The 144,179-nt window shown below is 42.7% G+C and overlaps 2 protein-coding genes across 2 annotated transcripts; one reads left to right on the top strand and one right to left on the bottom strand.

Moving 5' to 3' along the window:
• Positions 1 to 26,732: 26,732 nt before the first annotated feature.
• On the top strand, positions 26,733 to 44,677 carry APLN (apelin). Its single transcript, XM_074200627.1, has 3 exons — positions 26,733 to 26,803; positions 40,548 to 40,716; positions 42,054 to 44,677. The coding sequence occupies exons 1-2, from the start codon at positions 26,737 to 26,739 to the stop codon at positions 40,709 to 40,711; spliced, it is 231 nt and encodes a 76-aa protein (XP_074056728.1). The 5' UTR covers positions 26,733 to 26,736; the 3' UTR covers positions 40,712 to 40,716; positions 42,054 to 44,677.
• Positions 44,678 to 81,654: 36,977 nt separating this feature from the next.
• Positions 81,655 to 135,626, bottom strand: OCRL (OCRL inositol polyphosphate-5-phosphatase). Its single transcript, XM_074208296.1, has 24 exons — positions 135,368 to 135,626; positions 135,141 to 135,220; positions 128,279 to 128,358; positions 124,349 to 124,387; positions 120,585 to 120,695; positions 120,111 to 120,209; positions 119,583 to 119,703; positions 119,331 to 119,492; positions 116,685 to 116,786; positions 115,632 to 115,746; positions 112,773 to 112,889; positions 112,479 to 112,660; positions 111,045 to 111,156; positions 106,919 to 107,028; positions 104,355 to 104,490; positions 98,373 to 98,483; positions 97,670 to 97,835; positions 95,451 to 95,686; positions 88,584 to 88,607; positions 86,732 to 86,854; positions 85,991 to 86,075; positions 85,118 to 85,245; positions 84,236 to 84,347; positions 81,655 to 84,056 (listed from the first exon to the last, which is right to left on the bottom strand). Exons 1-24 carry the CDS (start codon positions 135,401 to 135,403, stop codon positions 83,932 to 83,934), a joined length of 2,712 nt encoding a protein of 903 aa, XP_074064397.1. The 5' UTR covers positions 135,404 to 135,626; the 3' UTR covers positions 81,655 to 83,931.
• Positions 135,627 to 144,179: the final 8,553 nt, after the last annotated feature.

Below are 144,179 nucleotides of genomic sequence, written 5' to 3'. Positions count from 1 at the left end.
TGGGCCTCAGTTTCTTCCATTGTAAAATGAGGGATTGGATCTGATGGCCTTTGAGGTTCCTTCCAGCTTTAGAGCTAGGATACCTAGGATTCCAAGGCATGTTCCTACTCTGGGCCTCAGTTTCCACATCTGTAAAATGAGGAGACTGACTGGGTCTCTGAAGATCCTTACAGTTCTAGATCTAGCATCTTGTAGAATCACAGAATCTCACGGATGGAAGGGGCCCCACAGATTATGAAGTCCATCTGGTACCTTATCAGAGATCTCCTCTACAATTATCCCTTGTAAGTCATCATCCAGGGCCCACTGGATGACTTCAGGTTAGCAGAACACATGCTCTCTGAGGCCACTCATTCCATTTCTGGCTGGCTTTCCCGCTGATCAACTTGTTACTTCCTGGAACCAAACTCTGCCTCCATGACACTCTCTTCTTCTGCTCCAAATCATTCAACCCTCACCCTTCCCTGGCCCCCAGTCCAGTGGAACAAGTCTAGTCCCTGCTGTTATGTCCCCTCCAAGGCTTCTCCAGGCTCCACGTCCCCAGTTCCTTGAAGTGATCCTCAGCCAATATGATCTTAAGGCCCTTCACCATCTTGGCTACCCTTCTGTGGGCATCTTCCAGCTAACCAAAGTTCTCCCTAAAATGCAGTATCCAAATCTGAACACATTCCTTTAGATGAGGCCTGAGTAAGGCAGAGGACGGGGTGCTATCTCCCACCTTCCCTAGTTCTGTACAAGATGAATCTCTTAATGAAGCCTAAGATTTTATCAGCTTTTCTTTTTACTTACTTGTCATACCTATCATGCTGAAAATCCTTTTCAGGCAAACTGCTTTGTGAGTCTGGGGCTCCTTTGGGCCCTTGTTGAAAGGATTTGGTCCTTAATATGATTTGATATGCTCTGAGGGGCCCTTCAGTCATTCCCCCTGTCCTGTGACAATCCCAGAGGGCAAGGTATTGCCTATGTGAAAAGGCTATATTCTACCTAGTTTTCTCTAGGTTGTGGCTCTCCAGGTGGCAGGATAGCATGGTCAGGGAAGGAACGGTCAGGGTAGGTTCCTTCTCCATCTCACTGTTATGGTGACTCTGCCCACATGGCAGTAGGTGCTGAAGTCTGAGGTCCCTGATCACCTCCACTACCTCTTCCTTTATTGTTATTTGATCTTAGGGGAGTAGGCATCTCAAGGTGGACATGTCCCTGCCTGGCTACAACCATGTGAATTCTGAAGCTTCTGGGAGGCCTGCAAATGCCAGCTGTGGTATTCCTGGAGAGGCAGTGGTTGATCACAAGGGAGATATTTTTGCCAGCAGAAAGAGGATTGACTCAACTGGACTGGACCCACAGGGGTAGAAATTCTAACCCACTCCTTGTTCTAAACTCGGTCATTGCTGTTTGCACTGGTTTGTGGACTGGGTCCTGGGGAAGCCTGACCTCTAATTAGCAGAATTAGACTATTCACACATTCATTGGTTTGCTAATAAAGTCCCAGCCCAGAGTTCCAGGAATGAAACTATTAATAGTAAGAGTTATGGCTCAAAAGTCTAAAGTTTCCCTAAAATGGGAAAGGTAAAAGAGGTACTCAATTCACAATGTAAATCAGGTATGGTATGGGTATTTTTTTTCCTATACGGAAAGAAATGCTAAGTGCATGCCGAAACACAGTGCATTAAGAGAATGATTTAAATTTGTCCTCAATATAAAACCCAAATGGATTTGTAACTTCATCCATTTGGAAGTTGAATGATGTAGATTGAAAGCCATCTACCCTTCCCATCCAGTGTAATTCTCATCTGTATCCTGCCAAAAGTTCATCACAATGATTAATATGGAAATATGTTTAGCAGTTATACATGTGTAACCTATGTTAGATTACTGTCAAGGGGAGGGGGGGCAGGAGAAAAACATGGAACCCAAAACTCTCTTTATGTAGTTGGAAAAATAGATAAATGAATTTAAAAACAAAACCAGAAACGGAATAGTTACTAGAAAACAAAAGTCCATCACAGTTACAATCTGCTGGGAGACTAGTAGTTAAATTTTCCTCAGGATATAAATCAGACTGAAAGGCTTCTAATTAACCATTTTATACCTCACCTTGGATTGCCACTGTCTAACTCCGGGTAAAACTCTGCCCTTAGAACAACTAAACTAGAATAATGAAGAATTGGTCAGCAAGAGGCCAATCCTTAAGAGCATGCTTGTCATACTTTGTCTAATTCAATTACTTATGTGGATTCTGGAGCCAGCACAGGTAAGCTATGAATGTTGCCTGCTCTCTTACTGTGTGGAAAAGAGCAACTGGGTATTGAGACAAGAGCTCTCAGATGAGAAGCAGTGCTGGGCCTATATCCTCTTCCCTCTTCCCCAGACCCACAAGAAAATACATGGTACCTCTATTGCCTTGGAGTTTGGTTTTTTTTCCTATTGTTGAGTGAAGAAGTTTTAGAGATAGCTTGAGCTTGGAAAGGTCAGGAAAGTGAGTCACTAGAGGCTTGGGAATTGGAATCCATGGTAGAGTTGTGCCTGCAGACAGGTCGGGTACAGGAGCCAGCCTGGTAGTAGATTGGTGCCCACATGCAGGCTTCTGCAGTAGGCAAGGCCATGAAAGGAGTAACTCATTTAGAGGCCATGCTGCATGTGGAATTGAATTTGAATGAGGGAGTACTTTGGAGCAGCTGATTTAAGTTTGAGTCCACTCTCCCCAGGGACTGAGGAAGAATGTGTCTCTGTTCCAGAGGAATGTGTTTGTTAATTGCTAGTCTTGCTGTTTTCCCAGTGTGTCTCCCTTGGTAAAAGCCAATTGATGCTGACTAGTTAAATTGATGGTAGAGCACTAATCACTGGGTTAGTCAAATGCTATAAGGGAGATAGTAACTCTAGTTAGTGGTTGGTGGATAAAACACATCAGACTAGGGGCTTGTGCTGAGAGCATTAAAGGACTAACCTAGGACCCTGGGGGGGGGCAGGGAGAGGAAGAGAGATCCGGCTAGCCTTTCTCTCAGCCTTCGCTCTCTTCTGGGGCCTGGGTCTGTGTCACCCCTTTCTCTAGATTTTCCTGGTTTCCTTCTCATCTTCTACAGGAGATCTTTCCCAGTCCTCCCAGATGCTAGGACCTCCCCTCTCAGGTTACCTCTTAGGGATATGTATGTATGTGTGTAAATATGGATGGATCTATCTACATATATATGTATATATATGTCTAGGTATGTAGGCATACATGTATGCACACATATAGCTAGATCTCCCCTAAAAGGGGCAGTTTAGTGATGCAGTGGGTAGAGTTTTGGACCTATAGCCAGGAAGATCTGAGTTCAGATCTGGTCTCAGACACTTACTAGCTGTATGACCCTGGGTGAGTCACTTCACCCTGTCTGCCTCAGTATCCCTGTCTGTAAAATGAACTGGAGAAGGAAATGCAAACCACTCTAGTTATCTCTGTCAAGAAAACCCTAAAGGGGGTCATGAAGAGTTGCACATGATTCGAGAACACATCTCCCCTATAAGAATGTAAGCTCCTTCTTTGAGGACAGGGACCTCTTTTGCCTTTTTTTGTACCCCCAGAACCTAGCCAGTCATTGGCACATAATAAGGGCTGGATACATGTAAGTTGCCTGTCTTCCTAGCCTAGCCCCAGGGCTGCCTGGTCTGGTCCATGGGGGGGGCAGCATGGAAGGAGTCAGCACCTTCACTTACCCCAGCCCTGGCCACCTCCCCTCTAGGCAATGCCTGCCCGGGACACACACCTGCTTGTTCAGCGTCCTTGAGGGGAAAGTAGGTCATGGCTCCCTATGGCAGCAACCTTGCTGGAGGAGCCACAGAACCCACCCTAGACCCAAACTACAAACAAGGGACTCCATTCACAGGCCGTCCCAACCAAGTGAATCTGTTTGCAATGGGCCTGCTCTGAGGGAGGCTGAGAACAATGGAGTAAAGAACTCACCCCATAGCCTCATCCCCTGTCTCGGGCACCAGCCAAACCACCAGCCAGAGGCAAAGGTACATTTTTACTAGTTAAATGACACCCACGGGTTCCTGTGGATCCCCAGGGCCCCTCTTTCTCCCCATCCCCCAAACATTAGATCAAATTTCTTTTCCTTTTGCTTTTGCTTTGTCTTAAGATTTGGATCTTTAATGATCAGATGGTCTGAATTTGGACTCAGGCTGCTCCAACAGCATGGGGGTGGAAGTTGGGGGGGCAGGGAGGATAGTGGAAAGAGCCCCTCTCTAGGCTAGGAACCATAGATGGGGATGAAAATTTGCCCCCTACTACCTGCGTGACCTTGGACAAATCATTAGCCCTCTCTGAACCCCACTCTTCTCTTCTGTAAAATGGGGACAATCCTTTTGCATGACCTGCCTCATAGTATCACAGAATTTTGGAGGTGGCAGTGGCCTTTGAAGTTATCTATTCTAAGCCTCGCACTTTCTAGATGGAAAACTGAGGCCCAGAGAGAAGTGACTGGAAGGGACCTGAGAGGTCCTTTCAGAGATGGGGAAACTGAGACTGCAAGAGGAGCCCAACTTGCTCAGGGATGCAGGTGGGGATGCGAACTTAGGAGGGAAGATGCAGGCGGGGCCGCAGGAGCCTAGCTGAGCTTGGGGGCCCGTCCCTGGCTCGGCTCCAGCGGGGGCCGATGCTCGGAGGACGCTCCCTTGTTCCCATCCCCGAAAGCTGCTGCCGGGGAGCCGGCCATCCCGCGCTGCGCGAGGCCGGCGCTGCGCGAGGGCAGCACAGCCTTCCCCAAGCCCGCCCGCACTGCCCCCTGCTGGATCCCTGAGGAAGTGCTGCGGGAAAGGGCCGTCCCTGTCTACGCACCCTCAGAGCAGGTTCTAGAAAATCAACTGCCACACAGAAACCCAGACAAGAGATGGAAGGGTCCCCAGAAGGACATCCTCTTTAAAGGGAGGAGAAGAGACTCGTCCAAAGTCACACCTAGGATCCCAAATCTGAGCTGCAAAGGACCTCAGAAACCATCCAGTCCAATCCCTTCATTTTACAGAGGGGAAATGACTTGTCCAAGGTCACACCTAGGATCATCAATCCAGAGCTGGACGGGTCCCTAAGGGATAAGGACTCTGGAAGCCAGAGTCAGTCTAGTGTTGTTTATCTCAGTGGACCAGTTGAACTTGCTGCCAGGTTCCTCTGCTAGAATATCCACAGTGGACATGGGAGCGGCCCATAAACAAATTTCACCCTTGCTTTGACTCCACGGATTCACCACAGCCCTTTGGAAGACTTTGCCTTTTCAGCTTCAACCTCTTATCGCCTCTGGATGATTCTAAGCTCCGTTCATTTAGTTTATATTTGCAGCCTGGCAAATAGTACAACCTAAGCAAACAGGTTCAATGACATTATTTCCTGATTGCCTCTTGCTCCTTCTCTAGTTGCTTTTCTTGGTTATCATCTGTATCCTGCCTCCTAACTATGAGGCTCTGCCCTGATTTCCTCTTCAACTCTTTCTCCCCTTTCTCTCTTGGTGATCTCTCTAGGTCTCAGGGGCTTAATGACGGATTTCCAAATGCATATATCCAGCCCTAGTCTCTCTCTTTAAATTCCAGTCTCCCATCTCCAGCTGCCCATTGTTCATTTTGAACTGGTCATCCTGTAGGCATCTCCAAGTCAACATAGTTAAGCCAGAGCTCATTATCTTTTCCTTCAAACCCCTTGGTAGTTGCCCAACTTCCCTATTTCTGTTGAGAGCATCACTATCTTCCAGTGACCTAGCTTTGTCTCTGGATCTCTAATCTCATCACCTTTCTGATTCTAAGGGCATAGAGAAAGCCTGAGTCCTGGGGTCAAAAATGAACATCTACAAATCAGATTTAGGGGCCAGGCCTAAATTTAGATCCAGGAAGGATTTCTCTGATCTGTCCTTCATAAAGCTGGCAGCTTTATGGAGGACAGATCAGAGAAGTCTAGAGCCCTGCTCTAGAAGTTAGAATACCTTCTGTTGCTCTGAGAACAAAACGTAAATTCCTGATGAAGGTAGCCTCTTTACTCTCTGGCTCTCCCTAAGCCCTACCCCTCCAGGATGGTTGCAAATCATTTTTCTTTATGTTCAAGCTGACATGCAATTCCTAGAAATATCATCTCCACTTTTCCTGCATTTTCACTGCCTCTCACCCATTGTGTTGGGATCTACCACATTTTAATAAGCTGGGGGAGGGTATATAGAAGTGGAAGCCTCTAGTTGGGGAGCCATGACTTGTACACATGTAACAATGAGCGACATAATGACAGGTCCCATTATTCTAGATTTTCAAGGCCTACAAAGCACTTTCCTCACCATAAGCCTAGGTAGGAAAGGATGTGGATAGTACAGAATCACAGAATTTGAGTTGGAAGGGACTCAGGAGGCCACTGTGTCCAAATTCAAGCCTGAAAGGACTCCCCACTGAAACACCTTGGATAATTCAGCTTCTCCTAGAAGGCCTTTGAGGAGGGGGGGGGGGATGTTCACCACTTCCTACTTTGGGACAACTCAACTGCAATGAAGTTTCTCCTGAAAATCTAATCTAAAGTTACTCCTTTCTCATTTCTACTCATTGCTTCCACTTCTGCTCTCTGGGGTCAAGAGACCAAGCAGAATTGCCTTTCACATGATAGCCCTTCAAGACAGCTACCAAGTCCTCGCAGTCTTCTCTTCCCAGTTCCTATGATATGAACTCTGGGTCCATCATCATCCTCGCTGTCCTCATCCAAACACTCTCCAATTAATTAATTAATCAATCAATCAATTAATTTATTTATTTATTCGGATTTGAACCCAGGTACTCCTGACTCCAGGGCCGGTGCTTTATCCACTGCGCCACCTAGCCGCCCCTACTCTCCAATTTATTAATGTCCTTCTTAAGTCATGATGTCCAGAACTGAACATCATATTCCCCACTAGGTTTGAGAAGGGCAGAAAACAGTGGATTGTCACGTCACCATGCCTGGAAGCCCTGACCAAGATTGCATTAGTTTGTTGGCCATCATATCCCATTGCTGACTCATCCTGAACTCATAGTCCACTAAACCACTGAAATCATTTTCAGACAAGCTGCCGACTGACCAGGCCTCCCCTACTTTGCATTCGTGGAGTTGAATTTTTGTATCCTAGCATCAGACTTTACATTTAATCCAACTGAATTTCACCTGAATAGATTCAGTCTGATGTTCTTGCCTGCTGAGATCTTTTGGGATCCTGATGTTGTCATCCAGGGTGCTAGCTCTCTCCTTTGGCTGTGTGACCGCTACCAATTTGATGGGCATGTCGTCTGTGTCTATTCAAATCTTTGATAAAAATGTGTTGCTAGAACAAACCCAGGGACCTGAAGCACTCGCCTGGCCGTCACGGCCCCATGGATTTGAAACCAGTCTTTGAGGTTGGCCAGCCACTCAATTCTGAATTCATATAGTTTTATCAAGTCCCTACTTCTCCATGTTCTCCACAAAAATGACCTGAGAGATTTTATCAAAAGCATTGATAAAATCCAGGCAAGTTCTGTCTACAGTATTGCCCTACCCTGCTGGTTTAGAAACCACCACAAGGGAGAAAATCTTGTCTGACGTAACCTATTCCTTGCTGTCAGTCAGCAAGTCAATGGACATCTATTAAGCACCAATGATATATCAGACACTGTGCTAAGACATCAAGTAAGCACCAATGATATATCAGACACTGTGCTAAGACATCAAGTAAGCACCAATGATATATCAGACACTGTGCTAAGTACTGGGGTTACAAAGAAATGCAAAAAAACAGTCCCTGCTCTTAAGAAGTTCACAGTCTAAGGGAGAAGACAGTAAACAGACAAGGTTGTAAGCAAACTATAGCCAGGAGAAATTGGAGATGATTAGTAGAGGGAAGGCACTAGAATTAAGGATGCTTAGGAAAGACTTTCTGTAGAAGATGAGATTTTAGGTGGCATTTGAAGAAATTCTGGAAAGTAGAAAGTGGAAATGAAGACAGAGAGAATACCAGACATGAGAATGGACAGATATATGGAGCTGAGAGATGAACTATCTTTTTTGAGGAATAAAAAGATCATTGTCATTGTATCATAGACTATATGGGGAGGAGTGAGACTATGGTGTGAGACTGGAAAGACAGGACAAAGTGAGGCAGTTTCTGAAGGGCTTTGAATACCAAACAGAGGATTTGATATCTGATTCTGGAGGTGATAAGAAGCCACTGGAGTCTGTTGAATTGAGAGCAGGGTCACAGGGTCAGATCTGTGTTTTAGGAGGATCAATTTGACAGCTGAGTGGAGAATGGACTAGAGTGGTGGGGGGAGACTGGAGGTAGAGAGACCAACCAGTAGGTTATTTATTAAAAAGTAATTTAAAAATTTTTTAATTAATCTATTTGATTTGATTTTTTATTAAATTAAATTCAAATTACATCTATTAATTGATTAATTTAATTTATTAAAAAGTAAAAAAGTAAAAGACCAAGGGTAGGGTGATGCCACACCACAATGGTGGCAGTAGTGTCAGAACAGAGAAAGGGGTGTATTTGAGAGAAGTTAGAAAGGTAAAATCCATAGAATTTAGCAATAGATTGGATAAGACAGAGCAAGGAATTAAGGATGACATTTAGGCTGAAAGGCTAGGTGATAGAGGGAATGGTGGAGCCCTTGACAGGGAGAAGGTAGAAGAGGGGAGGGCTTGGGAGGAAAGATAATGAATTCAATTCTGGAAATGTTCAATTTAAAATGCCTCCGATAGTTTGAGATATGCAATAGGCAGTTGGAGATGTGAGACTAGAGGTCAGGAGAAAGATTAGGGCTGTAGAAATAGATCTGGGAATTATCTGCAAAGAGATGATAATTGAATCCATGGAAGGTGAAGAGATCACTAAGTGAAATCATTTAGAGGAAGAAGAAAAGAGAGCCCAGAGCAAAGCCCTGTGTAACACCCACGGATGTGACCTAAAGATACAAACAAAAGAAACAAAGAAGAAGCAAGAAGGTAGAAAGGAGGAAAACCAGGATAGAGCAATGTTATAGACACCTACAAAAGACAATAGGAGAAAGGGATGACTGTGGAGAAGACTGCAAAGATGTTAGGAAGGAGAAGGTCATAGAAAAGGCCATTTGATTAAGCAATTAAGGAGATCACTGGTAACTGAAGACAGTGGTTTCAGTTGAATGATGAAAGAAGAGAGACTACTGAGAATTAAGAGAGTGAGAAGAAAGAAAGTAGAAGCATTGATTGGAAAAAGTCTTCTCAATGAATATAGTTACAAAAAGGAGAAGTGATATGGGAAGATAGCTAGTGGGAATGGAGTAATCAGGTGAGAGCTTTTTAATTTATTTTCATTTTTTTTAGTTTTAGCTTTTTAGTTTTTGCAAGGCAATGGAGTTAAGTGACTTGCCAAGGTCACACAGGTAGGTAATTATTAAGTGTCTGAGTTCAGACTTGAACTCAGGTTTGCCTGACTCCAAGGGTGATGCTCTATCCACTGCACCCCCATTTTTTATTTTTTAACATTAATTTTTAATTAATTCTTCCTCCATCCTGTCCCTTTCCCATCCATTGAAAAGGCAAACAATATGATACTAATTATGCATGTGAAGTCATGCAAAACATATTTCCCTAATAGCTTTGATGCAAAAAAAAAGCAGGAAAAAAGAAAGTGAAAAAAATGTGCTTCTAGCTACACATAGAAGCCATCAGCTCTCCATGTGATGGTGGACAATATGTTTCATCATGACTTCTATGGAATTGTCTTGGATTGTTTTGTTCAAAGTAGCTAAGTCTCTCACAAACGATGTTACAATATTATGGTTACTGTATACAAAGTAGTCCTGGTTGTGAAGTGAAGGGTTTTGCAGGCAGAAAAGCAATCAGTTGTTATTGCTGATTGTCCATTTTCCAAGAGAACCAATGATATTACGGGGTGATGTCTTGTCTTATTCGTGAATTGAATTGAAGTGAGGCAGAGTTGCCCAAAGTGGCAAAGCCATCAGCCTCACTCTCTCTTTTGGAGTCATTGCAGTCCGGTGGCAAGACAAAAGTCAAAGCAGTAGACAAGGAGAAATTGAAGATAAATAATTGAGTGACAGAGGGGACAATCTACTGGAGAAGGCAATGTGGAATGGGATATTTTACTATGTAGAAGACATAGGGAGGAGGGCCGCTTCTTCATGTGGATGGATGAAAGAGGAACTAGTGGCAGAAAGTCACTGTGTGAGATAATGAAGAGAAGAAACCCCCTGAGAATGATCTCTTTTTGTCAGTGAAATATGAAGTGAGGTTCTTAGATGAGATGGCAAGGGGAGAGGGAGCTGGGAGAAGTTGGAAGAGGAATGAAAAAGTTTGGAAAAGCTACTGTGGAGAATGGAATACTGAGTCAGCTATGGATTAAAGGATTGCCTAGATGCAGTGAAGACCCAGTTGAGATTGTGTAACATAAACTGAAGTGGGCCAGTCATAGTTTCATGAAATTCTCCAGTTTCATTCAGTAGTACATGTCAGCACATAGAGGGAATATGCCAGGACTAAGTCTTGACTGTTTAAGGTCTTTTGCTATGATAAGGGAATGAAGGATTCAAGAGAAGGGGAAAGGTATAGAGTTGAATTAGTTCATCAAAGGGTAAAGACAGGAATGGGGGGAGAGTCTAGCCATTGCCTGGGAAAGAACTGAGGGATCAAGGAATTGGAGGTCACATTGAGAAGGAAGAACAGACTAAGAGGCTGTGAGGCAGGAGGGATGCAATAGAAGAGATATTGATCATGTTTGGGAATTTCAGATTCATGTACATGAAAGTGGAGTGTTTGTGAGTGATGTCACGTTTAAGGGTTCATGGGAAATGAGTAAATTGAGAGACTGGGAGATTAGGGCATTTGAGGTGTATACATAATGTATATTGAAGTCCGCTAGTATGAAGGCAGAAGTTGGGAAGGAGAGAAAGACTGTGAATCAAGTATGGAACTCATTGAGAAACAAAGGGGAATATCCTGAGGGTTGGCAGACAACAGCTACCTGAATTTTGATTGGGTGGTAGTTATGGACTGGGTGACTCTCAAAGGAACAGAGGTTACTGAGTGATGGTAGTAGAGGATGAGTTGGGATATGGCCATTGGCTACAAGGAGCATTCCTATACTCTCCCTCCCCACGTGAGTTGGAGGGAACTAGTGAAAGAGCAACCTTTTGCACAGAGTACCCAGAGAGGTCATCCCAACAATGGGGAACTAGATTTCTGTGAGAATCAGAAGATGGAAGGAATGGAGAAGGAAAAGATTTTAGATGAAAGCCAGTTTGGTTACATTCCAGAGAGCACTGTGGAAGGGATAGGTAGCTTTAGAGTAGGACTTGTTGTTTGTTCTCCATTTTCCAGTGGTGTCTTGACTTGACTTGATAACAAGGGGATTGAATTAAGAGCAAAGGAAATAAGGGAACAGGCAGTTGAGCCTGGAGAATAGGGTTTGAGTCACTAGAATGAGAGGAGTTTGTTAATCACTGAGCAATATATTCGGGTAGGTTGTCAACATCCTTAAGGGTTTAGCTCAGGGTGGAGTTCTCTCAGGGTTATAGGCAGTTCAGGCTAGGGACCCAGTAGAGTGGGGCCCATAGAATGGCATTTCTCTCCCTTCTTTTCAGGCAGATCAATCTGAGACATCATTGAGAGAGGACAATGGGAGGCCATTGGGAGCATGAGAAGTGATATGCTCAACCTTGGGCCCTAGAAGGATTATTCTGGTTGCTTGGGTGGAGGATGGTTTGAAGATAGACCGAAAGAAGGAAACCGATGAGGACATTCTGGCAATAATCTGGGTATAAGCAGATGGGAATTTGACCTAGATCAGACACCAGAGATAGAGAAGTGAATTGGCAAGGCTTAAAAACTGATTAGATTTGGAGGGTGAGAGAGAAGGAAGAGTACTTTTCCCTCTCTGAGTTTCACTTTTATCCTTTGCAAAGTGAAGGTGTTTTGCAGGAACAGGAGACTACACTAAAATAAAGAAAAAACAGTACTGCAAGATATCTATTACTAATCCTTCAGTATCAAAGAAAACCACACCAACCAAGCGATGATTGGAGGTGTGCATTGCACAATTATGTTTATCAGAGTGAAGGATACGCTGTGCAAGACACCCTTCTCACTTGCCTTTACCAGAATCGTTCCACCTCATGGCTGGATTGATGGGAAACAACTGGAGACGGTCGACTGCTGTAGGGAGTCTCTTGACCTTGAACTGGTTTCACTCCTTTCTGTATCAGCAAGGCATCTAGGAGCTTCATCAATGTTGGGCAAACACCAGTATATGATATCTATCGACAGAAAAGACATCAGAACTCTGATCAATCATGACTTTGAACGATCTTTAGTGAAGCACATTTCTTTCCTCTTGGCAGAAGGACAATGAAGATGGAATGGGGCCTCCGGTGTCATATGTGGTCCATGTACTGGTTTGGTTTGCTTGTTACAAGACAGGGGGTCTATTAATGGGAATGAGCAGGGATATGGTTGAGAAAAGACAGTGATCTTAGAAAGAAAAGGAAGAAGACATAATAAAGTATCTGAGGGTTTAGAATTATCTTCTATCACTGTTACTCTATAAAACTCTCCCTTTGAACTTGTTTCCTTATCTGAAAATGAGGATAATAGGGTTGACACTTCCTCCAACAGAGGGCAGGTATAAGAAAAATATTTTGTAAACTCTGAAAGTGCTATACCCATTTGAATTTTCATTATTAGTAGTAGTTGTAATAGTAGCACATCCATGGAATAAAATGGAGCAATGAGCCAGAAATATCCTCCAACAACACTGCTTGACCAGAACATTTAGGGAAACTGAGAGCTTGACTTGAATTATCCAGAGGACTACATTATCGACTTCCCCTGTAGTACGTGTATGTATATGTGTGTGCATGTGTGTGTGTGTGTGTGTGTGTGTGTGTGCACACGTGCACAGGAATGTGGGCACTCGTAAACATGGTCTGAAGTCTACATAGGATTGAGTAGGGAAGGAGTCCAAAAAGGCTGCTATCAGAGAGCTCTCCAGGTGAGGGGAAGGAAGCAGCTAATGAGTTCTCTTTCTAATTTCTACAAATCTGTGACTCAGGGGACTGGCATGCCTTTGGACATTCCAAGCAGATGAGATATCCTGGACTTGGAATGCACAGACATACCAGAGGGAGAGAAAACAATGGGAGACAAGATGGAAATGAGCAATGGATTTTTTCAGTCTCTTGACCCAACTTTGAGGGGCCCAGAGAATAGGGAGGAAGAGGAGGAAGTATCCTTGCCGGAAAGGAGATTATGCTTCAGCCTGCATCAGGGAAGCAACTTGTAAGATTCTGAAGACCTGGAATGTCAAGGCTCAAGGGAGGTGGTTGGGGTGGAAGCACCAGAGGGAAGAGAGAGAGAGAGAGAGAGAGGAAAGAGGCCATCTATCGGATGGCTGGTGAAAGCCCAGATGGAAAAGAAAGAGAGTCAAAAGACAAAATAACCACTCCCCAAAGCCATCTGTCAGTCAGTGCTAAAGCTGAAGGAGCAGCAGAGGCAATCAAGGATTCATTATCCTCTACCTCACCTTCCCTTCCTTGTTTCTGAGGATCCCATTATCCTTCCAGTCACCCACATTCCCAAACTGGGAGTCATCCTCAACTCCTCATCCTCCTTCAACTCTCAACTTCCACATTCAATCAATTAGCTAAGTCTTCTTGGCCCTACCTCCAACAGACATATCTTACAACCTTCCCCTTCTCCCCACTCATTTAACCCTTGAGGGAGAGATCACTTTAGGGGAAGGTGTGTGTGTGTGTGAAGTGTTGGTAGTCAGGGAGGCCTCCAGAGAAGGTGGCATCTGAGCTGAGCTTTGCAGGAAGGGACAGACTTCAGCAGACAAGGACAAGGTTCCAAGTCCCTATTTCAAGCATAGAGAAAGTTATGAATCAAAGCATGGACCTAGAAGAGGCAAGACTAGAGCTGAGAAGTAGTTGGAGATTTTAGAATGGGAAGAAACTAAAATAAATAGCCCAATCCCAGGTCATAGGACCTAGAGTTGGAAATGAACTTGGAGGTCATTTGTTTCCATCCCCTTGCTTTGTGGAGGGGGAAACTGAGGTTCAGGGAGTAGATGTAACTCGCCCAAGGCCACATACGTGGGTTCATAGCTTTTTCCAGCTCAGTATGATTAGTTTGAATGATGAGCCCTGTGAAGTGGTCACATGTATTCAAGTTACTATTAGAAGTTATCATTATATGTGAAATATGGTAATTGGTTTCAGTCCAATGGAAGTATGCAATTTGAATTTGAATGATTTGACCACTTCACAGGATTTATTATTCCAACTAATGGGAATCTAACTGTACTTTAAATGGGTGCCAATGGGTACAGCTGAAAGGAGGACTAGAGCCCATGGTTAAGCAAAGTAGGAAATGGATCTAGAAAGATGAAATGAATCCCAAAAGAGATGTTCCATTTGATTCAACAGACATGATCATAAAAGTGCATTAAAAACACGAAGTGGGCAGTTAGAAAGCTTGGAATAGGTATCAGGAAGAAGGGGGAAATGACTAGAAGCAAGGGAGAACAATTAGGAAGTTATTACACTGAGATTAGCCTCTCTGGGCCTCAATTTCCTTTTTTGTAAAATGAGGAGTTAGTCCAATTGACCTCTTAGGGTCCCTTGTAACCCTAGAACTCCTATTTTAATTAAAAGAGACAAGGGACTGAAATGGGGTGGATGCTGGAGTAGAGAGGGGCCACCAGCCAGGAAAGGCTGAGACTTGGCAATGGATTAGCTGGAGGGGACAAAGGAGAGGGAAGAGGTAAAGCTGGTTCCCCACATTAAGCATTCCCCCAATCACACCACCTACCTCAGTTTGGAGAGACACTTCTTCCTCAGGTTGGACCAGATGCAGCTGAGCTTTCCAGCTCTTAGATTCTGTGGTTCTTTGAAATTGAGGCCCAGCCAAACAAGGTTCAAAGACTCGCCGTAGGCTGTTGAGGCAGGAAATTAGCAGAGATGGGATTTGAGCCCAGGCCCACTGACCAAATCCAGGGCTCTCCCAAAACATCAATGAGAAATGTGGAGCAGTCCTGCAAGGTCATTGGAGAAAATGAATCTCTGTATCTCTTTCGCCTGTGAGGATGCTACCTTGGGAAAGACCTGACTCAATCTTTGTGTACTCAGGGAAAGGGCAAATATGAAAGATAATGAAGTAGGAACTCAGAAAGATCTCAATTCCCTGAATGTGGAGAGGAGATCTAATAAAACAGTCACAGGGTAGAAATGTTCTGTCCGGCAGGTGGTACAGACTGCTCAAGACCTGGAGTCCGAGGGTGAAGGATCCACTGGTTACTGCATTAGGCTACTCCGGACAAGGGCCACACCTTGCTCTCCCCAACTAAGGAGAGGTTTGCTGAGGTGTTTTTTCCCTCCAGTGTGGGGACAGTCTGTTTATACCCTCTCACCTCTTTCTGCTGGTGTGCCAGACTGAAAGTAAGGCTCAGTCTGGCACCATGATTGGGGCCCCAATATGGAATCAGAACTTCATCTATAATTAGGTTAGGGTTTGGTCCTGCCCAGGTTGGGATTAGAGGTACCATCTGGGAGAGGATGAAACAATCCATGACCCTGACCCCTACGTCATCAACCAAACCAAACACTGGCAATGGATGGGGACGGAGGAAGGAGAAGAGGTAAAGTTGTTTCCCTGTCCCTGTATCTTAACCTTACAAGATGTCACCCGTTTCTGATAACATCAGCCATTGACACAGAAAATGGGAAAGGTCCTATGGGCTGCCTACTGAAGTCTGAGGATGCAGTTCTCATACACTGACCCTTTGGGGAGTGACTCCCAAAACACAGTAGCCAGGCCTCCTGAGGAAGGAATTCATGAATGGTAGGGTGGAGATATTGAACTTCAAAAGGACTCAATTTGGAGAAAGAAAGGGTTTGAATAGGGAGGTTGCCTCTTGGGTACAAGACTATTTTTGGGTGAGAGAGCAGAGGAAGGATGAAGACCCCTGAGGGACACCATAAAGGATGTGAGGAGGAAATGGAATCTGCTTGGAAAGACAAGGAGGACCAGTATGGCTATGGGTGGAGTCAGAGGATCAGAAGAAATCAGGAAGGATACAGAAGAAAGGGGCCAAAGGGACAGGTTTGACCTTATGGGGTGGAGATTGAAATAGTAAGGCCAGAAGGGGCTGGGAAAAGAGGGATATTTTCCCATTCGGGTGGTTCCCATGTCTAGCAAATCTGACACAAGTATTTAGAGCCATAAGGGATTTTAGAGAACATCACTGTCCAGCTCCCTCATTTTAAAGATGGGAAAAATGAGGTCCAGGAAGGATAGGACCCTCAATCAGCTCAAAGGTCACCTTTCCTGCCAGCCTCCCCCATCCCCCAATGACTAGTGCCTTCTCCATGGATACCTTATGGCTGCTTTATATGTATCTTGTGTATACTTCTGTGGGTATTTGTCATACCAGTTAGAGTGTAAGCTCCCTGGGGACAGGGATTGTCTCTTGTTTGACTTTGTATCCCCAGCATCTATTGCCTGGCACATGCAAAAGGGATCAGGGACAGGATGTGGGATTCCGTTGTAACTTTCAGATGAAAAAACTCCCTCTGCCAATGCAGACTGGCATGTCTTCTGCACCTTATAGCCCTAGAGAGCTGCTTATAGTACTGAGGTTAAGTGACTTTTCCAGGGTCATGCAGCCAGTATGTAGAGATGGGATGTGAACTCAGTTTTTTTGGGCTGCAAAGCCAGATCACTACTCACTGTCTGGCATCCGACTGCCTGTTGATTGAGGGATTGTTCAAAGGTCACACAGCTAGTAAACAGGGAAGTCTAGACTTAAACTAGGGTCCTCAGGATGCAGATTCTATATTCTTTCCATAAACACCACCAGCTTCCTACAGTTAGGCAAAAGCTAAATGAGGGGACCAATTCCTTACGTGTCAAAGACTGCTTCCTTTGGAGAATGGAATTTCAAATGGTATTTCACTTAGAAAAATTTCTTTTCTTAGATCAATTTGTGGTTGTTGAGTCATTTTTCAGTTGTGTCCAACTTTCTGTGACTCCATTTGGGGGTGGTTTGCCATTTCCTTCCCTAGCTTATTTTACAGAAGAGGAAACTGAGGTAGACAGGTTTAAGTAACTTGCCAATGCTACATAGCTAGTAAGTATCTGAGACAATATTTGAACTCTGGAAGATGAGTCTTCCTGATCCCAAGCCTGTTGCTCTTTCCATGATAGCGTCACCTAGCAACTCCTCCTGGATCAATACTATATTGCCTAAAAGGAGATATCAGGGAACATCTGAAATTTCACAGGCTCATTCTTGAGAAAAGCTTGGACACCAAAACAATAGGGGGTAGAGGGAAGCAGACAATTACTTTACAGAATGCATTTCATGTTGAGAAGGCAAAATACTGAACTTGGAGTCCAAGGATCTGGGTTAACATTCCCTATTCGGTTCCTTCCTAGCCCATGTGATCTTGGCTATCTGGGCCTAAGTTGCCTCTTCTGGAAAATGAAGAAGCTAGTCCTTGAAGGTCCCTTCCAGTTAGTGATATGTGGATCAATGTTTAGCATCTAGTTTCTTTGTGTGGTGGCAAAGAATTGGAAAATGAGGGGATGTCCATCAATTGGGGAATGGCTGCAGAATATGATGGAATACTATGTTCTGTAAGAAATGATGGGGGTGGCTAGGTGGAACAGTGGATAGAGCAACCGCCCTGGAGTCAGGAGTACCTGAGTTCAAATCCTGCCTCAGACACTTCATAATTACCTACCTAGCTGTGTGGCCTTGGGCAAGCCACTTAACCCCATTGCCTTGAAAAAAAAATAAAAAAAGAAATAAATTATATAAAAAAGGAAATGATGAGTAGGCGGATTTCAGAAAAAACCTGGAAAGACTCACATGAACTGATGCTGAGTGAAATGAGCAGAACCAGGAGAACATTATACCCATCAACAGTAGCATTGCGTGATGATCAACTATGATAGACAGCTTTTCTCAGCAATACAGTGCTCCAAGACATGTCCAAAAGACTCATGATGGAAAATACCATCTACATTCAGAGAAAGAACTATGGAGTCTGAATGCAGATCAAATCATACTATTTCCACTTTTTTTTAAAAAAGATTTTATTTATTTTGAGTTTTACACTTTTCCCCCTATTCTTGCTTCCCTCCCCCCACCCCCCACAGAAGGCATTCTGTTAGTCTTTACATTGTTTCCATGTTATTGATCTAAGTTGAATGTGAAGAGAGAGAGAAATCATATCCTTAAGGAAGAAAAATAAAGTATGAGATAGTAAAATTACATAATAATATAATGTGTTTTTTTTCCTAATTTGACAGTAATAGTCTTTGGTATTAATTCAAAGTCCATAATTCTTTCTCTGGATACAGATGGGATTCTCCATTGCAGACAGCCCCAAATTGTCCCTGGTTGTTGCACTGAAGGGATGAGCGAGTCCATCAGGGTTGATCATCACCCCCGTGTTGCTCTATTTCCACTTTTTAAAAATTGTTTTGTTTATTCTTTCTCCTGCTTTTTTTCTTTTTGTCCTGATTCTTCTTTCACAAGATAGCTAATTAGAGATATATTTAACATACATGTATTACCTATATCAGATCTCTTGCTGTCTTGGGGAGAGGGGAGGGAAGGAGGGAGGGAGGGAGAAAAATGGGGAACTCAAAATCTTACAAAAATGATGTTGAAATGTTGAAAACAATATATAATTGGAAATAATAAAATATGATCATTTAAAAAACCAAGCAGCTTAGGGTGGGGTGGGAAATGTATGCTGGAGACACTTTGAAGTTTAATTTACATCGTCACATTTCCTCTATCACTTTCTGAAGTCTAGACAATCAACAAAACAATCAAGCTCTGATTGGGAGCATTTTCTGATTTCTGGGGTTTGAATGCTGGCTCCAGCACACCCCCTGATGCTGCTTTAGTTCTGTGATCCCACGACCTGAGGCCAACTCTTCAACTAAGTAAATCATTCAGAGTAAGAAAATTCTAGGTGCAGGGACAAGAAACATTGAAAGAAGACAGGTAGACATTAACCAGTGGGATGCCACCCACTGAGCCAAGCAAAGAATTTAAGTAACTAATCAGGAAATCCAAGAATCCTCCTCTTAAACTGTTTTAGGCCTTAATGATCTAGCTGTAATCATCATCATCATCATCATCCTTTTCATAAATCTTATTTTTATAACTCTTGTTTTTATGTTGCCGTATTTCTGAATATATCACTCTTCCCTCCCCATACTCAACGAGCAATCCCTTGTAACAAAGATTAGAAAAAGAGAAGAAGCTGTTTATCAAAATCAACCAATAGGGGCAGCTAGGTGGTGCAGTGGATAGAGCACTGGCCCTGGAGTCAGGAGTACCTGGGTTCAAATTCGACCTTAGACACTTAATAATTACCTAGCTGTGTGGCCTTGGACAAGCCACTTAACCCCACTGCCTTGAAAAAAACCTAAAAAAATCAACCAATGCATCCATAGCATCCATACCCATAGCCCCCCACTCTACAAAGAAGGGAGGGAATAGTTCTCATCAGTGTAGCACTTTCTTCATAACAATTCTGTGAGGTAGGGGATGCAAGCATTATTATCTCTATTTAACATATTAGGAACTTGGGGTTCAGGTGGGGAAAATGACCCATGACTCACAGTTACTAAGTGGACAGTGGGCACTCAGATCTGACCTTTTGATGATTGTTCTCTATTTTCCTCCCTACCTCTCCTCCTCCTCCTCCTCCTCCTCCTCTCTCTCTCTCTCTCTCTCTCTCTCTCTCTCTCTCTCTCTCTGGCAGTAAGTAGGTGGTGCAGTGGATAGAGCACTGGCCTTGGAGTCAGGAGGATGGAAGTTCAAATCTAGTCTCAGACACTTGATACTTACTAGTTGTGTGACCTTGGGCAAGTCACTTCACCCTGATTGCCTCACATCCAGGGCCATCTCCAGTCATTCTAATTCATATCTGACCACTGGACCCAGATAGCTATGGAGAATAAAGTGAAGCTGGTGAGCCCTTCATTCAAATCCAAATTCATGTACGTGTCATTCTATCATGGTATTCTTCAAGAATGAAGGACAAACATCATCATCATCATCACCTCTGTCTCTCTCTTTCTCTCGGCAATTAGACCCAAGGTCACACAGGTAATAAGTATCATGTGTCTGAGGCTAGATGTGAACTCAGGTCCTCCTGACTCTGGTGCTCCATCCACTGGCTGGTCCTGTTCTCTTTCCACTATATACCTGTATGCCTGCATTGAACAGGTGTGTGGACCTTCAGTTCACAATCTGGATTGCAAGTGGTTTGTGTATCCTGGACTCTGATTAAAATTCTTGAAGCCAAAAATGAGCCATGAGGATTAAGCATCCCTTCCTAAGCAGAGAGCAACATCTCTCATTTAGTCTCTTCCAGAGTTGCCTGAGGTTCAAAGGGATTAAGGGATTTGCCCAGGCTGACCCAGTATGCTTCCCTCTAGGTCTGCTAGCTTCCTGCCTTTCCTACTAAAGGATGTCGAATTTGAAGAGCTCCAGTTTGAGCATCCTTTTAAAAATGGCCTGGAAGACCCATCTGCAAAGGCAGCTGGTAGCAACTGGAGAAGTTTAGCCTGAAGAGAAGAACATTCAGGGGGAGTCAAGATAACTCGCAGAGTCTTTGAAGGGCTGTTGTGGAAGAAGAGGGATCAGGATTGTTCAGCTTGGCTCCCAAGGATAGAACGAGGAGCAAAGTAGAGGGGAAATTGCAGACAGATTTAGGTCTGCTGAAAGAAATAGATTCCTGAGTGAAATAATTTGCTAAGCTCTCAGTCTTGGAAGAGAGCTGATGTTAACTCTGTAACTGGAATTTATAGACCTGGCTTTATAGTTGTCAAGGTAATTTCCATATTTAACAAGCCTAGATTTCTAAATCTAGAGCTGAAAGAGACCCCAGAAGTCCCCAACGCCTTAACTTCACAGGGGAGGAAACTGAGGCTAGCAGAGAAGTGACTGATCCACGATCGCATATAGGATCCTCGACCTAGAGCAGAAAGGTCAATAAAGTATCTACTATGTCACAGGAACTGCGCCAATTATGGGAGATACAAGGAAAGGTGAAACCTTATCCAGTAAAATGGGAGAAAGAGGTTAAGTCAATAAATCACTCCGCAAAAAACCCAACCAAACATATATATATATATATATATATATATATATATATATATATATATATATACATGTGTATATATAATATATATATATATATATATATATATATATATATATATATACATGAAGTGGTGCAGCTAGGCAGCCCAATGGATAGAACAGCGGCCCTGGAGTCAGGAGGACCTGAGTTCAAATTCGGCCTCAGTCACCTAATAATTACCTAGCTGTGTGACCTTGGGCAAGTCATTTAACCCCATTGTCTTGAATAAAAAAAGAAAAAGAAAAGAAAGGACAAACAATAACATCATAACATATGATTATATAAGCAACAATTCATATTATTAATATAATCTGTAACTATAACCAATGGTTCATATTATAACTCATATTATAATACTCATATGCTGATAAATATCTTCACATATATCTTTGTCCAAAGACTGAGCCTCAACTCTTACTCCATAGTGTACTTTAACACTAACTATTAGGCTATAACTAAGATGTTGAATCAGGGTGCTGAAATTTAAAGGACAACCACAGTACGGATGATTCACTACTGAGTGGTTGGGTTCTGCCCAGGTGGTAGGTAACCTTGTGACGTTGTCTGTGGGGAATCAGTGTATCAATTTTCTGTTTCCTCCTAGCTTGGAGATATCTTCCTGAAACCTTCCTTTCCTCAACTTTTGTTTGTCCCCAAAAAGTTCATTGCAAGACCCCTTTTGTGTTGTTGGCCCCCGGGGCCCTGGAATGGCTTGTCCCAGTTCTACTGGGGCGAACCCTACCTTCTCTTGGCAAATGTTCCTTGTTTACAACCAACCTGGGAAGAGACTGGGGGGTGGGGTCTGGATGGCACCATGAAACCTATCCCCCCTGCTGGGGGGACCCTGCTGATAAATGTACTGATGTGGCTGATTGTAATTCAGTAGCATTGTTATTGCCTTTACCAAGTTGATGTTCTAATTAAGGACATAAGTCCTCAACAAGTGACAGGTTGTACTGATCCTGGAAGGAAGCCCAAGGATTTTTATCCACATTTTACAGTTAAGGAAACTGGTGATTGTAGAATTTCAGTGAGTTGTACAAAGTCAAATACACACACACATATATGCATATATGTATATATTTTATATTTACCTAAAGATTGTCTCTCTGACCCCTTCATAAAAATATAAACTCTTTGAGGGCAGGGAGTGCCTGTTTTTGTTCAGTCATTTTAGTCTTGTCTAACTCTTTGTGATTTGGCAGAACTCTTTTCTTGGCAAAGCTGCTGCAGTGGTTTGCCATTTCTCCAGCTCATTTTACAGATATGGAAATGGAGGCAAAAAGATGAAGTGACTTGCCCAGGATCACACAACTGGTAAGTGTCCAGAGGCTGGACTTGAACTCAGATCTTCCTGATTTCAGGCCTAGTGATCTAGCCACTACAGTACCACCTAGCTGCCTTAGGGAGTGTTTAGCTTTTCTCTTTGTTGGCCTTTGGTGGTACAATGAATAGACCTTGGAGTCAGGAGGAGGGGAGTTTGAATCCAGTCTCAGGCTCTTGGACACTAACTCACTTGGGCAAGTCACTTAACCCTGAGTGCCTGAGTGCCTCACATCCAGAGCAGTCTCCAGTTATCCTGATTCCTATCTGGCCACTGGACCCAGCTGGCTCTGGAAGAGAGAGAGGCTGGTGACTTAGCACAGCACTTCCTCACTGGAATCCAATTCATCTTGCTTGTCATGGCATCACCTCCCTGATGCTGTGGCCTTCTCAGAAAATGAAGGACAAACATTGTTGGTCTTTAACAAATTGTTGATTCATTCATGCAGCGGGTAAGCAGTAAGATTGGGACCTGAAGTCATCTTCCATCTCCAAGGGCAGCACTATTTCTACTCTATAACACTTTATATTATACGCTTCCCCCAGGTATTAAAAAAAAGTCTTATAAGAATGGGCTTTTCTTATCTTTTGTTAACTTTCGGAGTTTTCTTGGCAAAGATTCTGGAGTGGTTTGCCATTTCTTTCTTTAGTTCATTTTCCATTTGAGGAAACTAAGTAAACAGTGTGAAGTGATTTACCCAGGATCACCCAATGAATATGTGTCTAAGGCCAGATTTGAACTGTCTTCTGGTTCTAAGCCTGGCACTGTATTGGATGCAGTTGCCCACCTAGTTGCCCACAAGAATGGAGATGAGGGGTCAAATGTGGGTTGGACACACCCGCATGCAGAAAGGGTATGTAGATGTAAAAATAACTTAAACTCAACTGAGCAAAACAGTAGGACCTAGAGAGAAGAGAAGGGAACTGAAGACAGTGAGATGGTGGTCAGGGAAGGCTTAGCCACGAATGAAACCAACTCTTTTAAATGGTAGTCAGAATTCAAACAAGCCCCTTTGACTCCCAATCGAGTGGACTTCCCATGGCTCCATGCCACAACAGGTCTATGACACAGTTGTTTTTCTGTCAATTTTACAGGTGAGGAAATAGAATTGGAGAAAGGGAAAGAAGCATTAGGGTTTGGGGATGAAGAACGCTGCATTTGAGCTCAGAAGACCTGGTTCTAGGGCCAGTTGTGATAGCAACTGTGTGACTGTGGATAAATCATTTTCCCAATCCTGACTTCAGTTTTCCCCATTTGTTAAACAAGGGCAGTTGACTAAAAGGCCTCTTGGGCTTCTTCTAAGCAGTCTGTGAGCTTCAAGCAATCAGGTTTCTTTCCAGTTCCAACTCTCTGGATTCTGTGACTGTGCACAGCATGAGCCCATAACCTACTCACAGATTGAATTGTGACCTTTGTCATCCTTGTCAGTCGTATATATCATTTCCCCCCTGCTGATCAGAGTCTGTTTCTGGGCCCAGGCTCTAAGCCTTTCCAGTTTGGTAGCATCTGTCAGATCTTGATCTCCGTTGGCAGTGCCTTCTGGGTCCCATGACCATGTACACATCATGATGGGGAATAGGCCTATGCAATCAAAGAATCTCATACTTGGAAGGGATTGTGGAGATATTCCAGTCCAACTCATGAATAAGAATCCCCAGCATGCACTCCTCTAGTCTCTCCTTGAAGAGCTCTGACCCCTAGAGGGATGAAGAAAGCACAGCCTCCAGACACAACCAGTTCCCCTGTGGGGCAGCTGTTGGCCAGGAAGGTCTTCATTCTCCCCAGCCTAAATGTGCCTCTTCCCAACTCCCAGCCATGGCTTTCAATACTGATCTCCTGGAGCCAAACAGAGCTTCTTCCTCACGGTGGCCCTCCATGTGATTGAAGACTGTGGCGATGACACTGGATCACGGATTTGGAGCTAAGAAGGACCTGAGCATTCACTGAAACTTGGGAGCCCAGAATGCTCATGCTGGGAGGTGTGATAAATATCTTAGAGCTGAAAGGAACTTTAGGGTCATCTAACTAACCCAGCCTCTTCATTTTACAGAGGAGAAAACTGAGGCATCTGTGGTTAACTGACTTTCCAAGGTCTCACACAGAGTGAGCAGGAGAAGGAAGATCTGAATTCATGGCCTCTGAGTCGGAATCCAGTACTCCTTTGTCTAGTGCAAGCCCCTCACTTTCCAGAGTAGAAAAAGGAGGTTATGATTTCCTGAAGGTCAGTCACACACTAACTGGCAGGCCTGGGATTCTGCTTCTCAGATGCCTAAATCCCCATGTACTTTCCACTGTCCTGAAGATCTCTTACCCGCCCCATCAGGATATTTCTCCTCTAAGTCTTATCCTTGCTCAACCTCCCCAGTTCCTTCAATGGATTGTCATATGTAGTGTGATCTTGGGGCTGAGTAATCATCCTGAACTCCCTCTTTTGGAGGTGTCAAGTTTGGGGCCAAGTCTTCCTTAAAGTGGGGCAGCCAGGACTAAGTTTACTCCTCCAGTAGACGTTTTTGCAAGTTCAAAGACAAACAGCCTGCCAGTTTTTAGAGTTTTAGCTATACTGTAGGAATTCCCTATTTTTAAACCTATTGCTCAGTCTCCAGTGAGTCTTCTGTGCATAGTGAGTCCTTCCTCTATGGAGTTTGCTTAAAGCAGTGAGAAGGAAGGTTGATTTTCAATATGCTATGACTGCCACCTATGTGCTGAGTCTTATAGTGGGTGCTATGCCAAGGTCCGGAAAAGAAAGAAGTCAGATTTCTTCCAGGGCAATTCTCAATTGGGTAGAAATGACATAGTTCTTGTCTCCAAGCAGCTCCCAGGCTGGGCGGGAAACCCAGAACCCTCCTTTTGTCTGTCCTTTTCATGGAGCTACCTCGTTAGATGGGAGAGATTTGGTAGTCAGCCTGGGGTGGTTCGGTGGATCCGAGGATCTGCTCTATCACCTACGACCTGTGTTCAAATCCCAGCTCTGTGTGACCTTGGATCTTAGCTGGAAGGGACCAAGTAGCTGGACTCTTAAGTTTCTTCTTGTTCCAGATTTATGAGGTGACGTAGGAACAACTGCAGAATCTCATTACAGTGCTCTGCTCCAAATGGTGGCAACAAATTCAAGACAAATTGAAAACATGAATAGGTAGCCTGAGCATGGGATGATGGGAAAAGTCAAGGGATCCGTGGGAGCAGCTGAACGTGTGAGGGAAGCACAGGATTTCAGGGTTAGGTGGAACGTTCTAGCACAGATCCTCTTACCCGCATATGAGCGGCAAGAGGCATGGGGTTCTTATTTGGGGAAAGCGGCCAGGATGTGGGACCTCAGAGCTTTGGGACAGGGGAAGGGGGAGGGCTAGGGTACCGTCTCCGAAGGAGCTTTGCTCAGGGTGGTTGCCTTCTCGGTGAGAGATCCTGAGAGCCCGGAGGGACTTCGGAGTCCCTTCTGATGCAACCCTGTCATTTTGCAGAGGGGGAAACTGAGGCCCTGGCTCAACGTCACACAGGTGCTAAAGATGCGCGTTTGCAAGGTGAACTCCGAGTCTGGGCGATGGAATTGCAGAAGGCTGTCCGCAGGGGTGATGGGGGGGAAGGGAGGCCCCTTGCAGTCGCGTCGCCCCAAACTCAGGTCCAGAAGGCGTGGGCAGCGTGGGGATTGGCGTCTTCCCCAGCTTTCCTGACAGCTGCTGAGGAAACGAGGTGAGAAAGGGTTAAGACTCCCCGCCCCCCCCCTCCGCCCGGCTTCCTGCGTTTGAAATCCTGCAGGTCTCTGGAAACCCACCAGCCTTGGCCCAGCGCCAGGCGGGCATTGTCCTGCGGGAGCGGGCCGGGGGCGGGGCTGGGGCTGCCTTTGTTGTGGGTCGCCCCCTTCCCGTGCCCGGCCGGGGGGGGCGGGGCGGGCGGGAGGCCCGCTCCCCCCTTCGCTCCAGCCCCCGCCGCTGACCACATGACCGGGCGGGCTCGCTGCCAAGGCAGCCCCGGGCTCGGCTACAAAATGCGGCCCGGGGCGTGAGCGGGCCAGCACTGTGGCTCGGCTGCCGCGCGGGCCCCCCCCAGGCAGCGCCAGCTCCCAGCCTCCCGGCGCAGGCCGCAGCGGCGCCCGGCGCAGGCCACGGGGGCCCGGCTCGGCCCGGCTCCGCCGGGGCTCCGCGAGCGCGGCACGCGCGGCCGGCCGCAGGGACGCAGGCGCCGCCGCCGCGCCGGCTCGGCTGCCGGGGCCGGCGCTCCCCCGCCTCGGCCGCAGCATGAATTGGCGGCGGTGCGTGCAGGCGCTCCTGCTTCTCTGGCTCTCCTGGACCTCGGTTTGCGGAGGTGAGTGCGGGGCGCGCCCGGGGGCTCCCGCCCACAGGCTGCGCCGGCCGCCACGCGCCGGCCGTGAGTGACAGGACGGCAGCAGGCGGGGGCCGGAGATGCCAGGGCTCGGCCCCCCAGCCCGGCCACTTGTTGCATAGGCCTTGGCCGCAGGGCCGGGCCCCAGCCGGTGCTCGGTTGACCCCCGGGGAGAGAGCTCCCCCCCCCCCCCCCCAGCTCCTACCGCTCGGACCCGGGCCAGAGCTCTCCGACCAGGCCTGGGGATTCGGGGGCTTTCCGGCCCTCCCTTCATCCCTGGCACGCGCTGCCCGAGGCGGAGGTCCCCAAGGCCCCGAGCCAGCGGGCAGCCTCGGGGGGGGGGGGTCCCGGGCCGGCTCCCCGCTGCCCGACCTTGAGCGCGGCGCGCTCCTCCGACTTGGCCTTCCTCCTCTAGAAACTGAGAGGGTCGGACTGGGTCATGCAGCAGCCCTTAGGCCCATTCTTTCTCCTCTCTCCATCTGGGCTCCAGCTTCACACAGGAGGAAACTGAGGCTCAGGGAGCTCAAGTGAGTTTCCATGGCAGTCAGGTGGCAGACTGGTGCCTTGAACCAGGTCTCCCGAGGTCTGGCTCTGCCACTTGCCACCTAGGTGGGCTCCAGCCTGGGCCTCAGTTTCCTCATCTGTAAAACAAGTGGGTTGAATTCCACGCCTCAAGTCCCTTCGCACGGATCCTATCACTTGATCCCGGCCTCCAGTCTAATGCTCTCCCCATTCCGTCACTGCCCCCCTTCCTCCCACTTTGCCCTTGTCCACATGCATCTTCTAGCGCCCAACTAGCAACGATGACATCCTGAAACTTTTTTCCCAGGGCAAGGGTAGTAGGTATGTGGAGAGGAAGTTACACTGCCCTGAGTGGGCCCAGTTCTTGCCCAACTACGGCACCAACAAAAAAAAAACCCCTTTGTCCTGCTTCACGGTACCCCAGGCTCTGGCACTGGGCAGTGCCCACTCAGCCGCCCACCCACCAGCACCACCAAGGCTAGTTGTCCTCTGTCTGTTGACGACTTTGCCCTGCCTTTGCCAGCTCCCATCTCCAACTGACCTGATTGCTGAGATCCATCTGGCTCCCTGCTGATGGGCATATCTGCCAGGCATTCCCCCTCCTACCCCAAGGGGAAGGAAATGAAGTCTTAGTGGGCTTTGGTGCCTAGGAAGTCAAGGTACAGGATCAGAGGCCTCAGGATGATCGCCATACTAACCAGGGAGGAAAGACGAACACCTTTCTGCCAATAGAAAAAGTACTGAATTTGGAATCAGGGAAAAGACCCTAGTCTGCCTCTGCCCTACCTCAGTGACCTTGGTCAAGTCACTTCTCTCTAAACCTCAGTCGCCCCCTCTGTCCAATGGTGGTTCAATACTACAAAAAGCACCTCAGTTTCTCCCTCTTCTCCAACTCCTAGTCTCTCCCATTCTTTTGCTTTTTGAAAAAGTAGAATCTCCATTGTCCCCCTCCCTGGTTTGCAAAGAGAAGTCAAGGAGTTTCCCCTTCAGCCTCAGCCTCAAGGGAGCTGTCCAGTCTACACTCCTCCTGGAGCACGGCAACAAGGTCAGTCTGCGGCCAGATACAGGAAGGAGGCCCCTTGTCCAACCCAGGAAGGAGGCCTCTTGTCCAACCGTGATCCGTCAGGGCCAGCCCTTCTGCCCTCTTACCGTTTTCATCAGACACCTACTATGTGTCAGCACTCTCTGTGTGTAGATGGTGATAAAGTTTGGATGTAAGGGACAGGAAAGTGAGGCCTTCAAACACCTTACTGTGTCCCTGGGAGATAGGAGATGAAGGACTTCAGATTGCAAGATCAGACAAAGAGCAAGAAAAACTGAAGCTGGCATTGACAGAATGCTGCCTGAGCAGGACCGTGAGCCAGTCTCTCGCCTTTTCCTCCACTGTGAAGTGACTACCTTCTGATATTCCTATGATCCTGCTTTACGAAGCTTTTTACTAAATCAGCTTATTCCATCTTTACATCAAAGCTGGTATTGTTATCCCATTGAATGGATGAGGAAACTGAGGTGGTTTCAACTCCCATTTTTCTAGTGCTCTGACATTTGGTGTTTTCCTTGTAACCGCATGGAAGTACAATTATTAATCTCCAGAAACCAAGACTCAAAAAGGTGATTTCCACCCCCACCCCCCACCCAGATCACAAAGCTGGGAACTAGAGTGAGGCTTCCTGACATCTAAGATGAGAACACTTCTTACTACTTGGCAGCCTCAAGCAGGGTACCCATCTGTCTCTGGTCATAGATGCCAAATAGAGCCAATGATTACTTCAGGTCTTCCATAACCCTTACCCCCTGGCCCCCACTCCAACCCTTGTGAGCCCTCCTGATCTGTCTCTGTAGCTTCCCTACTCCACCTGCTTACGGTCAAAAGAGCTCCATTACAATTCAGGCCCCTATGTGACCTTGGGGGTCAGTCCCTTCCCCTTCTCTGGACCATCTATAAAGTGTTTTGCTTGGGTCCTGAGCCGCCCAGCTAACCTTAAATCACGAAGCCCCTGTAGCCAGGAAGGGCTAGTATTTTTGAAGCTAGTCAACAGGCCTTCCCCATCTCTTTCTTTTCTCTCTCCCCTTTTAAGGACCAACCCCCAGGGTTGTATCCCAGGGGCTCCCGGGATCACCTCTTGCCTTTAATCTCTCCTGCCCATCCAGAGCTCTCCATGCTACCCAGAGGCTGAAACTCCACACGCCTTTCTCCACACTGTGTTCTGACTTGGAATGTGTCTCCCCTCACTTCTGTCCTGGTTTACCCTTTGCTATTCTGGGGCTGAGACCCTGGGGACAGGCCCTCTGTCCTTGTCTAGACTACCTCTCTTGATGGCTAGCTTGAACCTTTTGGCCACCTAGATGGCAGAGGTTATCGGAACAGGGTCCTGTCTGCCCAGGGTGTAGGGGCAGCAGAGACAGGCCCACTCTATCCCTAAACCCTTCCCACCCATGTGGTCAGTAACCTGAGCAAGGGCCTTTCGAGGCAAAGGACAGATCATAGAGAGGGTGTCCCTGAGCCAGGAAAGGCTGCCCCAGAGTGAGGGCAGGGCCACTGGCCCTGGAAATAGCTCCAATAAGTTTTCCTCCCTCCTGCTGCTTTCGAGCTCTAGGGCAGGAGGGGGTGGGGACAGGGCAAGCCAGGACTGGACAGGGGAGGCAGACAAGAAGGCTGGATTATAGCAAGAATCAGAATTAGGAATTAGAGCTGGTAGGAGACCTTGGGGATCATGGAGTAGTGACTTGGAGAAAGGAAACTCTAGGCTGGAATCCCACCTCTGACGTTAGCCCTGTGACATCAGAGAAGTCATCTGGCCTCTCTGACCTTTGATTTCTTCATTCTTAGAGTGGAAATAATAGCAGCGCCTATGTCATGGATTGTTGTGACCAACCAAAGGTTGGAGAGGAACAACTGCTCATCCAAAGTCACACAGACAGGAGCCTCAATCCAGAATGATAAAGACCTTCAGAGGCCATCTAGTCAGACCTCCTCATTTTACAGAGGAGGAAACTGAGGCCTGAGGAGGAAAAGGGACTCAGCCAGCCACATAGGCAGTATGTCTTCAAAGGTGGGATTTGAATGAATACAGGTCTTCTTATTCTTTCCAGGGTTGCAGGCAGTTGAGATGAGATGGGGAAATCAAATGAAAAACTATATATAAAATGTCTTATGAATTCTAGATTTAGCTAATATCAATCAATATAATTTAATACAGTAATATCATTCTCTAGCACTTTAAGGTTTATTAGACAGTCTCTCTTTCGTTTCTCACCAAAACCAGGGTGATAAGTAATATTATCCCCATTTTACAGATGGAGAAACTGAGACTCAGAGAGGTTAATGGACTTTTCCCATGGTCCCACAGCTAGAAAGTATGAAAGATAGGATTTGCCCTCAAGCCCAGCACTCTCTCCAGAAGTAATGGCAGCCTTTGAGTTCTCATTTTGGTAAGATCTGGGTTTTCAGATGTCATTTTGTCTGAAAGTGAGCAAGAGTCTATGAGGTAAGAGTCTAGATGTTAGGAAGCTGGGGGTAGAGGGGGGTTGGAGCCACAGACTTGGAGGACCTGGCAGGCTTCTTGGGATCTCGGAGGGGAAGGGGGCAGTCCTCTATTTAGAAAGCCTGGGCAAAGTGATAGAGCCTTTTGGTCTTGGCCTCTGGACTTGGCTGTGAATCCCAGCTCTTTTCTTTCAGTAGCTTTGTGACCCTGGGTAAGTTACTACCCCTCTCTGAATGTGAGCTCATAAATGGCGGTGAAATCCCTTTCAGCTTTTCTTCTTAGGAAAACAGTGGCTCCTAATTTGATAACCACAGTGAGTGAGCTAGGTCCCTAACTGTGGCCATGGAAGGTCAACTGGAAATCTGAGATAGCAGGGTGGGAAGTGAGTTAGGGGGCAGAGCAGTCCCCCTCCCTCTCTCCTCTCCTTGTACATTGGCCTCTCCCCTTGCCCAAAGGCCTAACTCTTGGAGACACCAGTGCTTTTCAGGGGAGCTTTTGGGAAAGGTCTGCCTGCATTCTAGCCAGGTCCTCCTAGGGACCTCCCTTAACCTTCTCCCTTCTTTGACCTCTGCTCTTAGCTCTCTAGTTAGGGCTCTCTCTCACACCCTTCCATGACAGAAGCCTTGCCCCTGGGAGTTTCCAGGGTCTTAACTTCAAGTTGCTCTCAGTTATTCATTAGCAATGGGCCCTCCCAGATCTGTGGGGTGCCCTGGAGGCCAGAGGTGTGGGTGAAGGAAGGAGGCTGGGAACTGAAGGATTTAGAATAGGAAAAAAAGATCACAGAAGATTTCTTTAAAGCCCAAATGGTAGTGCTAGGAGGTTAGAGGCCAAAGCCTAGAACAGAGGCTGCAGAGGAGGAAACTGAGGACCATAGAGGGTGGGACTTTCTCACAGTCACATGGCTAAGTGGCAGAAGTCTGAATCCAGATCTTGACTCTAAATGCAGAGCTCTCTACACTGTCAAGCTCTCTCTCTGCCAGGGTTGGAAAGGCCCTTAGGGCCTAAAGCTGGAAGAAATCTTAGAGATTATCTGATTTAACCTCCTTATTTTATTGATGAAGAAACAATGAGAGAGAGAGGGAGTTTCTTAGCCAAGGTCATATGGAGGCAGAACCCCGAGAAGGTTCAAATGAGCAGGGGAACAAGTGAACAAGGACCCTGCCAGATTAGTCACACCAGGATAAATATGAAGTATCACCCCTCACTTGTTGGCAGGAATCTGATAATGCTCCCATTTTCTCTACACCCTTCTCCAACAGGACTTCAGCCAGTGGAGACAAAAGGTTTGTCCATGTCCATAGCTGAACATTAGGGCAGCTAGGTGGCGCTGCAGGGGATAGAGTGCTGGGCCTGAAGTCAGGAAGACTCCTCCTGAGTTCAAATCTGACCTCAGACACTTACTTATGCGGCCCTGTTCAAGTTACTTAATCTTGTTGGCCTCAGTTTCCTCATCTGGACAATGAGCTGGAGAAGGAAATGGCAAAACACTCCAGTATCTTTGCCAAGAAAACCCCCAATGGGGTCATGAAGAATCAGGCACAACCAAGAACAACTGAACCAGACATTATCCTGTACAAACCCCTAGATTTGGAGAGCATTGACAGGCAGGCCCAGGCAGGAATCTGGAACACCTTGATGATCATTTGGAGAGGGCAGCATTAAGTAGTGGCTTGGAGTCCGGAAGACTGGGTCCCTCTTAGACTCCCTTCCTAGCCCATGGATGGAGAAAGGATCTAGAATCTGCTGCCCCCATTCCTAGCCCTACCCTTTACTGTAGAATTCATATATCCTCTTCAGCTCCACCACCAACTCTTTGAGTGGCAGCCTCCCTCCCCGCAAGAGGTAGAAAGGGTGTTGGGCTAAGAGAAGAATCCTTTAGAGACTACGCCCTCTTCAGCTACCAATTAGCTCCATGACCTCTGGAAGGTAAGAACTATAAGAGACCTTAGAGGTTACACTCTTGTCATTTTACTGGAGTGAGAACTGAGGTCCGTAGTGAGACCTGATCCAGGGTCATGAAATCAGAAGGAGAAAAGATCATGGAATATTTAGAGTAAGTAGGAACTGTAGAGGCTGCCTAATTATGGGATTTAGAGCTAGGAGGGACCTTAGGAAATCATCAGAAGCTTCAAGATCTAAAACTAGAAAGGACCTCAAAGGTCACCTAACCCAAACCTCTCATTTTGCAGAGAAGGAAACTGAGATCCCCACCTGATGGAAAGAGACTTGCTCAAGGTCTCATGGGTTGTAGCTGACAAGGCCTCTGATGGGTTTCCCACACTGAAACCTTGAACCAAATTGTTTCTCTTCGTGGACCATGGGATACTAATCCCTGTCTCACCTTCTTCAAAGGCCCACCTGAAGAGAAATACATGGTCAATCCTACAATGCTAGAGAAAGTGGGGCCTGTTACTGTGTTATTATCTTTGATTGTTTTTATCACGGGGAGTTCTGATAGATCAAACCACAAGCATTGGTGGAGCTCCTTCTCTGGGCCTAGTGGCCAGGCTGTGCTAGATGCTGGGGATACAGTGGCAAAAGCAAACCAGTTCCTGCCCTCAAGGGGCTTACCTGCACAATTCTACTTTTAGGTTTAGTTTGGCGCATGTTGTCTGCCTCGGTGGAATGTACGTTCTCTGAGGTCAAAGACCCTGTTTTTGCCTTTCCTTGGACCCCATAGTCGATCATAGTCGATCAACCTTTTCTCCTTGCTACTCCCTTCTCTTGAGGTCTCCTGGACACTGCTCTCACATGGTTTTCCTTCTTTGCTGGATCTTTGCCCACTAACCATGAGTGTCTTCCAAGACTCTGTTCTTAGCCTGAACTGCAGTAGGTATGTAATAGATTCTTGTTGACCCAGGTTTTGAACCCCTTGAGACAGCAGGGAGAATGAGCTGAGGACCAGAACAGCCATCAGGATTGGAATAGGGAGATCAATTTGAATGATTGAATTTCAGGGGAGAAGAGGTTGCTGTTTTGGAGGCTGCTTTGTGGTTCACCAGGAAGAGTTTGGGTTAAGAGCCTTATTGATTCTAGAAGCACTAGGGGAGAAGCGGGGGACACCAAGTCTCCTTTTTCCCCAGTCCCGACCCCCTTCCATGGTGGCACCTAATGCTCAGGGCTGCCTGCCTTGGCAGGGGGTGGGGAGGTGTCCTTGTTCCAGGCTGGTTGTCAGCCTCCACTCCCTCTGACTCCGCTTCATGGAGGGGTGACCCATGGCCGGCTCCCTCTCCAGGGCTCCCCCCCCCCCACTTGCTCTAATGAGTTGGTTTTTGTGCAGAGGGCCTGAGAGAAGCAGCCCTACTTTGGATTCTCAGGACGGGGAAGGCAGGAGTGGGAGGAACACTTCCTTATGAATTATCTTCCAGACAGCTGGACAAATGAGGAGCTCAACCCAGATTCCTAATGATGGCTTCCCTCAGGTCTCTGCAGAGTCCACATCTCAGGGAACTTTTGGCTTGAACATTTAGGGAACAGAAAGTAATTTGATAGGGAGAGCACAGTCCAGAAGGGCCCATAAGTCCTCATATTTGTATGCTTTGGGCCCCACTCCATCCTGTGAAGTAGGCAAACTAGGGGTTATCAGCCCCATTTTAGAGGAAATTGGCTCCTGGGACAAGGGGTGGGAGGTGACTTAAGAATTGCAGAATCTGAGAGTCCAAAGGAACCTTAGGTGCTCACTTACTTCCCCATCCTGGAAATCCAAAGTAGAACTGACTTCTCCTTCCCTTTTCATAAAAGAAACCTGACATATTATCACCAAGGAGGCACCCTTGGACAGGGATCATAGGGACCATCTAGACCAACTCTTACCTGAACTGGAATCCCCTGAACCTCTGTTTGCCTCTGTCAGGTATTCACCCCCTCCCTCTCCTTTCTCTTCTTCTTCCTCCTCCACAGACAGTCTCTTCCATCGTGAGATCCTTCTGATTCTTAAGAAATTCTTCCTTACATTGCATGGCAATCTCCCTCTGCCCCTTACAACCCCTTGGTTTGGCTCTGTCCCCTGGACCAAGCAGAGCAGGTCTGATCCCTCCTCCTTGGAACAAGCTTTCAAATGCTTGGAGATAGCTCTCATTATCAACTCATAGTCGATCAACCTTTTCTCCTTGCTACTCTCTTCTCTTGAGGTCTCCTGGACACTGCTCTCACATGGTTTTCCTTCTTTGCTGGATCTTTGCCCACTAACCATGAGCGTCTTCCAAGACTCTGTTCTGCACCCTCTCTCACTCGGGAGTCTCATCAACTCTCTTGGGTTCAATTGTCATTTCTCTGCAGATCATTCTCCTGTTTAGTTGTTCAGCCCTAACCTCTTTGCTGACCTATATTTTCACATCTCCAACTGCCCTTTGAATATCTCAAACTGTTTGTGTCGCTTAAACATCTTAACCTCAATATTTCCAAAACTGAAAGTCATTATCCCTTATCCTAACTTTTTCTCCTCTGACCTTGCTACCAACCTAGCCCAGGTCATTATCTCACCCCACATCTAGACTATTGAAATAGCTTTTTCATTGGAGTCTCCCTATCTCAGTTCTCTCTTCATTCCAGTCTCTCCTTCACTCAGCTATCAAATTAATCTTCCTAATGTTCAGGCCTGACTATGTTAGTCCCACCTTCCAGTAAATTCCACTGGCTCCCTATTACCTCTAGGGTCAAATATAAAATTATCAAACCTTTCCCCTTCTTACCTTTCCAGTCTTTATTTATTTTCTTCCCTGTACCCTACCATCCAACTACACTGACCTCCATTCTATACTTCACCCATATGGCAGTCCATTTCCCCCTCTGGGCATTTTCAGTGACTGTCCCTGAGGCCTGGAATTCTCTCTTTCCTGGTTTCCTTGGTTTCCTTAAAATCCTACCTGTTATTAGAAGTCTCTTTTGTACCTCCTTAATGCTTCCCTTTATGGATTATCTCTAATTTATTCTGTATATGGCAGGTGGTACAGTGGAGTCAGGAAGACCTGAGTTCAAATCTAGCCTCAGACACTTGCCATCTATGTGACCTTGTACAAGTCACTTCATCCTGTTTGCCTCATTTCCTCATCTATAAAATGATCTGGAGAGCGAAATGGCAAACCACTCCAGTACCTCAGTCAAGACAACCTCACATGGGGTCCTAGAGAATCAGACATAAGTAAAAAATGACTGAACAATGACAAGTGTGATGCTAAGCATCTATGGAACCTCACTGAGACTCTCTTTCCTCACTTCTATTCAACATAGTTGTTTGTGTGCTGTTTTTCCCTTTAGTCAGAGCTCCTTGAGCTTCTAGGTGTGTGACCTTAGCCCTTTCACCTTATAGGGCTGTCATTTTGTTTTGTTGTTGTATTGTTGCCTTTCTTTGTTTTTGTGCTTAGCGCTGTGCCTGGACATAGCATGCACTTAATAAATCCTGTTCCTGGTTACCCTTCTCTGGATGCCATTCAACTTAATGTTTTTTTTTTCTGAAATTTAGTTTCTAGAACTCAACACAATATACTAGATGGAGTCTGTCCATCTTCCTAGGGCCAGATGTCATGCCTCTTTTGATGCTGCATAAATAGCATTACTTGGTTGGACCACCATGTCATCATCTTGACTTGGATTTACCTTGCAGTCTACCAATCCCCCAGATCATAGAGTTGTGGGTTGATTTTTTGAACCCAAGCGCAGAACTTTACATTCATCCTCACTAATTTCCTCCTTATCAGATTTGATCCACTGTTCTAGACTGTACAGCTGGTTCTTGTCTCTTGTACCCTTGTTACACTATGTGCATTAGTTCTCCCTCCCATCTTTAAACCTTCAGATTTGATAGTCCTGCCATCTCTGTCTTCATCCATGCCATTGATAAAAATGTCAACCAGCACAGAGTTGGGATTCAGCAAAAAGCTTTGGAAGCTGGTTTGGGGAGAGGATGTAGAAGGGCCTATCTTCCCCTGGGTCATGGCCAGCTATGACTGATGCTGATAAACACATGGAAACTGTGTGTAAGGAGAGGGTGAGGTATGATCAAGATGGAGCCAAAGAAGGGGGGGGGTGTCGGGGGTGGGTGGGCAGGAGGGGAGAGGCAACCCTTGGAAGAGAAGAGATATGATTGGAAAGCTGGGGAGGGGTAGTGGTGGGAGGCTATGTGAAAATAGTGAGCTAATTGAGAAGAATTCTGGGAAGGATGGGGAAATGGAGCACCAGAGAGAGGACAGTAGCTATGGGGTAAAAAGGACCCATGGCCCTGTATAACAATAAAATGATTTCTCTAGCGCCTCCCTAACATTAGCTCATTCAGTCCTCATGACGACCCTATAAGGTGACTTGGCTAAGGTCACATGTCTAGGAAGGTTAATGCTGGAACTTAAGTTGGAGGCTCTTGACTCTAGTATTCTTTGCACTCCTAAGTGCTGAGAAGTGTGGTTTGGAGCGCTAGGTTTGAGTCCAGAGGCTACCTGTGTAGTATCATCATTCCCCCATTCTGACTTTCAGTTTTCTCATTTGTCAAAAATGAAGAGATCTGGACCAGTTCGCCTTCCAAGTTACCTAGTTGTCAATTTAGAGCCAATACTTTCCCAATCCTCTTCTCCCCTTGTTTATTTACATTTTCCCACCTTGCTCAGTCTCCTCGATCCCACAAAGGTACCAAGAGCTCCACCTGCACCTGATCCTCTTTGTAAACCTGGGTGCCAGGATCTGGGCACCAATGGCTGTTGACCTACCTGTGGCCCAGGGTGCTCTCAACAAATATTTAATGGTGGACTGATTGGAAGCTTATTCTGGAGAACAGAAATGGACAGATATAAGACAGTACAAAAAGAATTCTAGGGGCGGCTAGGTGTGCAGTGGATAGAACACCAGTCCTGGAGTCAGGAGGACCTGAGTTCAAATCCAGCCTCAGACACTTAATAGTTACCTAGCTGTGTGGCCTTGGGCAAGCCACTTACCATCATAGCCTTGCAAAAACAAAACAAAGCAAAACAAAAAAAAGAATTCTGGCTCAGAAGTTAGAAGGCCTGGGTTCAAATCCTTCCTCTTGTGACCTTGGGCAAAGCATTTCCTCTTCCCTGGACCTCAGTTACCTCTTCTGTAACATGAAGTGGTTGGGCAAGATGACCTCTGTGGTTCCTTCTAGCTTCATCTCTAGAATCCTATGACCCATGATCAACAGAAGAGGGTCTATATTAACTGGTATGGGAGGGGGCTGGCATTGTCAGGAAGTGGACTGCTGGGCATGGCTCTTGACTGTAGGGCAGAGACTTTTCTAAACCCTATTGATAACCATTCACGGTTACTTCCTCCTGGGTTGTCTCTTGAGTAGCTGGGGGGGGGGAGTGAAACTATTTGAGTTAGAGGGTATCATGTGATGAGATCATTTAGTACCAAACCCTCCCCATTCTACCCCCCCCCCCACGAAAGAGAAACCTGAGGTTCAGAGGGGCAGAGGGATTTCTCTGTTTTGTAAAGAAACAGGAAAGTCAAGGATGAGGGTCACAGGGAAGGGGGTGCTTTTCTGGACAACAACCACGTTGTGATATAATGTGGCCTAATGGAAGATGCTAGACTACCAGTTCTTGTTTCTGATCTTACTACGTACTTCGTAATATTAACATCAATTTGAATTTCCCCAGGATTTGCCAAGTAGCTTCCTTATAATAGAACATTTTATTCAAGAGGCAACTGAGGCCAGAGAAGCTGAGTGACATTCCCATAGTTCCACCCCTAGGAAACACCAGAACTGGGGTTCGAAGCCAGCCTAATTCCAATCCCAGGACCTCTGCTAGTATAATCTCCTTGCCCAGTAAAATACTACTTTTTGTATATATAAAGGTGATATCTTTGGGTGCCTCAGTTTCCCCATTAGGACTTCTATGGGGGGGGGAGGAACTAAATTGCCAAAAGATACTACCTTAACAAGGAAGAGTGGGATTTGGAGTTAGAGGTTCTGGGTCTCAGTCCCAACTCTGCCACTCACTACATTAGGGACTTTGATTTCCTCATTTTGTAAAGTGAGGTTTTGTGAGGGCCCCCTTCCACCCCAAGGTTCCCTTCCATGATCCTGTGAATCAAGCCAAGTCTGGGGGGTGGAGATAATGGCCTCAGCCCCCAGGGCCTAGCACAGGGACCTCCCTTTGGATTCAGTTGGAGTGATCTCATCTCCTTTTGGCTGCAGTTTAAATAGGGCAGAGGATGGGGAGAAGGGAGGGAGGGAGGGAAAGAAACTCTCCTGGGACCTACTTGGGGGGTCAAGAGGGAAGAGAGGAGATTGCAGTCACAGTCTCTCTTATTCTCAGGATCTGGATTTTCGAATCCTGGATTTCCAGATAGAAGGGACCTTTCAGTGGCCTCATTCAAGCCCTTAGTCTTATTGATGACTTGCCCAAGGTCACACACTTAGGATTTGAATCCAGGCCCCTTGGCTTCATCGTTTCTGTTCTCTTCCTGAGTGCTTGGGAGGAGTGAGTGGGGGGTCCTGGGCCTGGTGCAGGGCAGGGCTGTCTCAAGAGGAAGTGGCATTGAATTGTGAGGATCAGAGGGGACTGAAGGAGGTTGGGGTCCCTCCGGCATTTCCTTTCGTGCTCCTTCCCCCTGAGAGTTGACCTCAGAAGGAAGGAAGAAGAGTGAGGTAAGTCCGGGGGTGAGGGGCAGCCCCCAGCCCATCAATGGGATCTCTTAGGGGGCCCAACCCTTCCTCCCTAGAGAGGAAGTTCTGTTTCTGATGGCTGACTGGGAGTAATGGGGGTCAAGCGGGAAGGCGGGAGGCAGAGAGGATGACAGGGAGAGGAGGGAAGCTAGCAGAAAACCAAGCAGTAGAGTGGTTGAGGCCCCTTTGTCATGCTTAAGAGTAAAGACGGTGCTCCTGGGTTTCAGGCCTAGGCCGGCAATGGTACCCTAGCTGCCTCGGCAGGGGGTGCAGCTAGGAGGTGCTTCGGGTAGGAGAGAAGTGATGGAGGACCAACATTCCAGGAGCCACACTGACCTTAGCCTTGACCTCCATCTTAGCCCTCGTTTCATTTCCAGTCTCGAAGCATTTATGAAGCTCCCGTGACATAGCAGGCACTGTGTGAGACTTAGCGGGGTGTAGAATAAAACTGAAGACTCTTCCTATCCTGGAGAGCTTACTAGAGGCCAGGAGAAAATGAACAGAGAAGGACATGAGAACTTGGGCTCAAAGGAAATACAAAGAAATTGGGAATGGTGGGGAGGAGAGGTCATCTTGTCAGAGGAGGGCCCTAGGGGTCTAGGTAAGCAAAGAGAATGATGGGAAGTCAGCCTGGAAAGATGCGCTGGGGCCACTTTGTAAAGGATTTTAAAGTGAACCAGAAGAGTTTGAATTTTATCTCTTAAGCAATGGGGAGTAGCCTTCTGAACAGCGGGAATGACACACCCCTCTCTGGCACACATTCTGTGGAAGGCAGTGTGCTACGGTGGGAAAGAGAACTGGCCCTGGGCCTGGATTCAAATACTGCCTCTGATGCTTGTTGGACTTGAGTATTGATTTCTTGGATTTGAACCCCTCTCTGGGACTCAGGTTTTTCCTCTGCAAAATAAAGGCATTGGACTAAGTGGACTTTGAGGTCCCTGCCACCTTCAAATAACCAGGGTAACCTTGGGGAAATCAAGTCACCTCTCTGGGTCTCACTTTGTCCATCTGTAAAAATGAATGGAATTGACAAGATGGCCTCTAAAAGCCTTTGCCAGCTTTCAGCTCTGCAATTTAATAACCTTCTTCTTCCTTCCCACAGGGCCCTTGGTGGAGGCGTTAGACAGGAAGGAGCTGGAGGAAGGGAACATTCGGACCCTGGTGCAGCCCAAAGTGGCAAGAAACGGGGGCCCCTGGCAGGGTGGAAGGAGGAAGTTTCGAAGGCAGCGGCCCCGCCTCTCCCACAAAGGTCCCATGCCTTTCTGAAGCAGGTAACTAACTGGGCCGACTACTCCCTTCGAACAGAGTCTGGGGTGAAGGCTGGGGTTAGGAGGAGACCATGATCTAGCATAGATCAAGTCACCCCTCTGGACCTCAGTTTCTCCATCTGAAAAATGAATGGATTTGGGCAGCTAGGTGGCACAGTGGATAGAGCATGGGCCCTGGAGTCAGGAGGACCTGAGTTCAAATCTGACCTCAGTCACTTAATAATTACCTATCTGTGTGGCCTTGGGCAAGTCACTTAACCCCATTGCCTTGCAAAAACCTAAAAAAAAAAAAGGAATGGATTTGACATGAAGGTCTTTCAGGATATATCCGTCATTCCTTCACCCATACCTCCTCTCTGTCATGGGACCGCCCAAACCGTCATCCCTTCCCAAGGGAGTCACCAATCTCTGTTGAGAAATTGAGCTAAATGAGATGAAGACAGATACAAGGACCACGCCCTGGGGATCAATTTTCTATAAAATGAAGAGAATGAACTCCTCCAATAGTCTCTGTTCTAAGCTCCCACCCAACCTTGCTCTTCTCTGTTCCAAGACCCCTCTGAGCTTTGACTGTGATATGAGTCAATGGAGCCAGGAGAGCAGAGTCCTAGGCAGTGACATACAATATTCTCCACATCTCTAACACTTTTAAGCTGACCAACCATGAGAGGAAGGCAGCGCAAGTCTTATTACCCGTTTTACAGATGAAGAAACCAATACTCAGAAAGAAAAGTGACTTATCCAGAGTCACTCAAGAACCAGGTCTTCTGGAAAGAATTTGAAGAGAATGAAGAGAACACACACACACACACACACACACACACACACACACACACACACACACACACACACACACAGAGTTACATTTACAGCTACTAGGTTCTCCCAGAAAGGACTTGTTCCCAAACTGATCTTTCCATGCCCCAGTATAGAAGGCTGGGAAATAGAAATGATGGGCCACAAAGGTGGTCAGTCATTGAGTCCTAAAGCATAGACTGTGAAAGTTAGAAACGTCCTAATCATTCTGACCCCTTCCTGTTAGAGATGAGGGAATTAAGAATCAAAGAGAAAGGGACTGGCCCAAGGTCATACATAAGGACTTACTTTGGGTTTCTGGTCTCTCATCCTGTGATTTTCTTTATTCCTTCATGTTTGTCCCCAAACTACCTGGGATGCAACTCTGTTTAGGATTTGTTCTTTTTCCCCTATGATGCTTTAGGTTTGGTTTGGAGTAGAGCAACCATACAAGAGAGAAAAGTGTGGGGGTGGGGGGTGCCCACCCTAGGGATCTTGAGCCGGAGCCATTTCATGACTTTTCTCTGATTTCTGTTTGTCCTCAGGGTTCTTAAGGCCTCGGAGGGTCCACCTCTTCACTCCCTGTGTTGTTCCCCACAGATGGACGGCTTTTCCTACCTGCACATGGGCCAGGCCCCTCCCACACAACAGCTTCCCCACGCTACTGCCTCTATGGAATTGTCCTGGACCCCTTTATTTCTCCTGGACGCACTTAATCTACTTCCTTCCCTCCTCCCTGCCCCAAGCCTTTATTACATCTGGGACCCCAACACTGGAAAGAATGGGGAAGGGTTTTCTGCCCCTTCTCTGCCTCCTCCCAGGTCCATCTTCCAGATGCTACTTTGGCCCCTCTTGACCCAATGATCCATGGGAATTCAGATGTTTAAGATGAGGCTTTCCCCCTTCCCCCTGGGGTACCATGATGCCAGTCACTTTTTCTTCAATGATTCTACACTCAAGGATGCCCAAATGGGGAAATGTAAGGGTGAAGAGGAGCCAAGCAGAGTCTTCTGTGTGGGGCATTTGGGAGGGAGATAGACATCAAGAGAAACTGGGGGACCCTGGGGATGATCTGATGGAAGGTGAGGTCACTGATATCGTGCCTTGGAATTGGGGGGGCTGGGTTTCTAGTGAAGCCAAGTGGATCCTTTGTTGCGGGGGAAGACAGCTGGTGTGTCTTTCCCACTTTCCAGTGCTTGGGACAGTTTATATTGTCACATCCCCCCAAGGGAGAAGGGGTCCTTTGTAGCACTTTCTTAGATGTGGAAGGAGGGGAGCCCCCTCTAAAGTCTTAAGATGCCTCCATTTCCCTGTGGTGTGTTCCTTCCTTCTATTTTTTAGAAATTTAAGAAGATATAAAAATATATATATATATATATATCTATTAAAAAGTCCACACGTACACACACATATGCAAGCAAAAAAGAGCTGTTTTTGTGAAACAGTGACTTATGGTGAAAGGAAGGATTCTATTTATTCTTAATTAAACATCTAAAAGTAAAGGGAGAGGGATCTGATTTATTCCACTTGGCCCCAGAGGGGTGAAGGTTACATTGAGGTAGATTTGGGTTCCATGCAAGGAAAAATTTGGCCTAAAGTGGAATGGACTACCTTGAAAGATAGTGAGTTCCCTGTCACTACAAGTATTCCAGCAGAGATTGACCAAATGCTTGCTGGGTATGTTGTAGAGGTAATTCCTGTTGGTTTGGTTCTAGCTCTTTGATTTTGTGACGATAGCAGTCTTTCTGGGGAGTGGGGATGCAGTGCCCTTGTTCAAGGATACTGTCCCTGACTGGAGTGCTCTGCTTCTCCCAGGATGCTTTCAGCACCCTTCCTGTTAAACAAAAGGGACTGCTCCTCAAGCAGTCCTCCATTTCCTGACTTCCATTTTCAAATGAAATTCTGCGCTCTCCTCTTTTTTGTTTGTTTGGGGTTTTTTTGGTATGGCAGTGGGGTTAAGTGACTTGCCCAGGGTCACACAGCTAAGTCAGTGTCAAATGTCTGAGGTTGGATTTGAATTCAGGTCCTCCTGACTCCATGACCTGTACTCTATCACTGCACCACCTTAGCTGCCCCTCAAATGAAATTCTGGCTGCTGATTCCCTCCCACCCTCCCTCCCAACCTCAGACTGGCAGAGCCCAGAAAATGGAAGGTCCAGTGAGGAGACAGGTACCTTTCTCCTACCATGATGGAAAGAATCTTAGAATCTTAGAGTTAGAGAGTTGCTTAGAGATCTCTACACCCCCTGCCTTTTCGTACATGGGGAAACCGAAGCCAAGATGGGGGGGGAGCTAGATCTGGGGTGAAGAAAAGGGAGGACTAGCTATGAACTGCCCACGTTCTGGAAGGGAGCTATGCCACTCCCCTATTTCCCCCTAGCCCCCCCCCCCAGTGCTGCCCAGTGGTTCCTCACAAATGTCCCTTTGCTGTGGGTGACTTGGATTCATCTGGGCTAGTTTCCTTTCCCTGCATCAGCTAACGGCAGGCAGGGCTCGGAAGAGCTAGGCACCGTTCGCACCCATGGCCTATCCTAAGGTCAAGATCGTGGACGGACCTGGAGGACTCATCTAGTCTGGGGGGAGGGAGGCAAGGGCCAATAGAGATGAAATGACTCACCCAAGGTCACACAGGTAACAAGTGACAGAGCTGGGATTTGAACCCAGGTCTACAAGTGACGACCAGTGCAGCACTTTTCCACTGTACTCCAGCTCTTTCCACAGCGTACTTTTGTGACCAGGTCTGAGAACCTGACTTGGACCCTCCCTTTCTTCCATGGCCTTGCCATCCGAGCCCCCTGCAGGTGCCCTGCAGCTTCCTGCCTTATTAGCAGAAACCCTGTGTTCACCTGAGGTCAAACTAGGTTTGCCCACACTCCCGGGGTGGCCCGGGGCCAGATCTGTGAGGGGAGCGGGAGGGGGAGAAGGGCCCGAGGCAGCTGGAGGAGAAAGAGGAAGAGGAGAAGAAGGGGGCCGGCTGGGCCCTAGCTAATCCCATTTCACAGGTAGCACTTCAGTCGGTGGTTGACTTAATTTACACCAAAACGGAAAACCTTTTACCTTGAGGGGCTGTTCCCTCCTGGTAATGGTCACGCCAATTCCTGTCTGCAACATTGTCCTGTGTACATATGTCTTTATAATAAAGAGTTTGAAAAGGGCAACAAACCCTTGTTTGGGGAGTTTGAGTGATGGCGTGTTCCCTTCTCCTTTGGGGAGGGAAGGTTGACACCGCAAGCCCTCCCCCAGTTTTTCCCGCAGGGTTGTGGCTAGCAGATACCAGTCCCCGGACTCAGAGCCCCTCAGACGGGCCCGTGTCCTGACTTGCTCTGCTTTTGAGGGGGTGGGGGTTGTGGGAGAGTGGGGCTGGCGTAGGACAGGGAAATAGGAAACGTCCAATAAGACAGTTTTCGAAAATCAGTCAGGTGCGGTGGCCTCACCTCTGAGCCTTGACACTGGGGGAGGCGGAGGCTGCTGGAGTTGCAACTTCGGACTTCCAGTGGGGCTAGGGACCACTGGGTGTTCCCACGCCTATGTCTAACCCTTGGGAACACGGGGCCTTCAGGCTGCATAAGGAGGAGTCAAACTGGCCCAGGTTGGAAAAAATGGAGCAGATCAAAACTCCTGTGTTAATCAGCAGTGGTACTGGCCTGTGAGTGGCCTCTGGGCCAGAGAGGGAAACTCCATCTCAAAAAGAAAATAAAAATTTTGGTACAGCCTCTACCACTGTGAGCGAGTCATTTTCTCTCTTTGGGCCTCAGTTTCCTCTTCTGAAAAACGAAGTAGGAGGATCACATGGCTTTTCATAGCTCTTCCAGCTCAAAGGATTCAGACTTGGACAACATCAAATGTGTTACTTTACATGGAGTGAAGCTTGTTCCCCCTCAGGCAGCATGGGGGGGTACTGGGTTAGAATTATGTTTGGGCTATGATGGAACCTGCCACCTCTTCTCATGTTGGCTCCTTCTTCCTTCAACAAGAGTTGGCATTGTCCATAGTCTCTCTTTTCTTTTTTTAACGCAGTGGGGTTAAGTGATTTGTCCAAGGTCACACAACTAGGTCATTATTAAGTTTCTGAGATCGAATTTGAACTCAGGTCTTCCTGACTCCAGGGTTGGTGCTCTATCCACTGCACCACCTAGCTGCCCCCATAGTCTCTCTCAAAGCTGGAAGCTGGAAGGACCTGAAGCACCTGCAAGTCCCAAAGAGACTGCAGAGGCTGAGCCTCTCTTCTCTCCCACTTTTTCCTACTCTGCCCCAAATCTCCTGCAGGTGCAGGTTGCTGATCTCTGTCAGTAAGGAGAGAGGACCATCCCCATGGCCTTTGGGACTTGGTTTATAGCCTGATAAAGCTCTGTACGAGAGAAGGAAGGAGACTTGTTCAAGATCATCTAGCTAAGAAAGTAGTTGGGATTGGATTTGAACCCAGTTCCTTGACACCCAATCTCTTCATAAAATAAAATCTATTTCCCTTTGGGAACACTGGCCTAATTGGATCCCGTGTACCAGGGGCAGCTAGGCCTGGTGTCAGGAATATGAGCCCAAATAGAGACATGAGTTCTGTAAACCTGGAGAAGTCACTTAATCTGCCTGCCTCAGTTTCCTCAATTGTAAAATGGGGATCACTCTAGCACCTCTCTCCCAGAGTTGATCAGAGGATCAAATGAAATAACATTTCAGTGCTTGGTATACAACAGAAGCTTAATAAGGGCATCTTTCCTTCCCTTCCTCCTCAAGAAGAACACAGCCTCAGCACCAAAAATGACACTATGTGGGAAAAGTACAAACAAACATAAGAACAAGTAACTAAGTTATAGAGAAAGGGCCAACCTTCATTGGTAGAGGGAATTTCCTCCTCCAGGAGTCCCAGATACCACTTGCAGGCCTGGAGTCAGAGAAACCTGGTTCAAATCTGGCCTCAGACACTTCCTAGTTGTGTGACCCTGAACAAGTCACTTAACATCTATCTGCCTCAGTTTCCTTAACCATAAAATGGGGATTAAGAACACCTACCTCCCAGGGGTTTTAATGTGAGAATCCAAGGAAATCATCTTTGTAAAATGATTAGTACGTAGTAGATGCTTAAGAAATACTTCTTCCCTTATTTCCCAATGAAATTGAAAGTTCAAGTCTTATCCCTTATCCCTTTGCTATAAGGTATAAGTATGAGAAAGGTCTTGAGAGATCATCTACTTTTTTTTTTTGCAAGGGTTAAGTGACTTGCCCAAGGCCACACGGCTAGGTAATTATTAAGTGTCTGAGGCCGGATTTGAACTCAGGGACTCCTGACTCCAGGGCCACCTAGCTGCCTCTGAGATCATTTAGTTCTAAAGGAAGAACTGGGACCCAAAGAGGGAAAGAGCCCAGGAGTGGGGCATTCAAGGCTTTGCTTTGCTGCCTCATGGCATGTGCCTTGGGTTGGTCGTCTCACCTCTTGGTATCTTGAGTTTTCATCTAAACCTTTGAACCTACTGGGAGGGCCGGCCATTCTAACTATTCCCTGCCTCGTTCAGCCTAGAGCATGAGCAGTAAGGCTGTAGGATTTTGAGGGTGTCCTCCTACTGCTGGGGGTGGGGGCAGAGATGGGACTCTGTTTCAAAGGTTCAAATGGGAGCTAATGTGGCTCCGTTCTCTTTGGTACTCTGTCAGGGATCTAAGTGTCAAGTTGATTATTACTCCTGCTATCTTGGGGCCCCCGGCTTCAGGAACGAGAATTCCTACCTCCCCCTTTCATTACTCATGAACTCAGCCAGCACAAGAGGCCCGACCAGATAAGGGGAGAATAAACTAAAGACCACCCAGAAAGAAGTGGTTGCTGAGGAGGGTGACAAGGAGATGTCTCCTGGGGGCACCCACCCACCTTGAAATGCCTTAAGCTTATGTGCCTAGGCTTCCCTTCCCCATCCCCGGGCACTGGAAGACTGGCCTAACCATGCCACAGGCCAAGATAATATAGGACAGAGAGGGGGCTCCTCCCTCTAGGCCCACCAAGTGAGCTTTTCCTCCTTGCCAGAACTGACAAGAATTCTTCTCACATGTGGATATGAAATCTAATCAGGACTTATTCATAAGGGCAACCAACTTGGGGTGACTCTTCTGAGCAAAATATGATGGAGAATTTCTGTTGCTCCCAAAGATCTAAGTTCTCTGCCCAATAAAACCCCAGAGTCCAAAAGGTGCATACCAAGCTCCATGCCCTTTATGGTCCCAAGCTCTAGTTTTCAAGTTTTACTCCCCGTGTGGTTCCAGGTTCCAGGTTCCAAGTCCAATTCTATGTAGTTCTAGTTCCCAAATGATAGGTTCTATGCCTTACATGTGGTCAGGTACCAAGGTCCAGGATTTTTGTCCTAATTCCAAGATTCTAAATAATATAGAATATTATATCTTATGTTCTAGGTTCCAAGTCCAATTCTGTGTAGTTCTGGCTTGTGGTCAGATTCCAAATTCCAGATTTGGGGCCCTAATTCCAGGGTTCAAGTGTTATATCCTAAGTTCTAGGTTACCAGTTCTAACTTCTATACCCTATATCGTTTCAAGTTCCAAGCTCAATGTTCTATGATCTACATCACTGTCTATTCCAGATTCCCTGAGTTAAACTCTGAGAGTTGTATTTGTTAAACTCACTCCATTCGGTTGCATCGTCCATGCTTCAATGTAGAGAAAGAACAGTAAGGAAAAACTGTTCCCTGTCTTTGTCCAAGGAGTAATGAAGACGAGTCAAGTTCTAAGTCATAAACGGTGACAACTTCACTGTGCAGAGCACTCTGTTGGTTTAGGGGAGTTCCAAAGAAAGAAGCTGTAGCCCTTATCTCCTGGGAGCTCAGGAAGAAGGGTGATCCCTACAGACTCAGAGGGACACATAGACATATTGAGGGACACCCAGACAGACCTAAAGTGACAAGCAGATAGACCCAGAGGGACATAGAGACACACAGGGACACACAGACAGCCATATTGAGGGACACAGAGACAGACCCAGAGGGAAACGCAGACTTACAGAGAGAAACACATGGACAGACATTGAGGGACACACAGACAGACCCCGAGTTACATGTAGGCAGGCATATTGAGGGACCCACAGACAGACAAGGAGGGACACACACAGCAGCAGAGGGATACACAGACAAGGAGGGCCACAGAGACCAACCCAGAGGGACCCACAGATACATTGAAGGCCATATAGACAGACTCAGAGGGACACACGGATGGACCCAGGGGACACACAGACAGAAACGGTGGGACACACAGACACAGAGGAGCACACAGACCGACCCAGACGGACGTACGGACTCAGAAGGGCACACAGACAGACCCTGAGGGACACACAGCCAGATACAGACAGACAGACAGACACATTAGGACACAGTCAGAGGGACAGACCCAGAGGATGACACAGAGCCACTCAGAGGCACACACAAAGTTATATTGAGGGACACCCAGGCAGACTTATTTAGGGACTCACAGATAGACACAGAGAGACAAGACGACACAGACTCAGAGACACACACACACACACACAGGATACACACACAGAGCCACCTAACTCCAATACTAGGAGTAAGTCTAACCCCTAGGAGATTCAATAAAATGTAAAAGAACCCATATAATCAAAAATATTAAAGTATCTCTTTTTGGGGTGAGAAAGAGTTGGAAACTGGGGGATGTCCGTCAATTGGGGCTGCATTGGTTTTGTTTGTTGGTTTTAAATTTTATTTAATCAAAATTACTCACTTTACCTTCTATGAATTTCTCTATCTCTTTTTGTCCATGAACTCTTCTTCTCCATTGCATAAATCTGACAGGCAATTTCTTCCTCCATCCCCTCATTTGTTTTTGGTATCACCCTTTATGTCTAAATCATGTACCAGTTTGGTTTATCTTATAAAGTATGTGGTAAAAGATGTTGTTCTATGCCTAGTTTCTGCCAGACTGTTTTCCAGTTTCCCAGCAGTTTTTGTCAAAAAAAAAAAAGTCAGTGCTTGTCTCAATAGTGAGATTTTTTAGTTTATCAATGGTTACTAAGTTATTATAATCATTTGCTTCTGTATATTGTGTCCATAATCTATTCTATTTCTTATCCAGTAGCAAATTGTATTGATGTTTTTAACTTTATAATATAATTTAAGATCTGGTCCTGCAAGGCCTCCTTTCACATTTTTTCTTCGATTTTCTTGATATTTTTGACCTTTTGTTCCTTCAGATGAATTTTGTTATTTTTTTTCTAGCTTGAAAAGTAATTCTTTGATAGATTGGTTGATATGGCACTGAAAAAAATAAATTAATTTAGGCAGTATTGTCATTTTAACTATATTGGCTTAGTTTACCCATGAGCAATTCTCCACTTATTTAGATCTGCCTTTGTGTAAAGTCTTTTGTAATAGTGTTCATATAGTTCCTGTGCGTGTTTTGGCAAGAAAACTCCCAAATATTTTAGACTGTCTGCAGTTATTTTAAGTGAAATTTCTCTTTTTTCTCTTTTCCTGCTGAGTTCTGTTGGTAATATATATAGAAATGCTGATGATTTCTGTGGTTTATTTTATATCCTGCAATTTTACTAAAATTTTTAATGTATATAATAATAATTAGTTTTTTAGTTGCCTCTCTAGAGTCAACTATAACCATCATATATATATATATATATATATCATTGAAATATATATACCATCATATTTTGTTTCCTCATTGCCAATGCTTATTCCTTTAAATTCTTTTTCTTGTCTTTTAACTATAGCTAACATTTCTAGTGAAGTATTGAATAACAGTGATAATGGTCATCTTTTTTTTTTTTTGGTTTTTGATTTTTGCAAGGCAATACGGTTAAGTGACTTGCCCAAGGCCACACACCTAGGTAATTATTATGTGTCTGATCAAATTTGAACGCAGGTCCTCCTGACTCCAGGGTTGGTGCTCTATCCATTGCACCACCCAGCTGCCCCAGTAATGGCCATCCTTGATTCACCCTTGATCTTTTTGAGAAGACTTTCAGTTTATCTTCATTACAGATATTTATTTTTGATTGTAGGTAGATACTACTTATCATTTAAAGAAAAGCTCAATGTATTTCTATTCTTTCTAGTGGGAATGAGTGTCATATTTTGTCCAAAGCTTTTCCTGTATCTATTGATATTATCTTATGACTTTTCTTCTTTTTGTTACTGATTTGGTCAATTATACTTATAACTTTCCTAATATTGAATTGATTTTGTAGTTCTGATATGAATCCAACCTGGTCATATGAGTTGATCTTTGTGATATGTTGCCGTAATTTCCTGCCTAGTGTTTTACTTAAAACTTTTAAATCTTGGATCAATGTATAACATGGAAACAAAACAAAGACTGACAGATTGCTTTCCGGGGAGGGGGGGAAGTAAGTTTGGGAGAAAAATTGTAAAACTCAAAACTCAAATAAAATCTTTAAAAAAAAATTTAATCTACATGAATTAGGGAAATTGGCCTATTAACAAATAGGATAACAAAGATAACCATCTTTGTCTGCTTTTGCTCTCCCTGGTTTAGATACCAAAACCATATTTGTGTCATAAAAAGAATTTGGTAAGGCTCCTTCTTTACCTATTTTTTAAAATATTCTATTTATTTTTCTTATTACATGCCACGATAGTTTTCAACAATCGTTTTTTGAATTTCACGTTTTTCTCCTTCCCTTTTCTTCCCCCTTCCCTGAGAGAAAGCAATCTAATATGGATTATACATGTATAACTATGCTAAACATAAATCCATATTAATCATGTTGTGAAAGAAGAATCAAAATGAGAAGGGAAAAACATTAGAGAGAAAAAATACATAATACATAAGACAACTTTTAAAAGTTGAAGATAGTACTCTTTGGTTTGCATTTAAACACTATAGTTCCTTCTCTGATCTGGATGGTCCTTTCCATCACAAGTCTTTTAGAATTGGCTTTGATTATTTTGGTGCTGAAATGAACAAGTCCGTCCAAGTTAATCATCATTGAATGTTGCTGTTAGGGTGTACAATGTTCTGATTCTGCTCATTTCACTCAGCATCAGTTTATACAAGTCTTTCCAGGCTCTTGAAGTCTCATTCCTCATGATTTCTTATAGAACAATAGTGTTCCATCAAATACATATACCACAGTTTGTTCAGTCATTCCCCAATTGATGGGCATCCCCTCAATTTCCCATTCTTTGCCACCACAAACAGAGCTGTTACCAATATTTTTGTATGTGTGGGTTTTTTAATCCTTTTTTGTGATCTCCTTGGGATACAGACCTAGTAGTGGTATTGCTGGATCAAAGGGTCTTTACCTATTTTTAAACAATTTATATAATAATGGAATCAATTGTTCTTTAAAGTTTTGATGGAATTCACTTGTAAATCAACTTGATTCTGCTTTTTTTTTAGAAAACTCATTTATGACTTGTTCAATTTATTTTTCTTAGATAAAATTATTTAAATAATTTCCTCTCCTGTTAATCTGGAAAATTTGTAGTTTTGTAAATATTCATCCAGCTGGTTTAGATGATCAGTTTTGTTAGCCTATAAGTGGGCAAAATAAGCTCCTAATAATTACTCATTTTACCTTTATTGGTTGTGCATTTGCCCTTTTCCTTTTTTGATACTGGTAATTTGATTTTCTTTCTTTTTAAAAAATGAAATTAGCAAACGGTTTATTTTATTGAGCTTTTAAAAAAAATATTTATTTTAAATTTTACAATTTTCCCCCTAATCTTGATTCCCTCCCCCACCCTCTACAGAAGGCAGTCTGTTAGTCTTTACATTATTTCCATGGTATATATTGATCTAAGTTGAATGTGATGAGAGAGAAATCATATCCTTAAGGAAGAAACATAATGCATAAGAGATAGCAAAATTACATAATAATTGTTTTTTTTTTAAATGAAAGGTAATAGTCTTTGGTCTTTTTATAAACTCCACAATTTTTTCTCTGGATACAGATGGTATTCTCCATTGCAGTTGCTCCAAAATTGTCCCTGATTGTTGCACTGATGGAGTGAGCAAGTCCATCAAGGTTGATCATCACTCCCATGTTGCTGTTAGGGTGTACAGTGTTCTTCTGGTTCTGCTCATTGAGCTTATTGAGATTTTTTTCATAAAATCCATTTTCTTGTTTTATTATTTCAATTTTATAATTTTCATTTTATTAATTTCTTCTTTTGTTTTTGAGATTTATAATTTGGTGTTTAATTGGGAAGTTTTAATTAGCTCTTTTTCTAATTTTTTTAGTTGCATGCCCAGTACATTGATTTGCTCTCTCTCTCTCTCTCTCTCTCTCTCTCTCTCACAGTTTTTGCCAGGCAATTGGGTTAAGTGACTTGCCAGCTAGGTAATTATTATTAAATGTCTGAGACCAGATTTCAACTCAGATAGTCCTGACTCCAGGGTGGGTGCTCTGTCCACTGCGGCACCTAGCCGCCTCTTCTCTTTCTCTTTTATTGATGAAAGCATTTAGACATTCAAGTATTCCTGTGATGCCAGCACATATATTTTGTTGTGTTGTTTCATTGTTGCTCTTATCTTTGATGGAATTATTGGTTGGTTCTATGATTTTTTTCCTTGACCTACTTATTCTTTAGGATTTAGTGATATCGCGTCCAATTAATTTTTAAACTATGCCTCAAAGACCTGTTTTCAAATGTAATTTTTATTTCATTTTAGTCTGAAAAGTATGCATTTAACAGTTTTGCTACTTTGCATTTTTGTAAGGTTTTTATGCCTTAATACGTGATCATTTTTTGGTAAAGTTTTCATGCATAGTTGAGGGGGAAAAGTATATTCCTTTCTATTTCCATTCAATTTCTATGATGTCTTTAATTTTTCTAAACTTCTATTCATCTCCTTAACTTCTTTCTTGCTCATTTTATGGTGTTGATATTACTACATTGTCTACTTTGTTGTCTTTTATCACAATGTAGTTTCTTTGATTATCTTTTTTTTTACTTTTTTTGCAAGGCAAATGGGGTTAAGTGGCTCACCCAAGGCCACACAGCTAGGTCATTATTAAGTGTCTGAGGCCGGATTTGAACTCAGGTCCTCCTGACTTTTTGGGCCGGTGCTTTATCCACTGTGCCACCTAGCCGCTCGATTATCTCTTTTAATTGAGTTTATTTTTTATTTTCTTTTGTCTGAGATCATGATCATTACTCCTGCCTTTTTTACTCCAGTTGAAGCTCTCAGGATTATGCTGTAGAACCTTATTTTCACTCTGTGTGTTTCAAATGTGTCTCTGGCAAACATATTGCTGGATTCTGGTTTCTAATGTTATTGTGCCATTAGCTTTTATGAGTGGGTTCAGCCTATTAATATTCAGTTATGATTGTTGCATATTTCTCTCCAGCCTATTCTTTTTTATTTATCCTTCTCTTTTTTCCCCTGTCCCTTCCTCAAAAATCTATTTAGCGTTTGATCACTGCCTGTCTTAATCTACCCTCCCTCTTACTACCTCTTCTCCTCTCTCTCAACAAATTCCCCACTACTCCCCTATTGGGGAAAGAGGAATTTCTGGTTTGATGCTATCTGGTCAGTTTTCCCTTATAATTTCTTGAAATAGGGGTGGCTACGTGGCACAGTAGATAGAGTGCTGGTCCTGGAGTCAGGAGGACCTGAGTTCAAATCCGGCCTCAGACAAAATAATTACTTAGCTGTGTGACCTTGGGCAAGTCACTTAACCCCATTGCCTTGCAAAACCTAAAAAAAGTAAAAATAATTTCTTGAAATATATCTCCACTCTTGTTGATCATGACTCTCAGGTAGCACAAAATAGCACTCCTCAATCTATTTTTCAAGTGACTTAGTTTTGTAATGCAATATTTTACATTTTCTTCTGATTTTGAGTCATTTTACTTTGTTTTACTGTTTCTTCATGTCTCATGGAGTCATTAGCGTGTATTTGACTAGTTCTAATTTTTAAAGCATTATTTTTTAAGTGAGATTTTGCATCTCTTTTTATCATCTGGCTAGTTCTGATTTTTTAAGTCATTATTTTCCTCAGTAATTTTATGCCTCATTTATAAAGCAGTTAACTCTTTTCATAATTTTCTTCCATTCCTCTCATTTATTTTCCTAATATTTCAATCACTAATATTTGGTTTTTAGAATATTTTGAACTTAAAAAAAAATACTTTCTTTAAGCTTTTCTAGGAATTCTTGTTAGACTTATTTCCAATCTGCAGGTTTTTACGGGGGGGGGGGGGGTTGAGACTGTATATATGTTTTTAAGTCATTGTCTTCTTTTTGAGTTTGTCTTGAGCTTCCCTTCTACCAAAGAAACTTTTTTAGGGTCAGTTGGGTTTTGTTTGTTTGTTTGTTTTGCTTTTTTGCTTGCTCCTTTTTCTTAACCTATTTCTTAACTTTAGACTTTATGTTAGAATTGGGCTCTGGGGAGCGGCTAGGTGGCGTAGTGGATAAAGCACCGGCCCTGGAGTCAGGAGTACCTGGGTTCAAATCCGGTCTCAGACGCTTAATAATTACCTAGCTGTGAGGCTTTGGGCAAGCCACTTAACCCCATTTGCCTTGCAAAAAAAAAAAACAACCTAAAAAAAAGTATTGGGCTCTGTTCACTTCTTAGGGGGTAGCCAGCTTGAACTATAGCTAGATCTGGGGGCCTGTAGGCAGTGTGATTTGGGGAGAGCTCTGATCCTGTTGATCTACACTCTAGTCCCTTACCAGTTTGGGCCTCTGATCCCTCAAGACTACAAACCACAACTGCTCCCCCTTTGTCCTGAGCAGTAGGCAAAGGAGCTGCCAAGTGGCACTTGGTCCTACACCCAGTGTTAGCACAGGAAACTCTTTCTAACTATTTAGTCCATTACCATCCCTGAGTACTCCTGATACCTCCACTGCTCCTGCCTCTAAGTTCCACAGCCAGAGATGCTTACACCTTGCTACATTGTATTCCCTCCTAGCCCCCTTTCCAGTGTCCACAGACCTCTCTTTTTATCTTCCTAAGCTGTCTTGGGCTGGAAAAAATGACTCTTTGTTGGTTATCCCACTCAAAATTTGGTTTGATGCATTTATTAAAAGATGTAAGAAGATTGGGTTGGGAGAGCTCAGCAGAAATTTTCATTTCACTCTGCCATCTTGGCTGTGGCCCTGCTACATCGCTTTTTCAGGGATCTAGAGGTACCCTTGAGGGGTTGTAGAGTTCTTCTCTAATGCTATCAATTCAATCCTCTATTCTATGTTCTGAGACCCAGAGAGGAATCCCACTATCAATCACTAGCTAACAGCATCTCTCTTATATCATTAATACTCTTCGGTGATTAGTGTTTCACTTTCCTTCAATCAATTAACAGAAATTAATTTTTAAAAGAGAGAAGTTTAAGGAGAAGAGAATATGATGGGGGGGAAATATAGTTAGCAACCATAGCTGTGAATATGAAAGGATATTTACCAATAAGATATGGCAAGAACAGAAGAACAAACAAGAGCACTTGGATCTAAGTTCCAGTGTTCCGATGCCCAATACAATGCCCTTTTTCTGCTCTGCTTCTTGAAAGGTAGGACCAGGTGCAATGGGGAGAAGGTGCAAAGATGAGTGGACATTTGGGTGTCAGTAGAACTGTCCAAGAGTGGGATGAGCTGCCTGGGCAGGTAGTGAACTCTCCATTATTGGAAGTCTTCAAGCAAAGTCTAGTTTAGGAATTTTTATAGCAGGAATTCTTGTTCAGGTACTGGCCTCTGAGGTTCCTTCCAGTTGAGGAGATTTGGAGATTCTGATTACGTCTACCCCTTTAAACTCTCAATCTCACCAACAATTTGATTTATTCTGAAGTCATTGCTGAATGAGTCAATGCCCTCTGCTGGTAGAGCCTCAGACCTATGGATTTCTTTTGTGCCAGACCAAGAAAACAAACACTAGCCCCACTGGGATGAATGAATCAACTAGGAGGCATTAAGTACCAACTGTATGCCAGAGACTGGGTGAGGCATTAGCTAGATTTGAGCTAAATAGCTCGAAATGAATCCTCACTCACAAGGGGCTTACATTCTAATGGAGGAAGCAGTAAGTATATACATAAATAAATACAATGTAAGGCAAATACAAATATATACAAAATAGGTAAATACAAGACAAGAAGGGAGTGCATCTCAGATATGAAAGATGGCCAGTCCAAAGGCATCGAGACGGGAGATGAATGGGAAAGAGAGAAGGTCAGTCTGGATGGATGGCAGAGTGTGGGAGAGGAAGCATTGCCCAACAAGGCTGGAAAGGTAGCTTGGAGCCAGTATGAGGGCATACTTGTTGATTCATTGATGATCTGAAGGTGGTAGAGACTTGAGTCAGGGAGCCCAATTAGGAAGTCACTGTAACGATTGCTTTCCGTGGGGGGGGGGGGGGAAGCGAAGTGAGATGGGGGGGGGAAATTGTAAAACTCAAATAATATCTTTAATAAAAAAGGAAGTCATTGTAACAATCTAGACAAGAGGCAATAAGGGCCACAACTGGGAGTGTAGCTAGCCTTGTGAGTAGAGAAAGGTGAGTTGTGAGCGATCTTGTGAAGATAGAGCAAGATTGGACAACTGATTGGATACCTGTGGTGAGGGAGAGTGAGGAAGCAGGACAATGTTACAAACCTTGGAGACTGGAAGGATGATATTTCCACCAGAAATAGAGAAATTTGAAGTAAGATAGGGTTTAGAGAGAAAGATAATGAGTTTCTCTGTGGATATATTGAGTTTAAAGATGTCTCCAGGACATCTAGTTTGAAATGTGTACTAGGCAACTGGTGATGTGCAGCTGAAGCTCAGAAGAGATTTATGGAGCTGGATATATGGATCTGAAAGTCATCTCCACCAAGATGAGAATTAAATCCACGAAAATGGATGAGGTTACTAAATTAGAGAGTATAGAGAGAAGAGAGAAAAGGACTCAGGCCAGAACTTTGGGGTTCTGATACAATTAGGTGACAAATCAGCAAAAGAGATTGAGAAGGGGTGGTCAGAAAAAGAAGTGACTTAAGAGAAAGAAGTGTCATGAAAACACAGATGAAATAGTGCATCTAGGAGAAGATGGTGATTAGTGCCAAATGGAGCAAATAGATCAAGAAGAATTAGGGCTTTGCTGGTCTCTCCACCCCTCTTCTGGGATGGCTCTGACAATAAGTATTTCCACTTCCTCTCCTAGGCATGAAACAGGCTCCTCAGCCAGAACTTGCAGCTGTTTCTATTCTTCACACATCTGGTTTGAGAAATTCACATCTGTTGGTTGAAATCCTCCATCGCTTTAATGATATCTCAGAGAGAAGGGATGGAGGAGCTCAGTGGGAGATACTCCTAATCTAAATTTCTGGCAAACATTTCTCCCCAGAGTTTCCATGTCACCTCTCCTAGACCACTGGTTTTGTAGTCAGAGGGAACCGAGTTCAAATTCTGTTCTGATGGCTCCTGGCTGTCTGATCTTAAACATGTTCCTTCCTTTCTCTGGATCCCAGTTTCTTCCTTTTTAAAATGAGAGAGTTAGACCAGGTGATCTCTCTCCTAAATACTATTTCATTAATAGAAGCTCCTTAAAGGCAGGGACTGTTTTATTTTTGTCTTTCCATCTCCATTGTCTAGTTCACTGCCCAACAGATAATAGACATTTAAGGAATGCTTGTTGATTAAATAAATCCTTTGCTCCCATATATCTCTCTGCATAGGCATCTGGCACAGTGGGAGAATGAAATGAACACTGAGTCTGGAGTCCAAGGACCTGGATTTGAATTTTAGATCTGCCAGTGCGTGACCATGGGCAAATCACTTAACTTCCCCAGGTTTCAGTTTCCTCATTTGTAAAATGAAGATGTTAGATAAAATGACCCTTTTGGTATCCTCTAGCTTTGAAACATTGATTTTCTGTGTCCCAAATCCTATCTTCTCCTTAACCCACTCCCCAGTTGCCTTCCTCCCTCAGGTTGATATCCTATCTGTCAGGCTACTTTGGATAGTGGCATAAAGTTAGGAGCAGTGGGCATTAGGTGGACCAAATCTATTTGGGGTAATGAAACTAGTCTGTTTTGGCATCAGTCTATTTATTCCAGGGCATATTTTTTTTTTAGTTTTTTTGAAAGGCAATGGGGTTAAGTGGCTTGCCCAAGGCCACACGGCTAGGTAATTATTAAATGTCTGAGGCCGGATTTGAACCCAGGTACTCCTGACTCCAAGGCCAGTGCTCTATCCCCTGCGCCACCTAGCCGCCCCTAGGGCATATTTCTTAGGACAATTCAGATGGACTTTCCATTCTCCTAGGTATCCATACTCCAAATCTTCTCCAATGTCCTCAACTCCTATATGCAATCAGGTGCCAAGTCGTGTTTCAATCATTTACCTTATCCCTTTCTCTCTATTACTACTGACCCCACCCAGTACAGACACCCACCACCTCACCTGTGAACTACTATAACAGCTTCCTGATCTTACCTCTAGTCTCTCCCCTCTCCAATTTAGCCTCCATTCACAATACCTTCCTAAACTCCATCCCTTCCGTCTTGGATCCAATGAGATAATGCCTGCAAGGTACTTGTAAAACTTCCGTAGATATAGAGATGCTGGCTATTATTCACGGAGTGTCCTGGAGCCAATTTGCTGGAAGCCAATTGTTAAATTTTTGCTGTGAACATTTATACCTTGGAAATCAGCAAAAGCAACACATTAAGCTTTGATGTATTGTCTCGTTGATTGTCTGGACTTAAGAAAGTGGTGGAGAAAATGGTAACGAGGCAGCTCTGACTTCTAAGTGTGCCAAGTGTGCATTTGTTTTCCTTGGAGAGTTGCTTGTTACACATTTGCCAACACACTCTAGAGATATGTATGCAATGAAAGAGGGAGGGAGGAAAGAAGGAAGGAAGAAAGGAAGGAAGGAAAGAAGGAAGAAAGGGAGGAAAGAAGGAAGGGGGAGGAAGGGAGAGAAGAGGGAAAGAAGGAAGGAGAGAAGGGGAAAGGAAGAAAGGAAGGAAAGGAAGGAAAGGAGGAAGGAAAACCTGGATCCAAGTGGTATCTTTGACACATAATGTCTTTATGACCTTGGAGCAGGACTCCTCTGTGTTCTTAATAACTCTCTAAGTTGTTGTGACAGAAAAGGTGTTGCTCTGCATTAGTAGAGAGAGGGAGTTTCCTTATTAGAGAGCTCTCCATATTGGTGAAATCACAGGCCATTCTCTATCCCCAGTGCCTACTGGATAGGTCAATGAGAAGGCAGCACAGGTAGAGAGAGCAGACCTTGGAGTCGGGAATCCCTGCAGTCAAGCTCTGCCTCTGACACATATTGGCTGCATTACCCTGGGTAAGTCATTTAACTTTTCATTGCCCTCATTTAACGCCTATAAGAGTATCAGTCCTGATCCAGTGTTTTGTCAAGGTCTGTCAATCCTTGAAGGAGTCCTCTTCTCTTCTAACACCGCCACAGCCTCATGAGCAGACTATTGCAATAGTCTTCTGGTGATTCTCCCTGACTCGATTATTCCCTCACGCCAGCCTATTCTCCACTCAACTGCCAAAAGTGATCTTCCTAATGCATAGGTTTGACCACAGCACCCAGCCGCCTACTCCCCCATTCCATAAACTGCAATGGCTCCCTATTACTTCCCAAATCTCTGTTTGGTGTTCCAAGTCCTTCATAACCTGGGTTATGGAGAAGAATGGTTTATTCAAAATCACACATAGAACTGTAGAACCCTAACCCTTCCCTCCCAGGGAAGTCTAACCCAACTGTCTCATTTTACAGAAGGCTGAGGCTCAGGCGATTGACGTGACTTGCCCCAGGCTCCACATAAGATCCCAGAACTGGAAAGGACTTCAGAGGCTATCCAGGACAACTGACTCATTTTACATTTAAGGCATCTGAGGCCAAAAGGAATTAAGGGACTCACCCGAGGTCACTCAGGCAGTAACAGATAGGACTTGAATTTAGCTCCTCTGCCTCCAGAACCAGTATCATACCACAATCATCTTTTTGGTCCCTTCCAGTGCTTCACACACTCAACATATGCTGGCTGAGTGGATATCTCTTTTTTTTATTGTCTACAGTTATTTTATTTTTAATAACATTTTAATTATTTTTCCAACTACATGCAGTGGTAGTTCTCAACAACCATTTTTTTTGCAAGATTTTGAGTTTCACATTTTTCTTCCTTCCTCCCCCCACAGATTTTTATTTGTTTGGGGAGGGGCAATGGAATTAAGAGATTTGTCCAAGGTCACACAGCTAGCTATCTAGTGTCTGAAGTCAAATTTGAACTCAGGACCTCCTGACCCCTGGGTCGGTGCTTTATCCATTGTACCACCTAGCTGCCCCCTGAATGGACATCTTACAGTGGTATTGCTATGCTAATGATGCCCTATGTCTGCCACGAGTCTTCAGGTCCCATTGACTTAAGAGTGTCCCAGAGTAGGCATGAGGGATGCAATAATTCATCCATGGATTGTGTACCCTCCACAGCAGATGCACTCCCTGGGAAGCGCCTGAGCAGACCTGCCTTACTTTGTTTGCGTAGGAACGGGAACTTGAAAGACTGAGGTTGCCCCTGGTAACAGTTTTCTCCTTAGGCAGTGCCGGAACCTCCCCAGAGTCAGCCTGGTGGGACATGAGCCAGGACCAGGATGGGGGCCCCATAGCTAGGGTTCCAGAGCTCAGGAACTTCCTTGGTCTCCTGGGAGAGCCCAGGCAGCCTTGTGCTGACCCCACATCTCTTTGTTCTCTGGAAAGGTGCTCCGGGAAGCCGGTTCTATCTGAACCTCTCTGGGTAGACAGGTGTCCTGGGGCTGTCCTTGGTACTGACGGCTTCTGCTCTGGGCTTCCCTCTCAAAGACACAAATAATAGGGGCTACTTTGCGCCTGGTTCTGAAGCTGATTCAGTCATTCCCCCAAGTGGCTGGCAGTCTGACAACAGCTCAGAGCTCAAGTCCTCTGGTCCAGGCAGAGCACCACCCCTAGAGGCCCGGGGTGGGGCAGCATGCTGATGACTAGGGGGACATCCTGGCCCAGAATTAATAGCATCATTAGCGCACAGGAGAACTGGAAGAGATCAGGACCTAGAGGTCCTCTGATCCAATTCCCTCATTTTACAGAGCAGGAAACTGAGGCTCAGGGAGGAGAAGTAACTTGTCCCATGTCCCATGTGCAGTAAATAGCAGAGTGAAGATGTGACTCCAGATTCGGTGTGCTTCTTTCTGCCTTTCACTCCCTAAAGTCAGGGACATGGAAAGGGGAAGAGCCAGAACTTTTTTCATCTACCTGGCCTGTGTACTCCTTACCCCGGCCACTATTTTCCCCACCCTTCCCTGACCCAGCCCACTTAGAATCACAGGACCACAAAATAGCATCAATTAGCTCCAGTCTAGCATTTCGTTGGTTGCAAAGGGTTTTATGGAAATTCTCCTGTTGGCATCTCCCAATCTGGTAAGGTGAGTGTATTGTTGCCCCCACTTTCCAGAGTTCCAAGCTGAGATTCAGAGAACCTGAACATCTCAGTCATGGGCACACAGCTCAAAAGTCTGGAAGGTCCTGTGCCAGTACTGCTTCTGACTTTTTTGACTTCACCACGGCGTCTCAGCTGCCTTCTCCTACTGAAAGTTCTCCCATTGTCTGTACCCCCCAAGACAATGCTTAATCAGCTCTCCTCCTGAATCTCCAGGCTTTACCCCCATCCCCCCTGAAAGCTCCCTCCCTGCCCCAACTCCTTGGTTCCCCTTTACTGTTGTCTTTCCCGTTAGAATCGAAGCTCCTTGAGGGCAGGAACTGATTTTAATTTTGTTTATATTTATAATCTCTCATTTTTAGCACAGTGATACATGGTAAAGGTGGAATAAATGTTTGTTGACTTGGTTTGACTTCACAGCTCCAGGTCCCTTCTGATTCCAAGTCTGGAGATCATTCTACTACCCATTCTCCTATTCTAAAGACCATCCAGTCCAACCATGTCATTTTATAGGTGAGCTTCTATCTGGAAGGGCCATCAGGACATAAAACACAGGATGTCACAACTAGAGGGGTCTGAAATACCACCTAGTCCAATTTCCTCCTTTAACAGTTGAGGAATGGGGGCAGTTAGGTGACGCAGTAGATAGAGTGCTGGCCCTGGAGTCAGGAGGACCTGAGTTCAAATCTCAACTCAGACACTTACAAATTACCTAGCTGTGTGACCTTAGGCAAGTCACTTAACCCCTTGTAAAAACAAAACAAAAAAACCAAAACAAACAGATGAGGAAACTCAGGACCAAGGAGGGGAAGGGACTTGCCCAACCTTGGACTAGAACTTGCACATTTTGATATCGTTCTCAAGTAGAAGCCCATGCCTCAGGATCTTTCCATGCCCCTACCTCCAAATCAAACCTCACCTCAATTTCAATTCAATGGAACAAATTTTAGCCTGCTTATGCACAAGGAGCTTTGTGTTCAAGTCTGAAGACACGAAGGTGAAATAATTCAGTGTCTTTAAGGAGCTGTGGGGAAGGGTTGTTTAGTTGTTCAGTCATTTTTCAGTTGCGTCTGACTCTCCACGACCTCATTTGGGATTTTCTTGGCGAAGATAATAGAGTAGTTTTGCTATTTCCTACTCCATTTCATTTTACAGATGAGGAAACTGAGACAAATGGGTAAAGTGACTTGCTCAAGATCATACAGTCATTAAGTATCTGAGACTGAATTTGAAGTCAGGAAAGGAGTCTTCCAGGTCTAGTCCTGTATCCACTAGAGCATTCAAATTCTACCTCAGATACTTACTAGTTGTGTGACCCTGGGCAAGTCATTTAACCACTCTTTGCCTTAGTTTCTTCATCTGTAAAATGAAAGGAATTGCCCACTGTGGCCCAACAGTCACTTTCAGTTCTAATCAATGATTCTATTGTCTAGGATTTTCCTCAAAATTCATTCCCAAACCTTTCTGAAACTGGGCTTGCCCCCCCCCACCCACTGACTTGCTGTGGGCCCTTGAAGAACATCACACTTCCCCCTGTGGGTCTTTTTTTTAGGTTTTTGCAAGGCAAATGGAGTTAAGTGACTTGCCCAAGGCCACACAGCTAGGTAATTATTAAGTGTCTGAGGCTGGATTTGAACTCAGGTACTCCAGGGCCAGTGCTCTATCACTGTGCCACCTAGCCGCCCCTGTGGGTCTTTTTCTGTCTTATTAAACCCTCTCTGGAGCTGTTCTTGTTCCCTTCTCTAAAGGTTAGTTTTGCCACAGTGACCATGTTGCCTGGAGAAGGCATCCCTAGACTCTCTGCCTCCCTCAGCTGAACCTGAAAGGCTGTTGATGTGAAGGCCGCAGGTATTTTTGCAGGTTGACCCTGGCAGGTCATTTGGTCTCTGGGCACCTTGGCTGCTCCCCTCCCCCAGAACACTTTGTCAATAACCTGGGCATATACTGAAGCTGGCCTCAGCAGGCCCCTTCTGTCTGCCTACCCCTTCTCAGGGGCCAGGGACTCCATAACTCCAAAGCCAAGCATCTCTTCCTGGGGTTGGGGGGGGGAGGGGATGGGGGTGGCGGAAGCGCTCCAGGCATTTCCCCTCATCAGCCAGAGGAATGTAGGAGAATGACCAAGAACAATGGGGAGAGGACATCCCTGGCCCCAAGAGGGTGGGTGACGTGGGCCCTAAGATAGGGGCCCCTAGTGGGAGGGACCACAGCTGCCTGCCAGAAGCCCAGGCAGAGCAGGGGGTATGATGGTGACATGCAGGAGGAGATGGTATCCTTGAAGGAGGAAGCAGGAAGCTGTTAGAGATGCTACTGACAGGCATTTCCCGGGGCAGGATGTACTCTGAATTCTGGCCTCCCCACTGCAGCTGCTTCAAGGCGGGCAGCTTCCCTCTGACCTGAGGAGCAGGGGCCCACCAGGCCCTACCTTCCCTGACTTACAGCTATACAAACAGATGGTCAGGCTCTCTTCAGTCTGATAATGCTAACAAGAATAATGAGGGTATTAATAGCTCACTTTTTAATAGTAGTTGAGAAAACGTTCTCTTCATAATGACCCAGGGAAGTAAGAGGGCATGTATTATCATCTGAATTTTATGAGGAGGAAACTGAGGCCCAGAGAGGAAACTGATCCATCAAGTTCACACAGTTAGCACCATAGTTGTGACTGGTTCTACCACTCTACAATTATGTGAAAAGAGTGAATTTTGTTCAAGTCCATTTTCTATTACATTTCCTTAGACCCAGGAAGCATTTGAGTTGGGAGGGTCCTTAGAGCCTAGAACAGGACATAGAACGTCAGAATAGGGAGGAACCTTAGAACTAAGAAGATCTGGGGCAGCCAGGTGTCACAGTGAACAGAGCACCGGCCCTGGAGTCAGGAGGACCTGAGTTCAAATGCGACCTCAGACACTTAATAATCACCTAGCTGTGTGGCCTTGGGCAAGTCACTTAACCCCATTGCCTTACAAAAATAAAAATAAAAAAGAACTAAGAAGATCAGAGTGGAAAGGACCTTAGACAGGAAATGTCAGAGTTGGGTCCTTAGAACACACAGAATGGCAGAGCTGGGAGGAACCTTAGAACATGGAATAACAGGGCTGGGAGGAACCTTAGACTAGAAAATGTCAGCATTGGGCCTTAAAACACAGAATGGCAGCACTAGGAGGGACTTTAAGACACTGAAATTCACACATCAGAGGTGGAAGGGAATTTGGAGACCAGTTGATCCAACCCCTAACTTACAGAGGCCTGTACCCAAGCCCCTGATTCCTAGAACTCAGGTCTCTTTACTATCGGCCTATGCTGCTTCAACAAGAGAGAGCTAAGTGGGTTTTCTTCATGGTCAGTGGGCTCCCCACCTGGACCATCCCCTTAAGAGAGTGGGGCAATGGAGAAAGAGCATTAATATGGTTAAGATGGCAGACTCAATCAGGTAGAAAGGAGGGAGGAAATGCTGCAGTGCTGGGGTGGGGGGGTGAAGTGCTGCAACCACAGGCACTCGGCCCAGGGTCTGAACTTTGTTTTCTTATGGTAAACATTCCACGATCTAAACAATTGGGAGAGATGCAATAACATGGAATCTGAAAAACAAAACAAAATGGGAATTAGACCTGCCTCCCATAAGCAATAGGGCTGAAGCGAGATGATGAAGTTCAAGGAGCCTTCACTATGGAATTTCCTGCTTCAAGCTTGATGGATTCTCCATTCTTGTCCTCAAGTGAATGTCAGCCTTGGGGACCTGGAAGATAGTCAGCAGGATTCCCTCCCCGCCCCCCATCCTCATAAGAAAACTCAAGAGTTGTCCAGCTGGCCCCAAGTGACCTGACTAGAGAAGAACCCATACAGGAGGCCAGGGCAAGGGACCAAATGTCAAGGTCAACTGGCTCAGGTCATTGCTATTCCTTCTCCTGGCTCAAACACACATTCCCCCAAGTATTATGAGAAAATTAACATGGCCCATAAGACTTAGGTTTAGCCTGGAGAACAGAGACAGTGGGGCTCACAATAGCTGTACACTCCATGTTCTAAGGTCCCTCCCATCTTTGAAATTTCCCTTCCTAAAGTCCCTCCGGATTCTGATATTCCATATGCTAAGGTTCCTCCAAACTCTGACAGTTTACCAAAAAATACCAGATTTGGAGGGAGAAAAGCTGACGCCCCATAAGCAAGTAAAACATGGCCAACTCACAGTGTCCTACCCTGACCTCCATTTGCTTTCCTGAGTATGCAATCTGGCCCCAAGCTGACAACTCTGCTTCTGGACTCGATACAATATCAATGATAAACCCAGGAGCTAATACTCGTAAAGATAAAGTCAAAGTCACAGGATCTCCAAGCTGGAAGGGACCTCAGCAACCAAGCCATAACTGAACAAAGCTCTTAACCATCTGGCCTTTTCTTGAAGATGTCCAGAGAGAAAACTCCCACTGCTTCCTCAAGCAGCCCATTCTAATTTGGGATAACCCTGCTCCCCTTTCTCTTTTTCCTTCTTGCTTCACCCCCCCACCCCGGCCAAATACAACAAAGTTATACACATGACAGCTACCCAAATACCTGATGAGGTTACCTAATCTCTCTCTCCCCTCCCTAATTCATCCTCTCTTCTTCAGCTTAAATATTCCATCAGCCCATTGATGTATAGCCTGATCTAGAGAACATTCAGCAGTCCAGTTGCTCTCCTTCGGACTTCCTCCAGCTTACCAACATCCTTCCTACAATGTGCTGCTGCCCAGAAATGAACTTGACCATCATCCACCAACAGAAGCAATTTCCTGGCCTAAAAGAACAAGACAGGACAGCAAATGAAACCAGGACTCTACCACATAATGGCTTGAGGGATTACTGTTGTTATTTGTATATTTCAAATTTGACATGATCGTTCCATCGCTGCCCCATCTGTCTGTGTCCCCTTCTCAACTTCCTCTTTCTTTGTTTATTTTCACGTGATTCATTGATGTTCTTGTCTTTTGTTTCCCCATCTTTTAGTATCTCTATCATTACTTTCTCTAGTCCTTCCCCTCCTCCTTGACACCCCCTCTACCGGCAAGCACATCTTTCTTAATACAACCTAAGCTTGCAATCAATTGGTTTGGGGTGTCATAGTATACTGATGCTTCGTCATAAGCACCTGGGTCCACTAAAGCCCCCAGATCTTTGTCACAGGAGCTGCTGTCTAGCCATTCCTTCCTAGCATTGTACTTAAGAAATTTATCTTTTGAACTTGGGTGTTGAATTGACATTCAGTCTTATCAGTTTGGTCTGATGTTCTTGCTTGTCATAATCTTTGTGATCCCGACTGTCATCTGATGGATGTGTTAATTATCTTTCCCAGCTTTGTGTTTTTTGCAACTTGAGAAGCATTCCGCCTGTCCCTTTATCCAAGCCATTGATAAAAAAATGTTAAAACAGCTCTCTGAAGAAGAGCACAGATCTCTGGGATACTTCACTAGAAACTTCCTTCCAAGTCAACATCAATTATGTCTGATCTTTCAGCTTGCTCCAAATTCACCTTAAAATATTCATGTCTTGATCACATCACTTCACTTTTTCCTCAAGAATGACAAATAACTTTCTCAAATATTTTGCTAATATATAAGTAAATTGTCATTGTTCAATCATGCCTAGTTTTGTTTTGGTTTTGTGACTTGCCCACTCCTTCTCAATCTTTGCTAAACTCTCCTCCATTTGTTATCCCCAGTCAAAAGTGTCCCCAAACACTATTGTTCTATTAGAAACCAGGAGGGATGAGAATTCAGGGAGGCCTGGAGGGATGTGCATGAAGTGATACTGAGCGAGATGAGCAGAACCAGAGAAACATTGTACACCCTAACAGCAACATGGGGGTGATGTTCAACCTTGATGGACTCACTCATTTCATCAGTGCAAAAATCAGGGACAATTTGGGGTATCTGCGATGGAGAATCCCATCTGGATCCAGAGAAAGATCCGTGGAGTTTGAACAAAGTCCAAGGACTAGTTCCTTTAATTTAGGAAAAAAATTGCTATCTTGTTGTCTCATCTTGTTATCTCTTATACTTTATTTTTCTTCCTTAAGGATATGATTTCTCTCTCTCTCTCATCACACTCAACTTGGATCAATGTATACCATGGAAACAATGTAAAGACTAACAGACTGCCTTCTGTGGGGGGTGGGGGGAGGGAAGTGAGATTAGGGGAAAAATTGTAAAACTCAAAATAAAATCTTGAATGGAAAAAAAAAAGTGTCCCTAAGGCTATGGATCTTGGTTCTTTTCTTTCTATATTCTCTTACTTGGTGACCTCATCAGCTCCCATGGGTTCAATGATCCCTATGCAGATGATTCCTGGATCTATATTGCCAACCCTAGTATCTCTGATGAGTTGTGGTGCCACATCAATGAGTCCATTGGACATTTTGAATGAGATGTCCCACAGGCATCTCAAACTCAATATATCCAAAACAAAAATCCATCATCTGCCCCCCTAAAATCTGTCCCACTCCAAACTCCTTTATTTCTGTTGAGGCCACCATCCTTCCTTCCAGTCACCCAGGTTCCCGATCTCAGGCATTCTTAAGTGTTCCCTCTTCATTGCTACTCATGTAGAATGAGGGGTCCGATCTTCTCACCACCACAGTCATGCATTCATTTCGTCTCCATTCATGATACCAGGACCTTAGTTCAAACTTGCTTTATCTTTCCCTGGGCTATTGAAGAGATCTTCTCATTAGATTCCCCAGTCTCGTCTTTCCCTTTGCAATCCATCCTCCACAAAGCCTCCAGTCTTCTCTGAACCATGACATTCTTCTGCTCAAGAAAATTTGGTGGTTCCCTATTGCCTGTAGGGTAAAATATGAACCCCCAGACTAGCATTTAAAGTTTTTCACAGAATTATGGACTTTGGACAAAGACTATTACCATCAAATTAGAAAAAAACATTATATTATAATCTAATTTTACTATCTCCCACTTTATTTTTCTTCCTTAAGGATATGATTTCTCTGTCATCACATTCAACTGAGATCAATGTAGAACATGGAACCAATGTAAAGACTGACAGAATGTCTTCTGTGGGGGTGGGGGGAGGGAAGCAAGATTAGAGGAAAAATTGTGAAACTCAAAATTAATAAAATCTTTCTTAAAAAATATGGGGCAGGGGCAGCTAGGTGGCACAGAGGATAGAGCAGCGACCCTGGAGTCAGGAGTACTTCAGTTCAAATCCGACCTCAGACACTTAATCATTACCTAGCTGTGTGGCCTTGGGCAAGTCACTTAACCCCATTTGCCTTGCAAAAACCTAAAAAAACCAGTCTTTCACAATCTGACTTTTTCCTCCCTCTACAGTTTTATTTCACAGATCTCCTTTTATCTCTTAGAAACCCTAGCTTCAAGGCTCAGTTTATGCTGCATTTCCTACAGGAAGCCTTTCCTGATCCTCCCTCCACCTCAGTTGTTAATACTCTCTCCCTCCTTACATAATTCTGTATCTATTTGTCTGTTTACATATTGTATCTCACGAAGGAATGTAAGTTCTTTGAATACAAGGAGTTTTCCTTTTTGGCTCTGTCTAGCATAGTGCCTTGTACTTAGGGCCTTTGGGGATTGGACTGAATAAAAGATATCCAGATTTTTCTGAAATTCTCTCTTGGTCTCAGTTTCCTCTTCCATAAAAATGAGGGAGGTTGGACTAGATGGCCATGAAGATCCCTTTAAGCTCTCAATTCTTAGTCCTATGGTCTATCCCTACCGAAAAACAAAGTGAGATTCAGAACGCAGATGAAGTCAGCTTGGTTCATCACAATCTGTCAGCATATCCCTGGAAATTCATGAGATGACTTGCCGATGATCACTCAACTAGCAGAATTTGAACCCAGCTCCTCTGACTCTTTTCACTGCACCATGTTGCCTTTGACAGGGTCATTAGACCAATAGGTGAAGGGAATATTACAGATACAATATGCTTAGATTTCAGCAAAATATTTGAGAAAATCTCTCTTGCCTTTGGATAAGATGGAGAGCTGTAGGGGTAGAGGAGAATTTCTTTGACTGCTCAGCAGTATCTCTGAAGATAGCTCGGTTGCCCCTTTGTATTTAGTTTTGCATCTGTTCTATTTTTCTCTTTGCTTGGTTTCTATTTTGGTTGGTTTCTTTCTGGTGTGGCTTTTTGTAGCCCTTTCTTTTCCCTTTAGTGTTATTCCCATTGTTTTCCCTCCACGGTTTATGAAGAGCTTCTCATGCTTAATATATTTATGATTATAGGATCAGAAATTTCAAGCTGGAAAGGAAATTAGAGATCATCTAGTTGCCCCTTCCCTTCAGTTGACAGATAAGGAAACTGAAATCCAGAGGGGTCTCCTGCCCCAAGTAACCTCCATCTAACACCCAGTATGAACTCTTTGGGTTTGGGGTTTCATGAAGGTAGGTCCTCATATGAACTTGCCACCTCCCCTGAACTGACTATAGGGCTGTCCTGTTGCATTATATTGAATTGATTCATTTAGTAGAGGGTCAGGCCTAACCAGATGGCACATAATGCATGGAAAGTATGATTGGGGAAGGGAGAAGAGAAAAGAAAGAAGGGCAAAGGGGCAAACTAGCCAGTTTCCAGATGTTTGGACATCACTTTATTACCTTTTTGGTCTCTTGCCATAGATGTCAGATGAAGGGGAGCACATGAAGTATCAAAGAAAAAGAAGAGAAATTGAATGAGGCCTGGTGATGGCCAAGGGTAGAGCAGAGATAGGTCTGCCCCTGCCAATGAAGTCTGGGTGGTTTAGGCCCTAGGAATCTGTAAGTACAACTCCTTTTTGCTGAAGTGAGCTTCAAGGATATATATATATATATATATATATATATATATATATATATATATATATATATATATATACAGATCCAAAAGCCAGACAGCCACTTAGCCCCATTCCTAAGACTGGGGGGGGGGCCTCCTGTTTACTCAAGGAAACACAACTCTGAGAATCACCAGAAGCTCTCCAGGGTTGGTTATGGGCTAACTGTGCAGCCCATTCCCACTTCCCTAAGATGGAAGGGCTACTATAAGATGGTGAACTTTAAGGCTGATTCTTTTCTTCTCCTATGCTAAGGCTAGGAGACTGAAAAGGAAGGAACCAGATTGCAACAGGAGGCTTTTTGGTCCTGTGGGTAACTAAGCCACTCAGTGGATAGAGCAAATCTGATCTCAGATACTTACTAGCTGTGTGACTCTGGGCAAGTCACAAGTGTAAAGTGTAAAAAAGCGTATCTCAGGGTTATTTTGAAGATCAAATAAGATAATATTTGCAATGTGCTTAATATAGTGCCTGGTATCTAATTAGTGCTACATGAATGTTAGGTGTTATTACTCCTCCTCCTCCTATACTGCTACTATTACTACCACCTCACAAAGATTTGTAAAGGGCTTAGCCTGGTACATAAATGCTTGTTTCTTTCCTTTCTAGAACATAAAGAAAGGGCAAAAACACTATTGTTCTAATTGGGAGACACCATGCAAGCAATCAGGTACTTTCTTTGGAACAGAGTCAAATGCAGAGGATGGAAAAGTATGAGGTGGGTTTTAAAGGGGTTTCAGTGCTAAGCTGAGTATTCTCTCTCTTGAACCTAGAGGTACTAGAGAGCCACTGAAAATTATTGAAGGAGGGTGAGAGTAACATGGTCAGATCTTTGATTTAGGCAGATCAGTTTGACATCTGAATAGAGGCTGAAGTCCAAGTATCATCAAGTGTTGAGGACGTTCACCAAAGTGGCCACTACTTGGGTGGAGAAGAGATGTAGACAAGAACTGTAAAGGTGGAAATAACAAAGACTTAGCAACAGACTGGACATGTGGGGTGAGCGGGAGTAAGGAATCCAGGATGCCACTGAGCTCAGCACAGATTTAGAGCTGGAAGGGGTCTTAGAGGTAATATACTCCAATCCCCCTGATTTGTCCTCATATACAATCAGGGGTCAAATCATTACCAACACAATCATGCATTCATCTCATCTCTTTTTCTCTATTCACAATACCCATCAGTACCTTATTTTACAAATAAGAAAACTGAGGCCCTGAAGATTAGGTGACATTCCTAAAACACAGATGTGACCATGTTCCTCTCCAACTCAAAAATCTCTAGTGATTCTCTGTTCTCTAGAACAAAATACAAAATCCTCAGTCTAACACTTAAATCCCTCCACCATCTGGGTCCCACTGACCTTTTCAGGCTTCTTTCATATTTCTCTCTATCAACATACTCTCATTTCCAAAGCAGCCTTCTCGCTGTTTCTGTATCCAGCACTCTATTTCCAGTCCATGTCTTTGCACAGGTGGCCAACCAGCCTCCCAAGTCTGAAATATGCTCTTCCCCACCCACCTTTTGGGATGCCTAACTTCCTTCAGAGCTCAGCTCAAGTAATGGCTCTTCTACAGACCTTTCTGCTATTTGTATACAACCTGTAGCTTTCCTATAGAATGGAAACCTCCTGAAGGCAAATACTGTTTTGGTTTTTGTCTTTCTATCCACCCCCCCCCCAAAGAACCTGTATGTTTATAGCTGCTTAATTAGCATTTCCTGAATTGAGTTATTCAAGGCCACATAAAGCAGGGATGGAAGATGGGTACTCTGACTCCAAATTCACCTAATCATGCTTTAGAACAGGATAATGGAGGTTTTCATTTAGCTCCCCCTTCTTCTATGCCCTCCCCCCAGCACACATACTGAATATAAGGCTTGTTTTCGATGTTGGAAGGTAAAGGGAACAGGCTAGGATGTTTTCAATAAAGAGAAGCACAACAATAGAAAAATGAGAAATTGATTGCAAGTCAAGTAGTCTTTCCAGTTAGAATTTAGCTAGAAAATGGAGATATTAATGGTACCTACCTCCCAGGGTTGTTGGGGGGGGGGAATCAAATGGATTAGCTTATATGAAGGGTTGAAAATGTTAAAATACTCGGGAAATGCTGCTTACCATCATCACGAACATTCTTGTTACATTGGTTATTGTTAGCACGATTGCTGCTGCGTTCTAAAGGAGTAAAATCCTGGTAAACGTCTGCCACCTGCTGGCGATCCCTAGGAGCAGCAACCTTCCACTCCCAATGCTCCAGTTCAACCAAGGAACGTTTGGAGATTGCCATGATCGCCCAAGTTTGTATATTCAAAGTTCTAAGCCCTCGTCTTCTCTTGAAACTCTCCCTCCAGGGGTCATTTCATCCATTCCCATGGGTTTCATGATCACCTACATGTGATATTTTTAATGACGATGATGTTTCTCCTCTCTTTTCATCAGGGAGGCCATGCCATGGCAAGCAAGTGAATTGAATCCGAGTGAGGGGCTGCTGTGGTAAGTCACCTGACTCATTTTTGCCTCCAGAGCTATCTGGGTCCAGTGGCCAAATCTGGATCAGGACAACTGGGGATGGACCCAATAGGAGGCAGTCAGGGTGAAGTGACTTGTCCAAGATTGCACAGCTAGTAAGTGGTCTGAGGCTGCATCATACCCTCCCGAGTTGGTGCTCCAGCTACTGCACCACTTAGTTGCCCTATATTTTATATTTATATTAAATATAATCAAACAAAATTTACATTAAAAAATAAACATTAGTATTTGCCATGCCTAATAGCTATGAAAAGAATCTCTTCTGAACTCCAGTATAACGTCTCCAGTTGGATGGATAGCTAGCATCACAAATGCAAAACTGAACTCATCTTTAAACCTGCCCCATTCCCCAGATTTCCTCATCTATCGATGACACCACCATTCTTCCAGAAAGTCAGGTCCACAATCTGGGAATCACCCTTGACTTTTTCCTATCCTTGATGGTCCACTTTTTTTTTTTTTAGGTTTTTGCAAGGTAATGGGGTTAAGTGGCTTGTCCAAGGCCACACGGCTAGGTCATTATTAAGTGTCTGAGGCCGTATTTGAACCCAGGTACTCCTGACTCCAGGGGCAGCGTTCTATCCACTGCGCCACCTAGCCACCCTTGATGGTCCACTTTCAACCAGTTGACAAGTCATGTTGAATACATCTTTTCTCCACTGGCACTGCCACCCCTGATCATCTCACCTCCTAACTGGTCTTCCTGCTTCCAGTCCCCCCACCTTGAATCTTTCATGTAGCTGCCATAATCATCTCAAGACTTCACTTGTCATGTGCCACTCACCTGTTCAAAGATTTCTGTTGCCAATGGAAGGAAATATTGTCTCTTCAGCCTGGCATTGAAGGCCTGCACAACTTGGCTCCAAATCACTTTTCCAGCATTATTTCACACCTCCCTGTCCATGTTGTTCTCACCCATCCCAAGATACTTTCTGCCTTACCTTTGCCTCTTGAAACCCAAATCTTCCTCCAAGGTTCAACCTAAGGACCACCACCTTCAAGAGGCCTTTGGAGAATCCCCGAGTTGTTAGTGTGTATCCTCCTTCTATTCAAAAACCCATCCAATCACTACTGTTCTGTACATAATTTCTGCATTTAACTGTTCTGTATCCATGAAGAGTTCTATTCCCCCAGTAGAATGGAATTTCCTTGAGGGCAGAGGCTGTCTCATTTTTGTATTTGTATCCCCAGTACCTGCCACTTGCTAACTCTATACTGCAGACAAACTGGACAGTGAAGTACAGACAGAGCCCTGGCTCTGGAGTCAGAGGACCTGGTTTCCAGTCTATGATTCTGCTACTTACTACCCATGAGGCCTTGGACAAATCATTTCCCTTTCCTAGGCCTCAGCTTCCTCCTCTGTAAAATAGGACAATTGGACTAGATATCTTCTACTTCTACTTCTTTTTCTATCTCTACTTTTTTAAAAAGATTTTTCAAGGCAATGGGACTAAGTGGCTTGCCCAAGGTCACACTGCTGGGTAATTGTCTGAGGCCAGATTTGAACCCTGGTCCTCCTGACTCCAGGGCCGGTGCTCTATCCACTGTGCCACCTAGCTGCCCCTCTAGCTCTAATTCTATGACCTTCAGTGATATGACCTAGGGCAAGTCACCTCCCTTTCCTGACCTCAGTTTTCTCTTTTGTAAAATGAGGACAGGCTAGATGACCTCTAAAGTAGCTAGTTATGGGATCCTTACAACTTCCACAGGTTTTTCTACAAAATGAAGAAATGACAGTAGGAAGATGTGGCATCCAAGAAGCAAACAAGGTAACTTCCATAGAAGAAAGTGAGCCAATGCTTTGAAGGACAGGTTGATCAGTCTTCCCATGTGACTGAACATATACAATTGCAAGACTCCAGATGCTTCATCAGGAAAAGTGGGTGGCAATCCCAGATCTACCACTAGCTTGCTATATGAAGTCAGGAAAGAAACAATAATTGTCATTTAAAAGCTTACAAAGATTTATTAGAATAATATCTTAACATTTTGTATTTTATGTTGGAGAGGATGTCGGATATCTTGGACACTAATGCATTGTTGGTGGAGCTGTGAATTGATCCAACTTTTCTGAAGAAGCAATTTGGAATTATGCCCAAAGGGCAATGAAAATGTGCATGCCCTTTGATCATCAATACCACTACTGTGTCTGTATCCTGAAGAGATCATGAAAAGGTAAAAAAAAATCACACGTACAAAAATATTCATAGCAGCTCTTTTTGTAGTGGCAAAGAATTGGAAATTGAGGGGATGGTCATCAATTGGGGAATGGCTGAACAAATTGTGGTATATAAATGTGATGGAGCACTTTTGTTCTATTAGAAACCAGGAGAGATGGGAATTCAGAGAAGCCTGGAAGGATTTGCATGAACTGATGCTGAGGGAGATGAGCAGAACCAGAAGAACACTGTACACCCCCTAACAGCAACATGGGGGATGATGTTCAACCTTGATGGACTCGAGCATTCCATCAGTGCAACAATCAGGGACAATTTTACTGTATCTGTTAGAGAATATCATCTGTTTCCAGAGAAAGAACTGTGGAGTTTAAACAAAAACCAAAAACTATTACCTTCAATTATGTTTTTAAAAAAGTTATCGTATGTACTACCTAATTTTGCTATCTCTAATATTTTATTTTTGCCTCAAGGATATGATTTTTCTCTTAACACATTCAGTTTTGTTCAATGTACAGCATGGAAACAATGTAAAGATTATCAGACTGTCTTCTGGCGGGTGGAATGGGGGAAGGGATGGAAGGGAGGGTAGGGGAAAATGTGTAAAATTCAAAACCTTACCAAAAAATGATAGGTAGAAACTTCCACTGTATATAATTGGAAAACAAATAAAATATCCACATAATTAAAAAAAGACTTGAGGGGCAGCTAAGTGGCAGTGGATAGAGCACCAGCCCTGGAGTCAGAGAGATTTGAATTCAAATCCAGCTTAAGGCACATAATAATTGCCTGTGTGACCCTAGGGCAAGTCACTTAAAACCATTGCCTTGAAAACCCCCCCAAAAAAGAGACTTTAGGAGAGGGAGATTTGGGAACAGAATAGTTGGTTAAGAAGACAGTATCTTAAAATGGCATTTGTATTTCTAAAACACAAAATAAAAGGAGTCAGGCATAATCTGACAAGCACCTTAGATTTAGGAGAATGTATTTCATAGGCTTCAGAGAAAGAATAGGTTAGATGCCACAGCCAGAAATTCTACAGGGGAAATCAGTTCAGGAGGGATCAGAAGCATTCATGAGCAAAATTTTTGAGGGACAAAGAAATCCAATGAGAAAAAAAGGGGAGATGTCAAGAATTCAAAAGTGCTATATAAATTTGGGCTATTATTAAGACTGAAAAATGGTAGAGTCATTGGCCACTTCTTTTGTTTCTTTTTTCTATGCCAAGGAAAATGGTCTTTGGACTGGAAAGTACAAAAGAAAAAAGACTTAATAGGGAGTTTGAAATTCAAGTCAAGAGTGGAAAGGGGGGCAGCTAGGTGGTACAGCGGATAGAGCACTGGCCCTGGAGTCAGAAGTACCTGAGTTCAAATCCAGCATCAGACACTTCATAATTACCTAGCTGTGTGGCATTGGGCTCTTAACCCCATTGCCTTGCAAAAACCTAAAAAAAAGAGGGAAAAAAGTAGCTAAGTTTTCTTGATGAGTTCCAAATTGCCAGGGTAAAAAAATAAGTCCTGTGTTCCAGTTCCCCAAATTCTATTTCTAACTCCTTTTAGCATTTTTTCACATAGTTCTTGGTAGTTTGTGATTTTTTAAAATGTTTTTATTTGTTGACAATGGGAATGAAAGATACTACAGAACCAGAGAAAGGTAAAATCTCATTTTCTTGAAAAAAAGAATAGTTCAGAAACTAGTCAAGCTAGTGAGCTTGTGTCAGTAAGACAATATGTGACCGAAGTGCCAACTTGTACAGGAAGAGAGAATTTTCTCACCTCAGAGTTCCATATGCCAATGAAATCCCAAATCCAGTTCTTCTAGATGGCCAGTCAAGGGAAGTGGCATATTTGTGCTGCTAGGTGGCACCACAGTGCATGGAACATTGGACCTGGAGTCAGACCCATTCCTGAACTCAAATTTGGACTTAATAGGGGCAGCTAGGTGGCGCAGTGGATAGAGCAACGGCCCTGGAGTCAGGAGAACCTGGGTTCAAATCCGGTCTCAAATACTTAATAATTACCTAGCTGTGTGGCCTTGGGCAAGCCAATTAACCCCACTGCAAAAACTAAAAAAAAAAAAAAAAATTGGACTTAGTCACTTACTAGCAGAGTGACCCTGGGCAAGTCAACAACAAACAACAGACAACTTTCAGCAAAGCACTTGATAGTTGCTATGCTTATTGACAAGATGGGAAAACGGGAAGTAGACAATGGGCCAGCCAAGTGGAATCCCAACTGCTCAAATCATTAACACTTCAATCTGGCAATTTGCATTTTAATCAGTGACTTAGATAAAAGCCTATACAGTAGGTCTATTAAATGTGGTGATGATCCAAGCTGGGAGGAATAGCCAACAAAATGGTTGAAAGTCGGGATCCAAAAAGATCTTGACAAACTAGGTTGGACAAAATCTAACAAGATAAAATAAAACGGACAAACCTCAGGTCTTAATACTTGGGTTAAAAAAATGAAACCTCAGAAATACAAGTTGGGGAGGTGACGTGAGCTGATGAACCACAAACTCAATTGAGTCAGATGGTGTGCTAAAGCAACCAAACAAGCTAATGTGACCTTATCCTATACCGAGAGGCTTAAGATCTGGGGCTAGGGAGTTAATATTCTCACTCTCCTTGACTGTGACCAATTCATAACTGGACTATTGTGTTCTTTAATGTTCACTGCAAACTGGAAGGGGGCATAACCTCTAGGAATAGGGAAGTGATAGTCCCACTGTGCTCTGCATTCATCAGAACTTGTAGGGAAAATTAAGCTAGTAAAATGGTTAAAATCCATCAATAAGCAAGAGAATTTACAGGAGAGCCATGAGGATGATGAAAGGACTAGAGCCCATGCCATATGAAGATCTGTTGAATAGGACATCTCTATGGAAAAAGAAGAGATGGAGGGGAGGTCAGAGTGGGAATTCCTTTTATGGATGGATTCAACTAGACAGCCACCAGTCCTTCCAGTTCTCAAATTAAGTGATTCTGTGAGGAAAACCAAAATGATGAAGGGCCATTAGAAGCGATTTCTAATCTGGTATCTGGAACTTTTTTAAGCATTTAAAACCATCATTCTAAGGAGTCCATGAGCTTCATCAGCCTATCAAAGAAAGTGTTCAAACCCTGCTTATTAGGCTTGCTATGTTTGGTGGTTGTTGTCAGACTTAAATGAAATCAAATATAATCAAGTTATAGTGTCAATCAAGGAGCAATAGCCTAGGGTCCAGAAAAGTCTGGATCTTGTGCCACTTACTAGAACTCTACAATCCCTCTTTGAATGTTTTCTCCTCTGAAAAGTGGTGCAATTGGATTAAATGATCTCAAAGGATCCTTCCAGTTGTAATTCACTCTAGTTCTAATATTCTTAAGTTCTGTGGATAATGTTACAAGAATTAAGAGCTGGAGTTGTTTCAGGTTTGTCCTTAAATCAGGAAACCCTTGAGAACCTTCTCCTTAAATGGAGTTAACAAACAAACGTGCTGGTGCTCAGCCAGTCAGCAATCTGAATGTTTCTTCCTCCAAATTTCTGGGATAATCAAGAAGAGAAGGCCTGCCACATCATCAGTGCCTACAAGAGCTGCTTGCTTGCTGCTGTTGCTACTTGCTGCTGCTGCTGCTGCTGCTGCTGCTGCTGCTGGGTGTCATTGCTGGATGACCACTTCAGGGTGTGGTTAGAGAGGTTGGATTGTGATCACTCTGTCAGCACATTCACCAGAGGAGTAGGAGGGCCCTGCCTGGGCTGGGGGAGGAAACTTGGAGGTCTAACTCTTCAGAAGGCCCAGATGGGATAAGCTCTAGGGTCAATACTCATACCAGGGCTTAACCTCTCCTTTAAATGGAATGTAAGTGTAGGGCAAAAATGATTTTTCAAAAATAACAGCCTAGAAGCTTACAGAACTCACTGCCCTCAAGAACTAGCACATAGTTCCTGGGTCACAGAACCAGAATGGATTTGGTAAAGGAGACAAAGACGTTTCCCTAAACACCAGAATAAGGTTTAAGCGCATGACTTCCTGGGATAGAGGCGGCCTAGGATTCACTAACAAAATGTGAGCATCAGGTTTCCCAAGTTGGAATAGCAACAAGGATGGGTCTATGCCCCGACCAGCTTAGCTCATTTTGAAGAAGCTCAACAGCAGGACTCCCCCTGCCTTTTCTTTTTGAACTTTGGGCCTAATAAAGACAGGGTAAGCTCGATGTCAGTGGAGTAGGCCCATGTAAATGAAATCCCAGCTCTTTCAAAGGGTTCTGGGGCTTCAAATTACAAAGACCCAGACCATCTCACCCCTTTTCCAGCAGCATCCCATCATGAGATTTTGCATTCAAGTTTTATCAAGCCAGATTTCTTAAAGCAGCACACTGACCTAGGAGTCTGTTGCCCCTCCAGGTTTTACTAAGAAAATGAAGGGCATTAAAGTTCATTAACTTTATATACCCTCTCTCATTTGACCCTAACAACCCTGGGGTACTGCAGATATTATTTCCATTTTAAAGATGAGAAAACAAAGTAACTCGGCCATGGTTCAGTGTCAGAAGTGGAATTTGAACTCAGGTCCCACCTGATGCTAATTCCAATACTCCTTCCACTCACTATTATCACTCCCTTCCCTTCTCTCTATTTGAACCAGGTCTGCTCTGGATTGCTATTTCAAAAATTCATCCCCCATCCCTTTACTGATATCCCAGAGAAGGGATGGAGGAGCTCAGTGGGAGATACTCCTAATCTAAATCTCTGGCAAACATTTCTCCCCAGTTTCCATGTCACCTCTCCTAGACCATTGGTTTTGTAGTCAGAGGGAACCGAGTTCAAATTCTGTTCTGATGGCTCCTGGCTGTCTGATCTTAAACATGTTCCTTCCTTTCTCTGGATCCCAGTTTCTTCCTTTTTAAAATGAGAGAGTTAGACCAGGTGATCTCTCTCCTAAATACTATTTCATTAATAGAAGCTCCTTAAAGGCAGGGACTGTTTTATTTTTGTCTTTCCATCTCCATTGTCTAGTTCACTGCCCAACAGATAATAGACATTTAAGGAATGCTTGTTGATTAAATAAATCCTTTGCTCCCATATATCTCTCTGCATAGGCATCTGGCACAGTGGGAGAATGAAATGAACACTGAGTCTGGAGTCCAAGGACCTGGATTTGAATTTTAGATCTGCCAGTGCGTGACCATGGGCAAATCACTTAACTTCCCCAGGTTTCAGTTTCCTCATTTGTAAAATGAAGATGTTAGATAAAATGACCCTTTTGGTATCCTCTAGCTTTGAAACATTGATTTTCTGTGTCCCAAATCCTATCTTCTCCTTAACCCACTCCCCAGTTGCCTTCCTCCCTCAGGTTGATGTCCTATCTGTTAGGCTACTTTGGATAGTAGCATAAAGTTGGGAGCAGTGGGCATTAGGTGGACCAAATCTATTTGGGATAAAAGAAACTAGTCTGTTTTGGCATCAGTCTATTTATTCCAGGGCATATTTTTTTTTAGTTTTTTTGAAAGGCAATGGGGTTAAGTGGCTTGCCCAAGGCCACACGGCTAGGTAATTATTAAATGTCTGAGGCCGGATTTGAACCCAGGTACTCCTGACTCCAAGGCCAGTGCTCTATCCACTGCGCCACCTAGCCGCCCCTAGGGCATATTTCTTAGGACAATTCAGATGGACTTTCCATTCTCCTAGGTATCCATACTCCAAATCTTCTCCAATGTCCTCAACTCCTATATGCAATCAGGTGCCAAGTCGTGTTTCAATCATTTACCTTATCCCTTTCTCTCTATTACTACTGACCCCACCCAGTACAGACACCCACCACCTCACCTGTGAACTACTATAACAGCTTCCTGATCTTACCTCTAGTCTCTCCCCTCTCCAATTTAGCCTCCATTCACAATACCTTCCTAGACTCCATCCCTTCCGTCTTGGATCCAATGAGATAAATGCCTGCAAGGTACTTGTAAAACTTGCGTAGATATAGAGATGCTGGCTATTATTCACGGAGTGTCCTGGAGCCAATTTGCTGGAAGCCAATTGTTAAATTTTTGCTGTGAACATTTATACCTTGGAAATCAGCAAAAGCAACACATTAAGCTTTGATGTATTGTCTCGTTGATTGTCTGGACTTAAGAAAGTGGTTCTGATGGCTCTTGGTTGTCAGACCTTAAATAGCCTGTGGATCCCCACCCTCATCCCCCCACTTCAGCACTTTCATCCCAAAAACACATTTTCAATATGTTGTACAAGGAGGATTTATTCAAGGGAATGAAGAGTTTTCCAATAAATTATGATAATAAAAAAAGATACCAACAAGATAAGGGGACTGACTAGCAGCTAAGACCCCTAGGGGAAAAACAATACAAAAAAACAAAACCAAAACTGTCTTGGAGTAAAAGTCAAAACAAGGAAAAACAGTGAAACAACAAAGCCCCAAGGGTTGGAACCCTTCTTAACAACAAACAACAACAATGATAAATGCAAAAGTTTCTTCCCATTAGCTGGATGTGGAATCCAACTTAGGAGGCAACAATGAATGAACACACGAGGTACTTAAGTAGAGGCTGAAAGCCTGGAGAAGGCAGGTCAGAGGAGGGAAGGAACTTCTCATCTCTTGTTCCCTATCTCCCCAACCCCTACCTACAGATTGTCCAAAACCCTCAGCTCTGGTAACATCTTATGGCCAGAGCTAAACAACAGACTGAGCAGAGAAACTGCTGGATACTTTGATCTTAAAATGAAGTAGGTATGGTGGCTACACACTGACTACCCTACAAACATCCTTGGTGACCCTTGAGATTCCAGGCAGCTGCTGATAAAGCAGAAAAGCTTATCTGCAAAAGACAAAAAAATGACCATCGGGCTAACAGATCTTTGAAATTGTTTGGCACCAATAATTTGATTCTTATTTCCAAAGGGCTGAATCAGGTTGATTTTCTCAGTCAGACAAACTAACATTACTTCCATGTCATAAAGATATTTCTGAAGAGATTGAAAAGCCATTTGTAGCATGGCTTCCCACATGACTCTATTAGGTATAAGAGGACAAGTGCACAAAGCACATATAGAATAAAAGGACTGTATGTCAAGCACCTCTAATTTCATTTTCAAGAGAAGGCAAGAATGAGTCACTTGCTTTCAAGGGACTGGGGGTAGTACAGTTTTTTTGATTAATGGTCGACAATTTGCTTACTAATAAAGATAAAGGGGGAGAAAAAGAGTGAGAATGGTCTATCTTCAATGAACAATGTAGAAAGATGTTTAAAAATGGCAAAATGAGGTGCTTCATTGGCCCCAACATCTTCTTTGACCTAGTACTAGAAAAGGTGGTTGTGTGCTACATTGAAGTCCCCCCAAACTGTCTACCCTGACCTTAAACCCTTGAAGGAGCAGATTTCTTTGTGAGGATTCTGATGGCCCTTTAGTACTAAGGATGAAGGCCAAGAGATTCCTGAGGATTCTGAGGTCATCTCCAGTAACAACAGCTAAAGTTTGCCCCAACACTTTGAACAGTGGTTTAAATAGTTTGGGAAGACAAGGCTCCAAGGATACCTAGAGCCAATTATTCCTCATATCTTTACAGGACTTGGAAGAAAAAAAGACAGCTTCACCCTCATGGCAGCCAGATTACAGACCTCTAAGGCCAATGGGACATTGGAATTAAGTTCCTTTTCCAGTAGTCACTAAGGTTCAGTTGCTGGGTAGGGTTCAAGGGGAGGCAACCCTAACCACTGCAGGCACAGAAACAGACTGAGACACAAAAATGCCACTGTAGTAAAAGTGTACAAGTACTGGCAGTAAGCCAAGGAAGTTTCTCAAGGAACCTTACCCAGTCAGACCTTCTCCAAAGTGATACTACTGGTTGGGGGTGGGAATGGATGGTATGGGGAGGGAGGGAGGGAATGGAGAGGGGGAGGGAAGGAAAGAAAGGAGGGAGGGAAGGGAATGGGGAGGGGGAAGGGAATGGGAAGAAGGGAGGGAATGTGGAGGAGGGAGGGAATGGAGAGGGGGAAGGGAATGGGAAGGGGGGAAGGGAGGGGTGGCATAAACACATATAAGATAATTGACACCGGACACAAACATCATCTAAAGCAAAAAAAAAAATAGTGCATATCAGCCTAGAACACTGACATCTCAGACTCCAAGTCTAGGGTGCTAAGCACAGGACAATCAAATTTGGGCAACAAATAGATTTGGAAAACACTGGAGTGTTAATACAGATCTCTGTCCTATAAAGATAAAGCACATAACTATCAAAATGTGGAGACTTTGGCTTGGTAACTTTTTGAGACTGAAATTCTCTAATGGATAAGGATGTGTAATTGTGTGTTTTGGTGGGCAGAGGAGCTACCAGAGGACTCCCCTAAGAACTGTAAACTGTCGATTTCTGATACAATTGCACAACTACAAAGCTGTGCAACATTCCTGGTGACAAAAAGTCCATCAACTAATCCTTAATACTCAAAGCTAGTGATCCTTCAAGCTAACATCTCAGGAAGAGGTGGAAGATGAAGGATGAAGTGATTTAGTCTTCATCACCACTAAGCAAGAACCCCAGGAGGAACTGGATAGCTTGTTGTCGATCAGTTTGAGTCTGTCTTGACATCAGACTAGGTGAAGGTCGTAGCAGGAGACCAGAGAAGAGATTGGCTGGAGGGAAAAAAAGGAAAAAGGCAGACCTCCTTGTTAGGCTTCACTTACATACACATGAGCACTAAAGGGTGGGATGAAGATGTGGAGGAAAATGACTTGGGTGTTCCAGTTCAATCAAATCAGAGGAGAGTCTAGAAAAAAACACACCCAGAGTCACAATTACCAAAAAATCTTACCAATCATGTTGGCGTTGACATTGTTTGTTTTAGAATGTTTCAAGAGTTCCCGAAGGAAAGACAACAGGTACCGGAAAACATTTCTATGGCACCGTGGAAGATGTGAAACCACCTGTTTAAAAAAAGAGAGAAAGAAGGAAATAAAGGCAATGCCAAAAAGCTGTTTATACTTCGAAATAATACAACTTCTACCCTCTCCTTATCTTGGTCATGACTCCTCACCACTTATTCCAGACCAGGTTATGGCACACAAGGTGAGCTTGTCTTCCTGTTTGACTGCCAATGGCATGATAACCAAGCCTTACTGTTCCCATCTTTACTTGTAGGCTCTGTCTCACCAGCAGCTCAGAATTAATCTGTTTACACCTTCCCTGTGCAGGTTAGCCCTGGTACCAGCTGGGCCAAATGGGTTCTCCCCAATGTCATTATGGTAAGGCTGGTATAAAGTTGTCAGCCTTGGTTCTTATTGGTCTGTCTCAGATAAAGACAGGTATTCTCAATAGTTACTCATAAATTCACAATATTATTCGAGAATTAGGAATAATTGCCAAAGGGAGAAAAATAGTTATCAATCACCCTAAATAGGATCCTGAAGACATAATTTTGTACAGCTAGTGCCATTAACTTCACCTTGGAATACAAGGATAGCTACCTCACTGTTTTCTGCAAACAAAAACAGACTAAGTTTAAAAAGGCAGCAAAAAGAATAGAAAATGATACAACTGCAGTTCTAATGTCTCAATTTCAATAGCCCACCATGGAAAAAAACCAGAATTATATCCAAGCCATTATATGGTTGCTGACTTGGCTTTGCCAAAGAGTTGTTCCTTAAGAAGGGCAATTGCAACCTGATGATCATACCCTCAGATGAATGGAACTGACCTGTCGGCAGAGGCGGGGGTCATGGGAATAATCAAGGCATCTCTGATAGAGCTCATAACAGATGATAGGCTCTGGTAGGGCTTCCAGGAAGATCAAAAGTGCTTCAGCCACAGAGTGATTGCTGCCAGCTGAACAAACAAGAGTCAAGGAGCAGATATCCTCACAACTATGATGGCAACAAATTGACAACAGGTCACGTACCCATTCCCTTGAACTACAGCAGGATATGCTTTGTGATTGAGGTCACATTGATTCTCACTGGGGTTTCACACATATTATTGCCTCTGAAAACTCTTAGAAAATCAGGGCTCTTCAGATTCAAGACCTGCTCAGAACCAAGAAAGAGGTCAGTGGTTTTTAAGGTCTATGAGATCCTAATGCATCAGGATCATAATAGGAACCGCCTGACTGAAGCATGTCTTGTATTCTAGACAGAAGCTAGCTCCAATAGTTACTAAAGTGTGATCATAAACAAATTCCTGCAACTGAACCTCAGTTTTCTCATCTACATAATGGGAATAACATTTGTTCTATTTTGCAAGGTTGGGTGGAAAAGTACTATTTATTATTATCTGATGGCTATGAATAGTAAGAGAAAGAAGGAGAGCAATGTCAATGCTGTGAATCACATTTTCTGTATCCATTCCAGTTCCTATTCACCAGCAGCCTCATTTCTTTCAGAAGCAACCCAGTGTGGTAAGAAATCAGAGGCTCCTTGATGGTTGTGAAGAACCAAGCCAAGGAAATGTCCAAGAGGGCTTTAACAAAGGTGTTAGGTAAAAGAATAAAGTTCATAATTAAAAAGATGGAAAAGAAGGCAAAAAAGGTGCTAGGGAATCATTGAGCTTTCTAAGCCTGTGTTGAAAAGGATACGGATTGTCTCAGGAATGCTGGTATCCAGACAATCAATGATTTGCTGTAACTCCTCCTGCATGCCAGGGGTCTGAAACAGGTCCTCCTATCGAAGAAGTCAAGAGTGAGAAGAAACAAACCAAGTCCCAGAAATCCTAGGATTACAGAGATCAGTTAGCAGCTGAAAACAGCAGTGAGGAGCAAAAGGAGGGTGGGGCATTTGGATCAGCCACAGAAATGCACAACACCAGGGACAAGATGCTGTCAAAAAGCAAGAAAAATGAATGTTCCCTATGTCAGGCAGACAACGTGAAGCATTCAATTTGGGGAGGAGGCAAGATTATCAATAAAGCAAAATAATTTTTTCTTTCCACCTGGTTTTGGCCTCTACTGGAGATTCTAGGGTCAATCTAAAAGAAACATTAGGTACAAGTCTCAAAGCAATCTAACTTGCATTTTACTCCTGAAACTGATTTTGGGGGACAGAAAAGAACTTGAAATTTAGAAAAACCAAATTCAAATCTCAGTTCTGTTGTTCGACTTGCTTTGAGGTTTAAAGCAATTTACCTCGCACCAATCTGGGTCTCAGTCTTAAATGGAATATGGGAAGAAGAGCAACCATGGGGAGCAAACATGTGCTTCTAAAGAAATCATGTACAGAAGACATCTTGAAAAAGTGACAGCCATACAAACTGAAGGTATTCTAACTTCACATAGCATTCACCTACTTCCAAAGATCCCAGAATACCTCCTCCCACTTACCTGGTGACAGCCATTCTTATATAAGTGATCCACTAAAAGCCAGATTTCTTTGGGAACCTGAAGGGGTCTCTCTTCATCACTCCCCTCCAAAGGAGCTGGCGCCAATGGCAGAAAAGGACTATCCTAAATAACAAGATGAGAAGTGGATGGAAGATAGCAACAGTTGACATTAAGAGACTTTCAGGGCTATTTACTTTAATTCCCTATGTCTGAAGCACACATGACTAAATTCCTCTTTCAAATAAAAAAAAAAAACTCCCGCATGTGTCATTGGTACTGCCATGTTGGAATTTCTAAGGTTTCTAAGGTCTTCTGTAGGTCTTGTCTCCAGGAGACCTATTTCTTTTCAGTTCTAAGTCATTTCAGAGTGATGACACCAAGAGCCAGTGCTCTACAGTTAAGATCATAGCATAGGCTGCAGACTGGTGGGGATTTAACAGGAAATTATATGATAAATGTCAATATTGTAAGAGCTTATACATGCCCAACAGTGATGAATATAAGCTCTGTCCATAAAGGGCTCATGAAAACCAGCCCCATTATTGACATTAATTTGGGTACAATTCTTTTGTGATCTTAAACACAAACAGTTGCGACAGGTAAAGTAACTTCACTAGACTTCAGTAGAGACTTCAGGGAGGTGGAGAGCATCTTCCTTCCTTTATCTTTTGTAGTTGATGGGAATATTTGTAATATTCAGAATGGCTTAATTGTTCACAATTCTTTTTAACAATTTTGCTGCTACTGTACGTAACTCTAAGTCTGCAGCAGAGCTGAATAAGTCAAAGCAAGAGCCAAGAGTACAGGGAAAATTCTGGGGATCTGAGGTCAGAAGCCTCTCTCTATAGAGCCCCTGACTTGATCTTCTTGCCTCTCCTTTTTGTAGGGTGCTTTGGGAAATAGGAATGAGTGGGCTCTGGGTAATTTAGAATGGGAAATTAAAGAAAAACAAAGGGAAAAAAATCAAGGTATGATATCATCCAAAGTAGTAATAACTAAATCTGGATTTGAAAATTGTTGGAGAATAAAGCGAAGAAATTTTTTTTTTAGTTAGTTCCATAGACCTGGAAAAATTCTTGGTGGAGACTGCTGTTAGTGCCATACATTTAGCATTCTATGAAATGGTGATTTAATCCAATTTCTTCACTTTATAGATAGATGAGGTTAAGGTCTACAGAGGTTAAGTGATTTGCCCAAGCAAGTCAAGTCTGACTTATAGTACTCTCTCAACTAGGATGTGTGCACTGGGACTTAGGAAATTTCCATAGAAGCTGGAAGATGTCTTGCCAAAACTGTTTTTTTTTCCTTTTCTTTCTTTCTTTCTTTTTTTTTTTTAGGTTTTTCCAAGGCAAACGGTGGCTTGCCCAAGGCAACACACCTAGGTATCTGAGGTCGGATTTGAACCCAGGTACTCCTGACTCCAAGGCCATTACTCTATTCACTGCGCCACCTAGCCGCCCCTACTAAACAGGTTCTTGCAACAATTATTGATCTACCTCTGGAAGCTTTCTAGGAATGGATTTTGATTGAGACAAAACTATGTAGCTTGTTCAAATGATTTATCGTTACTGCTAACCTGACTCAATAGTGATGGGAACCCATTACTTCTAGTTCTGCCCTGAATAAAGATGGAGTGGTCCTTCCCTCATTTTTTCATAAACCTTCAAAATACTCATTTTTAAAAATCTACATTGGAAACCCTCAAAGTTCTACTTCTGCTCTTCTGCACTGGAGATACAATGACTAGACTGGGATAGTTAAATGTCCTTCCTTTACTTCAGGGGCAACAAGTTAACCTGGAGGCACAACTGGGACCAGAGAAACTTAAGAAACCACCAATCAATTATATTACCTTTTCTACGAAGCTGTCTTCACCCTGAAAGCAAAGCAGGGAAAAAAAATATTATTTACAGACAGATAATGACTAGAATTTACAGAAATAGAAACAGAATCAGTATTATTGGAACTAACCAGCTCTCTTGACAAATGTTTTAAAATAGCTTTGTATTGTTCAATAAGTGGGAAATGTATACCACAATTCCCCCAAAACACACACACACACATACACACACACAGTTAATTTTTTTCTATATATGCTAGAGGAATGTCCCAGGGAACCAGAGATACTATTATGGAAAAAAGTATTTTTGTTTTTTAATGGGGAAAAAAGTCATCAGCAATCCCTGACTTAACACCCCGTATATAAATGGCTACTTGGAAAAGTATGACCATACCCAGTTGGCCCCAGGAACTTTCTTTCTCTCTTGCCTTTTGAAGACTACATTTTGCCTGTCCATTTTTACCTCACTACAGTACTGGTCTGAGGTACATTTATAGTAGCAGGATCAAGGAGGCAGTAAGATTTAAAGAAGATGGAAAATCTCCCAATCAGTCATTCTTCCCCAATACCACACTATCACCACTGTTCCAGTCCACATAATCTCTTCCCTCCCCTGTCTTTCCAGGGACCCAGTAGGCATTTAATCTGACTTCAGTCCTTTAAGTACCCCATGTACACCTTCCTCACTTATGTGTACCTTTGCCTTTCTCTACAGGGCCTAAGTGAAAAAATAGAAGGAAGACAAGAGGGCCATAAAAAAAGGAACAAACCTGGCTATTCCCATTTCTTCTGTTGTAAAAAACCCTTAAAAAACATCAAATGGACTGTGGGTTTTTTTCAGGGACAGGAAAAAAGGAGAGAATGTGTGAGAAGCACTCCTATTCTGTTTGCACGAGGTCAGAGGAGAGAAACTGTGTAAGTAACAGGTGATAACAGTGAAAAGAGAACAGTCACCAGGGATCTTTGAATAAGAAAGAAAGGGAGTAAATAGGGAACCAACCTAGACTGAGAATATAAGCCAAACATCCCTCCCAGAACTCTTGTAGTTACCATTCATGCCTTGGAATTAGGAAAGTCATATTGCTTTTTGGTAGGGGAAGTGGGTTTTGAGCATCTCAAGTTGGAAATCTAGATGAATTGCCCCATAAAGACACTTTCAGGCAGTTGCTTCTATAGTATCAGCAAAACATTAGCCTTTCTTCAAGTACATTATTAAATAAGCTTGTGGGAATTGCCCTGGGAACCGAAACCATTGGGTATGAAAAAAAAAGCTGTTAGATATGACTGTCTCCCTGCTCTCTCTCTTGTCCACTACAAGTGGGAAGACACCAAATGGTAACTGTTTGCAACCCAAACCTGCCCACCAAGAGCTTTAGGACTTTTTTTTCAATGAATCAAGCCAATCAGTACTGAACCCCTACTACGTACACTTATGTGAGAGATCTTGAAAAATTTATGAAATGTACCCGAAGCTAAAAGAACCTCAGATAAAATACAGACACACACATTCTAGAGTTGGTAACGAGCCAGTTAAGTACCAAATAAGTGGTAAATGTGCCAAATATGCAGTTAGAAGATTTCTGAGGAGGGAAATCAAAGTACTAGAGAAGGAAGTAACTTTGGGGCCAACTAATCTCTCACCAGAGAAAACTAAGGGCCAGACAAGGGAAGTGACATTGTTCAAGATCACATTAAGATCATAGTATTAGAACCAAGAGAGACCGTAGAGACCACCTAGTACAACTCTGTCATTTGAAAGAGGGGAAACTGAGATAAAGAGGGGAAATGACTTGTTCAAATAAATGATAGCAGGAATTTGAACTGATGTCCTGACTCAGCTAGTGCTTTCAACATGTGGAGGAATTTTGGTTTTGATGGTAGTATCTGAGCAAAGTTTTGAAAGAAAGCTAAGACTTTGAGAGAAAAGGGAGCTGGGAAAGGTAGGCAGGTCATTCTAAGCAGGAAGAATGGCATGACCATGAGCAAAGGCCAAAGACATACAAGGAAATACCCAGAGGCCAGTGGGGATTACTTTTGTCGGAAATTGGGGTCCAGGTAGGGGAGAAGTGGGAGACTAGGTTGAAATCACAATAAAGAGAGCTTATGATGCCGGACTAAGAAGTCTGAACTACATGCTGTGGGCAATGGGCAGCAGCCCAGGAACATTTTTAGCCAGAGGGTGATATGATTAAAGAAGTATTTTAGAAATACTAATCCAACCTAAAAAACAAAGCAAAAAAAAAAGAAAAAGAAAAGAAATACTAATCCAATAATGGATACACAATGGATTAAAAAGAGGAAGAAGCAAGATGGAAGAAAAGCAGTTGGGAGATGAACTGTACACAAAGGAAGAGTGAAATCAGCCCGAGGGGTGGGGGAGGGGAAGAATAAAGAACTCTAAATTCCTAGAACAAAAACCCCACTCCTGTTGCTTTTCATTTTTCTTATTTGTCTTGGCCTGGGGCTACAAGGAAGAGAACTAGAAGTGGAGACTGATATGAGAAAAAGTGAATGAATGGAAAACAAATAGACCTTGACTTGAGCTTGGGAGAAAGGAGGGTGAAAATGGCAATTATTCTGTAAAAATCCCACATGTCTGGGAATGGATACGGAACAAGGGGAGGGAGGGAGGGAGGGAGGGAGAGGGAAAGGGAGAGGGGGAGAGAGAGAGAGAGAGAGAGAGAGAGAGAGAGAGAGAGAGAGAGAGAAAGAGAGAGAGAGAGAGAGAGAGAGAGAGAGAGAGAGAGAGAGAGAGAGAGAGAGAGAGAGAGAGGACGGACCTGTGTCCCTACTAGGACTACAAAGTCACTACTCCTGAACTATGAAATGACAATCACATGGAGGATGGTTTCTTCAGTACTTGAAATATCACAGTTAAACAATGTGAAAACAAAGTTCAAAATAAAAAAGCAAAACAGCTACTGGAAATCAAAGTTATCTAACTATATACATAGATGAAGTGCCTCTTCTATTAGCAAATATCAGGGCATTCCCATAATATACCCTTCTTCCATAAAAAGCAACTGATGGGTGATTGCATCCTCTTCTCCTGGCTATCTCCTTCAAACAGACAAACTTTGGGACATCCTTTTCACTTCTTGATTCAAACTGTTTCTCTGCCTCTATTAGAAGGTCCTCTTCTCACAGTAAGTAATTCATACTCTTCAAGTCACTGGTTTTGATTGAAAATTTGGTTCCTTTACACCCAAAGGGCAACAAAAATGTGCATACCCTTTGATCCAGCAATACCACTACTGGGTCTATACCCTGAAGAGATCATGAAAAAGGGTAAAAACATCACTTGGACAAAAATATTCATAGCAGCCCTGTTTGTGGTGGCAAAGAATTGGAAATCAAGTAAATGTCCTTCAATTGGGGAATGGCTTAGCAAACTGTGGTATATGTATGTCATGGAACACTACTGTTCTATTAGAAACCAGGAGGGATGGGAATTCAGGGAAGCCTGGAGGGATTTGCATGAACTGATGCTGAGTGAGATGAGCAGAATCAGAAAAAACACTGTATGTACACACTAACAGGAACATGGGGGTGATGATCAAACTTGATGGACTTGCTCATTCCATCAGTGCAAAAATCAGACACAGTTTGGGTCTGTCTGAGATGGAGAATACCCTCTGTATCCAGAGAACTGGAGTTTTGAACAAAGACCAAGGACCTTTAATTTAGAAAAAGAAAAAAACTGATATCTTATTGTCTGATCTTGCTATCTCTTATACTTTATATTTCTTCCTTAAGGATATGATTTTTCTCCCATCACATTCAATTTGGATCAATGTATACCATGGAAACAATATAAAGACTGGCAAATTGCCTTCTGTGGGGTGGGGGAGGGAAGTAAGATTGGGGGAAAAATTGTAAAACTCAAAATAAATAAAATCTTTATAATTCAAAAAGAAAGAAAGAAAATTTGGTTCCTTCACAAACTCTCATCATTTTGTCTCAGAATCATTTTTCTCCTCTGTACTGAACTTTACCTAATATCTTCATTATGTCATGTGCTTGATCTATCTGTCAAATCCATAATCCCAAAATACATGATTTTGAGATTAGCTCAGTAATCAATCAAGTACAAGGAGTGGAATAAACTCTTCAAGAAATGTTAAAAATCTATCATTAACTTCAAGTTGCAAAATTTACTGACACTGACTGTGTGAAACACAGATTTGTCAGAACAGAATGACAAAGTGCCCAACACATTCAACCTCACTCAGGGAATGTGGCCAGTGTTAAGATTAGAATAATCAGCTCAACGCTAAACCCAAATCTGACTTTTAATCATAAAGTCACATATCAGCATCACCTGACTAAACCAGAGACACCTACATAAACCTCATGCTACCCAACATAAATCCCAGACATCTGTGTATCCTAGTTGTATTGAAAGAATGGAAAAAGATTTTCTGCTGTCTTTCATAAACAGTAAAAGGAAATAGATTGAGGAAAAAAACAAAATAAAACCATAACATACTTTTCATCTGTCTGTCTCTTCTTTTAACCTTGGCCTTGCTAGGAATAGCCTAATCAATCAATCAATCAATCAACATTTCTTGGTCTATGCTGGGTATTGGGTGAAGTGCTGGAGATACAAGATAGTCCCTGACTCTAGGAAGTTATTAATTGAAAGGGGGGGAGGGGGAAGGGAGACAATATGCAAACAGCTATGTACCAGGAAGATATGTACAGACAGCAGCCTAAGTCACAGACACTATAAAAGTTGTTAAGAATAGGGCTATTTGGAGGAGTCGGGGCTGTGGTTAGCAAAAGAGTCTATACCCAATGGGGAAAAAGCTTTACTTTTTTATGCATCCACATTTTAGTGAATAATGCAGCACAGTATGCCAGCTTTTGATACCACTGCCTCATAATATTTAACGATATTTTTATGGTTGAAAACATTAAAAATATGAAGACCTATAAAGGAAAATGTTCCAGAAGATCATAATCAAATCAACTGACAGAATGGGAATGTGAATACTAACAACAGTTCACAAATAATCTTAGATTTGCTCGTTGCTGTCAAACATTAATTCCAATCACTTAACACTGAAACATAGCCCCTGCAAGAGAAAAATGCAGGAACTGAAAGAATATTGAAATATTACAAAGTATAATATTTACAAAGTAAATGAGGATACCAAATCCCACATGCTATAAAAATCCCAGCAGAACCCAGATTACAACACGTGTATTTAAGATTAAAAAAGAGTAATTTTTCTAAGGGTTGGAAGATCATTTAAGAAGAAAATGCTTCAGTTCACCCTTTCCCTTAGAAACAAGCGCTGAATACAAACCAGGATGGAAGAGGCCTCTCTCCACAGAGCCAGCAAGTCCAGTATCAGTCCTTTACATATGTTGGCTTAACTCTAAGACCCAATTGCATTTTACTGCTTGGTAAAATAGCAATGGCCTCTTTGTGGTGGCTGAGCTTCGGGGAGAATTAGAGTCAATAGAGTAGTACACCAGTGTGGGCTATTTTCCCAGGTTTTTTTTAACCAATTAAAATTAAATTGAGAAAGTATCTTTATTAAAATGGTATCATTGGCATTCTAAATAGTAAAGTGTTAAGTGTTAAATGTGAAAGATTGTGATATAGAGATGGAAGAAAATAGGTATCATGAGAAATACTCAGAAATGTTGGGCTCTGATGTGCTGAGGGAAATCATTCTCTTTCAAAGAGGATTAAAGTACTCTGTTGCAGCAGCAAGAAGGCTCTAGGGAAAAAAAATAAATTTTTAGGAAGGATGTAGGGATTGGACCAAAAGGTTTTAATCTATTTGAGTCACAGCTGTGACAACAGAACAGATTAGCTGTCCGTGTCTGCCCACCTCTGCCAGCCTACCCATTGCTGTTGCTGCTGCTCTACCCTTCCCCTGGCCAACTCAATCATTTGTTACAGTTGGGTCAAATGGTTAAGCCTGAATGTTAATATCATTCTTGGCCATCATTTCACCTTATTTACTCTGAATCAAGACCAAGAGCTCCCTTTTGGAGCTAGAAGATGTTTGTAGAAAAATCTAACACCATTTAAATAGAGGGGAAAAGTTCCTTATTAAAGTCCTTATCAATAATCATCACTTTCATAATGAGCTTCACCATGGCTTGGCTGGAGAAACAAAGAGTAATTCTCTTTTAAGCAGGTCACATCCTCAATGGTGCCTACTCCACAAAAACTCCCAGGTTCCTTACAGAGAGACAGTAAATGAGAACCAACAGAACAACAGGCTAGGAGTTAGGAAGACCTCATTTCTAGTCCTGTGTCATACTGTGTCTATGGCACAGCATCCTCATCCACACTGGCACCACAGTGAGGCTGTGAATGAATGCCTACCCAAGAAGGCTGTGGTGAGACTACTTGAGAGAATACATGATTCTTTCATATGTTTAATATGGAAATATGATTAACATGGTTGTAACATGTATAACTTAATACTGGATTGCTCTTTGTTGGGGGAGGGGGAAACATATAGAACTCAAAAACCTTACAAGAGGATCAATGTTGAAAGCTATCTTTGTATGTAGCTGTCAAAATAAATAATTTTTTAAAATAGAGAGAAGGGCGGTAGGGAACATATGAGAAAGTGCTTTCTTTGAAATGGAAAGGCTTACAATTCATTCACTGGGGTTAGGATTGTCAGATCATAATCCCAGTCCCATGCCAGCTATACATTATGACCTTTTAATTCCCTCTATTCTAGTGGCACTGAGGTCACCCTAGAGTAATAGGTTCTGTCATTAATCCAAGGCAGAAGGGGAGCAAAACCAGTCAACACCAAATATCAGTGCAAGATATCAGACACATGAAGATGAGAAGTAAAGCCTAGTAATTTTATCCCTTTTCCAGAAATACTCCTTCCTTACCAGGTCAATGAGTTTGGTAACAGGAACTTCTCGAATTGGTCTTTTCATTCGGGACAAAGCTTCCAAGGATGTGCCAAAGCAGCTTGGGAGGTAACTTCCACTGATGGTCAAGAAATAATCTTTGCCTCGGTCCAGGTGAAGGACAAGAATATCTTCAATCTTATCTTCTCCTGAATTCAGGATTGTCACTGAGTCTTTACTGACATAGACATCCAAGGAGATGTCAATTGTCTCACCTGAAATGAGGCAGACAAAACTTGGTGATGCAAACTTCCAAAGCATAAACAATAAGAACTCCCAACAGATGATTTTTCAAAACAAATGTGAACTATTAATTGTTATGTGAAAAAAATGCTCCAAATCACTAATAAGAGCAGATTTCACCTCATACTCAGTCAATTGGCAGAAATACTAAAGGATGAAAACAACGTAGGATGGGAGGCAAAAACAGAGGTACAGGAATACACTGTGGGTGGTGGGCTTTGGAATGAGTCCACTGAATCTAGGAAAATGATTGCTTTTCATACCCTTTGATCCAGCAACACCACTACTGGGTCTATATCCTGAAGAGATGATAAAAAAGAGTTTTAAAAACATCACTTGTATAAGAATAAGCAGCCCTGTTTGTGGTGGCAAAGAATTGGAAATCAAGTAAATGTCCTTCAATTGGGGAATGGCTTAGCAAACTGTGGAATATGTATGTCATGGAACACAGCTTTCCTATTACAGACCAGGAGGTGTGGAATTTCAGAGAAGCCTGGAAAAACTTGCATGAACTGATGTTGAGTGAGATGAGTAGAACCAGAAGAACACTGTACACCCTAATAGCAACATGGGGGTGAGGATCAACCTTGACGGACTTGCTCATTCCATCAGTGCAACAATCAGGGACAATTTGGGGCTGTCTGCAATGGAGAATACCAAATGTATCCAGAGAAAGAGCTGTGGAATTTGAACAAAGACCAAGGACTATTACCTTTAATTTAGGGGAAAAATGATATTTTATTGTCTGATCTTGCTATCTCTTACACTTTTTGTTTCTTCCTTAAATGTGATTTCTCTCTCATCATACTCAATTTGGATCAATGTACAATGTGGAAACAAAATAAAGACTGAAAGATTGCTTTCTGTGGGGGGGGGGGGAGTAAGATTGGGAGAAAAATTGTAAAACTCAAAATTCAAATAAAATCTTTAAAACATGATTGCTTTTTAGTTCCTATCTTAGTAAATAACATTGGGAACAATGTTATGAGATTCAGCTGTTCAAACTGTGATACTACTAGGGGGTATAGATTCTAAGGAGGTCAAAAACAAATTGGTAAAGGTCCTAATATCAAAATACTAACAGAAGGACTTTTTTGTGGTAACCAAAAAAAAAAACTGGAATCCAAGGAGGCATCCATTGACAGGGAAATGGCTGAAGAAACTGTGGTATAGGAATGTAATGGTCCATTAGTGTGCTCGAAGAAATTAGGAATACGAGAAATACAGAGAAACAAGAAAAGATTTGCTCAGCTAACAAGAACCAGGAGAAAATATACAATGACAACAATGATGTGAAGGAAAACACTATTACAATACATCAGCATAGGGGCGGCTAGGTGGCGCAGTGAATAGAGCACCAGCCTTGGATTGAGGAGTACCTGGGTTCGAATCTGACCTCAGACACTTAATAATTACCTAGCCGTGTGGCCTTGGGCAAGCCACTTAACCCCATTGCCCTGAAAAATCTAACCCCCCCCAAAAAAAAACCCCAAACCAATTTCTGGCATTGAAAGCATTGATGATGAAACATATTTCATCTTCTCTCAGAAGTGAGGTGGTGGATTATGGGTACAGGATGAGGTATATGCTCTCAGATATGGTCAATGTGTTGCTTTAATTAGCTTAACTGCCCTTTTCTGTTACAAGGAAGGAGTCTATTTTTAGGAAAGATGAAGGACCCTATATGGATGTGCTAGGAAGTGATAGCAATGGTAAATAAAGTTAAAAAGGAAAAGTGATAATAACATGCCTACTATCTTAAGATGTCTCCAATTAACAGCCAATGGGGGTAAGGATGGGAAGAGGGAGAAAAAACACAAACCATAGCCACCATGAACACAAGGAAAGTGAAAGTAAGAGCTTCGGCTAAAAAGTAAGACAAGGTAAAGAAATGCCCAACAATCTTAAGGAGACAGTGAGGGCCATGGACACCAAAGATAAGGGAAGGAACTCACTTGGTTCTAAGCAGCCCTCACAGGGCTCAGCCCGAAGCCAGGGCTTGCAGTACTGGCTGTCACTGAGCTTAGGGATGAAGGAAAAATGACAGGGCACTTGGCCGTTGTTGGTGACTTGGAATTTCTGCTTCTGCAGCTGACGGAATTTCACCTCCTCAAATACAAACTAGGGAATGAAAAAAAAAAGGCAGAAATAATTCATTGCATCAGCAGGGGAAATGAAGTTGGACCAGCAACTTCAGAGAGGTTCTAGAAAATGGGCAAGATGGCTAGTCTTTGCTAAATATGTTGCTACTAGCTGGCCTCCATAACTAAGCCCAGATCATGGCCCTCCCACATGCTTTCTCTATCTGGTTCACTGTTAACTGGAACTCACCCTATGATTGACTACCTAAACAGCAGCTGGGGTGGGGGGGGGGGGGGAGTTGAATAAAGGAAGCAGGTATGTATGCTGGCTAGCATAACTAACTGGATGATCCTTGTCACTGCTCTCTCTCTGGGCCACCACTCTTGGTATCTCTTATTGATGCTTACCAAGGTCACCTACTGTTAGTGGCCCTGTAACCAAATCCAGTTTCTGGGTTTCTACTTAAGAGTATTAAGGAGGAGAAATTCTCAGAATATTTAAAAGGGAAGTAATCTTAGTTTCCTCTGGGTTAGTTAATATATACAGCATGCAAAGAAGGCACATGATCCAACTCACTTCCCTCTTGCTGAGTTCTAATGAAGGAAGAAAATCATTTTCCATTCTATCCATGATGCGAACACTGTCCTCAAATACCTTCCTGTATCTTCTATCATCCACGACCTTCACCTGAAAGAAAACAAGCCACATGTCAGTTTCATGTTATCCTCTTGCATTACCTCACCGACTCCAAATCTTCAAATAATCCTGAAATGATTATAAAGGTAAATGTCTACATGCATACTAAGCCTTACAGATGCACACTTTAAGATAAACATGGTGGCTGGAAATTACCTGGTTGCCTTCCTATAAATTAAAACCTCAAATGATTGAGAAAAAAATAATAATCAACTACTCAGGATGAAATTTTTCAAGTTGTTAAATTCTTCTGTAAAAAAAGTTTGACATGTGGCCAAAGTTAGTTCTTGAATAAACCAGAAAGATAGTATAAACTATAGTATAAACTATAAACTAGTATAAAATGTACTAGGCACTGCTGTCATTATTATGATTTATAATAATGTCAATAATAGATAATATTACTCAACCTCTCTGGGCCTCAGTTCCTTCATTTGTAAAGTGGAGATGCTACAAATTCTACTTTTCTACCTCACAGGGTTTTTGTGAGCCACATGTGCTCTGTAAACCTGTGAGGAAAACTTTTTGTGAACCTTAAAGTACTATAGAAATATGAATTATTACAACAATTAAACAATAGGGCAAATTGTCAGAGGGAGCAACATATTAGTCTCTGTGGAAAATGCCAAGAGGCATAACAACATTATTCAGATTTTTGAAACCAGACCCTGTAAAACATCCTAGAATAAAACCATCATGACAGACCAACAAATCACAGCCAACAAACAGAAAACATTCTCCCATTCACTAAGATTGGTTATACAGCGTGACTTATTAATATGGCTATTATGTACAATAACAACTTCATCAGTGGCCAAAAGAAGTGAGTGGATTTGGTAGGTTCTAAAGAAAACGTGCCAGTGAATAGTGAAGGTGAGGCAGCTACTTAAAGGACTAGGACGGTTTCCCATGCAAGTTTAGTACTTTATCTGGGTTAGCCAAATTGGCCGACCCCAAACTCTGAAATACTAGTCCCATCTTGGTACCTTGGCCCAGGCTGGAACATCGTCTCTCTTCACCCCTACCTCTCAGAATGCCCCTTCAAATTTCAACTCAGATAGTGCCTCCTACCCACGGCCTTTTATTGCCTCCTTCATCCAGCCCCAAATATTATTTTGTATTTCCTCAGCTGTGAAATATAATAGAATCTCAATAGAATACAAGTTACCCAAGGGCAGAGACTGGTTTTTGTGCCAGGCACAAGTAGGCACTTAATAAATGCTTACAAAATTGAATTTTAAAAGTAGTATTATTTCTAGACATGTGGAAACTGCCCTTGTGGCTATTTATTAATAGGCTCAATACTCCTTGCCCTTGTAACAGAGTTGTGTGCACAAAAAGAGCTTTTATGTTCTGTAAAAAAAAAATTAAGTTGCTTGCTCTGATTAAAATGCTTCCTCAGGGCAGCTAGGTGGCACAGTGGATAGAGCACCGGCCCTGCAGTCAGGAGTACCCGAGTTCAAATCCGGCCTCAGACACTTAACAATTACCTAGCTGTGTGGCCTTGGCCAAGCCACTTAACCCCACTGCCTTGCAAAAAAAAAAAAAAAGGAACAGCCACAGAAAGGTTAAGGGATGCGCCTGAAAGCACATAGCTCCTTTGGTCTAGGACTCAAGGCACCCAACTGTTACTGAAGTCCTTCTTAAGAAACTGAAAATGCTTGAGGAGAGTCTGGGAAACCTTTAGGTCTTGGGTTAATTTTCTCTGGCCAGCAACACGCTTTCTACTATGAATTATCTCTTGGGCTTCCTTCCCTTCTTCCCTCTTCTAACTCCTTTTCATTTCTACAGTCACTAAGAACATCATTTTGAAAGTCTTCTGCAAGTAACAGTCTAACATCTTTCTATTTATGTTTCTGCAAGGCAATGGGGTTAAGTGGTTTGCCAAAGGCCACACAGCTAGGTAATTGTTAAGTGTCTGAGGCCGGATTTGAACCCGGGTACTCCTGACTCCAGGGCCAGTGCTCTATCCACTGCGCCACCTAGCTGCCCCCTAACATCTTTCTAGATGGAAATGTTACTCTATGAAAAAAACTTTTCTCCTTTGGTGGATCTCTGTGGTTGGAGGGATCAGAGCATTATTGAATTTAATATCCAAATAGAGGGAAAAAAAGATAGGAATTTCCTCACTAATTCCATTTAAGAGAAAGAAAAAAATAGATGTATTTATTAGATAAGTGAAGTATTAAGGTAGAATTTTCAAAGTCAATATCTCTACAAGAAGCCTAGAGTCTATTTTAAAATATCATATTAACAGTCCATTAAAAAAATAGTCTATTAAACATTTCTTTTTCTTTTTTGCCTTTGAATTTTGTGGGCAATAGGATTAAGTAACTTGCCCACAGTCAAACAGCTAGTTATCAAGTATTTGAGACTGGATTTGAACTCAGGTTCTCTTGACTCAAGGGCTGGTATCCTGTCCCCTGCACCATTACATATTTCTTCAAAAACATGAGATATTAAGCAGTACAATGATCAAAGATAATTCTAAAAGACTTGTGATGTTCTGAAGAAAAATTTGGAACTACGTCCAAAGGGCCACAAAAATGTGCATACCCTTTGATCCAGAAATACCACTACTGGGTCTATATCCTAAGAGATCATGAAAAAGGGTAAAAACATCAGTTGTACAAAAATATTTATAGCAGCCCTGTTTGTGGGGGCAAAGAACTGGAAATCAAGAAAATGTCCTTCAATTGGGGAATGGCTTAGCAAACTGTGGTATATGTATGTCATGGAACACTACTGTTCTATTAGAAACCAGGAGGGATGGGAATTCAGGGAAGCCTGGAGGGATTTGCATGAACTGATGCTGAGTGAGATGAGCAGAACCAGAAAAACACTGTACACCCTAAGAGCAACATGGGGGTGATGATCAACCTTGAGGGACTTACTCATTCCATCAGTGCAACAATCATGGACAATTTGGGGCTCTCTGCAATGGAGAATACCATCTGTATGCAGAGAAAGAACTGTTCATTTTGAACATAGATCAAGGACTATTACTTTAAATTTAGAAAAAAAAACTGATATCTTATTGTCTGATCTTGCTATCTCTTATACTTTATGTTTGCTCCTTGAGGATATGATTTCTCTCTTATCACATTCAATTTGGATCAATGTAAACCATGGAAGCAATATAAAGACTGGCAAATTGCCTTCTGTAGAGGGTAAGGGGGAGGGAAGTAAGATTAGGGGAAATTATAAAACCCAAAATAAAAAAGACTTGTGATAGCCATTCATATCTAAAGAAAGAACTAAGGAGTCTGAATACAGATTCAAAGTAGACTATTTTTACTCTTTAAAATTTGCTTTGTTTTTTCTTTCTTGTGGTTTTTCCCTTTAGTTCTGATTCTTCTTTCACAACATGATTAATATGGAATTGTGTTTAAGATGATTGCACATGTACAATTTATATTAAATTGCTTGCTGTCATGGGGAGGGAAGGAGAAAAATTTGGAATTCAAAATTTTACAAAAATGAACATTGAAAACCATCTTTACATACTATTAATATAAAAAATAAAAATAAGTATGCAATATTAAAAAATAACCTCCCCCACCCCCAAATCAGAGTCCTCCCAGAATGACTGACTAGCAAATTCAAAGAACCTATTGTGGGGGAAAAGGGAACTTTTCAGAAACTGGCTGCTTAACAAAGAGAAGCTGGTACAGTTTGACAGGTGAGAAACTGAAAATTAGGAAACTTGGAAAACAGTAATGAGATTCTTTAAAAATACCAAGGATGGGGCAGCTAGGTGGTGCAGTGGATAGAGCACCAGCCCTGGAGTCAGGAGTACCTGGGTTCAAATACAGCCTCAGACACTTAATAATGACCTAGCTGTGTGGCCTTGGGCAAGCCTCCATTTGCCTTGCAAAAACCTAAAAAAATAAAAAATAATAAAAATACCAAGGAGCAGAAGACAGTTATAGAATATTATGCAAGGACACGGACACCACACAGGGTCAAAGGTTCGTTCTTCCAGCCTATGTTTTTCAGAGAACATGAGAATTAACATTCTCAAAGCTCTGTCTTCAGAAGATCAAGGTTGCAATCAGGAGAACTGCAATGTGATGCCCAGCTCCAATACTTAAAAGCTAAGGAAGTCACTCAATTTCTTGAGCCTCAGTTTCCTCATCTGTGAAATGAGAAAAATACTCTTACTAATGATCTTCCTGCACTGTTTTGAGGAAATTACTTAAACCTTAAGTGCTAGGAGGGTGAGATGACTGTTCTTCTAGACCCACTTCTCACCTAGAATTAAGGATCATGACAGTAAAGAACAGGCCCAGAGATAAATAAAAGAGCATGAAGCAGGAGAGGGCTGGGCAGGTGAGATGTGTTGGTCTCCTCAGTGCTTTTGCCCTTCCTTTATCTTTGATGACTCTTCCCCTGTCTTTCTTGGCCCGGGAAAGTGCTCTTTCTAACTTTAACTGGTCAAAAGTACAAGACCGATAAATATTTTTATTTTTGTTTTATAACTGTTTTCAACTTGAAAAGATGATGAGTCTTTCATAGCTTTCCTGTCTAAGAAAGGAAACCATCTCCCTCCTAAAGTGCTTTTTACTTAAAAAGGCTGAGGTCCCTTAAAGTATTGTCAAATATTCGATGCTGCTTGTGTGCTTTCCATCAATACTTCCTACATATCAAGAAGTAACAGAAGAATGTTCTGAACTCCAATCTAACTTGTAGGCAGTCACTTGAACATATGCCAAGCACTCAAGGTGCCATACTTTGTAATGTCAGAGTGTAGAGGACCGGTATTCTCCTCCGAAGGGGAGATGTTACACTACCATATCCCCAATCCTGATTTTAGCCTGTTAAGTTCAGATTTACTCAAGGTTCATTTGGTACATTTGTTTAGGTACAAGACCCTTCACACATGCAAAAGTCTCTAAGTCACAGCCTTGAAACTAGCCTGCAAAGAAGGCAGCAGGGGTGCAAAACCTTTGTCTAACCTATTTTCCTCTAGGGCAACACCATCATTGTGAAGTAAAAAGGCCTCTGGATTAAGAATTAGAAAACTTGAGTTTGGGGCTCAGTTTAACCACAGAATGGTCATAGGACATTGCCAAAGCATTTAACCTCCCTGGGCCTCAGGTTTCCTCATTTACTTAAATCTGTCCTGCCTTCCTCATAGAGTTGTGAAAATCAAATGGGATGTTTGTGAAAATGTTTCACAAACTGAAAAGCATTATACAGAAGGCAGAAATATTATCCCCTCCTCTTCTCTGTAAGTTCCATCCTATTTGGGGGCCCCCTCCTGTACTAGGATTGAGCTGAATCTCCCAATGGGGCTCATGGACTTCAAAAGTAGTTAATTTTTGTTTAGTATCCTGGATCCCTTAAGCACTCTAAAGACCAATCGACCTCTCCTCAGAATCATGTTTGGAAATACATAAAACAAAATGCACATCGTTACAAAACCAATTATATTGAAATACATTGACCAAAATATTAAAGAAAACAACTTCAAAGACCCCAAGGTAAGAATCCCTGGCCTAGTTCAACCCTCCGCATTTAACACAACAGGAAAACTGAAGCCCAGAGAAGGGTAATGATTTTTGGCAAGGTCAAACAGCTCAGAGAAGGATGATTTGATCCCCAGGTCTCAGACAAATCTACTGCTTTCCTACTGCCACACCACAGCATGCTGCTTCTCATGGGACCTAGGTAACAATTATAAGGCCCAGAGAGGACATTCATATCACTATGAAATTTATCTCTTTTTAACACCTTTAGTACATCAACTCTTCAGTCCTTAATTCTAAAACTGATTTCTTGACTAAGAGCCCCATAATACTCTAGGAACAAAGGAAGACATTTCATAAATGCTTAAGTGGAAAAAAAAAATTCACTTACCCCAATGAGGAAGAGAGAACTGACGGGTTTGTGGTCACTGGTTTTAAGTTCCATGTGACTCCAGTAGCGGACCTGATTAATGTTAGTCCCTCTCCAAAGGATTCGGTCACACCATGCTGGAGTCCGACATTTCCCACTACAAATAAAGGAATATGCACATCAACACTAGACTGGATGAGTCCAAAGGTCTATCCAGACTGTAGTGCCTTCTGCCTTGGGGCACCAAGGGTCATGCTGTAGGAGGTCACAATAGTGGCAACACCCTTGAGGAGCACAACCCTAACCCTCCCTTGTTCTACCAAGTACTATGTTGACAGCAGAAGACAAGGGAGCTGTTCATTCTAAACAACTAATTATGCCTCCAATGCTTGCTTCCCCAGAATGGGAAACCTGACCAACACACCGTTTTTTTTTTTCAGTTAATATTTTTTTTTCCAATTACATGTAAAGATAGTTTGTAAGATTTTGAGCTCCCAATTTTTCTCCCTCCTTCCTTTCCCTCCCCTCTCCCCCAAGACAGCAAGCAATCTGATATAGGTTATACATGGTACAATCATATTAAACAGACTGTCATATAAGTCATGTTATAAAAGAAGATATAGAACAAAAGGGAAAAACATGAAAAGGGAAAATCATAAAACAAATTTTAAATATTTAAATAGTATTCTCTGGTCTGCATTCAGACTCCATAGATCTTTCTCTGGATGAAATATATCATTTCTAATAACAGGGACTTACTTGCCCCTTAATTTTGTGCCCACTGTCTCCAGATTTTGCATATAAGATATAAGTAAGTTTTTGTGAAGTTATGACTTATATCTTCTTGTAATAGAATACAAATTTAGACGTATCAAAACAAACAAATATAAGAACATATAACTTTGCCCACAGGTTGTTATTTTGTCCTTCAATCTTGAAGAAGGCCATTATCATCAAGGAGTATGTGATACTGTGACAAGCAAATGAATTGGATTTAGGTGGGGAGTGCTGTTCAAAGTCACCAGTCTCTCATGGCTTAGCAAACTGTGGTATATGTATGTCATGGAATACTATTGTTCTATTAGAAACCAGGAGGGATGGGAATTCAGGGAAGCCTGGAGGGATTTGCATGAGCTGAGCTGAGTGAGATGAGCAGAACCAGAAAAACACTGTACACCCTAACAGCAACATGGGGGTGATGATCAACCTTAATGGACTCACTCATTCCATCAGTGCAACAATCAGGGGCAATTTGGGGCTGTCTGCAATGGAGAATACCATCTGTGTCCAGATAAAGAGCCATGGAGTTTGAACAAAGACCAAGGACTATTCCCTTTAATTTAGGAAAAAAAACCAGATATCTTATGGTCTGATCTTGTTATCTCTTATACTTTTTGTCTCTTCTTTAAGGATATGATTTCTCTCTCATCACTCAATTTGGATCAATGTACAACATGGAAACAAAGTAAAGACTGGCAGATTGCTTTCCGTGGGGAGGTGGGGGGAGGGAAGTAAGATTGGGAGAAAAATTGTAAAATTCAAATAAAATCTTTAATTAAAAAAAAGCCACCAGTCTCACTTTCTCCTCTGTAGACATCTAGGTCCAGAGGCCAGATATGGATAAGGATGATTGGAAATGGTCCTGGATGCAGAGGGCAACCCTGGCCTTTTTAAAAGAAGAACTTTGCTCCTGGCATATTAGGAGGCCAGGGAAGAGACCCAGTTCAGCCAAAGAAGAGACCCAATTCATAATAATAGTGGGAGGAGAAGGAATCCTTTGCCCAGGATGCAGAAGGTAGCTACAAGACCGTGTGTACAGAAACAACAAAGGGGAAAGACAAAATCTGTTGAAATCACTCCTGGGGTGTTGATTTGTCTTAGGTCAATATTTGTATAGTTCAATCCCCATCTAACATCTAAGTGGGAACCAAGTGTGCCTAGATGCCTGCCCCATCACTTCTACCTGAGGGTTCTGGGTCAGTCAGATAGGAAATGTTGAACAGCAAAGGTTTAGAAGGAAGAAGCCCAAAAGGTAGCAGGAACTTGAAGAGAGAAACCAAATCCTTGAGGGACAGAGTTAAAACTGAGAGCCTCCAAAAGGAAGACTTCCATTGTTCTTTGGTAACCTGAATGCCTTTCCCCTTCACTCTTCTGGGATACTCACAGCTATCACTCCTTTACCATTCTGATACCCATCAACTCTAAGATCAGTGATTATCAGAGAATGGTTTGAAAAAAATGCAGGATGACAGCAGAAAAGATGCTGGTGGTAGCAGATGAATAAGAAGGCAACAAATCTAAGTATATCTTCTGTGGTATTAAAATCCAAGAAGGGACTAAAACAGGGACTATCAATGTGGATTCAACTTTGCCAATGTCACTAACAGTAATGCTTTCTTCCTCACCCTTCTTGAGGATATATCTATTAATACCAGTTCTTAAAAAATCCAATTTTGTTTCAAAAAAAATTATTTGGATATTATATTATTTTCACCACTGCCACTCTATGGAGGCATTTAGGATGTTTCACAGGCATATTTCATCAGACCTTAAGTTATTACAGGAGGTGGCTCCTCCTCCTTTACCTGGAATCCCATCTGTCTGTTTTTGGGTCAAACTTGTAGGTGGGCACAAATCGAATTTCACCTTCTGTAAAGTCAGCAAATGCTTTCTTGTGAGAACGTTGAATATTTAGCTAGTGATGGAAAGAAGCAGCAAATTAGTATACAGTATCATCAAGCTAATTGCACACTCTCCTAATTTTTAAATACCCATTTCCATAGTCCCAAAGGTCTCTAAAACAAAGACAATTAGTTTTTCATTTTACAAATCAACAGATCCTCTAGGCATTTCTAAATCACCTATCTCATTCCAGGCAAGAGACTCAATTAGTAGCATCCAGCCAATTCTCCAAGCTAATAGGGGTCAATGATAAAATGGAAAAATTAAATTTCTGGCTTCTACCAATAATTTTTAGTTTGAGGGATGGAGTTGGAATTTCAAGTTCTTCCTCAATTATTTTTACCTTGGTGATATACAAGTAGCAAAATTGATTAGTTTAAACTTTACTCTCTTTGCTTAGCTGAGGAGAGCAAAATGGCTAAAAGATGACCTGTGCAACAGAAGAAAGAAAAAAAGACAGGGGGGGACATGATGCCTAGAATTAATTGTAACACAAATGTGAAGCTAGAAGCTTCTAAGGACTGGGATTCAAAGACTCAGAGAATATTAGACTATAAGGAACTTAAAGAGATAATCTTGGGGGTGGCTAGGTGGCACAGTGGATAAAGCACCAGCCATGGAGTCAGGAGTACATGGGTTCAAATCCGGTCTCAGACGCTTAATAATTACCTAGCTGTGTGGCCTTGGGCAAGCCACTTAACCCCATTGCCTTGCAAAAAAACTTTAAAAAAAAGGAGATAATCTTGCCCAATTCCCTCATTTTATAGCTCTCCCTCCAACTCTTAAATCTATTCAATCAATTGTCACGTATTTATTATGTTTTTACTTTGTGCCACTCAGCTGAGAATCCTACCTCCTACTTTAGTGAAAAAATGTCATTCCCTGACAGCTCCTCCTTCTCCCCTGAACTCATGTCATTCAGTAGTCTTCCCCCAACCTCTCCTCCTTCAGCCCTTATCATCCCTACTCTCGAACTTATCTTCAATATCCCCCAGCCTACTAGCACTACTAGCTACTTCCTTCCTGCCAACAAATATGTCCATGTCTCCCCTCACTTGATCTGTCCATAGCTACTAGCTTTCATCCTTCATCTTACAATTAGAGCCTCTACTTCCTCTTATTGTCTTCTAAACTTTCTGTGGTCTGGTTTCTTACCTCATCATTCAACTGAAATTGTCCTGATGATCTATTTCCAAATCAAATGGCCTTTTTCAAAATTGCTCATCCCTCTCGACCTCTCTGTCTGGTGTCTGACAATGTTGATCACCCTCTTCCCCTGGATACTCTTTTCTCTCGAGTTTTTCATGACACTACTTCTAACTCAAGGTCTGTCTTTTTGCTTCTCTCTCTCTCTACAGTTCCCATGGATTCATTTATGAAATTGGAGCAGATCTAATTATGCAGTCCTGACCTCTCTCCTCCAGTCTTTCACCTCCAACTGCCTTTTGGTCATCTTACACTGAATGTACTGTAAGTAACCATCACATGTCTAAAAGTGAACTCATTATCTTTTCCCCAAGACCCTCCCCCTCTTACCAACTTTCATCCTTCAAATCAACAAGTTGATGATCTAGATGCCATCCTCAATTCTCATATCTCCTTGGATCTGTCACAATCCAAACTACCTTTCTTCCTAAGTCCCGTGCCCTCCCTTCCCTCCCCCAATATGATTATCCCTGGGGGTAGGATCTCATCACCTCACTCCTGGACTATTTCCATAGCTTTCCAGTTAGTTTCCCTCCCCACTCCAATACATCCTCCACTTGGCTGCCAAAAGCAATCTTCCTAAAACCCAAGTCTGGTCATGCCACCCCCCACTTAATAAATCCCAGTGGCTTTCTAGCATCTAGACAATGAAATATAAAATCCTAATCCTTTTCAATCCCTTCACAGCTTGGGCCTCTTCCTGCAGTCTTTGCAGTCTTCTTATACCCCCCCCCCCCACTGCATATTATGTGATATATCAACAGAAGCCTCCTTTGTTCTATTTCCAACAAGGCAGTCCATCTCATGACTCCATACCTTTTCACCAGGTGTCTCCTATGCCTAAAATACTCTCCCCTCCATTGTCTCTTCTGCCTGCTCTCCTGGCTTCCTTCCAGTCTCACCTAAAACCCTCCCCCCACTTCTTCAAGAAACCCATTGTGGTCTTCTTCCTCATCTCCACTTCCTGTCTTTCCTGACTTCCTTCAGCCTTTCCCATTGATTTCTCCTCTGTGGCACTTGTCTGACCACATGAAGACTAGGAGCACCTTCAGGGCAGGGCCTTTCACTGTAGCCCCAGTGCTTCCTAACAGTAATTGGCACACGACAGATGCTTTCTCAGCTCAGGAATGAAAGATTCTCTACTTCCAGGCACCACTCCGGTCCAAAGTGGACATGTCATGAACCTTTCCCCTTAAACCCATCCCCTTCTCCAAATGTCTCCCAGACATTAGATTCACATCCTTCAGCATTGACCTTTTTCTGTCCCTTACCCTCTTTTTGTTATTAGTTGTCAAATCTTTTTAATTCTGTCTTCTGAAACATCTGTCCCTTCTTTCTAACCCTTTAACACCCTAATTTGGGGTTCTATCACAACGGCATTTTAATTGTTCTCTCTGCCTCAGGTCTCGGCCCTCTCCAGACCATCCTCCACGGCTGCCAAAATAAATTTCCTAAAGCAAAGGTTTCACTATGTTCTACTCCTGTGTAGGAAACTTCAATGGCTCACTATTCCCTCTAGGATAAAGTACAAATTCCTCATATTGGCATTCATTTTTCATGTGGTCCTACTCAATGTGGCTCTGATCTCCCTTTCTAAGCTTATTTCCTACATATTCTAGCTTTCAGTCAAACCAGCCTGCTTTCTTTTCCCTAAACTTTGTACTTCATCTCTTGCCTCTCTGTCTCTGCACAGTCTGTTCCCTATGTCTAGCATGGACTCACTCCTTAACTCTTAAAGAATCCTTAATTCATTTCTGCTAAGATCAAGCTGTCTTACTCTCTCCCCCCTCCAATTATCTGCTTGTAGTGACTCACTGTAAAATGGAAGTTTCATGAGGACAGGGACTAGAGTTTGCTTTGGAGTCCCTGGAGCCTAGTATAGATCAAGCACTTGATTAATGTTTATTAAATCAAATTCAGTGGCATGCTCAAAAACAAGCTAGGACCACATTAGGTCAGAAGCCAGGTCTCCTTGACTCCTAGGCTTGCCCCTTCCCACAAATACCACATAGGGAAATTCCATCTCCAAGGGAAAGGAGATTAAATCAACATTTACACTACCTATTATGGGCCAGGCACTGTGCTGCTAAGCACTCTTTTTTACAAAAATTATCTCATTGAGAAATCCTCAAGTCACATTTGAGACTCAAAGACAAATTCGCTGCCATGGGAAAAAAATGGCAAGGGTCCCCCAAATTGAGTTTTATAGAACAATTTCAAAATCAATTTTGAAGTCTTTACATTTTTCCAGTACTCCCCCTTATTGGTTTGCTCTCATTTCCCACAGCATATCAATCTCTATCATTTGGCCTAAGCAAACTCTTCCCATCAGTCATCACACTCAGCTCTTCCCTCCCATTTCCAAGGCAGTTGCTCAGCCAGCTAAATCATCATGGAACAGTCCTGCCTCCTCCCACAGTCCAACCACACCTCTCCCCCCTTTTTAAATCTGGGCTCAAAGTCAATCCCGGCCTCTTCCAGGAAGCTCTTCCCAATTAGCCCTCCAGTCCATCACTTGTCTAATTCCTATCATAATCTATATGTCTTTGTTGGCTACCCTATTTGAATAGAAACTCCTTGAATGACTAGGTAGGCAGCTGTTTTCACAACAATTTCTCTCTCTCTCTCTCTCTCTGTGTGTGTGTGTGTGTGTGTGTGTGTGTGTTTCTCTCTCTCTTGCCAAGTCCAGGGCTCCTAAAACAGAGCCTCTACTTCTACTCTCTTCCCCAGCTTGGAAAGCCACTAGACCCTTTCCCCCTCTGCCACCCTAAAACTAACCTCAGACAATGGCTATGGAATGGAAATGGGGAGCCATTTACTCACCTGGTCCAGCTTCAAGAGTTTCTGAAGTTCTCTTCTGCTAATAAGCGTTTTCACTTCACTGGCATCAGGCATGCAGAGTCTATAGTTCAAATCTCCTAACCAGATGACAACACTGGGGGAAGACAAACACAAGAGAACCTTCAGGAATGAAGATCCAAACTCAAGAAGAGGGCTGGGGATGTCTGGGCCAAGACAGCTCCCTCAGGGCACCTAATAGAGGGAGGGGAACTTACTGATACAAACATCTTTTGGCCCCCAGCTACAAAGGCTCTGCCCAGCGAATCCCTACAGAGGGAGACAAAGGGCTGCAAAATGACTGGAAAGCAGGGTCCTCCCTGCCACACCCATAGAGGGGGAGGAGGGACATGCCCCCTAACATGGTGGGGTAAAGACTCCAGGAACTCTGTAAGAGATTCACAAGCCTAAACCAGATGGAGTTTGGGGGTCATTTCAGTCAAGGGGAAACTGGAAGCTTCCTCTAAGATCTTTTGCTGCAGCAGGGCAAGAAAGTCAGCGCTCTCTAGGGTTGGAAGTTTCTATTTTCAAGGCCCCCATCTAACACAAAGACTGTGACTTTCCCTGGCATATTCTGTTTGTGTGCCATACGCCTAGTATGGGACATAGTAGCCTGTCATGCTATGTGGCCCAAGGACTCCTGACCTGCTGAGACAGGAATGGGGGGGGGGGGGTTACCTGAAAGAATCTGCACATGAATGACATAGAGCCTGAGGTGCACTTCAAAGGGCATTCTCTCCCAAGGGTCTTTAGCACTATGGAATTTAATCTGAATTTCCACCACTGGCCCAGTCTGGATATGAGCAATCACTTCATCTAATGTTGATCTGGCTGTTTCCAGATCTCTGTATTCTAGCTCATCTGGATGGCACAACTGACTACTCAACTCACCTCATATCTTCTCATATCACAAGCTTTCATCTGCTAATTGTTCCACCACAGATAACCCACTCCCAACTGAATCCTGTCTATCACTAATCACCTGTATATTAAGCCCTAAGCTATACTAACCATTCACATTCCCTTCTCCCTTACCCCCTATACTCCAATATCTTAAAAAACCCCCATATTTACTTTATAGCTTTTCAAAAGATTTCTATCCCCTTTAAATCCCCTGAGATTTCATTCACTCATCCCATTCCTGGAACAAAATCTACCAATGATATCCTCTGAGCTGTATAAAGAGCGCTGGGTATGGAGTCAGGGCCTCTGGGTTCAAATCCTTTTATCACTAACTCTATGATTTTATGACCTCTATGGTCCTTTCTAGACCTAAGCCTAGGGAGCGCCCACTACTCCTAAAGACTCCCTTATCCTTCTGATCCATCTTATCAAATGATATCACTTCATCTTTTACAACATGCTTTCCAACTAATCCCACCATGCCCCTAGGAAGCTATAGCAAAGCTGGATACTCACTCGTGCTTCATGATGTTTAGATGACCCTGATTTGGGACCAAGAAAGTCATTCTGGAACAGATGTCTTTATAATCCTGATTTCGACGTTCAAAGTCTTCCACATGGGCAGCCAGATGAGAATTGACAATGCAAAATGTAGTGTTGTGGAACAAGAACCTCACAGCAACAGCTCCTTTGTTACCCTGGTGGGAAGAGCAATTATTCACAATTATCACAAAAAAAAAAACCCAAGAAAGTAAGGGTATTTCATAGAAACTCAGATAAAAAGCTCACTTCCAACCTGAAGTAACTTACCATTTTTCCCATAAGTCCTGTTCCTACAGTTTCTGTCACAACATCATGGAGGTATTTACATTGGTCCTTTTTGGCAAATATAAGTAGCATCATCCCAACCAGGCGCACTAACTGAACCTAAGAGACAAATGAAAGAGAGCATTTAAAAGGTTAGTCAAAATACTGACTGTTAAGATTACTTGTTATATGTAGAGTACCAACAATTAAGTCTACAAAGCACTCTCTTCCTACCAAATCTGCAAAGTATGGAATACATGTCTTTACTGGTCATCCCTGTGATTTCATCAGTGTTGGGAAGGCCCCAGAAGGGAATGTCCTTTAACTATGCAGATCAGCAGCCCATCTCTAACTTCTGGTCTTGGAAAGTTGTCTTAGGAATTGAGCAGTAAAGTCATTTAACTCTATAAAATGTTAGAGGTAGGTTTTATACTAAGATCATGAGATTTTAGCTAAACCCTTCATTTACACATGAGAAGCTCCAAGGCTGATTTTCTGTTTACTTCTATGCTGCCTCTCAAGAATGATTATCTCCATTTTACAGATAAGGAAACTGAATGTCAGGAGAAAAATGACTTGTCCAGGATAACTAATAAACAACCAGTTAACAAGTAACTACACCTAGACATGAAAATTACAATACTATAGTGCCTCCTTCCAATATCTATAATAGCTCATAATCAGTTTTATTGAGGAACTGATTCCTTTAAAAGGAGTCCATTGGAAAATGAGAACATAAATAGCTGGAGCAAGCAGAACATCTCTTTCTCAAGTATCCCTGGGCACAAAGAACCATAAACTTGGGCAAGGCCTGCACCAAGCTAGAGAGCTGTCAAGTACAGGAGTTTCAATGTACTCTCTCTCTCCTGGAGACAAAAGTTTTGGGATTTATTTTTTGTCTATCTTGGTTCTTTTTTTTGGGGGGAGGGGTAGCACAGCAACCCCAAAGATCATCCAAAACCATAGGGAGGGGTGATGATCTCAGTGGAGGAATCAGCCTCACAGATGAAAGACAAAGACTTAAAAGGATTCGATTAAAATTCAACTAGTGCAAAAGAGTGCTGAATTAAAGCCTGATCTTGTTTGGAACAAATATCTTCTTTCAGTTCTCCCCCCACAAAAGAAATCATTCCATTCATGAAATATCTCAATTATTTTTCCTTTGGTTATCTTGTTTTATTTTTTAAAAAACAAATTTTATGAGGGGCGGCTAGGTGGCGCAGTGGATAGAGCACTAGCCCAGGAGTCAGGAGTACCTGAGTTCAAATCTGGCCTCAGTCAGAAAAAAATAAATAAATTTTATGGCTTTATTATTTTTTTAAACTAATTCATTTTTAATCATAAAATTTATTATTTATTGAATTATTTTATTATTCTATCTTTGTATGATTATCTTACTTATTAACATTATTAATTAAATTTGTTATTGTTTTTACATAACCCAAACTTCTCCCAGTATTCCTCCTTCCCCTCTGCACAAAGAGCTATCCGATATAGAATATTATTTAATCATTTGACTTCAGACATGGAGTCTATAGATGTGACTTAAAAGCATAGAGTCTGGGGGATATGTCAGAAAGAAGGAAAACATGACAAATAAAATATATCAACACCTTTAAGAAGTTGATACCCAAAGAGAGTCTACAAAAGTAGTAGAAAAATTTCTACATATAGGGTACACTCTTTCACAGATGCAAGACGAAAGACTGCTAAGTAAAATTACTGCTAAGTAATAAGTAAAATTGCAAGCAATGTTTGTCAGGCAGGTCTTCCGACTCTTCCTTGGTTAGACTGAGTAGAGAACATAGCATTCAGTTCTGGGGGCTACATTTTAGGATGTCCACTGATAAGTTAGAGAATAACCAGAAGGGTGCTGAAGAGCTCAAGCCCCATGAGCCCTGGTTGAAAGTGATAAGCTAGGTGGCACAGTGGATAGCACGCTTGCTCTGAAGTCCAGAGGACCTGAGTTCAAATCCTGCCTCAGACACTTAATTACCTACTTGTATGACCTTGGGCAAGTCACTTAATCCTATTACCTTGGCACAAAAACAAAATAAAATAAAATGAAATGAATAATTCAACTGCATAGACTAAAGCCCTCAACAGAGGGCTTTTTAACCTTTTTTTAAGTCTTGGACCCCTTGGATATCTTTGTTAGTCAGCCTGATGACTCCCCCCCTTAGAGTAAGTTTTTAAAAGCATAAAATAATACTTAGGACTACAAAGGGAAACAATTTTTCAGAAATATAGTGATCAAAATACTTTAAAGAAAACTCAAGTTTTGAGCTAAAACCTGCTGCTCTAGAAAATGAAACAATTGCAAATCTCTCCAGAGTAGCACTTAATTTAAAATTTAAAAAAAAGGAAAAAATTTTCAAGAGAAATTCTAATTCTAAAAATAGAATTATAAAAAAGTAGAATAGGCTATCTCAGAAGGTAGTGAGTTCCTTTTCACAAGCAGTGATTCCTATGCAGGTTGAGAAACTTGATGGCCTGTGGGGGAGGGGGGACCCTAGACCTGGAAGGTACTGGACTTAATGGCCTCTGAAGGAGGACTTTAGACCTTGTATCTAGAAGCACTGAACCTAATGACCTCTGAAGGAGGACCTTGGACCTGTTGGCCTCTGAAGGGTCCGTCCCTCTAATTTAGGGATTCTGTAATTTCCTGAGCAAAATAAGTCTGACCACATTATCTAATAACAATTTCAGTCTTGGGGCATTTTTTCCCCCAGGTAATGGATGGACTTGATTGGTCTGGCATTTCTCATTATTCCAGACTGGAAAGAAATCAGTTTTAGCTAACCTATTCCTATTAAAAGCAAGTAAGCCCCATGCTAGAGAAGCAAATGCAACTGAACTCACTTTCTTATACTTGGCTTTGCAGTGTAAGGCTCGGTCCACAGACGTTAGCCACTCCTGCTCCTTTGTAGACTCAAAGTAAAAGAAAGCTTCTGTGCTTAAATCCAGTTCTTGAAACCTATCAGAAAGGAAATAAAGCGATTCATACATAATGGCTTAGCTATTTCTAACCCACTCAAGTGTAGAAACAAAAGAAAAAAGTTAAGATAAAACCAATCAGGACTTTCCTAGAACTGTTCTAAGCCACTCCAGCATCTAGTAATGACATGCAACTTTCTTTTCTGAAGATTCTAATATTATATTTAGATACCATATTTAAAAAAGCCACTGATTGTTATATATTTCCGAAAGAGAAGAAAGAGAGCTAGGTTTTGAGGTCTGAGAAAGTCACTGCTACAAAATTATCTCAAACTTTGGCTTCTAAGATTTAAAAACAAATCTATATAAAATAGTCACAGAAACTATTTTGAATAGCAAAATTTTGTGAATAATATGAATCACTGATTGGGAAATGATTGAATAAATGATAGTATATCAATAAAGCAGAATGTTTTAGTGTTAATTACAAATAATACAAAGAAAAATGGAGAGTCTTACATGAAGATATAAAGAAGAATCATACTGATCTACTTACAAATATCAACTATATAAAAACAACAAGAGCAATGAAGCCCCACAGTTAAAAGAAAACAGAAGACAGGGAAGCAAGACATTTTTTGTCAAAATATACATAAAATTGTAACTAATTTGGATGATGGTTTTAAGTTTTATAGTCACTTAAAAAAGTTGATTTACCAATGGTTAGTAATTTAGAATTTGAAAATTTGCCTTTAAAGTATGATTTTCTATAGAAATGTCTAAGATATTCCTTTATGTTGTATATACTACCAGTCTGTTCAGTCATATAGAACTGTCCCATAAGTCAACTCTCACTGCTGTTTTTCATAGCTCTTGAATGTTCAACCAAAAAGGTTATTCTGAAGAAACAAAACCATGAAAAAGAGGGGTAGATTGGCACCCAAGCAATAGGCAAAGGGAAATGACAAGATCCCTTACCCAAGGCAGTAAATATCTGGAGGATCAGCATCACAGTTCAGCCAGGGTTCCAAAGCACTGTCTGGAGACTGACCATTCACATTCCATGTTCCAATAAAGAACCTGGCACACACAATGACCAAAAGAGATTATTTAAAACAACAACAAAAAATACATATATGAACCAAAATAAAGTGTTTTCTTATATCACCCATATTGGAGAATGTGGCAATCAAGGTAAAGTTATTTGAAACAAAATTTCAAAATCTGACCAGACATGCAAGCAAACACTCCTGAGTTTCTGACATCCATGAATATACTATATTTGCTTTCTCTAGGAGCTACATTCATCATCTATATTGTTTCCTTAGTAAAATCCACCAAAATGATTACTATAATAGTTTGCTTTTTTAAAAGCTAATTCAAAACATTTATCTCACAAAAACACTGAGTGCAGTGCAGGCGTGATTACCCTCGTTTTACAGAAGAAGAAACTGAGGTTTAGGCAAAGGGAAGAGTCTTGCTTATAGTCACAATTCTCAACTTTAATATCTAGTGTAACTAGGCAGTTACTTGATGGGAATAACTTGTGTACTCAGACTCTAGAACTTTGAGGCCAAGAGATAAGGAAAGATACAACTTTATTGGAAGTTAAGAGTCAAGTCTGCCAACTTTTTTCCACAAGCTACCAGAGGACCATCCAGAGCTGTGATTTCATTGATGTAGGGAAGGCCCCAGTGGGAAAAGCTCTCCATCCTACAAATTAGCAGCTCATTTGTGGCTTATCATTTTAGAGAACTGCTTTGGGGCACTTTGAAGTTAAGTGTCTTGCTCAGGGTCATACAGCTAGTATGTGTGTCAGAGGAAGAATCAAGGCCTTCCCCACCCTCAGGATGGGCCTCTAACCATTATTCCATGCTGCTTTATTACTATAAAGAATAACGCCAAGGAGGAAACTTATAATTATCTGAATTTTTTACATACAGATACAAAGGTCAAATAGAAAGAAGAGGAATTAGAGAGTAAATCTTAGAATAGTAGTGATAGCTTAACTAGAATGTTAAGAAACATGAGAGGACAATCTGGAACCCTAGACAAACTACATTGTTCAAGAAAGACAAACGTTTACTCGGTATATGGCTGTGTACAGAGCTGTCTACCAAGTACTGGGGGAAGATACCAAGTTCAGACAAGACACCATTGTCTCGTCTTCAAGAAGCTTACAATCTAGTAAGAAGTCACAGAATCATAAAAATAATGATAATGCTGATGATAACTATTAGTATTTCCTCATAGCCAGGCACTGTAAGGTCTTTACAGTTACAAGGTAAGTGCACTGGAGTTACAAAATGAACCCATTACCAGTTATGGTGGATGTTGGAACTAATAAGGCTTCCTATAAGAGGAAGGACCCACATATGAGTTTTAAAGGATGCCTAGGGAAAGTTATTCCATATACCTTTAAATGACTAACCAAAGTCTAGAGTAGCAGAATCCACAAAAAGGATGCCTAGGGAGAAGAATACACCCCAGACATTGGAAAGAGCATTAGTAATGGCATAGCATGGTGAGATGTAGAAATTTGACCTTTTCTCCCTTAGCTCTCAGAAACAAAGTACACTGTTTATACCACAAGTTTGATTGTCCATTCTAATTATCTGTACACAAATCTTATCCCACCATGAGCTTTATGAGGGTAGAGACTATGCTTTCTTTTCTTTGATCAAATAGTCAAAAGCTCTCTAAAAGCAATGAAAATAAGGAACCTGTTCCTACAAAGTCAAATTCTTCAGCAATCACTAGACATTGCCTAGTCATGCAAGCACCTTGTTTATCCCCATTCCCTGCCAAGTCACTCTGTCCTATGCTAAGATGTTATATATACAAAATAGCATGGAACATTAAGTCAATTGCCCAAATAATTCAGGCAGATGGCATCTTAGCTAATCTTTGCATCTCCCTGTGCCTAGCTCAAGGCTAACTAGACAGCAGTTCTTAACAAATTTTTTTTTTTAACTATATGGGAAGTATGGAGATGAGATCAATTGGGTAAAAAGTATTTAGGATGGGGTGAGAATGGAAAAGAATGAAAGGGTTATTTGTAGAAGTCTGTTAGAATTCTAAGGCAGGAGGCAGCAGGTGAAACTTTGGGAAGCTCTGAGAGTCAAGTTCTGGGGATAATGTTGGGAGGGGAAAGGTCTTCAATGTTTAACTACCCAGACGCTTACTTGAAAAATAATTTCACAATTAAACAGACAAACAAGCTGTTGGTGTGAGTTGAAAAGCACTCTTGGTTTAGATTTTTTCTTATTAACTTAAAAGATCTTGTCATGGCTCTAAAGGTAGATGGTACCCTCAGAAAAAGTGACCACAAAGGAACAAAATCCTATGTTTAGGCAATTAGAATATGGCAATAAACTGGTAATTAGAAATTCTAAGGGAGGTTGTGGAATCTCTTCAGATGACTACAGAGTTCACAACTATCTGTCATAGCCCTTAAACAACTTGGAGACAAGGGAGAGAATCAGATGGCCCTTTTCATTTTCACTCTCTCAATTATTCAGGAAGGTTTAAAGGTGGTAACCCAAATATCAAAGAGCATTCCTTACATACATGATACATCCATTATCTTTTCCTTAATAGTGAGGAAATGGAAAGCATGCTAACCTGAAATTCTGAATATTCACATATTCTTTTTCCCGCTTTGCCAGAATGTGTCTGATGAGTCCCTCTCGCTGCCCAGACTGGGAAGTGGGCACAAAGAGCTTCCGCATGGTGTTGGTCACTTTAGGTTGTCCTTTGCCTCCAGTTTCCTTTTCACGTAAAGACCTGGAAATGGAATAAGGGACTCAAAAACATAAGTCTCTTGGAGTCAAAGTCTCTCACATATGATTTGAGTCTTTCTCAGACAGGACTTACAATTTACTTGTGTGGCCAGGGGGTGGAGGAGGCTCCCGATGGGTTCTCGTCTGCCTATTGTGCACATTTCTTTGCTTGTCCAAACTCATGTCAGTGAAATTGTCTTCAAATCCAAGCACTCCTGAAAATGTGAGAAGTAATCAAATTAGCCAGGAGGTTGTGTCCTAAAAAGATTAAGATTTAACAAGGTCAAAGGAAAACAGGAAAACTTCCAAGGAAGCCAGGGTAGGGTTAGAAATCTAAACACTTTCAGACTAAAAGAAGATACCAGGGAGGGTGGAAAAAGAACTTTGCTTTGCAAGTCAGGGAGGGCAAGCATATCAACCAGGAAGAGTTGGCATACTAAGAGATACTATGCTCTCCTGGAAGGGTTAGAAGGAACATCAGGGATCTAAATCTGACCAAAGGAAACCGGGCCCCTGGACAAAGCACTCCAACACTGCTATTTATTCCCCTCACCTCATCAGTCCAGATAAAAATCTAATGACGGCAATGATCACAGCAGCCATGGAAATATTTCTTTAGTACCTGCAACAGCTGATTCATCGGGAGTTTTTTCTGCAGTTTCAAATTTCTCATACCAGCTGGTGGACTCCTTGAAATTAGCAACTGAAGCAGATTTATAAGCTAGAGAGAGAGAGAGAGAGAGAGCGATAAGTATGAAAAACTGATTGCCCAATAACAAGTGAAATTTATAAAAACTAAAAGATTATTTCCTCAAGACTCAACAGTTAGAAACATCAGTTTCTTCAAGGCCAACTCTGGGCATCCAAATTGACTACAAAATAGGCCTATGATAAGCAGTGACAGTTTTGCCAAGGTAGTTCTAGATCTGAATGCCCATCTCCAAATCTTTCCTCTCAAGTTCATCCAGAAAAAAACCTGGTCTCTAGGTTGAATTGGTGAGATCCTTGTTCAATGGTCTTGGCAAATTCTACTCTGTGTCAACTAAGCCACTTCTACTCAAAGGAGATTTAAAAAAAATATCAAGTATCAATTTACCATCTTGAGCAGCAATAATGTCTGAGAGAAAAATCAGGCACCGATCCTCATCAGGGATTTCGAAGAGACGATCTCCTTGACAGTAACCCTGGATCCGGATTTTGCAGGAAGCTAGAAAGAAGCAAACAGGGCTAGGGAACAGAACTGGTTGATCATGAGCTTAACTCTTCATTTTTTTTTGGGGGGGGGGGGAATGGCAGAAAAGACAGATCACAAAGAATATAGAACCCTGATAAAATCGTAATAGCTGACATACACAGAATACAACCATGAAAATCCCTCTATATGCATTATCTCATTTGATCTGCATGATAATCCTGGAAGGTAGGTATTTACATGCATTATTTTTCCTATCTTACCGATGATAATGAAAGGTGATATTTATATAGCACTAGCTACATACGAAGTGTTTACAACAATCCTGGGAAGTAGGTGTTATTATTATCTCCATTTTGCAGATAGGAAAACTAAGGCAAACAGAAATTAAGTGGTTAGTCCCAGGGTCACAGAGCTAATAAGAAGTCTGTGGTCAGATTTGGAGTTGAGAAGCCTAGAATTCCAACTGTGTCACTTAGCTGACTTAAGTAAGATAAGGAAGCCAAGGTATATGGGAGTTAAATGACTTGGCCCCTGGTCAGGAAGCTAGTAAATGACCTAGGAAGTATCTAAACCCAGGTTTTCTGGATTATAAAAGGCAGCATTCTTTCCAAACTATTATATTGCGTCAATCAAGCACTTCTACAGATTAAGAAATAGAAAAAGGAAAGGCTGGGTCAGAAATTTGGAATGGAAATTAAGGGCTCTGAGGGGGTGAAAGGGCCAGGAAAACCCACTGTGCTGATGCACAAGATAAACTGATGTTTTTAGGAACTGATTTCCACAAAAACCAATCCAAAATGTTGGCAGGGTTAGCCCAGAATAGAATGGAGTGCCCCCAGGCTGATGGGGCATGAAAATGGACAAGTTAATGTGGTAATGCCCACTCTACTCTCATGTTATAGTAATCTATTTCCAAGAAAGTCAAGTGTCAACCCATGATGTTGGACATTGTGAGGAGGGGAAAGGAAAGGGGTGGGGGGAGAGTCACTCCTTTGCTGTGGGCCCCCCATCATTATTAGCTAGTTACAGTTTAAAACCAGGGGACAAAAAGCAAGTGGGATGGTTTGTTAACTTAGCAACCACATTTAAGGTAGACAGGACTATTTTAGGTTTTCCTGAAAAAGGAGCATTCTACCAAATCTCTTTACAAATGGAAATTCCTAATAAATAATAATAATTATTATTCATGACAGCTATTAAAACTTTACCTCATGGTGGTGATAACTATCTTTGTATGTCATTGAAATAAACATTTAAAAACCCCCCACAACACTTTACCTTCCAAAATACAATATAAAAGCAATATCCTCTAGTCATTTAATAAAAATAAAAAATAAAAACAATTTAGGCCATTTCTTAATATATATATATATGTATATATATATATGACACAAAGCATTCAAACTTGTAAAATATACTTTGCAAAGTCACAGAATGAACTTCCTTGTTCTGTTAGGGCAGTGACCCATTTATGAACCTCTGGCTATCTTCCTTTCCCCCTCCTGCTCAAAATCTGCTAGCTTTAGCTAAGAAAAAAAGAAAGACAAAGAGGTTTACCATAGACTGAGTACATCCTGGGAACACTCAAAATTATTTTGAAGGAATTAGAGGAAGAAAGCTTGAGCAAGAAGAAAACCAAAAGGAGGGCACCCAGGGGAAAGAAAGGAGAAGGCCCTGAGATCAGCATAGGCTGTGTCAAATCCTTTCTGGAAGCAGGCAGGGTATAAATAATAAATAAAATAAATCACAAGGGCACAGAAGAAAGTAAATTGCAGGAGAGAGAAGGGATGAGGGTGGGGGCAAAGGGTTGAGGAGAGACCTGGTGATCAGAAGCAATCTGGAGGCAAAGAATAAAATTCTTTAGGGGCTCAACTAAGTCCATCCTCATTCTTTCCTAGAGAATCTTTATGAAAAATCTGAACATGCATAAGACTCACTGTGATAGATTTTAAACAAGAATATTCTCCCCAACTTTTTGAAAGCTATTTTGGCAAAATCAAATGACCATTCTTAAGATTAGGGCCCAGACCTACCAGGAGAGTCTTACATAACCCACCTGACAACAGCATCTGGACAAGACTCCAGTAGTATGCTAGGCATTCTGTGGCACCAATCCCAACCAAAGGAAATTTATAATGGTTCTGAGACCATTCCCAACACCCAGAGGATTCACATGGCCCAGGGTGAGCATAAACCCTTTTGATTGATCTCTAAACCTTTTCTATATATTATGTTACTTCTTTCTCATAGACAATCAATCATAGAAATCTAAGGCTGAAAGAGAACTGAGAGATCAACCTTTGCATTTTACAGGTGAGAATCTGAAAGTTTCAACTTAAAAGCATACTACAGAGACAACATCTTTCAAACAAGTTACTTCTGTCTCATTTAAGTTAATCAGTGGCAGATAACAAAGTCCTCTATTTAGAACCCGAGAAAGATTTCACAGCAGACAAATGCTTACAAAAATCCAAATGATGATGTCACCTGAAAAGAGTCAAATCAGGACCACCAGATGACCTAAAATGCTCAATTATTTGTTTATGGGCAAGCAATGTTTCCTCTAGGTTTCCCTGTAATGCAAGAATGATTCTTGCTACCCCCCCCCCCCAGGTCCAATCCTTTACACTGCCAATATATGTGCCAACACATGACTGATAATCTGTACTTACTATAGGACAGGATGCAATAAAGCCCACAGGAGAAGATACAATAAAGTCCATTTTTTGATAAATGCTACTTAGTTTGACTTTTCAGTTTCAGGTCAGGTCAGCCCTCTACTTTCTCACCAAGAACAGCACCTCTACCACTACTATATCATTTTGATAGAGAAATAAGCTGCTGCTGCTGTGGCAAAAGATTCAGGGTGCCTTTGCTCTATTTTCATCTTTTTCCCCCTTCTCTTTTTTTTTTTTAAGAAGAACACATGGGTAGGTTATGTTCTCCCTTGGAAATCTGCAAACAGGGGCCAGAAATTGGGTTTATTTAATTCAAGTCTTATAGGAAGAGAAAGATGGGAAGAACAGCTATGCTATTCCAAAATGCCTGGAGAATCCTTTTATCAGAACTGGGGTCTACAGAAGTTGTGGCTATCCAAACCATTACACTGTGACACTGGTAAAGGCTGAAATTGTGTCTAAATAGAAATATATATATATATATATGACATTTCTTCTAGCACAAAGTCATGCACCCCTTTGCCAAGGTTAGGAAGAACAGTCAGCCCATTTGATTCTGATTCAGTGGTCAGATCTGCTAGCCCACAGCAACCTCCCAAGTGTTCACTTTTCTCCTTCCCAAAACACATTACAATGATAAATGGTAAACAGTTAAGAACAGCTTGCAGAGGAAGTCAAAGAGGAATGTGTTCTTGAAAAGTTCAAAGAAAAGCAAAGAAATGGACAAAGCTCCCTCTGGCCTAGATACAGACTTCTGGAGAGGAAGGGGGGGAATTTAAAAATAAAAAAGGAAAAAGGGGCATCCCAGGCAAGGAATTTAAGTGACTGAGGACATTTCAATGATAAGCCTGTTTTCCATTTTTACTAAAATTCTGGCTTGCCACCTGATTTCTTTTGCATTTGATCTAATACTAATCTGTACACGTCTTAAAAAATGGAAAAGAGAGACTAAGAGGTTAGATTTATTCTATTGGAGAAAATACTCACTCTTGGCCGCTATGTCAATTAGTAATGTTTCTTCTGCTTCTGCAAAAAAAAAAATGTGAATTAGTGAAGGAAAAATAATTTATAAACATCAAAAGAATTACAAACCCAATTCAAAAAAAAAACTCTTCCTGACTTCAATAATCACTTTTAGGTCTTGAAAGTCTTTCAGAAACCCCTTGACCTTTTGGGAAGGTATCCAGGTTTCTGAGACTGCACCGAGATCAACTTAGAGAAAAATTAATTGAATAGATAATCAAAGCAAATCTTCAAAACAAGGCAAATTCCTGAATACAAGTTCATACAGTAGGGGGAAATAATTCCAGTATGAATTGAAGGAAACTGTAATTCCCCTTAGCCAAATAACCAGATTTAATACATTAGTTCTTCAGATTTCTATTAGGACTAAATTTTAATAAGGGATGCCCGAAAGCCAGAATGTACTGGCCTAATATTGATATAATGGGGATCGTAGGGATCCAAGTCAGTTAGGGGCATGGTTCATCTGAAGGTTTTTCTACTGTCTTCTGGCTATGTTTAGCACCTATGACCTCAGAGCTATGCATATTCAAGAGGCAGCCAGTTAAGTTTACAGGCCTCTTCTAGAGGATCATTTGGTTCTCTCCTTTGGATCTGGCTGCTTACTGTCAAGTTCTCTAACCTTTGGACTCTGGCCAACCTTAGAACTATGGTAACTGCCTGTTCCTTCCTCATTTTTGTCAACTTGGTTTCATGGCCCTAGGTCTTTTAAATGCATGTGTATGAATACTACTGTGAATTATGTCTGATCCCCTTAACTGTATTGTAAGGTCCATATAAAGCCTCCTGATCATAGCCCCTCTAGCATTGGACAGACTATTCATGTTGTTTCTGCCATGGTACTTTTATCATCTGCAAAAGCATCTATTTGATCCTTGAGCAAAGATCATGAAATTCCCCTGTTCAAAAAATCTTCAGTGGATTCCTCACTGCCCAACAAGCAGAGTTAAAATTTCCCATTTCTGGTCTTAAAGGCCCATCACTGGTAGCACCCTATTTTTGCAATATTATCTTGGATCACTTCTTCCTGGTGCACAAGCTTCCAAACAAACTGCTCTATTATGCCCCCTGAGCTTTGCTGCTTTAGTCTTTGCTCACTCCTCCCTGTACCCTGATGTCTGCCCCTCCTTGTCTGCTGAATTCCTACCTGGTTTTGAAAGCCCCTCATTGTACCCTCTCCTTCCACAAAGACTTTCCTGCTCCTCAGTAATGTCTTTGCCTTTCAGATGTCTAATCTTCTGCCTCCTGTAGTCCTCTGTTTCATACTTTCCTACTGTATGTTATGGTATACTGTGTATAGAAATGTCAGTCCTTTTTCATTCACCATTCCTTATCTTCCTGAATAAAAGCTGACTTTCATGAAGACTGGGACCTTGTGTCATCTCAACTTTGTCTCTCACCCAGTACCAGCACAGAGCTCTGCAAGAGAGGCTAGTAAACAATGATCTTTTGAATTGAATGGTTGAATTAAAGAGACTATGAGATAGAAGAGTGCTCCTGAGTCTCTCCAGTTTCGATGTTCTAAAGACAATCATGAATTTGGACCCACTCCTCAAAACAATAAAAATCAAAATCTCACCAGGAATTAATACAAGCAAGGCAGCTGAGTACACAATGGATAGAGTACCAGCTCTACAGCCCGAAAGACTTGATTTTAAATCTGGCCTGATACTTACTCAGAGACTTACTAGGCAAGTAAGTCACTTATCACTCCCCCTCCCCCCCAAAAAAAGAATCAATACAAGCACTATAGAGTGTCTTCCTCTAACTCTGTGCAATGTTCAAAAGTATAATTTGTATAAATAATAGCCAGATTAGAAGTAAATAAGCTATGAAAGAAGTAATAAAATAAAAGCTTGGGTTTCCTAAGTTTTTTTGTGTATTATGGGCTCCTTTGACAGTCTGGTACAGCCTACAAAACCCCTTCTCAAAAAGATACATTTTTAAAAAAAACTTTCATAATGGAAGGAAATGCTAAACTGCACTTGGAGGTTAGAGAAAATAAAGTTGTTTTTCCTATCCAAGTACGTAGAGTCCCTAAAATCTATTCACAGGATGCCTTGAGGGTCCATGGGCCCCAGGTTAAGAAGTCCTTCACTGTGGAAACAATATAAAGACTACCTTCTCTGGGGGGTGGGGGATGGGGGAAGGAAGCAAGATTGGGGGGAAATTGTAAACATAAAAAATTTAAATAAATTTTTTAAAAAGACTAGTAGAAAAAAAGAAAAACTATATATCAATATTAAAAAAAAAGAAGTCCTGCACTAAACTGATAATCATTTCTAAATCCTGGAGGAGAAATGCTGAAATATTACAATTTTTAAAAATTTACAAGCCATTTCTTATAACTGAAATCTGTGATTTGAAGAACTGGAAGTGGCAAGGATCGATCTTTGAGGCAGGAGGAACACAGTTTCCTGGAAGCAGAGCAAGCTCTAAGAGCTCTTTGCCTTCTCCCTCTCCCACCCCCCCCAAAAAGGGTAGGGGCAATATAGGAAAGCCCAATTGATGTAACCTACATATAAGCAAGGTTTAAAAACATCTGGCTAGTCAAATAGCTCCCTTCTCTTAGCTGATAGCAGTACTCATAGAAGAGAATTCAGTAACCTACTCTTTACTCTAACCAGGCCTCTCTTAAAAGATCCCTGGAGGCAACAACTGGTACACTAAGCTTCTTCCTGCCTGCTAAATCAGGTGGGCCCAAAGGAGACACTGTAAAACCATCCTCAACTGTTCAACTGCCTAGCTCAATTCAATTTGAGGTTATCAAATTATCAGGTACTATAAAATGAAACAGCTTCTGTTCAATCCCTAAATAGGAATTCAGAAGAACAGATTCCCAAACACCTTTTCCCTGGAATTCATCAGTATTAAGGTGCAACAAATATGGACTACAGATTATGAGGTTTGGTTGGGCTGGGCTTCTCCCCTAAGCCTTTTGGAATTTTACCATGGTGGGGAGGAACAGCAAAAGATACATAACAAGCTGATGCTTGGGGGGGGGGGGCAGGGCTGGGAGAGACCCATGGTTTGGAGCAGTGAATATAGCAGGTTCAATTTGCATGTGGGGCTAACAGCATTCATTTCAATTCAAAAGACATTTATTTAATGCATACTGTATGCTGGGCACCCTGCTGCATAATGAGGCAGAAGAAATGTTTGGATAAGCTAAGAGGAACATTGTGAGCAAAAGTTGGTAGAAGTGAGAGCATGGGTAATTTCAAAGGACAGAGAAGTTTGAACTAAAGGAAGTATGGATTGTGTGGAGGAGAAAGTTATGTGAGATAAGGCTAGAAAGGTAGGGGTTATGACACAATTTGGAAGGCCTCAAATGCCAGATCAAAGAATCTGATCTTCCCACATTAGGCAAAAGGAAACCACTGAAGATTTCTGTGTTGTGGCCAGATCTGAGCGTAAAGAAGATTAGTTTACCTCTGGTGTGAAGTACAGGTTTGAGGAGGATCTGAAAACATCTAGTAGAAGTAAAATGCCCTTGTTCAGCCAGGAGGTATTAAGGGCTGGTAGTAGGAAACAAAGGAGGGGATAAATGTGAGGAATATTGCAGAGATGATAATGGCAGGTCATGAGAGGTGAGCTCTCAAAAGAGAGAAGCTCCAGATTCTGACCAAGGACAATACCCTTCTTAAGCCTAGAAAATGAGCCACTAAGAATGAGTCACAGGGTGAAGTAGGTGAAGATGTAGAGAGTTCAATTCACTTAAAATCTTCCTTAGACAAATCATTCAAAGCCATACATTCTGCTAATGGTGAATTTAAGCATCTTTGTCTAACTGTTGTATAATTACTGTGATTGGGTTTGAGTATATATGATGTCAAATAACACAGTAATAACTGATGAGGGAAAATTATGAAACTAAGTAAACAAAATTGGTACCTTGTATACATCTAAAGTGTTTATTAATAGGAATGACTTCTTGTACAGGATCCTCCTTTTCATAAAAGTCGATTAATATCCTAGGAAACAGAAGGATGGAACTAAGAGCAGTAACCAATGAAAAATGTTAAAAGTACCAAATAGTCCCCATTTCTGTGATTCTTTAAGGTGACACACTTCTTTTCATACATTACCCCATTTGATCCTCAACTCCCCCGCACTGTGAAGGAAGTAAGGTTATCATGATCATGTTATCCTTAACATGTTATTATCATTATGAATGGGGAAACTGAAGCACAGAGAGATGATCATACAATTTATCAAGGTAAAAAACTGAGACCCTTAGATCCACACTGACTTCAAATCAAATGCTCTTTCCAGTACCCTGTACCACTTTGCCAATGTTAAACTCACATTGAGAATTTACATTCATTAGAGGATTATGGCCACGAGATCTTGTTTTATTAGACTTCCTGAACATGGTTCCTGACAGCTAAGGACTGCCTCAAAGGGTTGGCCTTCAGGGGTCATTTTTGACAACTCCCAGCAGAGTAATGATATAAAGAACACTATTGCATGTCCTCGCCCTATAAATGTTTACAAGCTAAGTCACATGGCATGTTTCCAAATATACAAACTGACCAAGGAAATTTTTATCTTTCACTTCTTTAGACTAAAAACTTATTAAGTAAAATTTTATACCTCTATATCCCACATAACATTGTCCCAACCACTGTTATTTCATAATGTTAGGTCATCGTAATCAGATCACAAAAAGCCTGGTGTAAGATCATAGCTTGGCCAATCTCTCTAAGATTCAAATCATAATATTTTTTCCTATGGGACCAGATGTCCCTGTAAATTATGTGTTTAATTAATTAAACATGAGAATGTTGGATGGGGTATATGTATTCATATAAAAGATTGGACAGAGTCTGACTCCCCTAGAATAAGATACAAGAACTACTTATGATATAGATGACCTGTAATCACCTATTGTTTTTGACCTTTTGCTAGGCAATTGTTTGAGCCATCTTTCAATGATTTGCTAAATTGTTCAAATCTCCTAATTTAAAAGTGAAATTGGTTTTCTGGGCTAATTTTCCATTTTGTCTTATGCTTTTCTTCTTTAGGTTTTTTGTTTTCTTTCTTTTTTAAAAAACATCTGTTAAGTTTTACAAGGATATCCTGGGGAGGAGGGAAATTGCCTAGTTAGATTTGTGGGAACAATTCTGTTTGCCTAATTTGGGGATGCTTCTAACATGAGACTAACTGTGAAAGTCTTTGAAGGAATTAGAAGAGAAGTTTGTTAAGTCCAGATGGACACAAGAAACTAGGTAAAAAGTGAAGGGCGAGGAAAAGCTCTGTTGGTTTATATTAACTTTACTTAGATATAACACTTCTGAAGTAAAAAGAATGTACACTCGGAATAGTGCTGGAAAGCAGCATAAACACTTCAATGGGACTGGAATCTGAGGTCACCATTAAACAATATGATAGCCGTGTGGTAAAAACTAAAGCCCAAGAAATAGTGCAGCTAGAAGTGAGCCTCACCACTCTATATACTCCTTTTAAAGGAGAAAGTCGAAGTTGAAAAAGATAAAAGAATGTAGTAAGGAAGCAATACAGTTAGGCAGTGCTACCAAGAGGGTGTAGAATAGTCTGAAACAAAAAAATTTATTTGCCTGAGAAAGGATCAATGGGAAACCAACCTAGATTGGCAATTCTCCCAAGATCCGTGATTTCATCAAAACATCCACCCGTTGAAAAAACGGTCCTCATGCATTGGGGTGGCTGCAAAAAAAAAAAATATCTTTGATTTTTCTACATTTAATTCATCCTCAGATGAAGATGACAGCCTTGTTCAGGCTTGTGGTCTAAGTCTTGGTCATCTGGTAGGTAGGATCTTCCAGAGCAAAGCACTGAGAGTCCAGGGTCAGCTCTACATTATAATCTATGGAGGACTTGGTATAGGATTTGGAAATTATTCCTTGTTGGGGGACTCAAAGATCTCTCTTCCTATCTTATTGCTTAGCAAGAAAACCTTCTGAATGCAATTTGTCTTTTCAAGCTACATAAGACACAAGAAACTGCATATCATGGATGGGATTAACAGTCAATAGGAAAGCCTTTTAGAAACATCTCCCCAACCAGTAAGATTTCAAGAAAGTTTAATGATAAGAATAAGAACTTCTCAATGTAGTTTAACACAATCAGCTTAAACTGAAAAATAATCATAATGTACACCTCTGGAATTTATAGCATGTTAAGCATATTTAAGTAAAGGATACTTAATTTTAATGACAAGAACCACCATAAATGATGCGGTCTTTATGGTGTTCAGAAAGAAGGGGTTTGACAAGTAAAATTCAGGTTTTTATCAAAAAATGTCCAAGAGACACTGTAACTTGCAGACATAACTATCTGGTCACTAGAATGTTGTTTTTTCACGGTGGAATAGTTTACCGTGGTCTCCAGGAAATACCTTTGAGACCATTCAGCTCTTTTGCCCTGACTGCACAGTCACCATACACAAACCTGATTTACTAATTCAGTTTCTGAGTTACTTTCAGGAAATAGGTAATGAATACACCTAATTTTTGGAAGGATGTAATAGTCTACATACAAGTATTACACCATTATTAATAGAAATCTCATTAATTACAATGTACATCCAATATTATATTATTAGTGATGATTTGCAAATATAGTATGAACTAATGACATAACACATAAAATGTTACAATATGTGAATGCAATAATAAGTAAATACTGAATGTGAATCAATATGTGTGAGACAGCTCGGCATAATGGGAAGAACCCAAAAATAGGAGCTTTTACTCCTTCACTTAGTTATGCCACTTGGACAAGTCACGGAAGATCCTAGGCCTGTGGGGAAGGAGGGATGTAATCCATCATAAATATCTTATAGAATTCAAGTGAGATATACGTGCAATAAGAACTTTGTATTAAATACCACATCTATTTAAGTAGTGATCACCTTTTATAAAGGAGATCAAGTGTTACTGTTCTAAGGAGAATCAAAGCCAGCCAAAGAACCTTTTCCATGTTAATCAAAGTACTTCCATCCTATGGAGAGTACATAAGCAAAGGCTGGGCAAAACCAGCTTGGTTTTGTTAAAATAATAATGAAATAGCTTTCTGGTGTAAACAGAGCTCTTGTAATTTTGGGTAGTCTAAAGTCATTCAGGTGCTAGTCACTTTCAGGCAAACTGTGTAAGATTGAGAAAGTCTGAACTATGTTAATCCCAGCAAGAAACCACATTTTAACTTGAATGAGATGCCAGTTACATGAAAAATTATCTTTAGTTAGTTCTTTAATAAGTGAATGAAGTGATATTTTATTTGATAATTCAACAACCTGTTGAAATTTTTGTAGGATCAATTAAGGTATCAGGTGATCTGATCAAGGTAGGATGAAATAATATTTGTTTTGTTTTCTTTTTTTTTGCAAGGCAGTGGGGGTAAGTGGCTTGCCCAAGGGCACACAGCTAGGTAATTATTAAGTGTCTGAGGCTGGATTTGAACTCAGTTATTCCTGACTCCAAGGCCAGTGCTTTATGCACTGTGCCACCTAGCCATCCTGAAATAATACTATTTGTGATGCCATAATTTAGGGAATGTCTGCTGAGATATGAATGAGAATTACACAAGAAAGTACCAAGTTCACAGGTAGCCCTGAACTATCAAAACTGAATTGAGTGATCAGACCCTACAACATCAGTATCTAACGAAGCCAGTGCTGGAGGGTCAGTTCATGCCAGTTACAGTCTAGAATGAGGCCCCCTGAATGGGCTGGCAAGGTGAGAGATGGGCAACATCTGACATATGCTTAAAAGACAGTATAGATAGCAGTGTATGCTCTAGGAGGACTGGACAGTACTTGATTAGAAAATAACCAGAGAACACAGGAGTAAGCAGAGATGATATGAGTAGAAACTGGCTTCTGAAGAATAAATGTGATGTTTAACTGTCACCATGAAGATCTGTGAAGAGTCTGAATAGGGGACTGGGCACATGAAATGGTGATGACTGTGGTCACTATGAGGGCTATTTTGAGTACAGATAAGGTAGCAATATAATGAAAGCTGGCAATGCCATGGACAGTTCTTTTGATCAGTCACTAGTAATTTATCAAGCTCCTACTTTTGTGTTGAACAAGGTTATTAAGGATATTATGCCCCCAGGAACTTTGTGGGGGTTATTTATGTCTTCCACTAGTGGGGGGTGAGGAAGAAGGGAAGCATGGAATTCAAAGTCAGGAGACCCGGGCTTGAGTCCCAGTTAAAATACTTACACTGGCTGTGTGACCCCCTGGGTTACACTATAAAAGCACAATGTCTAAAAAGCCACTGTTGTGGTATCAGAAGTGTCAATCTAAAGGAATTTCTAATTTCTCATTAATGCACTGCAATTGTAGACCAAGCTGCACAGAATACAGGAAGGGAAAGTTTGCTCTGTTTAAAACAACATAGAGTTTCTAAAGCACTTTTATTTAAGCTCTTCCTAACAGTTCCACATGTATTATCTCCTTTTATTCACATCATATATGGAAAAGGTAAAGCAAGGTGGAAAGCTGTTATTATTCTCCTGTCTTGACACAGTAACTGACAGAGACTAAGATGATAGAAAATTTGAAACCAGGAGACTGGGCTTTAAATTTTGTTTTTGCAACTTACTGAGTTTGGTTAAATCATTTTCCTCCTCAAATCCCTGAGTTTCCTCACTTGCAAAATGAGGATAATGGTTCTTGGCACTATTCATCTTGTAAGGGTTATTTTGCACAATTCTTAAAGGGTAAGAAAATATAATAAAGTGAGATACCTCTCTTTGAACTTCAGTTTCCTGATCTGTAAAGTCAATAAACCTCTAAGCAATATAGTAATATCAGATGTTATCATTATGTGAATTGTTCCTTAGTTGGTTAGTTCAGTTGTAAAATGGGGATATTTGAATTATCTACTTCATAGGGGCATGAGGGAAATACTTTAAATAATGAGGGGATATAAAAGGGTAAGTGCTTGGAGCTAGCCCACAGTTGAGTCAGAAAATTCTGGGTTCAAAGTCCCTTCTATGACATAGAAGGAAAGAAAGTGACTTAAGGATCATCAACTTTCTTAAGATTTAGGATTCACAGAAGGGTTGATGTCCCATGGTAGAGGGAGTTACCTTGTGCAAAGGTTTCTTTTTTTTTTAAATGAAATTACAAGTCCATACAAAATTGAAAAGGGAGGTAGAGAAAATAAAGAAAAGCAATTTGTTATTATTTTTAGAATGAAGTGCAATAGGGACATTTACTTTTGGTCTCAAAACTTCTGTTCTGTTAACACTGAAAATGTGGATCTTTAATTTTTTCATCTCCAACTTTCCTATCCTTGTGACAAACTTTGGTAGCTTGTGTTTCCCTACTTCACTCAGTTTCATTGGAAAACTGGCCATGATGGGTGGAGGGTGGCACAGTGCAAGGCTGGGAAAAACGGGAGTCATAGACTAAGGTTAAAAGATGGTGTCCCAGCACCTGGTTGCAGGCTGCAAGAAGGCCTTCACCACTCCAGGCTATGCAAGATGGCGTCCTAGCCCCACGCTACAAGATGGCGTCCTAGCCCCAAGCTACAAGATGGCGTCCTAGCCCCACGCTACAAATTGGCGCGCTAGCCCCAAACTACAAGTTGGCGCGCGAGCTCCAATCTCCAAGATGGCGTCCTAGTCCCAATCTACAAGATGGCGTCCTAGGCCCACGCTACAAATTGGCGGGCTAGCCCCAAACTACAAGTTGGCGCGTGCGCTCCAATCTCCAAGATGGCGTCCTAGCCCCAAGCTACAAGATGGCGTCCTAGGCCCACGCTACAAATTGGCGGGCTAGCCCCAAACTACAAGTTGGCGTGTGCGCTCCAATCTACAAGATGGCGTCCTAGCCCCAAGCTACAAGATGGCGTCCTAGGCCCACGCTACAAATTGGCGGGCTAGCCCCAAACTACAAGTTGGCGCGTGAGCTCCAATCTACAAGATGGCGTCCTAGCCCCACGCTACAAATTGGCGCGTGAGCTCCAATCTACAAGATGGCGTCCTAGCCCCACGCTACAAATTGGCGCGCTAGCCCCAAACTACAAGTTGGCGCGCTAGCTCCAATCTACAAGATGGCGTCCTAGCCCTAGGCTTGGAAAGGGGGGGAGCCCGAGTTCAAAAAAATCATTTTAAAACGTGGTTGTTAATTGCCTCTATTTGCCTGTTTCTTTATCTGTAAAATGGGCACAATAGCAGTTTCCACCCATAACTGTTGCAAACATCAAGTGAGATATCAGAATCACACTTGCTGTAATTATTACACCTCTGCTCCCTTTTCCTCTCCTGGTTCCACCCTCACTAGAGTGAGGTTGGCCGCAAGGTGTAAAATAGACAAAGCTCTGGACTTAAAGAATCAAGCAAACTTGGCTTCCCATCTTGTCTCAGACACTTTTAACGACCCCCTGAATCAATTAACGTCTCTGGGCCTCAGTTTCCTCAAGCAAAATGATTGGGTTGGAACGCAATCCAATGCAATCCTGGTGGCATCCCCTCTACTCTAAAACCCCTCTTTTCGGTCCAGCGACCCCCCTCTTCGAATGCTTCAACCTCTGCAAGACACGGGGGGCAGTCTCCTACTGGGGCACAGCTGTGGGGCTTGTCACAGGGACATGCCCAGGGTTCCCCAGCCCGGCCGCCCCGCCCTGGGAAGGCACACTTCCCGCAGTTCTTCGCCCCTGGGCCCCGGGCGCCCTGCCCGGTGGTCGTGGCCAGGCGGACTGGCCGGCACCGGCCGCGGGGGTCCCCTCCCCCCAGCGCGAGCCCCAAGACTACTCACTCGAAGCGGGAGCTCCTCTGCACCAGGGTCAAGCGGCAGGCCTCGCGCTCGTGGCCCTTCACCTCCCATCCCTCGATGGTATGAAGCGGGGAGTCAAGGCACTCAAGCTGCAAGCCGGGCCGGGGCCGCCGCCCGGCCGCCCCCCAGTCCCGCGGGCCGCGCGCCTGCCCTCCCCGCTCCCCCTCCTCCGCCTCCCCGGCCCTTCTCGCCTGCGCTGAGGTGGATACTGTGAGGTACCGCAGTCGCCACTGAAGGGGCTCCATCGGGCGGGCCGAGGCGCCGGGCTCCGAGGGGCGACCCTTGTCGCCCGGCGGCCACGGCCATCCGCCCCCGTCCTGGGCCGGGCCGCCGCCCTCTCTGTAGTCCCGTCTGGCCGCCAGCCGGCCTGCTGGGGCTTCGCCTGCCCCCACGGAGGGAGCGAGCGAGCGAGCGAGCGAACGAGCGACTACGCCGAAGGAGCCGCTGCCCCGAGCCGCCGCGCCGACACCGCCAGGGCGCCGCGCTCCGACTGAAGTAGGAACGAGGGCCGAGGAGGAGGGGCGACGTTCGACGCGAGCGAGCGCCGCCCCGCTGCGGAGCCCCGCCCCCGCCCCCGCCCCCCGCCCGCCCACAGCGGCGCCCCCGCGCGGCCGCACGCCGCCACGGCAGCGGGCCAGCCCGGGCCGCCAAGCGGAGCCCCGCGGCGGCCCCGCCCCGCGCCGGGATCGTGGCACTGGGCGATCTGGCCAGAATCCCTCCGTGCCGAAGACAAGGACGCTTGGAAGTCGGCTCCTGCCGTCCCAGCTCACCGGGGGGGGGGGGGCCTGGCCGCTGCTCCGGGGCAGCCTCCGGCTCTTCTCTAAGGGCCAATCCTGAAAAAGCCCCATCCGCACGGGCAGAAGTTCCTTCACCAGAAGTGCAAACAAAATGAGTCAATTGTCAGCTCCTTCCTCTCCCACCTGCCCTCCTCCCACCACCCCAAAAGGACGTGCCAGCCTACTGCTGGGCTAACTGAACCTAAACCTCTCTGCTGGGCAAAAAGAAGTTTGCATCAAAGGGACCCTGTGGAACTGGGAGGCAAGAGAATGGCACCTCTGATGGAGGCTGGCCCTGGCAGATCTGTCATGCACAATGCCAGCCTCGGCCAGAGCAGAAACAAAACGAAACAAACCAGGGCATCTAAATGTACACATGTTCACTTTTTGAAACCTTCTCTTGTGTTGCCTTTCTTGCTCATAGATTTCTCTCTTTTCTTACAAAAGGACTAATAGGTGGTGCAGGGCAACTAGGTAATGCACTGGCCTGCCATGCAGGACACAAGTTCAAATCCAGCCTCACACACTTCACTTTTTTTTTTAGCTTTTCCTCAAGGCAATGGGGTTAAGTGGCTTACCCAAGACCACACAGCTAGGTCATTATTAAGTGTCTGAGGTCGGATTGGAACTCAGGTACTCCTCAATCCAGGGCCAGCACTCTACCCACTATGCCACCTAGCCACCCCTAGACACTTCACTGTTACTAGCTGTGTGACCTTGGTCAAGTCATTACACCCTGATTGCCTCACAACCACAGTCATCTTCACTGGTTTGGATTCCTGTCTGGCCACTGGACCCAGATGACTCTAGAAGAGAAAATGAGACTGCTGACTTCACACAGGCCCCCCCACCCCCTCACTCCAATCCAGTTCATGTGCTTGTCACGGCATCACCCCTCTGATGTCACGGTGTTCTTTGAGAAAAGACAAACATCATCATCATTAATATCTTAAACACAAATGTATATGTAAAACTTTTACCAGACTGTTCTCATCATCAAGGTGAAAAAGGGAAGGCAGGGTGGAAGAAAAATATAGAACTTATAAATCTGCAAATGGATGAATGTTAAAATACAACCATAGCATATAATTTGAAAAATAAAATAAAATATCAAAAACATTTTAAAAGAATGTCTGCTCTGGAATTCTGCGCTCAAATTTTTCCTCTGTTTACTGTTCAACCTTATATGATCATGGTACTCAAGTTACAAGGGGTCTGAGGTCCCTACCATTACTTTAAATCCGCCCATTTCCACTCTAACATTCTAGTTCTAAAATTCTAAGGTACCCACACTGCTTCTTCATGGTTCCCTGTTCAGTTCTTTTCTTTGGAATCTGCAATCTTGGCATTCCCCAAGGCAAAACCACTCTAAGCCCTCAACCTGTCTGTCACACATGATTAAACATTTCCTTCAGAAGCCACACTTGAACTCTGGCTACATGAACAGCTTGCCTGCAGATCAAAAAGGCTGGGGGTGGGGGGAAGGGGGAAAGCAGTTCGATTGCTCAATTAATTTCCTAGTTTAATTATTCTAATACATTTCTAAAGTTTTAAAGTGAATGTTATTTCAAAAATATTCAAAACTGTCCAATGCTTTAAAATCATCACCCCCCTTTCTCTCTAACCACCCCCCCCACCCCACAGCTCAAACATCACCTGGGATGTCTCACACAATTTCATTGATCACAATTAGCTTATTGAATTATACTGTATCACTCTACAACTCTCCCCTCCACACATCCCCATCTCAGTTTAAACTTAACAGCTCATTAAAATAACTCTGGTCACCTCCCCCCCCCCCCAACCTTCCGCCCCTTTTGTAATCACTAAATATGTCTGGTGATCTATCTGAAATATCTGGTATTCATTATCTCCCCTCTCCTTTCTTACAGCCCCTACCCACCCATTCCACCTCCTTATCACATAAATATTTCATTTACTGAAATTTCCCTCCTGCCTGGTCTCTTTCTCTCTACTCCCTCTGCCCACAGCAACCAGATAATCTTCCCCACAAAACAGGAAAATAAAAAAAAGAAACAAATTATGCTCTTTTGATATGGGATTGGGGAGAGTCCAATCTGGAAAACAGAGATGTCATTGTAATGAAAATATGACTATCTAATAATATACATAGTAGTGAGCTGGAACTGATAAAAAGAGACTGATAAGAAAAACTGCAGCCAAGACATTCTAGGAGCTTTCCAGTTTGGGGAGATAACTACTCAAATCAGTAGTGGAGTTTTCTACACGGGATTCTCTAAGCAATGGTAATAATACAGACCTAACACCCCCTTCCTATTTTTTAAAAACTTAATTTATTACTGAGGTAAAATTATAAAACTCAAATTAAATAAAATCTAAAAAAATTAATTTATGATTTAATTTTCCAGTCACATGGAAAGTCCCCTCTTTATTCAATTTATACCAGTTATAGGAAACTCCAACAGTTCAAAAACAAATCAATAGCTGTATTTTTTCAAGGTATATGGTTTATATAGTAATCTGGGGCACTAGTAAGAGGTTTGTTTTATTTTGTTCAGTGAGGGTCACATAGTCATTCAATGCCAGTATGCCTAGATGCCAGGGTACAAATGGACTTCAGAACCTTTTCTTGCCAGGACTGGCACTCTATCTCATATGCCACACTTTCATTTTGCAATAAAAATATACACGTATATTAATTATTCTGGGGATCAACTCCCTGAATACAAAAGCTTTTGTGTTGAAGTCTTTTTTTTTAATTTTAGAAAGGTTTTATTTATTTTGTTTTACCATTTTCCCCCTGATCTTACTTCCCTCCCCCCACCCCCCACAGAAGGCAATTATCCAGTCTTTAAATTGTTTCCAATGTATACATTGATCCAAACAGAATATGATGAGAGAGAAATCATATCCTTAAGGAAGAAACATAAATTATAAGAGATAGAAAGATAAGACAATAAGATATCAGGGTTGTTTTTTTTTCTATATTAAAGGTAATAGTCCTTGGTCTTTGTTCAAACTCCACAGTTCTTTCTCTGGATACAGATGGTATTCTCCATCACAGATATCCTAGAATTGTCCCTGATTGTTGCACTGATGGAACGAGCAAGTCCATCAAGGTTGATCATCACCCCCATGTTGCTGTTAGGGTATACAGTGTTTTTCTGGTTCTGCTCATCTCCCTCAGCATCAGTTCATGCAAATCCCTCTAGGCTTCTCTGAATTCCCATCCCTCCTGGTTTCTAATACAACAATAGTGCTCCGTGACACACATATGCCACAGTTTGCTAAGCCATTCCCCAATTGAAGGACATTCACTTGATTTCTAATTCTTTGCCACCACAAACAGGGCTGCTATGAATATTTTTGTCCAAGTGATGTTTTTACCCTTTTTCATGATCTCTTCAGGGTATAGACCCAGTAGTGGTATTGCTGGATCAAAGGGTATGTACATTTTTATTGCCCTTTGGGCATAATTCCAAATTGCTTTCCAGAAAGGTTGGATGAGTTCACAGTTGAAGTCTTAATTATGTTTAACAACAGTGTCTAAATAAATTTCTGTCTGCACTGATCATTTATTTTCTCAGAAGATAGGAAGTAGTGAGGGGAATTGCCTATTAGGAGCTAAATAAAATGTGAAGTCATGAACTTTGAAAGGTTACAAAAAAATAACTGCCATTTCTAGGCCAGGGGAAAAAACATGGCTAGATGTATTTGTGTTAAATTAAAAGAGGGAAAAACGAAGGGCATTTTGCCTGTGAGCGCATTATGAGGTTTAATCATAAGCTAGACGTATCTGCCAAAAAATAACAAAAAAGTGATGTTAATCTTGGGCTGCAGTGTCTAAGGTGAGGGAGAAGGGTCCAGAAAAAGAGAGGGAGGGGAATTGTCCTATACTTGTCCTTGACACATTACCAACACCTAGTATAGTTGTATTTTAACTCATTTTATTGGAAATTCAGTTTAACAAATGTCCATAGATACCAAGGTGACCAGAAGGACATGAATGACCCATCTGAGCATGGTTGATTATGAAGAAGATGTGAAAAGGAGAGAGATAAGGGAAAGTGCAGGAATAGATTTGACTTCAATATTATTTTTTGTTTTGTTTTTTAGGTTTTTGCAAGGCAAATGGGGTTAAGGGGCTTGCCCAAACCACACAGCTAGGTAATTATTAAGTGTCTGAGACCGGATTTGAACCCGGGGAACTCCTGACTCCAGGGCGGGTGCTTTATCCACTGCGCCACCTAGCCACCCCATGGCCTCAATATTATAAGCTCTCTGAAGGCAGGGCCCCAACTGAACACAAGAAGGCTCTCAAAGAAAAAGGTTTAATAGCAGTTATTTAAGCAATCAACTGATTTAAATAGGCAACATCAAATGGCCCATTAGACTAAACTGTCAAAACATGGACATTTCACTATTCCTGTAAATAGAAAAGTTTGGTTTGTACCTTGTCCATGGATGGTCATAGAAAAAGTTTGTGAGTATATCTCAAGGGTTGGACTAGTAGATAAATTGGTCATTTAAAAAGTTAGAATTCTTGGCGGATGGAGGGGGTGGTGAAGCAAGAGACTGAGTGAAATCTTGATCATAAAACCCAAAGATATCAACTACAATGTTTTTAAGCAGTTACAGTCAATTGTGGAAGATCAAGATGAAAACTAAAGTGTTTTTAAGCTTTTACAATCTATTGGGGAAGACAAATGAGGCAAGCTAAATGGCAAAGTGAATAGAGAACCCAGCTTGAAGTCAGGGAGACTTCTCTTCCAGAGTTTGTCCAGCACCTCTGACCCTTACTAATAGCTGTGTGACCCTGAGCCATTTAACCTGTTTGCCTGTCTCCTCATCTGTAAAATAGGGTGGAGAAGGAAGCTACGCCAGTGTCTTTACTTCTGACAAAAAAAAACCCAAATGAAATCATAAAGAATTAGGCACCATTGAACAACTAAAGGGGAAATTAAGCAGATGACAACACATAAAATTATTTAATATCATTAAAATATTATTAAATAACTATAATTAAATTAATTCTTTCTTTTTGGCACTACCACCCTCTTTCTCTCCTTCCCCCAACTCTACATATTTGCAATTCTAAATGTAACATCAGGAGGCTTAAATGAACTTTACAAACATAAAGGCCCAAGGGTAAAACAGAACAAGTGATAATATTCTAAGTAGGCCTGCTGTCCAATTATGACTGGTGGAAGCCTCCTTAGAACTCACAATAGATGTGAAAAGTTATGATCAAGAAGGAGGAAAGCATATTTAGTATTTTCCCTGGTAGAACTGTGGGGGCAGATTCCTAATGGTCAGAGTTCAAACTGGAAGGGGCCTTGAGAGGATTATGGATGAGAACACAGGGGACAGAGACCTCACTGGTATCAAGATTGTAATATGAACCTTGGGGTCTCTTAACTTTAGAGTTCCCTGAAGGACTCAGAAGGGGTAAATGGCAAAAAAAGGCAAATTCTAACTCAGCTCCTCAGCTTTAGGGGTGAGAAATATTAGTGGTTATCACAGCCACAAGAATTCATTAAGAACTGAACTATTTTGTACACCACAGAAACAGTGTAAAGACTAACAGACTGTCTTCTGGGTCGGGGGGGGGGAGGGAAGCAAGAATAGGAGGAAAATTGTAAAGCTCAAAAAATCTTTCTAAGAACTGAAGTGTTTGCTTGGTTCCAGAAGTCTAGACCTCAGATCAATGTGCAGAAACTGATTAGGATGATGACCCCTGTGAAATCATGGCCCAGGTTGAACCATCATCTACTATTAAGAGTATAACAGATGTTATGGAATGGACTAAGTTAGTGGGTCCCCAGTGTCCCCAGTTCTGAGTTTGAAGGTGTAGCTGTGCATTGCATGTGCTTTTAAAAAATATCATACTATGTCTGTGGAATTATGAGAAAGGACCTTGGAATTGATTTGGGAATTAGCTAAAAAACACAATCTTTGGATTGAATAAAATCTTAAAATAGTTAAAAAAAACATACACAGAGACATTTTTGTGAACAGCTACAAGATTTTATTCTCCTACTTCCTAGACTGTGCTCAGTAACAATGAAATTTCTTGATTGCCAGCTGCATTGAGTCTAATTGCATTAACTTCTTTGGCAAACTTGATTTTAGTTTTATGCAAATGATCTTCCTTAAAGATGGTACAGGTATCTGGTAGTATTGATGAAAATTATTCTGTCAGGGGAAGACATGCTATGACCTTCATTAAATGAGAAATTATATAAAATTATGCTTGCAAAAAATGAGTGGTAAGATTTTATGACATTGCAGCTTGTTAGGGTGTATGGTGTTGGACCTTGTTGCAGGAGCTTTACTTAGAGCTTTAAAGCTTTACTTTACTTACCTTTACTTACTTAACTTCTAACCAAGCTTGGCTGTCCTGGAGGAAGTCAGAGAACCCTGAAATATCGGAGTTGGAAGAGACATTACTTTTTTAATTCAACTCTTAGCAGTAAGACTTCCCCTCTACAGTATCCCTAGCCAGTGGTCCTCCTGCCTTTGTTTTTCTTCCTTTAGTGAGGGGGAAGTCAACTTAACCTCCCCTTTTTATGTGATCCCTTTCGATCAGGGGCAGGGAACATTGGGCCCTTCGACTGGATAAGACATACTTGAGAAATCCTTTGGGTTGGCACTTGAAATTCAATGAAGGACTTGAAATTCAACAAATCTAGGTGCTTTGTAGAGGTGAATGAATTAAATATTTAACCAAATAGACCAGGCTAATTTTTGAGTTCATAGTTTTGTATGACCTGTAAATGATGATAGAGATATCCAAGTGGCCTATGGCAGAAAAAAGGTCCCCCCATCCTGGCTTTAGATCTTTGAAAGCAGCTGTCACCTCCTAAACCCTCTTGGACTCAAGCTTTCCTAAAAACACATTCCCAGGTTCTTCAGCTGAGTCTGGCTCTGGCAAGGTGGCTTAAGGTCACCTTAAATATCTTAAAATTTCAAGATGGATCCAACCAAGTCCCACGTATGCCAGAATATTCCATAACAGCACTTTTGTGTGATTAAACCAAACCAAACTGAACTTGGAAACCTGGCTGATGAAACTGTTCTCTGAATGTAATGGCTTAGAGGAATTCAGAGAAAAGAGGGTAGGTTCCTGCCTTTGTAAGGAAATGAATTACAGAGAAGAAAAGAAGTATAATAGTGGGATCAAAGAACTGAGAGCTGGAAGGGCTCTTCATTTTCCAGATGAGGAACTGAGGCCCAGAGAAGGGAAGCAACTTGTCCTAAGGTCGTTCAGTGAAAGGCAGAGCCAGAAACCATACTCCTGCCTTTGATTTCCTATTCAATGCATTCCCCTTCTCTTTAAGCTGTGATGCTCGGGCTGCTCCCAACTAAGGAACTGGGATCTGGTGAGTTTCCAGATTGAGCAGGAGGAATTTTTGAGAGAAAATGACTGAGTTGGAAGAATTGAAGCTGGTTTTTCCTGAGAGAGGCTTGTCTTGTCTGTGCTCATTATTGGGGGACACCTTTCCTAGGCACCCAAATCTTCCAAGCCCCCTTCCCACAACCAAAAGCTGCCCAAGGAAATAAATGGGAATTGTTGTCACTTATTATAATCATGAAAGCTTCCCCTTTCCTTGGCTGGTTATGTTTTTGCTGTGAAAGCACTGAATCTCTCCCCAGTCTTGGAATTTTAGACTTTTGCCAGGTTATGGAGGTATTTTTTTTTTTAGGCGAGGGTGGGGAAAAGATATTTCTCATGTCATTCTGCTCCCATCCTAAAGTGCCTGACCTCAGAAGTCTAGTCCTCAATTGGACACGGGAGGAGACTGAGGCCCAGAGAGGTGAAGGGACTTGGCAGAAATCCCATTTCAGTACAAGTCCTCTTAATTGTTCCAGAGTTAGCTTTTGGTCCAGGTTATCTTCTTCACACCAGGGGCTTAATAAACGGATGATAGACTGGATTAGAAAGCTTGACTGCCCTGGAAGCTGGCAAGGTCCCCAGGGTGGAACTAATTAATTCCTCTTAACTTTTCAATCTGTTGCTTTTTTTTTTTTTTTGGTACACTGCTTACTTTTAAACCTTTTATAATGACTGTTGGATCATTTAAACTCCGAAGGCTGGACAGAAAGTGGGGGGGGGAAGCCCAGGAGTTCAAGTCAAGTCAGGATGCCATCCTTATGCACCTATTTTGGGTTCACAATGGAAATGAAGGCCTTTGGGAGACTGGTCACTGGGGCAGTCTCCACGGGGGCCCGGAGAATGCAAATTGCAACTGTCCATGTGAGG

The sequence above is a fragment of the Macrotis lagotis genome, chromosome X (genome assembly GCF_037893015.1).
Source record: "Macrotis lagotis isolate mMagLag1 chromosome X, bilby.v1.9.chrom.fasta, whole genome shotgun sequence".
Lineage (NCBI taxonomy): Eukaryota > Metazoa > Chordata > Mammalia > Peramelemorphia > Peramelidae > Macrotis > Macrotis lagotis.
The sequence above is the reverse complement of the archived record's forward strand: the minus strand, read 5'-3'. Positions and strand labels throughout refer to the sequence as shown.

Bases quoted from the DNA above. Each gene is read 5' to 3' on its own strand.
- OCRL (XM_074208296.1), bottom strand. From the start codon at position 135,403: ATGGAGCCCCTTCAGTGGCGACTGCGGTACCTCACA. The intron at 120,696-124,348 runs GTGAGTATTTTC...GCTTCTTTCTAG, and splicing joins AATTGACATAGCGGCCAAGA to CTTCCTGCAAAATCCGGATC. The intron at 95,687-97,669 runs GTGAGTTCCTTC...GCCTCATTTCAG, and splicing joins TGAGGGCTGCTTAGAACCAA to GTGAGACAATTGACATCTCC.
- APLN (XM_074200627.1), top strand. From the start codon at position 26,737: ATGAATTGGCGGCGGTGCGTGCAGGCGCTCCTGCTTCTCTGGCTCTCC. The intron at 26,804-40,547 runs GTGAGTGCGGGG...TCCTTCCCACAG, and splicing joins CTGGACCTCGGTTTGCGGAG to GGCCCTTGGTGGAGGCGTTA.